Source organism: Plecotus auritus, assembly GCF_963455305.1.
Source record: "Plecotus auritus genome assembly, chromosome: 5".
Classification (NCBI taxonomy): Eukaryota; Metazoa; Chordata; class Mammalia; order Chiroptera; family Vespertilionidae; genus Plecotus; species Plecotus auritus.
In genome coordinates this window covers 110,055,190-110,199,368 of record NC_137776.1, presented here as the reverse complement: position 1 = coordinate 110,199,368, position 144,179 = coordinate 110,055,190, and the positions used below count along the sequence as shown (strand labels likewise).

At 44.0% G+C, this 144,179-nt stretch overlaps 2 protein-coding genes and 3 pseudogenes across 6 annotated transcripts; 4 read left to right on the top strand and 1 right to left on the bottom strand.

Moving 5' to 3' along the window:
• Nucleotides 1-45,639: 45,639 nt before the first annotated feature.
• On the top strand, nt 45,640-49,128 carry LOC308248292 (NUT family member 2G-like; the record flags this gene model as incomplete). Its single annotated transcript, XM_080668283.1, has 6 exons — nt 45,640-46,109; nt 46,461-46,589; nt 47,055-47,194; nt 47,651-47,895; nt 48,392-48,508; nt 49,036-49,128. The coding sequence occupies 6 exons, from the start codon at nt 45,640-45,642 to the stop codon at nt 49,126-49,128; spliced, it is 1,194 nt and encodes a 397-aa protein (XP_080524409.1).
• An 8,006-nt stretch (nt 49,129-57,134) lies between these two features.
• On the bottom strand, nt 57,135-58,089 carry LOC308248291 (mortality factor 4-like protein 1; annotated as a pseudogene). The gene has a single exon. The product of its transcript is annotated as a mortality factor 4-like protein 1 (transcript).
• A 3,155-nt stretch (nt 58,090-61,244) lies between these two features.
• PTPDC1 (protein tyrosine phosphatase domain containing 1) lies at nt 61,245-137,175 on the top strand. Of its 2 annotated transcripts, XM_080670114.1 has the most exons (10): nt 61,245-61,421; nt 86,915-87,002; nt 112,368-112,539; nt 114,686-114,766; nt 114,998-115,116; nt 116,104-116,241; nt 117,766-118,967; nt 129,470-129,655; nt 132,447-132,557; nt 135,305-137,169. In XM_080670114.1, exons 2-10 carry the CDS (start codon nt 86,921-86,923, stop codon nt 135,419-135,421), a joined length of 2,208 nt encoding a protein of 735 aa, XP_080526240.1. In that variant the 5' UTR covers nt 61,245-61,421; nt 86,915-86,920; the 3' UTR covers nt 135,422-137,169. The 2 variants fall into 2 exon arrangements, with proteins under 2 accessions (XP_080526240.1, XP_080526239.1); XM_080670113.1 differs by lacking the exons at nt 61,245-61,421; nt 86,915-87,002 and adding an exon at nt 111,614-111,907 and having other exon boundaries at nt 135,305-137,175.
• On the top strand, nt 122,328-123,177 carry LOC308249229 (diphthine--ammonia ligase-like; annotated as a pseudogene). Its single transcript has 2 exons — nt 122,328-122,881; nt 122,966-123,177. The product of its transcript is annotated as a diphthine--ammonia ligase-like (transcript).
• Nucleotides 125,263-127,516, top strand: LOC308249200 (U6 snRNA-associated Sm-like protein LSm5; annotated as a pseudogene). Its single transcript has one exon. The product of its transcript is annotated as a U6 snRNA-associated Sm-like protein LSm5 (transcript).
• Nucleotides 137,176-144,179: the final 7,004 nt, after the last annotated feature.

Genomic DNA, 144,179 nt, shown 5'->3' with positions numbered 1-144,179 from the left:
AGCGGGTGATGAAAGGTGCTGGCTTTGAGAAAGACAGGCCGACCTGGGAATCCAAGGAGTCAGGGAAGGCAGGGGCGGAGGCAGCTGAGTGTCCATCCTGGTATGGCATGTAGGCACAAGGAGGCTGAGGAGTGCCATTTGCCAGGGCTGGGAACACTGAGCTCTGAGTGGGGTCCAAGACCTTCTGGGAGGTCTGGACAGTCAACCACTTTGAGGCTGAAAGGCTTATGTCCCAGAAGCAAGGTTGTTCCCAAATGGCTTGGCATTCGATGGTGCCACAGCAGCTTGCTGTCCGCCAGGGAGTTATAATTGTAGACCCTCCTGGTGCCTAGAGACCACTATCAGAGTCCTGGAAAAGGTCTGGAGTCCTCGGCTATAACCACATAACTCCCGAGAGTATCATCAACTGTGTGAGTGGCACTTCCTGGTTGTGCAGTATACAACCTACACACTGTGTCCAGCCAATCATTTGTTTCCGTTTCCCTCTGTTCTTGTAGAACCAAATGGGGGTTCTAGGACATTCTGCATCCCCTTTCCCCAGATGATAAGCCACATGTCGAAACAAGGGAGGAAAACATATCCCAATGTGTGCTCTTCGTGTTAAAAACCTACCTTAATTTAGAAATCTAGCGCCTTGCTGTTCTGTGCCTCTATTACAGAGGAGGGCAAAACTCGTCTCTGGGAGTTCTGAGAAGGGAAGTGTGGCAGGTCAAATTATAAGACTGCCCCCTGGTGTCAGCCCTGTGTACTCCCTCCCCTGGAATGTGGGGCCGACCTATCCTGTGATAGGTTATCCCTGCCATGATCCTGTTACCTCTGCTGGAAAAAAAGAAAAAGTTTTCGCTGATGTAATTGAGGTCCCTAAAGTGTTGGTGTTGAATTGATCCGAAGGGAGATTATTCTGGACCTGACCTGAGGAAAGGGTCCTTTCAGAAGGACCAGGACCCTCTCTGACGTCAGCGCGGTTCTCTGCAGACTTCCGTGAAAGCGGCCACGTTGGAGAAACCCTCTATAGGGGCCCCAGGGCCAGGATGCCTGGGTAGCCTCCAGGAGCTGAGAGCAAGGAACATTCTACTGGCAGCCCAAGTGACTTTCCACGTGGGCCGGTCCTCCCTGGGCCCCCAGCCAGTGCCCTGACTGCCATTCTGTGAGACCCAGAGCGGAGCACCCAGCTAAGCGCTGCCTGGACTCCTGGCCCACAGGAAGCCTGAGATAACAAGTGTGTGTTGTTTTAGGCCACGACACTCGTGGTGATTTGTTTTGCCACAATAAGGGGGTTGTGCATCGGCCAAACCTGACTTCTGCCTACAGGAAAACAGGACTCCAATTTGGGCACCTTTGCCCAGGGGCAGAGCTGGGAGTGCACCTGCTGAGGGAGTATGACGTGCCTTTGTCCCCTCAGCGCGTGCCTGCTGATGCCAGGGAAGGCCCATTTGGCAGGAAACTGGCCGCACGGTGGGCAGGTTCTATGTGCTGCTTCCTCGCCTAGGCGGGAGGGGGGAAGGTTAATTTTGGTTACACTGTGTCCTCATGTCCTGCAGCTGCTGTCTTGCTGTGATTAAGAGTGAACCCAAGGAAGACCCCACCCAGAGGGGGATAGCTGTCCCCAATCTTTCCTGAGGCTGCAGAGCTAGCCAGTGGTAGCAAATGGAATTTGATCTCATTCTCAGACTCTGGGTCTGATGCACTGGAGTCAGCCTGCTCTCCCCACCACTCCAAACCCCACATCTGGAGTTTGCTCGGCAGCCAGCTCTCAGGCTTCACCTTATCCACCCCTGTTCTCATGGCAAATGAACAGCATCGGGAGGCCTCTGCTCCCTCCAATGACACACTTCAGTGGGGTCCCAGTCCCTGCCTGCTGCCCCTGAATCGGGGCTCCCAGCAGGTGCCCGGTGTGGCTTGTGTGTTGGGACCTTCCTGCCGCCTGGTCAGCGTGGCTTAGATACACAGCTGGCCCTGCTCTGGCCCTCGCTGTCCTCTTCTCATGCCCCAAGTTAGGGAAAGCAGGGCCACACTGGGTGAGTGGCAGACCTGAGCTAGTCTCTACCAGAGTACAACTGCAGACTGGGAACGATCAGCAAGCACAGCGCTAATAACATCGCATCACAATGGGAAGTCCCTCCTTTCCTGTTATTTTTTAAAATTTACCTGATTATCATAATTCCTGTCTCAATTTGCCACTGGGGTGGCTTCACTCTCTTCTGAGTGGATGCGTCCTGCCTTGGCCCGACGGCACCAGGCAGGCGGCAGGGCCCATGGATACCAGACAGTGTTGTGTTATAACTGGATTCATCGTAATAACAAACTACTTCGCACTCTTGGTGATATCGGGTGTTTTTATTACTTAGGATCGGATAAATTTTAAACACATTCAGTTAGTACGAAAACCATTTTCATTTAAAAGAAAAAAAGAAACCGATGAATAGCAGCCCAGGTGGTTCAGAAGGAAACAGCATGATCATGGAGGTGGGGCAAGTGAGTGACCTCAGGCACTGGCCTTCGCTGTGCCTCAGTTTCTCCTACTGAGAAAGGAGGGTATTCACAGAGCCCTCAGCCAGCACTTTAAATAGAATTGTGTTTGTTCAGTAAAATTGACGTCTGGGGTCAGAACCTGCACAGTGCACCCTCTGAGCACCGGCTGGCAGAGGCCTCCCAGCTGAGCTCACCTCGCCCTTCCGATGCTGCTGGTGGGCCTGCCTCAGAGGGGCCACCCCAGGACCATGACCCACAGCCTGACTTCCCTCTGCCACTTGCTTCTCTTGTTCCTCTTCTCTTGTTCCTCGACAGGACTCTTAGCTTCTGGTTGGGGGAAGTGACTGGCACAGCAGTACCTGGCGGGGGGCTTCACCCAATCAATAAGTGTGAACAAATAAAGTGAACAAATGACGCACCGGAATGCTTCAAATGGTGCCCTGGCCATGCAGCTATCTCGATGTGCTTGCCGTGGAAAGATCCCTGAGCCCTTGGGGGGAGGAAGTGCGGGCCAGTCTGACAGAGGGTCATCCAAATCTAGCTCAACACAACCCCCTGGGAGGAGCCCTGCAACAGGGTGAGACAACAGGTCCTAAGCCCTGGAGACTGTCTGACATCAGGCAGAAGCAAAGTGAACCTGCCTGCCAGGTGGCAGCCAGATGGCCATTGGCTGGACTGTAGCACTGTGATGGGCGCAGAAGGCTTGGGGCTTCAGAGGCTGGCCCCCCTTCTGAGAGCTGACCTGGGCAGGTGTGATGTGTGATGTGTGCTGGGTGGGGGCAGTGCTGGGGGGTGAGACTGCAGCAAGGAGTCTCACCCCCTAGTACTGAAAATTGACAGTGCTGGGAGTCAGGCATGCCATCCTGGGGGCTCAGAGACCACAACCCCACATAACATCTGGCTGTGAAAAACAGCAGGGATTCTGTCAGCCAGGGAGAGACAGGAGTCACCTAGAAACACAGGCACAAAACATCTCATTCTTGGCCACTCACCCTGGGCTCTGAAAGAAGGATGGATGGAAGTGGACTGCAATTGTGTGTGGACAGAATGGGCTGTGTAGCTCTGAGGAGAGAACTGAAGGGACAGTCACCAGGGTCCCTGTGCTGAGTCCCTCTCTCACACCACTCACAGATGCCATCTTTCATGGGTTGAGCACTCCCCTCCATGATGCACTAGCCCCACCCTCCAAACTCCTGGTGGCCTTGCCCTGCCGAACTTGGCCCCTGCATAGGAGTCAGCTGGCTGTGGCCAGCCTGGGCCCTTGGTGCAGACTCTCTTGGAAGTCTCTTAAGGAAGTCCGGGCAGACTCTGGGAGAGACTGAGTTGTGTGGCTCTAAGGCAGGGTTCATTTTCCCCTCCCACATCCAACCAGTGCTACCATTCCTTCACACAGCTAAATCTGGGTCTGTTTGGGCCTCATAAGCTCTGCAGTCCTCACATTGACAACTCCCTGAAACCCCACCCCACCACAAAGGTCCATGATGGAGGCTGGCCTTGGTGTACCCTGAGACTTTTTTTTTGTTAATCTTTATTGTTGAGAGTTTATAGATGTCCACCTTTTTCTCCCATTGCCCTCTTCCACCCAGTTCCCACCTCACCCCAGGCCCTCACCACCCTATGGTCTATGTCCATAGGTAATATATATATGCATAAAAGATTCTTTATTAATCTCTCTTCTCCCCCTCTCCTCCTTTCCCTCTGAGATTTGTCAGTCTGTTCCATGTTTCCATGCATCTGGATCCATTATATTCATCTGTTTACTTTGTTCATTAGATTCCTTGTTCATTTATTTTGATTTTTAGATTCAATTGTTGATAGATATGTATTTATTGACATTTTATTGTTCATCATCTTCTTCTTCTCTTCCTCCTCCTCTTCTTAAAGAATACCCTTCAGCATTTCATGTAATGATGGTTTGGTGTTGATGAACTCCTTTAGCTTTTTCTTGTCCATGAGGCTCTTTATCTTACCTTCAATTCTAAATGATAGCTTTGCTGGGTTGTCTTTTTTTTTTTTTTTCATTAAATCTTTATTGTGGAAAGTATTACAAATGCCGCCCCCCCCCCCCCCGCCATTGACCCCTTCTAGCCCGCCCCCACAATTTATTGAAGAGACTATCTTGACTCCATTGTATGCTCTTGCCTCCTTAGTCAATTAATTGAGCGTAATGGCTTGAGTCAATTTCTGGAGTCTCTGTTCTGTTCCATTGATCTATATGCCTGTTCTTGTGCCAGTACCAGGCTGTTTTGATTACAGTGGCTTTGTAGTATAATGTGGTATCTGGTATTGTGATCCCTCCAACTTTGTTCTTCTTTCTCAAGATTGCTGTTGCTATTCATGGTCTTTTTTGGTTCCATATAAATGTGTGGAGTATTTTTTTCTAGACCTGTAAAATACACTGTTGGTATTTTAATAGGGATTGCATTGAATCCATAGACTGCTTTGGGTAGTATGGACATTTTAATGATGTTAATTCTACCAATCCATAAGCATGATATATTCTTCCACTTGTTTATATCTTCCTCTCTCTTTTTTTCAACATCCTATAGTTTTCCAAGTACAAGTCCTTTACCTCCTTGGTTAAGTTTATTCTAAGTATCTTAATTTTTTTGTTGCAGTGATAAATGGGATTATTTGTTTAATTCCTCCTTCTGAGAATTCCTTATTGAAATATAAAAATGCCATTGATTTCTGGATGTTAATTTGGTATCTGGCTATATTACCAAATTCATTTATTAAATCTAGTAGTTTTTTTGGTGGAGTCTTTAGGGTTTTCTATGTATGATATCATGTCATCTGCAAATAGAGTTTTACTTTCTCCTTTCCAATTTGGATTCTTTTCATTTCTTCTTCTTGTCTAACCACCGTGGCTAGGACTGACAGTACTACGTTGAATAAGAGTGGTGAAAGCAGACATTTCTGTCCTGTTCCTGTTTTAGGGGAAATGATTTTAGATTTTGCCCATTGAGTATGATGTTTGCTCTATGTTTGTCATATTAGGCCTTTATTATGCTGAGATATGCTCCCTCTGTTCTCACTTTGCTGAGAGTTTTTATCAAAAAATGGTGTTGGATTTTGTCAAATGCTTTTTCTGCGTTTATACAGATGATCATGTGATATTTGTCTTTCAGTTTTTTTATGTGATGTATCACGTCTACTGATTTGTGAATATCGTACCAGCCTTGCACCCCTGGAATAAATCCCAATTGGTCTTGGTGTGTAATCTTTTAAAAATATTGCTGTATCCAATTTGGTAATATTTTGTTGAGTATTTTAGCATCTATGTTCATCATGGATATTGGCCTGTAATTCTCTTTCTCTGTAGTGTCTTTATCTGGTTTTGGAATTAGGATAATGCTGGCCTCATAACAAGAGCTTGGAAGTATTCATTCCTTTTGGATTTTAGAAATATTTTGAGGAGGACAGGTGTTAGTTCTTGTTTGAATGTTGGTTAAAACTCCTCTGTGAAGCCATCTGGACCAGGGTTATTGTTTGCTGGGAGTTTTTTTTTTTTATTACTGCTTCTATTTCATCAGTTGTTATTGGCCTATTCAGGTTTTCTGATTTTCCTGATTCAGTTTTGGGAGATTGTATTTTTGCAGGAATTTGTCCATTTCATCCACATTGTCCAGCTTGTTGTCATACAGTATTCTCTTAAAAATCCTTTGTATTTGTGTGGTTCAGTTGTTACTTCTCCACTTTCATTTCTGATTTTATTTATTTGGGTCCTCTCTCTTTGTTTCTTGATAAGTCTGGCTAATGGTTCATCAATCTTTTTATTTTTTCAAAGAACCTGCTCTTGGTTTCATCAATCTTTTGTATTTTTGTTTTGTTTTGTTGTTGATGATGTTTTGTCTCTATGTTATTTATTTCTGCTCTAATCTTTATTATTTCCTTCCTTCTACTTACTCTGGGTGTTTTCTTGTTGATCTCTTTCTAATTCTTTAAGCTGAAGGGTTAAATAGTTTATTATTACTTTTTCTTGTTTTTCGAGGTAGGCCTCTAGTGGTATGAACTTCCCTCTTAGACAGCTTTTGTTGTGTCCCAGAGATTTGGGGTTATTGTGTGTTCATTTTCATTTGTTTCTAGGAAGTTTTTTATTTCTTTCTTGATCTCATTGGTAACCCATTCATTGTTTAATAACTTGTTATTTAGCCTTCATGTGTTCGAATGTTTTTGATTGTTTTTACTGTAGTTAATTTCTAATTTCATTCCACTATGATCTGAGAAGATGCTTGATATAATTTCAATCTTCTTGAACTTGTAGGACTTGTTTTGTGTCCTAACATGTGGCCTTGGTGAATGACCTATGTACACTTGAGAATGTATAATCTTCAGCTTTGGGGTGAAATGTTCTATAAATGTCAATTAAATTCATCTGATCCATTGTGTCATTTAGAGTGACTCTTTCCTTGTTAATTTTTTGTCTGGAAGATCTATCCAGCGAAGTCAGCGGGGTGTTAAAGTCCTCTACTGTGACTGAATTGCTCTCAATCTCTCCCTTAAACTCCTCTAGAAGTTTTGTTTTATAGCTAGGTTCTCCTATATTGGGTGCATATATGTTCACCAAGGTTATATCATCTTATTGTATGCTTTTTGAGGTGTATTTTTGATCCCTTTAGTATTATGTTGTGACCGTTGCTGTCTTTTGAAGTCTATTTTGTCTGATATGAGTATTACTACCACAGCTTTTTTCATTTCCACTTGCCTTGAAAATTTTTTCCATCCCTTCACTCTCATCCTGTGTGAGCCTTTTGTTCTGAGGTGGGTCTCTTGTAGATAGCATATAATTGGGTCATGTTTTTGTATCCATTGTGCTACCCTATATCTTTTGATTGGAGAATTTAATCAATTTACATTTATGGAAATTATTGGTGGGTACTTATTTATTGCCATTTTAATTCTGTATGCCTAGGTTTCTCCCTCTCTCTAATTCTTCTTCTCATTACAGTAGTCCCTTTAGCATTTCTTGTATTGCTGATTTGGGGCTGATAAACTACTTTAGCCTTTTTGTCTGGGAACTCTTTATTTTACCATTTCTTTTGAGTGATAGCCTTGCTGGATATAGTAATCTTGGTTTCAGATCCTTGCTATTCATTACCTTGAATACTTCATGCCATTCCCTTCTGGCTTGTAGAGTTTCTGATGAGAAATCAGTTGACAGCCTTAGAGGAGATCTTTTGTAGGTAACAAATTGTTTTTCTCTTGCTGACTTTAAGATTCCCACTTTGTCTTTAATTTTTGGCATTTTAATTATGATGTGTCTGGGCATGGGCCCGTTTGGGTTCTTCTTGCTTGGGACTCTCTGCGCCTCCTGAACTTGTGTGACATTTTCCTTCACCATTAGGGAAGTTTTTTTGCCATTATTTCTTCAAAACGTTCTCTCTCCCTTGCTTGCTTTCTTCCCCTTCTGGCACACATATTGTGTGAATACTGTTATGTTTCATGTTGTCCCACAGCTTCCTTAGCTGTCCTCCTGGTTTTTGTGTGTTTTTTTCTTTGATTATATGATTGATTTTTTTCTATCCTCTCTTCTAAGTCACTGATCTGATCCTCAGCTTCCCCTAATCTTATGTGTTTTCCTTCCAATGTGTTCTTTACTAATGCTAGGTCATTTTTTATTTCCAACTGTCCTTTTTTCATAGTTACTATATCTTTTCTTAGGTTGTTGAGTATCTTTGCCATCATTATTCTGAACTGTATATAATAAAATTTTTATCTCCACTTATCTCTTCTTCTGGAGAATTTTCCTTTTCTTTCACTTGGGGGTTGTTTTGGTTATCTCCTCACTTTGACTACCAGTTTGGCTTTGTGACTATGTATTAGGTAGATCTGCTAGGCCTCCCAATCTCAAGTGCAGGACAGTGTCAAACACTGTTTCTGACTAATTAGATCAGGCAAAGACTCAAAGCCTCCAGAGACCTGCCTCTGCCTGCAGACTGGATTCAGTCTTGAGTAGCCCTCCAGCAATCATCCACAGGCATGGGGAGATGTTTTCCAACAGGTGGGGCAGTTGCTTCTGCTTGGAGGCTAATTGTTATTCTCAGTCTCTTAATGGACCTTAGAATGGGCTGTTACTCTCAGTCTCTCTTTTTTTTTAAATTTCTTTATTAGGTTATTACATATGTGTCCTTAACCCCCACTACCCCCCCCATACCCCCCACTCATGCCCTCACCCCCCTGTTGTCTGTGTCCATTGGTTAGGCCTATACTCTCGGTCTGTTAATGTGGCAAGGGGTTTTCCAATAGGGTGGGGCAACTGTCTTCCCCCCCAAGACAAAAATTGCCTGGATAGCAAATGTCTTTCTGAGAAAGATCACCTCTGCAGTGTGAGGGAATGACTCAGCACAGGAAACCAGGTTGTCTGCCTTCTGAGCTCTAACCCCAGAGCCTCCAACTCTAGCTTCTGCTCACAGAGCTATAGTCCACTCTGCCCTCCCTCTGCCAGACCCTATGGTGAGTAGAAATGCATGCACTCTCTTAAAGGGCCAACACACACAGGGAATTTTGTGTTGGCCCTTTAAGAGGGTGCCTGCATTTACAGTTATCTCTGGCTGGCAGATAGCAACCCTGCTGCTTTTCATAGCCAGAGGTTATGTGGGCACACTTCTCAGTTCTGATGCTCTCTGCTGGGGGCCCAGCTTGAGGATTAGACCCCCCGAGTTCTCAGTGGCAACCCCTCACAGCTGAGATCTCTCTCCATAACTTCCGCTGCTGTCTAAGGGAGCCCAGCCAGCCCTTTTGTGCCCCCACCCTTCCTACCAGTCTCTATGCAGTCTCCACTTTCTGTCCTTGGTTATCAGGGTTCTCTCCAGTTAGTCTTCAGTTGATTATTTGGGGTGGGGTTTTTTTTTTTGTTTGTTTTTATTTTTTGTATTTTAGTTGTAATTCCAGTTTGGTCCTGGGAGTGTGTCTGTGTAGCATCCACCTACTCCACTGCCATTTTCTCTAATCTGCTTTTCATATCACCCAGTGTATTTTTTATTTTGGTATCATATTTTTCAACTCTACACTTTCACTTTGGTCTTTTTTTCTCTTTCAGTCATTTCTTTTTAAAAAATATATAATTGTATTGATTTCTGAGAGGGAGAGGCAGCGAGAGATAGAAACATCAATGATGAGAATCATTGATTGGCTGTCTCCTGCACGCCCCACAGTGGGGATCAAGCTTGCAACCTGGGCATGTGCCCTGACCAAGAATCTAACTGCGTCCTCCTGGTTCATAGGTTGGCACTCAACCACTAAGCCATGCTGGCTGGGCTCAGTAATTTCTTTTTATTTATGTTCAATGCAAATTAATTCGATAACATGAGAAGTTACTATGAATCAAAACATAAATACAATAACACAAAATACAATCCATAATAGGTGCACAACATTTAGGTATGAAACAAAAAGCAATCTTTATTCATATACAGTAGCTTGAGGTCTGTAGGATGTGGTGTTCCTGGGTAGGTTTGATTTGGATTAATCTGTTTGGAGGAGCATCCCCAGTCCCAGCCTAGCTACCATCACTCTGCCCATGTTCTCTCCAACTGTGTGAATGCCTTTCACTGGGTGCCGGGTGCATGCAGAACCACTGGCTCCGGTGGGCCCAGGTTATACCTTCAATTTCTTTCCTCATTGTGGTCACATTTTCCTGTATAGACTTGAGCAGAGTTAAAAGATTTTTAATAGCTATTTTAATATATTTGTCTATGAACTCCACTATTGCTGTCATTTCTCAGTCTATTTCTAGTGATTGGCTTTTCTCCTGGTCACAGGTCATATATTTTTGCTTCTCTACATGCCTGGTAATTTGTGACTAAATGCTGAATATTATAAGCTTTACAGTGCTATATAGTGCTGGATTCTGTTGTGTTATTTTAAAGAGTGTTGCATTTTATTCGGGTTGCAGTTAAGTCACTTGCAGTTGTTTTATCCTTTTGAGGTTAATTTTAAGATTTCTTATAGGAATTTCAGAACAAATCTTATTCTGGGGATAATTTAGTCTACTATTTGGCATGGCCCTTATGAACATGCAACCCAATACCCCAGGCATTATGAGGCCTGTGGGAACACAAAGCATTCCCAGCCTTATCTAAATCCAGGAATTGCTCTGTCTACTCATTTCTGAGATTTCATCCCTTGGTCTTAGAGAGTTTCATCACAAAAAGGCACAAGTACTCAGACAAAGATTCAAGGGGATCCCTCTACAGATTTCTGGAACTCTCTCTACAACCACCCTCTTCTGTATTCTGTCCTGAAATTTCTAATCTTGACATTCCAGAACACAGTGTCTGTCTACTCAACTCAGCAAGGCTTATGAGCCCTGGAGGATTTCCCTGTCCTTCCTGTACTGGAAGGACACAGAAAAAAGCATGGAGAAGTCAACTCCAGACAGAAAGTTGGAGCAACTGCAGGGCTCACTTTCCCTGCAGCTTCCCAGTCCTGTGCTACCTGTACAATGCCTAGAAACTGTTGTGCCAGCTATCTTGTCCAGTTTTTCATATTTTTACAGCTGGAGGGCAATTCCTATAGCATGTAATCTTTCATGGACAAAATTAAAAGTCATCCATTGAGCCCTAACTGGGTTGGCTCAGTGGATAGAGAGTCAGCCTGCGGACTGAAAGGTCCCGGGTTCAATTCCGGTCAAGGGCATGTACCTTGGTTGCAGGCTCATCCCCAGTAGGAGGTGTGCAGGAGGCAGCTGATCGATATTTCTCTTTCATCGATGTTTCTAACTCTCTATCCCTCTCCCTCTCTGTAAAAAATCAATAAAATATATTTTTTAAAAAGTCACCCTTTGAGATCTTAATTTCAGTTTTTATAGTTTTCAATCCTGGAATTTCCATTTGATTGTTTTTAATAGTTTCCAATTTTCTGGATAAATTCTCCATTTTCTCATTGGATATATTGAAGATATAAAGTATGAAACATAATTATTTTAAAGTCCATGTTTATAACCTCATATCTGGGCCTTCTGTGGGGTTTTTTTAGATACTTTCCCCCTTAATTTTGGCCAGTTATTGTCTTTTTGCATGCCTGCTTGTTTGGTTAAGTGCCAAATATTGTGGTTTAAAAATTGTGAGATAACTTGATACTTTGGACTCCTTGTACAGAGAGATTTACTTTTGCTTCTGGCAGGCAGTAAGGGACAAATCACCTTATTCAAAAAAGAGATTGTGCTGATTTAAAGCGGGCTTTGGTCCATGTGAGAGCTGGGCTGCTTCCTGTTCACCCCTTCTCTTAGGGCCGTGGTTGGCAAACTGCGGCTCGTGAGCCACATGCGGCTCTTTGGCCCCTTGAGTGTGGCTCTTCCACAAAATACCACGGCCTGGGCGAGTCTATTTTGAAGAAGTGGCGTTAGAAGAAGTTTAAGTTTAAAAAATTTGGCTCTCAAAAGAAATTTCAATCGTTGTATTGTTGATATTTGGTTCTGTTGACTAATGAGTTTGCCGACCACTGTAGGGTATAATCTTTCAGAGACACAGCTGAGTGTTGTGGTGTCTGACAGGCCTCTCCTCCTTGGCCAACAATTGTCCCCAGGTCCACGGAAGCACCAACAGTATTGCTGAGCTTCTCAGCCTCTGCAGCAGCAGGGGTAAATGTCTCAAGGAGAAAATAGACCACACAGAGGGCTTTCCTCTCTGGGCTCTCAACAAAAAGACTTGTATTTAGATCTTGTTCAACTTTTCTAGTTGCTCTTAGTGTGAGGGTTAGTTTGAAACAAGCTGTCTACCTTTATAAGAAATGAAACTTACACATTTCTTTCTAGTAATAATTTTTTAGCCTGAGAGGGCAGAAGTTGTGCCCAATGATGAAATCTACTCAACTAAAAACTTCCCTGTAGTCAATGTTAACTATTTCCTAAACACTGAGGTCACAAACATGACGGAACTCTCCCTCAAGAGCCAAGATGGGTATCCAGGGGTGGGCAAACTTTTTGACTCGAGGGCCACAATGGGTTCTTAAACTGGACCGGAGGGCCGGAACAAAAGCATGGATGGAGTGTTTGTGTGAACTAATATAAATTCAAAGTAAAGGAGCGGAGGGGAGAGCAAGAGAACCCTCCGCTCTTTCGGTTCCGCAGGCCGGATAGAACAGCCGAACGGGCCGGATCCAGCCCGCGGGCCGTAGTTTGCCCAAGGCTGGATAGCCTTAATGAAGACAGGAAGCAGGATCCTTAACTAAAATAATTTCAAGCAGAAAATATGTAATACTATGACGTGCAAATACCTTATCAAAAATTGTGGTCACCTACGGTGCGTGTGCTTAGGAACAATGGTTATGAAACTAAGATCACTATAATAGCTGTTGCTGATAAATCCAGGCTCCATAGATTGTGTTTTCTGTGGATATATCATAAAAATCTCCAGTCCAGATCCTTCTCCACTGCCTCCAGCATCTCCCCCTAGATGTTGAACAACATCTCAGACTCAAGGGGGGTCCAGGCTAAATTTCCTGTCTTCCCCCAATATCCCTGCTTTTCAAAAAAAATGTTCTGAAATGACACAGATGAAAGCACTTTAACAGGGGCTACATCTGTGGAGTTTACCTGTGGAATTGGAAAGGAACAGAGGCAGGAGACAGCTTTTGCTTTTTATGTTTTACTCCATGCTCTTGAAAAAAATGTAAGCCGGAATGGGTATCACCCTTAAAATAAAACCAACCTGTCTCTCCCAGTTCCCTCTCAGGCCTGGAGCCCTCCTGATGCCGGTTCCCACCCCTCCCAGACCCTCTGATACCAGACCCCCTTTCAACTCCCCACCAGGCATGAATGCAGAATGACTGCTGGAGCTGCTCCCAGGCCTTCTAGCCTTCCCTCCCCACGGCAGTCCTGCTCCTGAATTCTCATTCTCTGACCCACAGCCAAGCATCAGAGCAGCAATGGTCCAAGAAGAAGTTCCAAATCTTTGGCATGGAACAGAAACACCTCAGGACCCAGAGGCAGCCAACCAGATGGAACCAGGCCCCTCACCTGCTAGGTCTGCTTGTTTCTCACCCTCCCTGAGCTTCTTGCCAGTTGAGAGACAGTGGTGGTGCTCACTGTTCAGTTATTTGACCACTGAAGGCAAAACTGTGACAGTGCCCCGTGTTGCCCTAGCCTAAGGGTGGCCCACAATACCATCCCTTTGCTTTTCTTACACTCTTTATTCTTCTCTTATAACCCACTTTCAAGCCCAATGCCTCTTCCCATAGTGGTTTCTCACTATGGTGTCATAAAAAATAACACAAGTTTTGGAATTTTATGGACCTGGATTCAGTTCTGGAAGGTGATTTACCAGCTTTGAGGCTCAGTTTTCTCTTCCAGAGAGAGCATTTCATGGAGTTATTTGGAGAAGTAAAAGAGAAAGGGGTATCAAGACACCACGCACAGCTGCTGACACTACAGTTCTGCCCCTATTCCTCCCTGGGTGCCGATAGTGCCCTCTATGCAGCTCCTTGCTCAGCCTTCAGCATACAGCCTGGGGTCACCTGCTCTGTGGTTCTGCAATCTGGCTGGGTCAGCATTCTTCAGGGCGTGGAATATAGAATAATTGCCCCAAACATGTCACATCTGAATCTCCAGAACTTGTGACTAGTTACTTTATGTGGCAAAGGGATTTTGCAGATGTGGTTGAGGTTCTTGAGATGGGGATTTTCCTGGATTACCCGAATGGATCCAATGTAACTCCAAGGATCCTTATAATATGGAGGCAGGAGAGTCAGAGAAGCAGATGTGATGATGAAAGCAAATGTTGGAGTGATTCTTTCCTCTAGAATCTGGAAAAGGCAAGAAAATGGATTCTCCCCTGGAGCCCCCGGCAGGAGCCAATCCTGCTGACAACTTGATGTTAGCCCCTTGAAACCGATCTCACACCCTCAGAATGATAATTGTGTGTTGTTTAAGTCTGTAAATTTCTGGTAATCTGTTACTAACAATAGGAAACTGGCACAGGGGAAAAGCTAGAGCTGGACTCGGCACCATCTTCCCTGTTGTTTGCTAAAGGGGCAATTGCCCATTTTCTTAAGTCATAGCTCCATCATATTGGTATCTTTGAAAAAGTCTGTGAATGTCTGCCAAATTCAGTCAACAGCAACATGCCTGAATGTTCAAAAATCTGTACTAGTCCACAGGCTTATAATGGTGGTCAGATGTCTCCTCCTAACCCAGAAATACCTTTGAAGGTCACTGTTACACCTGCAAATTATCTTTCTCAATGTGAAAGTGACCAAAAACCTTCCAGGCACACACTTACCAACCAGAATGAGAGCAGAAGGAGATGGTATGGTCCTCCCAACTCATGGAAGTCTTAGGGCTGAGTAAGGTCTGCAGTGGTGTCTTGTCTGTGGCTACCTTCTCATGTTTCTCCAGATGCCAGTGAAGGACAGAGGGCTCAGACTGCCCTACTCATTTTCAGTGAGCAGAGTTGAAGGTGTTGCCATAGAAAATGTGAAATGCAAAGAGATTAAGCAATCAATCCAGTTTCTGAATTAATTTCTTTAGTGATATTTGGTCACTGGAGAGATAGTTACTGCAGGATTTATCAAATATCAGGATTATCTGTACCAGAGGTTCTTAAAGTATAAACTTGTTAGACATGCAAATCCTCAGGCCCCTCTCTGGACCTAAGCATTATAGACTGAGAGTCTCTGTCTGCAAAATTCGTATTTTGAAGCCCTAACCCCAATGTGATGCAGGTGGAGCTTTGGGGAAGAGATTAGGTTATGAGGGTGGAGCACTCAAGAATGGCATTAGTGCCATTATAAAACAGTGCTCTCACCTCTTCCACCATGTGAGGACACAGTGAGAAAATGGTGGTCTGCAACCCAACCACACCAGCACTCTGGCCTCAGACTTCCAGCCTCCAAAGCTGGGAGAAATAAGTTTCTGTTGCTTAAGGCCCTCAGTGTGTGGTACTTTGTTATTGCAGCCCAAGCTGCCTGAGACACTGCGCGTCCCCAAACACCCAGCACCCACGTCTTCCTAGCCCTGGTGATCTGGCACACACTCAGGTCTGAACACTGACCTGAACTATTCTGCTGGATGCCTCCCAGCAGCATCATGGAGCCACAGAGCCCTGCCTGCATCCTTCCGGTGACAAAGGCTTGCTAACCTCTATTAGGCTTGGTCATCAAAAGCTCATTCTTGTTTCAAGTCAAGGCCTGTCCCTGTATCCCAAGCCCACAGGCTCCATTCTGCTCTGGGAAGCACTTAGACAATGAATCTATCTCACTGATGTCCTTCCTTTTATCACAGCACTCTGGGCTCTGGGGGAGCTCTGATGGCCACTGCCTCTGTCCGAGTAGCAGAACATTCTTGATGGCTCATGTAGTCCCCGGTGGGGAATACAGCAGCACCTGGCAGATCCAGGTCCAGGAGCTGCCAAGGCAGCCAGATGCCCAGCATGGATGCTCTGCGAGCTTCTTGCCTCGCTGCCTGGCAACACCATGGTCCCCTCTGTGATGTCTAACAGTCAGACCAGGGACATGGGCCACCAGCATGGCTGCCTTTTCCCAGGACACAGCACTCCAAGGGAGCTTTGTTGCCCTACCATCGCTCACTGTCACTCAGGTTGGCATATCCTGGTGCTTACAGAGTTGCATCCTCAGATACCTGCATGGGTTTGCTTGCATTCTCACCTTGAGACTACAACCCAGTGATCTGATGCTCTGGGACATAATTCTCTCTCGGCATTGCCTCCAGCTGCACCAGCAGTCCTGTCCTCTAACTTCAGATGGTCTTTGCCCTTCTCATTGGCATTTCCTCATGGCTCTTCCAGGTGCCAGGAGGGTCACACTTCCTCACCCCCACCAGAGCTCTGTGGGATGGCCCATACCAGCAAACATCAAATGTCGTTGAAGCTTCAGGGCAATTCCATGAAGCAGGTTTTATTAGTAAGACCATTTTACACACAAGTAAACTGAGACACAGAGATGTGGTATAATTTGTTGGAAATCATCCAAACCAGAAAGTGGCATTTCAGAAAATTTATAGCCAAGTTAGCCTGTGTTTTAATCCTGACTCTACCACTTATTAACTTAACCACTGTAGCAGTGTCCTGGGGCTGCTACAATAAAGGACAATAGCTGGGTGGCTTAGGACAATAGAGATTTATTCTCCTGGAGTTCTGGAAGCCAGAAGTCTGAAATCAAAGTGGGGGCAGAACTGCATTCCTGAAGATCCAGGGAAGAATCTATTCCAGGCTTTTCTCTGAGCTCCTGGTGGTGTATGGCAGTTCTTGACATCCCTTTGCTTGCAGCAGTGTAACTCCAATCTCCGCCTCTGTGGTCAAACGGTCTCTGTGTATCTGAGAGAGCCTATATTGTGGTTCTCTTCTTAAAGGCAGCAGTCATACTGGATAGGGTCCACTCTAATGTCCTCATTTTAACTTGATCACCTGCAAATACCCTGTTTCCAAATAAGGTCACATTCAAGAGTACCAGAGCTTAGGCCTTCAGCTTATCTTTTTGGCAAATTCAGCCCATAACAAGCACATATATAGCCTTGACCATATGACTTCACCTCTCTAAACCTCACATTGCTCATTTGCACACACATTCACTCAGAAACTACCTGGGTGCTAGATCTGTAGGAAGTGCGGTACTGGGGACACCCGTAGACAGCCAAGTGTAGCTCTGTCCTATGGGTTTATGGTCAGATGGTAAGGATACTATTAGACAAGCAAAAGCCAAGAACACATGCACGCTTCAAGTACTGTAAGGAAAAAATGGTGAGCCCAGAATTCAACATCCAGTGAAATATCCTTCAGGAATAAAGGAGAAATCAAGCCCTAAACGGTTTGGCTCATGGATAGAGCATCGGCCTCCGGACTGAAGGGTCCCAGGTTCGATTCCGGTCAAGGGCATGTACCTTGGTTGCAGGCACATCCCCAGTGGGGTTGTGCAGGAGGCAGCTGATCGATGTTTCTCTCTCATTGATGTTTCTAACTCTCTATCCCTCTCCCTTCCTCTGTTAAAATATCAATAAAATATATTTTTAAAGGAGAAATCAAGACATTCTTAGAGGAAAGACCATTAAAATTGTTAGCAGCAGATATAATCCTAAAAAAAGTCTTTGAGACTGAAAGAGTAAAAGAAGGAATGTTGGAACATCAAGAAGGAAGAAAAAAATAGAAAGAGTAAAAGTATGGGTAAGTACACTAGGCTTCCTTCTCTTCTTAAGTTCTCTAAAACATGTTTGACAATCGAGACAAATCCATGCTACCTGGTGTCTACTACATAACTAGGAGCACAAAGGTGAGATATGCCCTGTCCTGAGGAGCATACAAACTAAATGGAGTAGTTTGTAAGGTGCTTAGAACTGCATCTGATACATTATTATGCAATATATAGTTGTTCATTAACTAGATACGACAAATGTAAGAAGACAAAGCAAGTAAACAGGACACCTACCAGCAGAGAAGACCTTAAATCCGCCTTCCCTTTCCCTAAATGTGGCAGAGAGCACAGGGAGGCAGAAATCCACCCAGTTCTCCCACTGGAGTCCGACCCTGAACCATCTGTTTTCCGTATGCCAAATCACAGTAGTCATGGAAACCCCAGAGAGAGATTGAGTCCTGCCCTGTCTTCATTCACCCACAGGCTTTCATTTCACATCACTGACTCAATCAGTACTCCAATATCTGTTTTCAGATAAAAGTTTTTTGTTCTGAACATACTCTTTGCCCCAAGCTCTAAGCCACAGTCCCTGAGAGCATCAGGAAAAAGCTCTGTTCCCACTTTCTTTAACCAACTTCTTTCATTGACTATTAACATTAATTAGGTAATGAATTAACCAACAAAGCCACTGGTTATAATTGGCTTTCATGTCTTCCAGAAATGTCAGGAGAAATGACATTTTTCAGAGCTTAATTTGCATTCCCCAGCCTAAAATGCTGGACTACACATGTTTCCTGCTAGGCCAGATCAGAATGAGCCGGTGCGGTGGCCAGCAGGAAGGAAGATTTCTCTTCTGGTCCCACTTTCTTGATGACAGCCTGTCACAGCTTAGAGGGCAACAGCTGGGTACGGTCCCAGTTGTTACTAATTAGCTGTGTGACCTTGGACAAGGCAACTCCCTGAGCCTTGTCTATACCATGAGTACAAATCTACCTGACATAGCTTTTGAAAAGAGTTACATGATGATGTGTGTAAAAGCACACTGTGACTGTGTATGTAACGTACTGCAATTATATAATCCTAAGGATGGAGTCGAGTGAGAAGGCTTCTTGGGAGGGCTGGGTATATCTGAAAAGCTGCCCGAAGATTGCATAAATATATTTCAGGATTGAGGGAAGAGGGTGGGAGACATGATGCTAGGAACACAGGCAGGGCAAGATCATGAAGCACTTTGCATGTCACCCTAAGGAGTTTGGATTTTTGAAGGATGTGGAAGCAAAGAAGGCATTTGAAGAGGGAGTGGAATGACCAGATGTGTAGTGTGGAAAACTCCCCAGGAGGACAGTACAGAGGACTGAAGCAGTCGGATGAGGCTGAGCAATCACTCAGGAAGCAGGTGTAGTCACTGGGCCAAATGTGGAGGACTCAGATTAGGGCGGCCATACCATAAGTGGAAGAGAGCATGTTAACCCAGGTGGTTCTGAGGTGGAGTCCACTAGATTGATGGCCAATGAGCAGGGAGGAAAAGGAAGGATAGAGGATGCATCCTGGTTTCTAATCCCGGCTGATGGATCAAAGGTAGTTCTATAGACTCAGCTAGAAGCAGTTTGGGGAAAGAGCTAGAATCCAGTTTTAGAATGTTGAGTTGGAGGTACCTGTGGGATAAGGCAAGTACAGGTGTCTAATAGACTGTTAAATATAGTGTTCGGAACATAGGAGAGAGGTGTGGGATAGAGATAAATGGAAGATACTCTTAGTGTGATACTGGGGTCACTGCTTTATAGCTGGTAAAAAAGATATTCTAGACCCAGGGTTTTTCAAACTCTCCCTATTCATTCCTCAGGATTTTTAATAAAAGAAAACCAAATAAGAAATCCCATTAAGAACATATTTCTAAAGTTCTTTAAACAGATTAAATCTTCATCTGGCACAGCTAGTTTGAAAATGATGAGATCTATAATGATCTACCCTAAGAATACTGCTGCGAGACACACTTTTCCAGGATGGGGACTCCTCAGTGGTGTGCCCAGTGTCACAATATTTGCAGTCAAGGGTATCCATCCACACCCAACCTACCTCTCTCGCCATGTACCCTCACTGCTTTTGGCAATTATCCTCATTAGAAACAGTTTAATTTCTTGCCATCAGCTTACACAATAACACTTTTTAACTTCAAACCTGTGATTAGACTATTCCAAACATATAGATGAAAAGTAAAAAATGTAGTTGTCAAGATGTTCCAAATATAACCAACAATGAACATTATTGGTTCCCCACACCTCAGAACAGAGACCAAAACAAGTAAAAAGGCCCAGGAGGCCCTGCCTGGTCTGGTCCCCACCTCCTTCTGTTAAGTGCAGTGTATGCCTTTGCCCAGTGCCCACTCCTCATCTGCCATATTGGGCATATTTAAGAGGCACCAGACCCTTTTTTCACTAACTGCTTCTTTATAATGACTGCAAATAAATTGAAATACAATTTAAGGTCAAGGGCAGAAATGGAGTCATTTCCTCTCTTTGGGGTCTTGGTTTCTTCATCTGTAAAATAAGAAGGTTGAACTCAATCAGGGTTAGACTCCAAGAATGAGATCCCAGCGACCCTCTGTGATATGAATGGGGATCAGTAAGATGATAAAATGGAACTTTTGCTCACAAAAGGGCTATAGAATAAACATTTACTAAGTGCCCACATATGAAGTTCATGTATTCTCACAGTTACTTAAGTAGGTGCTACTATACTGATTTTACCATTTCCATTTTTCTTCTTCTTTTTTAAATATATTTTATTGACTTTTTACAGAAAGGAAAGGAGAGAGATAAGAGAGTTAGAAACATCGATGAGAGAGAAACATCGATCAGCTGCCTCCTGAACACCTCCCACTGGGGATGTGCCTGCAACCAAGGTACATGCCCTTGACCGAAATCGAACCTGGGACCTTTCAGTCCACAGGCCGACGCTCTATCCACTGAGCCAAACCGGTTAGGGCACCATTTCCATTTTCTGAGAAGTAAATAGTCCATGGAGAAGTGAGATGGTTTTCTTTTAATCAGAGCTGTGGTTTTACAAGGCTAAATAAAACAAAATATCTCCCCCCCCTTTTTGCTTGTATTTTTAATTTATTTTTGAAAATTTAATATAGTTGTATATGAAATATATACCTTCCAATGTGATCACCATACTTAGTCTAGTGGTTATCTGTTACTGTTTGTTTTTGCTTTTAAATAGTATCATATCAACTTAATAATGCAACCAAGATTATCCAGATAATGGAGTGTGCGTGGGGAAGGACAAATAATTGCATTTTGATTGACAGATATCTTCCAAAACGTGACCCATAGGGGGAGGCAGATTACCATATGTATCTTTCTCAATAAAGTTGGGAACCTATGTTACAGTTGTATTTTAAAGCGGGGATCTTCCAGCTTAAAAACATACCTACTAGGACTCTAAGAAAACCTGTTCACACACAATATGTGCATTGATAATTAACTACCACAAGGTGGCGCAATTCACAGTAAAATAAATGAGGTCAGTCCATGTCTGAAATCTCAACCCTTGCCTTCTCCACTTAGAGCATGCTTTTTCCTTTAGAAATTTAACCTTGATTTTTAAAATTTATTTATAGTACTGTATTACATGAATGTGTTTATTTATTTGGCCTGAAATCCCTCCCACCTCCCTTCACTGGGTAACTCACATTTACCTTTAGTTATTGCCTAAATCAGGGGTGGGCAAACTTTTTGACTCGCGGGCCACAATGGGTTCTTAAACTGGACCTGAGGGCCGGAACAAAAGCATGGATGGAGTGTTTGTGTGAACTAATATAAATTCAAAGTAAAGGAGCGGAGGGGAGAGCAAGAGAACCGGATAGAACAGCCGGATCCGGCCCGCGGGCCGTAGTTTGCCCAAGGCTGGCCTAAATATTGCTTCCTTAGAGAATCTCACCTCCCTGGACTAGGTTAGTTTCCTGAGACCACACTTCTAGACAATCTTGCCCTTGGCAATCAGAATAGTTTACACTCTTGAAATGTCTAAATTATAGATTTTAAGCCTCATATAAGGCAAGGAACCACATTGATCCATTTGCAGCTCAAACCTAGAAGTCAATTCATAGTAGTCACTCAAAAATTAACATTTGTTCAATCAACAAATTAACGGTAAACTACATAGTAGAGAAATATATAACCTATAAGGTTTCTTCCAGATTGAAACTTAAAAGATTTCAGAGGGAAAATATCTTCCCACCAGGAAGAAACAAAAGATGGACCAACCAAGTTTTCATCTTGTCTGATCTTTAATTCTAAATAATGGTGAGAGGAAATTACAATGCTTAGCAACCACCTTAATAATTCTTCAGTTAGTCTCACACTATAACCCATAATTGTTGTGTAATTTAACTCCCAGAGCAGTTGTCTGGAGTCATAGTTGAGCCTCCAGACTGATGAGAATGGCTTGCATCTAGTGTGGAGAGGGGATTTCCTCCAAGCTCATCTGGCAACTGAAGGACTTTCGCTAGGAACAAAGGCTTGCAATGCAAATGCATCAGGAGAAGTGCTCTCAAACCAACAGGCTCTGTGCTTTGAGGCCACTCAAGTATGGTGTGTGCACAAAGCTTGAGCACAACCCATCAGAGAGATTTGATATAATCTCTGCTGTTTTTTTATGTGTTAATTCAATTTACCTCAAATTAAGTTTAATCCAACACTGAGCATCTGCTGTGTGCAAGAAACTGTGCTGAGTGACTTGTGATGTCAAGATGTGAAAGGCTGAACTCTGGAACTGGAGGAGTTTGCAATCCAGCAATTCTGATTCCAGCCGTGTAGATGAGGGTAGATTGTGTGTGCTTATTGAACTGATAATTCTAACCAGCGAAGGTAAAGTTCAACAAAACTATCCTCCAGAAGGCATGTGCACGAGAATCAGAATGAATGAGCAGTGATGATGTGGGCTGAAAGTTAGAGAAGTGATATCAGATCAGAACAATGAAGCACCCCAACCCTTCCTGCTTCTCCACACCAAGGGCTCTAGCAACAATCTGCCAAATAAAAGTTCCTCTGAATGAATACCACCTGGGATTTAGTTTCACAAGTGTGATCCACCTTCTGCACATGCTGTGGCCTCTGTTTGGACTGCTCCAGCCCCACCTGCCTGGGAAACTACTTACCTTCAAAATGCAGTCCAGGCTCATAGATGCCTCTTGATAGAGCCTCCCTCCCCACTCAGGAGCTCCAGATCATTTTGTCATCACAGCTCTTTCAGGAGGACACCACACTCACACTGCACCTCATTTCCACAGCCCCTCCCGGAGCTGTAGGATACTGGAGGGCATCCTGACTCCATGTGCTCCCTGGCGTCCGCCATAGAGAAGAGGGGGCCCTCCGCAGTCTGAAATTCTTTCTCTTCCCTGTATGTCCACTGATGTGGCCCTAAAATACAGATTACTTTCATGGGAAACTGACTAGAAGATTCCAGGAGGCCATCAGATGACTAGAAACATTATTAGACTGAGTACTATTCTCTTTCATTGGTACACTTTCTCAAGATTTAAGTGCTTTCACATGCATTATTTTATTTTAGTCCTTACAAAAACACTAATTTAAGAACCTCAGAATCACCTGATCTAGAAGGAACCTTAAAGATCATATGTAACTCTTTCAAACAAAAATGAAGAACAAAAGTTAAAATATTTGCTCCTAGTCCTGAGATTTAACAAGAAAAAATAGTTTTCTACTGCAGCAGAGCAAATTACCACAAACTTGGTCACTTAAGACAACATTTATTAGCTCACGGTTCCGCAGGTCAGAAGCCTGGCCCTATGTGCCTGGCTCCCTACTCGGGGTCTCAAAAGGCTGAAATTCAGGCATCAGTCAGGCTGCATTCCCACCTAGAGGCACTGGGAAAGACCCACTCCCAAGCTCAATTCTCTCACTTGCTGGACCAAAGTCATCTTTCCTTGCTGGCTGCTGGGTCCTGGCTGCTGGAAGCCACTCTGTCCTTCCCACATGGCTTCCTCCACCTTCAAGCCAAAAACAGTGCATCAGATCCTTCCTGTACTTCAAATCTCGGACTTCTGCTGCTGCTACCAGCTAGAGGAAATTCTTCGCCTCTGTCTGGCATAATTAGATTAGGCCCAGTAAGGTTCTCTCTTTTTCTTAACATCAACTGTACCAAGTAATATAACCTAATTACAACAGTAAAATCCATCAGATTCAGTTCCAAAGACTATACAGGGTGTGTGCATGGAGGTGGAATGGGAGGGGAGTTCTTGGAAGACAAGTGAGAATCCAGCCTTTACACAAGGGCCTGGGCATCACACAGACATGGGGCTGACACCAGCTCCACTTCATTCCATCTCTGCAGTTCACAGTATCATTACATTTGAGCCAGTTTCTTCATCTGTAGGATGAGAACAGTAGACACGCCACAGGGGTTTTGTAAGTGATAAAGAGAAGATGGACATAAAAAGTGATTTTCAAGTGTAAGATACTACCTGGCAGGGTTTAGTTGAAGTAGTATGTACAGGTGTGACACCACTACACTCAAAGTACTTAAAGTTAGAGGAAAATTTGTCTCTTCCAACCTGCCAGACCAGGGGCTTCCTCTCCTGCAGTGTGAGCCATACTTTTAGTCACAATGAGATGGAATTAGGGCACCAAGAAATGAAGAGCAGCCTCAAGGCCCTTCCTTCCTACCCAGAATGCTGAGCTGCCTCCACTGGAGCGACCAGACAGCTCTGGACCCCCAAACAGAGATGGTTCACTCATTAGAGTCAGGCTTAACACAGAGGACAGTCTACTGACTGGAGCAGGCACAGTGGAGATTACCAGGCAAGTGTTTTGGCAGGAAAGACAGCCTGGCTGCCCTACCCTGTTCTTGAACATTCCTTAGGGCAGAAATTGTGAGTTATGATAACAAATAATCATAACTCTCTTAATTTAGAATACCAAGGGGGAACTTCTCCATTGTCTAAAAGAAACACTGAAAGCCAGCCAGCAGACAGATCTGTGGGAGCCCCATTCTCTCTTCCTTCAGTGTGGCTTATTTCCTGAGACAGGAGCCCACAGACATTCATTTAACTTGCTTAGGATGATAGTTACATACATTAATCCTACTTCGCACGTCAGCAGAAGAAATCATTATGTGATGATCTCCTCAACCCTTCTTGCTAAATACATAGAATAGAGCACAACACTTGACACATAACAGATATTTCAAAAATGCAGTCGCTGAGTGAACAAATAAATAAAACAGTGAGCCAGAATTCAGTTCTCCTATCCTTCATCCACCAGTCTTTCCAGTACACTCTGATTTCCACTATACTGACGCGGTGGCTGCCTTTTGAACAGATTTAATAAGCAGTTAAGGCTCTAGCTGAGCTTGAACATGCCAGCTCCCACAGCCATTAGCAAATTCCAAGCCTGCCTGGAAAGAGCTGTGCAGCTGAAGAAGTGAGCAGCTCAATGACCATCTGTCATCTTTCTTCTCAGGGGAGCTGAGTCAAAGGAATTGGGAAGGTTGATGAGTTCTTCCTAGCTCATGTGACTTGCACAATCTGTGGGAGTAGGCCTTGTCCATTTGGGAAGATAAACATCCACCTGAAATGCATTGAGTATACACATGCCTATACAATGATTAGTTTTCTTGCCATAGTGATCTGTGAATGTTTTAGAGGCTATGAAGGGATACAGGAAAACTACTTGATCATTGTAATTAGACAGTGCAGGGTTTGAAACCTTGATTTCTCCACTTAATTGAATAACTTTAGTTCCTCTCTGAGCTTCTGTTTCTTCAAGTACAAAATGAGAATACTAATATTTGTATCTTGTGGGGATATCGTAAGTATTAAATGAACTAAGTGTGCACAGCATTTAATGTAGAAATGGGCACCCATTAAAGGGGCTACTGTGATTGCTGGCATGTAGGTAACTAACCTTCCTCTTGAATGCCCATGTGTTTATTTCTTCAAACCATCCAATCATTTATTCCATAAACATTCACTAAGTGCCTAACTTTGCCAGTCACTGTGCAAAGTGATGGGGTTGAAACAAGTAGGAGGATGGGTCAGGGGAAAGGTTGGAAATTAGCATTTACTTAAGCCTGCTCTGTGCTAAGAGCTAGGAATCTCAGGAAAACAAGTCCAAGCATTCTAATTTAATACCTGCTTTTGCTTCTTTATTTCACACTTTCCTTAAGAGACATCAAAGCTCACAAAAGCTCCTTTGGTTGTCTGGTGACCAGAATTTCCATTGAACCGGCCTTCTCTGAATTTCACTGTGGAAAAAGAGTGAGGAAACCTGAGAAGCTTACCTTACACTCCAGCCAGGCCCAAGCTCAGTCTCAACCGCCACTACACTCCCTAGTCATCTTTGGTTTCCCATTTGCAGCCATGAACAACTGCTTTCTCAACAGAAACCTCAGTGCCCTTGAACTCAACATGATTGCTTTCTACAGTAATTGTGTTGTAGCAAGATCACCCTGCCCTCTTAAGGGCTTTTATTTTTTGTTTTAATCTTTATTGTTGGAAGTATTATATATACCCTTTTTATTCCCCCATTGACCTTTTCTAGCCTGCCCCGCCCTCCCTCCTCAGGCACTCACCAACATATTGTCTGTAACCATGGGTTATGCATATGCATACAAGTTCTTTGGTTGATTTCTTCCCACCCTCCACCCACCCACCCCTGCCATCCCTCTGAGACAGGGTTGCTGCTACTATTCATGGTCTTTCTTGGTTCCATATAAATTTTTGGAGTATTTGTTCTATATCTGTGAAATATGACATTGGTAATTTAACAGGGATTGCATTTAATCTATAGATTGATTTGGGTAGTATAGACATTTTAATTACGTTAATTTTACCAATCCATGAACATGGTATATTCCTCCACTTGTTTATATCTTCCTCTGTCTTTTTTTTCAATGTCCTATAGTTTCCTGAGTACAAGTCTTTTACCTCCTTGGCTAAGTTTATTCCTAAGTATCTTCATTTCTTTGTTGCAATGGTAAATGGGATTGTTTATTCAGCTTCTCTGAGAATTCATTATTGGTGTATAAAAATACCATTGATTTCTGGGTATTAACTTTGTACCTGCTACATTGCTGAATTCATTTATTAAATCTAGTTTTTTGGTGGAGCCTTTAGGGTTTTTTATGTACAATATCATGTCATCTGCGAATGAGTTTTATTTCCTCCTTTCCAATTTGGATGCCTTTTATGTTTTCTGCTTGTTGGATTACTGTGGCTAGTATTTCCAGTGCTATGTTGATTAAGAGTGGTGAAAGCAGACATCCCTCTCTTGTTCCTGTTCCTAGGGGAAATGATTTTAGTTTTTGCCCGTGGAGTATGATGTTGGCTGTAGGTTTGTCATACGTAGCCTTTATTATGCTGAGGTATGATTCCTCTATTCCCACCTTGCTGAGAGTTTTTAACAAAATGGCTATTGGGTTTTGTCAAATGTTTTTTCTGCGTCTATTCATATGGTCATGTGATTTTTGTCTTTCAATTTGTTTATTTGATGCATTACGTTTACTGACTTGCGAATATTGTACCGGCCTTGCATCCCTGGAATAAATCCCACTTGATCATGGTACAGGGGTGGGCAAACTTTTTGACTCGAGGGCCACAATGGGTTCTTAAACTGGACTGGAGGGCCGGAACAAAAGCATGGATGGAGTGTTTGTGTGAACTAATATAAATTCAAAGTAAAGGAGCAGAGGGGAGAGCAAGAGAACTGGATAGAACAGCCGGATCCAGCCCGCGGGCCGTAGTTTGCCCATGGCTTGTGTATGATCTTTTAAATATATTGCTATATCTGATTTGCTAATATTTTGTTGAGGTTTTTTGCATCTACGGTCATGAGGGATACTGGCCTGTAATTCTTTCTCTGTAGTGTCTTTATCTGGTTTTGGAATTAAGATAATGCTGGCCTCATAAAGAGCTTAGAAGTGTTCCTTCCTCTTGGATTTTTGGGAATAGTTTGAGGAGGACAGGTATTAGTTCTTTGAATGTTGGTTAAAACTCCTCTGTGAAGCCATCTGGACCAGGGCTATTGTTTGCTGGCAGTGTTTTTTATTACTGCTTCAATTTCATAAATTATTATTGGCCTATTCAGGTTTTTTTTATTCATGCTGTTTCAGTTTTGGAAGATTATTTTTCTAGGAATTTGTCAATTTCACTCACATTGTCCAGCTTGTTGGCTCATAGTATTGTCTTACAATCTTTTGTATTTCTCTGATGTCAATTGTTACTTCACTGCTTTCGTTTCTGACTTTATTTGGGTCCTCTTTCTTTGTTTCTTGATGAGTCTGGCTAAAGGTTCATCAATCTTGTTTATTTTTTTCAAAGAACCAGCATTGGTTTCATTTATTTTTATTTTATTTTTGTCTCTATGTCATTTATTTTTGCTCTAATATTTATTTCCTTCCTTTTTCTTACTCTGGGCTCTTTTTGTTGTTCTCTTTCTAATTCCTTAAGTTGTTTAAGGTATAGGGTTAAATAGTTTATTATTACTTTTTCTTGTTTTTTGAGGTAGGCCTCTAGTGGTAGGAACTTCCCTCTCAGAACTGCTTTTGCTGTGTTTGTCCCAGAGATTTGGGGTTATTGTGTATTCATTTTTATTTGTTTCCAGGAAGTTTTTTCTTTCTTGATCTCATTGGTAACGCATTCACTGTTTAATAACATGCTATTTAGCCTCCATGTGTTTGAATGTTTTTGAGTGTTTTTACTGTAGTTGATTTCTAATTTCATTCCCCTGTGATCTGAGAAGATGCTTGATATGATTTCAATAACATGTGGTCTATCTTGGTGAATGACCCATGTGTACTGGAGAAGAATGTATAATCTGCAGCTTTGGGGTGAAATATTCTATAAGTATCAATTAAATCCATGTGATCCAGTGTTTCATTTAGTCACGATTTCCTTGTTAACTTTTTGTTTGGAAGATCTACCCAGTGAAGTCAGCAGGGTGTTAAAGTCCTCTACTATGACTGTATTGCTGTTGATCATTCCCTTAAAGTGTTCTGGAAGTTTTTAAAAAATATATTTATGTGCTTCTACATTGGATGCATATGTTTACCAGGGTTATATCCTCTTATAATATTGATTCCTTTAGGACTATGAAGTCACCTTTATTGTCACTTGTTATAGCCTTCATTTTGAAGTCTATTTTGTCAGATATGAGTATTGCTACCCAAGCTTTTTTTTTCCCATTTGCTTCGAAAATTTTTTTCCATCCCTTCACTCTCATTCTGTGTGAGTCTTTGTTCTGAGGTGGGTCTCTTTAGACAGCACATATTTGGGTCATGTTTTCTTATCCACTGACCTATCCTATGTCTTTTGATTGGAGCATTTAATCCATTTACACTTAAGGTTATTATTGATAGATACTTCTTTATTGCCATTTTAATTCTGTATGCCTAAGTTTCTCTATTTCTTCTTCTCATTATAGCAGACCCTTTAGCATTTCTTGTAATGCTGGCTTGGTGGTGATGTACTCCTTTAGCCCCCCCCCCCTTTTTTTTTTTTTTTTTGGTCTGGGAAGCTCTTTATTTCTCTATTTGAATGATAGCCTTGCTGGATATAGTAATCTTGGTTTCAGATCCTTGCTTTCCATTACCTTGAGTACTTCATGCCATTTTCTTCTGGCCTGTCTCTGATGAGAAATCAGAGTCTCATCAGAGTCTCTGATGAGAAATCAGGTGTCAGCCTTATGAGAGCTCCTTAGAGGGTAACAGTTTAATTTTCTCTTGCTGCTTTTAAGATTCTCTTTTTGTCTTTAAATTTTGGCATTTTAATTATGATGTGTCTGGGCATGGGCCTTTTTGGGTTCTTCTTACTTGGGACTCTTTGTGTCTCCTGAACTTGTGTGACTTTTTCCTTCAGCAGGTTAGGGAAGTTTTCTGCCATTATTTCTTCAAACACATTCAGTATCCCTTGCTCACTTCACCTTCTGGCACTCCTATGATGCAAATACTGTTATGTTCATGTCCCACAGCTCCCTTAAGCTGTCCTGTTTTTTTCTTTTTTTCATCCTCATCCGAGGGTATTTTTCCATTGATTTTTAGAGAGAGTGTAAAAGAGAGGGATAAACAGAGAGAAATATTAATGTGAGGGAAACACACATATTGGCTGCCTTCTGCATGCATCCTGACCCATTAATTGTTTTTTCTTTTTGGTTCTCTGCCTGAGTGATTTTTTTCTACCCTGTCTTCTAATTCACAGATCCAATCCACAGCTTCCCCTAATCTGCTGTGTGTTCCTTTCACTGTGTTCTTTGTTAGTGCTATGCCATTCTTCATTTTCGACTGGTGTTTTTTCATAGTTACCATATCTTTTCTCATGCTGTTGAGCATCCTTTGCCATCGTTATTCTGAACTGTATGTCTGATAAATTTCTTATCTCCATTTTATTTAGCTCTTCTTCTGGAGAATTCTCTTATTCTTTCATTTGGGGTTTTTTTGTCTCCTTGTTTGGCTGCCTATTTGTGTTTGTATCTATGTTTTAGGTAGATCTACTACGACTCCCAATCTCTAGTGCATGACAGTGTCAGACACTGTTTCTGACTGCCCATGAGTACCCCTCTTTGGAGCTACCAGCATTCCACGGCTTTTGGCACCCTCTACCTAGGATGGGTGCCTCTGGAAAGAACCAAGGTGTGCAGCAAGGTCTGCTTTTCCTAGCCCCGGACCCTGAATTAGATCAGGCAAAGACTCAAAGCCTCCAGAGACCCGCCTCTGCCTGCAGTCTGATTGTTATTCAATCTTGATTAAGTTTAGGCTATGGACCACAGGGTCCGGAGTTTTCCAACAGGGTGGGGCAATTGCTTCTATCTGTAGGCTGATTGTTATTCTCAGTCTCTTAATGGGCCCCAGAAACTCCACAGGGTGGGATAAGGATTTTTCCAATAGAGTGGGGCAATCACTCTCCCCCTCCCCAGGCAAAAGCTGCCTGGGTGGTAAAGGTCTGCTGGAGAAAGATGTCCTCTGCAGTATGAGGGAATGAGTCAGCACAGGAAACCAAGGTGTCTACCTTCTGAGCTCTAATCCCAGAGCCCCCAACACTGGCTTTTGCTCACATATCTCCTGTCCTCTCTGCCCTCCCTCTGCCAGAGCCCAAGATGAGTGGCTGTACACAAAATTTTCTACATTGGCCTTTTAAGCTGTCTCAACCCTGCTGCTTTTCAAAGCCAGGTGTTATATGTGGGCACCTTTCTCAGTTCTGGTGCTCTGGGCTGGGGGGCCCAACTTGGGGTTTAGATCCCAGACTTCTTAGTGGAAACTCTGCACCACTGAGATATCATCCTCCAGAACTTCAGCTGATGTCTGTGGGAGTCTGACCAGCCCTTTTGCACCTCCGCACTTCCTACCATTCTCTGTGCTGTTTCCACTTTGTGTCCTTGGTTATCAGGGTTCTCTACAGCTAGTCTTCAGTTGATTATTCAGGATAATTTTTCTGTATTTCAGTTGTAATTCCAGTTTGGTTCTGGGAGCATGTCAGTTTAGTTTCCACTTACCACCATTTTGGAATCTCATTTTAAGGGCTTTTGTGGTTTGATCCTTATCCCAGGTCCTCCTGGCCAATCATGTTCATTTATTCATGTTGTCAATTTCATCTGTAAGCCATCTCAAAAGTCACAGGACTAGTGACACGTTTCTATAAAATTTCAGAAAAAAATTGGATATTATTGGAAATAAAATCACTCAGAAAGCCTCAAAACACTTGTCATGGTCTTCATTAAACCAATCAACAAATCTTTCAGCACAATAATTCCTGAACAATTAACACTTAAATGTAAAATGACACTATAAGTATTTTCAAAGCACAAATGCAGGAAACTTTTTATATCTCTTAGATGGGAAGATATTTCTAAGCATGACCTCAAAGACAAAAAGCATTAAGAAAGAGACCAACAGAAGTGACTTATGAAAAAATTATAAACTTTCATATGGTCAACAATTCCCCAAAATACTAGTATTAGCAAGCAAATTAGCAAAATATTTGCAATCCACAGAGTACTTAGCATATAAAGTACTTTTGCAATTGCAAAATGAGCAAAAGTCATAAAAGACAATTCACAAACACAATGTTCAGTAACATATAAAAATGTTTGACCTCACCAAAGAAATACAAATTAAAATAATGAGATATATTTTTCACCATTAAATTAGCAAAACTAAAATTTATGGATAATGCTGGCGTTTGAAAGTATATACACAAACTGGCAATCTCATACATTCTTCCTGGAAGTATCATGGCATTAGATTTCTATTTTGCAATATGTAAAAAAACTGTTAAAAGTGCATACCATTTGACTCAGCAATTCCACTTCTGGGCATTATCTAAGGAATTAATTGAAGAAGTCCCAAATATGTATTATAATAAAGAAAATTAGAAAATGTATCTACAGAGGATAGTAAAATTATATTATATCCACACAGTATATATAATATGCTGCCATTAAACATGATAATAATTCTCCTTTGCTGGCTTTGAAGTAGCTGCCATGGTGTGAGAGCGGCTATCGAGAGGACCCTATGGCAAGGAATGAAAGGGGCATCTAAGAGCTGAGAGCAACCCACTGCTGACAGCTAGAACACAGGAACCTCAGTTTCTAGCTGCAAGGAAGTGAATCCTGCCAATAACCTGAAGGAGCTTGAAAGCATATGTTTCCCCAGTCAATCCTTTGATGAGACTGCAACCTGGCAACACTGGATTTCAGTCTGGCAACGAAAATGCTTAGGTAATAAATATGTGTTGTTTTAAGCTCCTAAGTTTGTGGTAATTTATAATGCAGAATTCTCTATGTTAAATAAAAAATAGTTTACAAAAACGACTATGATATGATCTTAAAATGTTACTTCTTTTTAAAAAATCTTTATTATTGAGAGTATTACTGATGACCCCTCTTAACCATGCCCCCCCTTCATTACCCCCGTCTACCCAGATCCTGCACTCCACCCCAGGCCTTCAACACTCTATTAGCTGTGTCCATGGGCAATGCATATCTATAATAATAATAAAAATGTAATATGCTAATTAGACCAGAAGTCCTTCCGTCCTTCCAGATGAACCCGGGGCTGCAAGGGAAGCCCGGGTCCTGGGTGCCTGCCTGTGGCCGGGAGGGAAAAAGGGCCTACTCTTGCACAAATTTCGTGCATCAGGCCTCTAGTATACATATAAGTTCTTTGGCTAATTTCTTCCCATCCTCCAACTCCCTTCATTCTGAGATTTGTCAGTCTTTTCCATGTTTCTGTGCCTCTGCTTCAATTTTTTTTTCTTAGATTCAATTGTTGATAGATATGTATTTATTGCCATTTTATTGTTGATATTTTAAATTTTTTTTCTTCTTCTTAAAGGCCCTTCAACATTTCATATAACACTGGTTTGGTGGTGATAAAGTCCTTTAGTTTTTTTGTCTGTGAAGCTCTTTATCTAACCTTAAATTCTAACTGATAGCTTTCCTGTGTAGGTTAGTCTTGGTTGTAGGTCCTTGCTTTTCATCACTTTGAATATTTCTTGCCACTCCTTGCTGGCCTGCAAAGCTTCTGTTGAGAAATCAGCTGACAGTTGTATGGGCACTCCCTTGTAGGTAACTAACTGCTTTTAAGATTCTCTCTCTGTCTTTAAACTTTGCCACTTTAATTATTATATGTCTTGGTGTGGGCAATTTTGGGCTCTTCTTGTTTGGGACTCTCTGCATTTCCTGGGCTTATAAGTCTATTTCTTTCACCAGTTGGGGCAAGTTTTCGGTCACTATTTTTTCAAATATGTTTTCAACTTCTTGCTCCCTCTCTTCTCCTTCCATCATCCCCATGATGCAAATGTTGGTATGCTTGAAGTTGTCCCACAGGCTCCTTACACTATCTTCATATTTGTTTTGATTTTTAAAGATACAGTTTATTGATTTTAGAAAGGAGAGGAATAGAGAGATAAAAACATCAATGAAAGAGACATCAATCGTCTGCCTCCTGCACGCCCCTAGTGGACATTGAGCCTGCAACCCAGTAATGTGCCCTAAGTGGGAATCAAATTGGGGACTTCTTGGTTCATAGGTCGACACTCAACCACTGAGCAACACTGGCTGAACTACCTTAATATTTTTGAATTCTTTTTTTCTTTTAGCTGTTCTGATTGGGTGTTTTTTCTTCTTCATATTCCAAATCATTGATTTTATTCTTGGCATCCTCTACTGTACTGTTGATTCCCTGTAAATTATTCTTCATTTCAGTTAGTGTATCCTTAATTTCTGACTGGTCCTTTTTTATGTCATTGATGTTTTTTCTAAGTTCCTTGAAGTTCTCACTAAGTTCCTTAAAAGTACTCCCTAAATTCCTTGAAGTTCTCATTAAGTTCCTTGAGCATCTTTATAACCATTGTTTTAAATTCTGTATCTGGTAGTTTGCTTCCTTCTATTTCATTTAGTTCATTTTCTTGAGATTTCTTCTGTTCTTTCATTTGCAACATTTTTTCTTTGTCTCTGCATTTTGATTGCTTACCTGTGTTGGTTTCTATGTATTGGGTAGAACTACTATGTCTCTTGGAATTGGTAGAGTAGCCTTGTGTAGTAGGTGTCCTGTAGGGTCCAATGGCTCAGCTTCCCCAGTCACCTGAGCTGGGCATTCTGGGTGTGCCCCTATGTGGGCTATGCGCACTGTCTTATTGTAGTTGAACTTTGATTGCTGTTGGCTTTACTGGGAGGAATTGACTCCCAGGCGAATCAGCTGTGAAGACCAGCTGCAACTACAGTGGGAGAACTGCTATGCAGGAGATGCCCCTATGGAGTGTGGCACTGGTGGATGTAGTAAGGTTGGAATCTGGCATGACCTGAAGCTGACCACGAGGTCCACTGGCTCTGGGGCCTCCCAGGGGGTGCAATGTCAGCCACTGCCTGTGCCCTGCCTGAGGCTACCTGGCATGAGCTACAGAGTGACCAGCAGATGGCTGCTACTTATGTTGGGCTTAGATGGGTCCAGGAGAGGCCAAGCTATGAACCTTGGCAGGCTGCTGCTACTGCAGGGCCTAGGGCCACTTACTGAGTCGTATGGAGGCCAGCTGCTGTAGTGATTTTAGATGTCAAAATTAGTTGTAATTTTGACATCTAAAATTATACTTATGTTTAAATAAATATTCATAAAAATGTCTTGGAAAATATAAACCACTATGTGTATTCCGCATACTTGTTTGCCTTTCTTAAAATTTATTTTTCAATGAACATGTATCATATAATTGAAGATAAATATATTCCCATTTTTATCTAAATATAGTTAATATACAATATTACTTTAATTTTGGGTATATAACATATTTATTCAACATTTGTATACCTAAGTAAGAGATTATCACAGTAAGTTTAGTAACCATATGGCACCATACAAGGTTACTGTGATATTACTGACTATATTTCCTATACTGAACATATTATCATAACTTATTTAATAACTGGGAATGTGTTTCTCTTATTCCCTTTCATTTCCCCCCCTACCCTAGCCTCTTCCCCTCCGTCAACCATCAGTTTGTTCTCCGTGTCTAACAGTCTGTGTGTTTTTGTTGTTGTTGTTGTTTGTTTATCTTATAGATTCCATATGTAAGTGAAATTATCTGGTACTTGTCCTTCTCCATATGACTTATTTTACTTAGCATAATACTCTTCTAGGTCCATCCATGTTGTCACAATGGCAAGATTTCACTTCATTCTTTTTTATGGCTGAGTAACATTCCATTGCATATCCATCTATTGATGAACATTTAGGTTGCTTCCATATCTTGGGTATTGTAAATGATGTTGCAGTGAACATAAGTGTACAATATCTTTCCAAATTAGTGTTTTAGTTTTCTTCTGATAGATATCCAGAAGAGGAATTGCTGGGTCATATGGTAGTTCTATTTTTAAACTTTTTAAGGAACCTCTATATTGGCTTCCATAATGGCTGTACCAGTTTGTAATCCCACCAACAGTGCATGAGGTTCCCTTTTCTACAAATCCTTGCCAACATTTGTTTATTGTCCTTTTGAAACTAGCCAATCTGACAGGTGTGAGGTGATATCTCACTGTGGTTTTGATTCGCATTTCCCTGATAATTAGTGGTGTTGAGCATCTTTACATGTGTCTCTTGGCCATCTGCATGTTTTCTTTGGAAAAATGTCTACTCAGATGCTCTATCCGTTTTTTAATTACATTGTTTATATTTTTTATATTGAGTTGTATGAGTTCCTTATATATTTTGGACATTAACCCCTTATTGGATATGTCATTTTCAAATATTTTCTCCCATTCAGCAGGTCATCTTTTAGTTTTGTTGATGGTTTCCTTCACTGTGCAAATGCTTTTTAATCCAATTTGTTTATTTTTGCTTTTGTTGTTGCCCTTGCTCAAGGAGACATATCCAAAAAGGTATTTCTAAGACAAATGTCAAAAGAGTTTACTACCTATGTTTTCTTCTAGGAGTTTTGATTTCTAGTCTTAAATCGATATCTTTAATCCAGTATTGAAATAAAAGTTCAGGGTATGATTGATTATCCCAATAGTACCTACCTCAGATATTAATAAGAAAACCAGTAACGTCAATTAAGTTTCATTAGTCACTTAGGTAAGTGTACGTAGGCCCTTGAGCCTAATAGTACCCAGGGCACAGCTATGTCCTATAAGTAAGTCCCAAATGTTTGGGGTTAAAGTACACTTAATCCATTACTTTATGTGCAATTGGTGTGAGAAGATGAAGCAAGTTCAGCAGTAGCTTGAACCAGAGCAAACAAGTTGGAGCCACATGACCTTACAGTAGGATATTTTTAGTGATTTGAAACGCTTCTGTGCTGTGTATTATTTTGGAACAACCACTGATTTTATGGTTCCTCTACTGCATGACAACAGCTATGGGGGTGGGGAGGGTTTCTTTTATTCTTATCTCTTCTTATTCCCAATCAAAAGGATTTATAGGAATGTTCTATCAAACACTGGTTTATAAATCATGATGACCTGTGTTTTCTAAGCAATAACCCTATCCGGAGAATATAAACTCATATATCTCTCTGGAGGTAATCTTTTTATTTTTCAATTATAGTTGACATTCAATATTATGTTAGTTTCAAGTGTAGCATATAGTAGTTAGACACTTATGTAGCATATGAAGTGAACCTCCCATAAGTCTAGTAATCCCGACACTGTAAATAGTTTTTACAATATTACTGACTATATTCCTTATGCTGTACTTTTTATCCCTGTGACTATTTTGTACTTTTTTTCAAATATGTTTTTATTGGTTTCAGAGGGGAAAGGAGAGAAAGAGATAGGAACATCAATGAGAGATAATCATTGATCGGATGCCTCCTGCATACTCCACACTGGAGATCAAACCCACAGCCCAGGCACATGCCCTGACTAGCAACTGAACCATGACCTCTTGGTTCCTAGGTCGATGCTCAACCTTGAGCCACGCTGGCCAGGCCAATTTGTACTTCTTAATCCCTTCACCTTTTTCATCCAGCTCCCTAGCCCCACACCCACCTGGCAAACATCAATTTGTTCTCTGTATCTATAAGTTTGTTTGTTTATTTTGTTTTCTGGATTCCACATATAAGTAAAATCATATGGTATTTGACTTCTCTAACTTATTTATTTTGCATAATACCATCTAGGTCCTCCATGTTGTCACAAATAGTAAGATTTCATTCTTTCTCATGGCTGAGTAATATTCCATAATATATTTGTACCCCCTCTTCTTTATCCAAATCCTGCTCCAGGGCATCAACCCCTGTACAACAGTGTGTCTGCTCTACTCACAGCCATTCCTCACAGCTAATCAGCCTGAGAGCCAATACCTCCTCTTGACATGCCAACAGCAATCAAGGCTCACCTGCAATGGGATGGCACACACAATCCACACAAGAGACACCCCTGGAGTACCTGGCACAGGTTACCTGGAAGACTGCACCACTGGGCCCAACAGGACACCTACAACATAAGAACACTTTACCAAGATCAGGAGATGGAACAGATCTACCAAATACATAGAAACACACACAGAGAAGCAGCCGAAATAAGCAAACAAAGAAACATGTCCCAAATTAAAACAAAAAACAGAAGAAAAAAAATCCAGAGAAAGAACTCAACAAAACAGAGGCAAACAATCTACCATATGCAGAATTCAAAATACTTTGATTAGGATGCTCAAAGAATGTAGGAAAAGCATAGATAAACTCAGAACATCAATAAAGAGATTAGTCGTGCATTCCCATTTCAGAACCAAAGCAAAAAAATTTTTCAATAATTCCCCCCCCCCCCGCAAGAAAATCTACCTTGTATACATTATACTGCATGTTTATTTAAATATGTAACACTTTAAGATATAAAACTACGCCTGGCTCCATTCTGACAACCCACAATATGATCAGTACAACACACTGTCATTTTATTGGGGCTAGGTTATGAAGAGGGCAGTGAGAGCTACTATGAATCTGCTTATACTCAGACAAGCAGTTATTGGGGCATTCAAGCAAGTGAGGGGTACATTCTGTTGGCAGGAGGATTCACCATGGGAGAGAAAAGACCAGAAGGAGACTCACCATAATGAAGGAAGACCAAATAAATTCTTGGGAGGTATTAAGAGAGGCAGGAGGCAACTGTGGGGTCAGCTGGTGGCTACACTCATCATATGGTTCCCTCTGGTGCTTTGCAGATCAACATGGAATAGAGAAAAGAGGGTCATGTCATCCAACCTGTGAAACATGAGGCTGACATGAGATTCATCTCAGTGCTAGAATCATCCTGAGCCTTCAGAAAACAAAAGAGAGCATGTCTAAAGCGTTTGGAAATGTCAGAGTCATATAAGTCCTCAGAGTGGGACTCCCCTGTTTCTCCATGTGTCAGGCCCTAGCCATCCTCAGGGACAAAGCCTCTTCACCTCCATCCCTGTCATATCACTGACCCCTAAAGTCCTTCTTTATCCCAAAGGATTGAGCTTTCCATGGAGATAAGTGGGTTAAGAACTAGTGACATCACTGACCAGCCTGATACGCAACACAACTCACCACCTGGATCCCATGTGAAAGCTGTCCTTGCCCACCCACCTTATCCCAGAAGAGTCAGAAATACCAGTACCTGCCCAGCTGATTCTTAGGGAGTTTGCCAATGGTAACACTTCACCATCTGACCTCCTGTCCTGGAAGCCCCCCATCTTTCTGACTGCAGCCTGTCAGGCCAGCAGTACACCTGCAAAGGTTCTGTTCTGCACGACTATCTGTCTACCAGGCCCACCCATCTAGGGCCCCCGATGCCAGAACCATACAAATGCTAAAGAATAAAGAAAAGTCCATCTGCTTAAAGGACAGACACCTCCAATCCATCTGCATGAAGGGGGGCCAGAAATCACCAACATTTATGGGATTCTTTGGCCCTAAAGAATGGACCAACCTGATTAAGAGCAATGTAATGATTCAGATTGACCAGGGTCTATGCAAGGCCTGCAGCCCCAGATGCCTCACTTGCAATTCACGTAGAGCCTCCCATGCATATGTCCACTGATACCTGAATATTCCTGCTTCACACACACATGCATCCACACACACACACACAAGTGGGGTGCTGGTGAATGCTGACCACTCTCAGGAGGATGCGGGAAAGACTTCATTTGTGGTGAGTACCTGGTACAAATATTCCCAGCATGACTAATTTCAAGCTACCCACCTGATGAACAGAGTCCCAGAGAGATATGCACCATCAACTATCTCAAGCTAGTATGAGCCAGTTCCGACGCACCCCATCCCGTCATATGATTATGTGTGTACAATGCACTCACACCCTGAGTAGGAATCTCCACTCCCACCAGATATATAAACAAAAATTAATTTACATATATGAACACACATGTACCCTCACTCTCCCTGAATATACAGATAGACCACCTCTTAGTACTTAAATTGTTACCAATGAAACCCTAATCATCCTGAATATTCACATTCTACACCTACAATTATATACACACACACAACATGGGCCTGTATACAAACATGGGCAACCAACATACCACCCAGATATACACACTGAATACTGAATACTTCAGAATCTCTAAAAACACCAAGTACACAACTGTCTCATGTGTCACCCCAAAAAAGATCCATATGTAACCCCACAGCCCTAAAATGCACATACTCCACAATTCCTGAACACACACACACAACCTAGACAGTCTCTTTGTTTGCAAACATGCAAAGTGAACTCTCACATTCCCTAGAATACACAGCCCATCCATAAGCTCCAGGAACTCAAATACATACACAGTCACAAACAACCTCTACTTATCAAATACATATAAGTCCACCTCACACACACTGAGAGGACACCTACAAACAACACCACCAAATTCTGCAAGCATTACATTCTGGAACAGATGCAAGGAGGACCCTAAGCCTCCTGACACACTCACAAATCCCAAATACACAGACCTCAAACCACTCATGAATATACACCCCACACACTCAGATAGATACATGCAAAACACAAAAGCACTGACAATCCCTTAACTCTCACTGATGTGCATACACAATTCTCACACACCTATGGAAACACACATGCTTACAAATATTCCCAATCCCTGAATATACAGACCCCTCAAACACTATACATTATGCCACCTCTCCAGAATACAACCTCATCACCTCTCCTCTACATATGTAACAAAAGCACACTATACACATTTTTTCTCTAGCATCACTCTGAATATACAGACCACTGCTTGCTAACTACTACCAAATACATATATGAGCCGCGCCAGCACAGCCAAGGGGCGAGCCTGACGGAGGGCCAGTGAAGGATGAAGAAAAAGACAAAGAGAATAAGCTGGGTCTGTCAGGGGTGGGCAAACTTTTTGACTTGAGGGCCACAATGGGTTCTTAAACTGTACCGGAGGGCCGGAACAAAAGCATGGATGGAGTGTTTGTGCGAACTAATATAAATTCAAAGTAAAGGAGCGGAGGGGAGAGCAGAGAACCGGATAGAACAGCTGGATCCGGCCCTGCCCACGGCTGGAGGTGGATCTTCTGTGCCTTGCTCAGGCCACAGAACAGATCTAGACTGAAAAGCTGATGCTTTATTTATAGTAAGGGGCAAACAAGGTAATTTACAATGTTCTTATAAGTTTCACTTGTTTTGGCAGCACTTGCTGCCCCTCCCACAGCCCATTAGCTACCCAGGAAAGATCTAGGGAGCAGTCACAAGATCAAGCTTAATTATGCTTAGAGGACTGTGCCCTCCAAGCTGGGACTTGTTTGCGACTTTGCCAGCAGGTCAGTCAGAGGCTTAACCCTGTAACCGCTCCCTACACATATAGAAATACTTTAGCATTCTCCAAAGAAATACACTTTAAGTACACCTAAGAACCCCTGAACAAACTGATAATTCATGCACCTGGTAATAGATATAAGCACAAACCAATATACATGGTCAAGACATGTAGAAATCAGCAAACCACATATGAAACAACTTCCAAATTCCAAATTCCCCCTAGTTAATGAGTCAGCTCTCACATCCACAAATACTACAAATAACCTTATCACACACCTCGGATACATAGGTACAATCCTCCCACTCCCCGTATAAGCACAGAAACCCCTCTCTCCATCAAATACACACATACTCGGTACCCAAGATATGTAAGCCTTAGAGCCCCCTACTGAAAAATACAAACACGTAGTTCCAGCAAATATCCTTCCCCACAGCCATGGCCCTGGAATACACACGTAAACTACACACACACACTCTCCACGAGCCCTAAATAGACCCACGAACAACCAGTACACTGCAAATATGCAAACCTGCAAACCTATCTCCCTATACTTATGTCCCAAATACACTTCATGCCACACTACCTGTGTATACATAACCCCACACTCCCGAATTCCCACGCAGAATTAACTCTTCCATCTTGCAGAATACAGCCACACACACACCACACCAAATCATACACACTACTGTACACCAGCATATACAACACCCACCAGTCCTAAAAATAGTCACAGTCCTGTCCTCTGCACACTGAAACAGGGGTAGACAGCTGCTGAAGATCACAAAAAGAAACACACATAAACATTACAACATGCCCCGAAAACACAATGATCCGTCTATATTCCCCAAATACAAAACACAGATCATACAACCAAGCTAATGAACACCCCCACTTGTCCTAACATTGCCCTATGCATATGCAGATAATCCTTCTAAATTGGCCATTAGAAAAAAACCCGGAATTCAAAGGGGGGAAACAAAACGGGTAACATTTCAGCAAACACCAAATTACAAACACATAACCACCAACTGCTTGAGAGTATTCATGCACTACATCTCAACACCCTCCAAACACAGCACTCAATCCTACACATTCACAAAAAAACAGGCATGACCTCCCCGTGATAACAGACATCTACAGACAAAGCGAGCGCACACATTTGAATACACACCTCAGATTCCCGCCACCGAGTGAAGACTCACAGACCCCAGGCCTGCCCGCCATCCCAGGCTTCACAGACCCCAGGCCTGCCCTCCATCCCAGGTTTCACACACCCCAGGCCTGCCCGCCATCCCAGGCTTCACACACCCCAGACCTGCCCGCCATCCCAGGCTTCACACACCCCAGGCCTGCCCGCCATCCCAGGCTTCACACACCCCAGGCTTCGGGGCAGAGGCATTACTGTTAGTCAGCAAGGCCGCTCCCCTCATTGGCGGAGTGCGGGGTGAAGGAAACCGCTGGCTGAGAGGCTCCATTGGGAAGGCAGGCCTCGTGAACTCTGGGGAAGTGGGGAGGCTTCGCCCTGTCCACTCATTTTCAATCAGGTGCGCAGCTTCTTGCTGATCCGGAGGACGCTTTGAAATTGGGAAGAACTGCCGGGAGCTGCGTATTCAGAAAGCGGGGACACAGAACAAGTGGGACAGCTCACAGGCATTATTGGACCCTGTGGAGGCCCCGCATCACTGACCGCCCCGCCCCAACACAGCCACTTAGAATCCATTCCCCGGGGAAACACCACCGGAAGTGAGCGATTTGGGGGCGTGAACACAGACCTGGGGGGCAAATAGCCCACATGGTGAACAGCAGAGCAGAGTGGGGACACCTGAGGGGTGCAGAGGCCGCGTGCCCCTTACCTGCTGTTTACCTAATGGTCTCCGGAGGCCACCATGCCAGGCCCCAAAAGCAGCCTGGGCGGCAGTTGGGGACTCTCCTGCAGTTAGTACATGCGCGCCTATGGGAGCCAACCGCCGCAATGGACACTGGGAGCAGTTGCAGGACAGAGCCCCACCCCCAGTGGGCGTGCTCGTGCGTCTTGGTGCGAGGCACCCTGGGAAGAGGCCCAGGCTGTCCCTGCAGCAGAGGAAGGAGGTGGAGGGAGGGGGCGCCCTGGGAAGCCTCCTGCAGGTCCTCCTCCTCAGGACCTCCCAGCGCATGTACAGTGAACACTTGCGATTTTAAAGCTGCAGCCGTGCAGTCCATGCATTTAGCTGCGCCCTCGGGGCAAGTGCCTTCATGCCCTTGGACTGCATTTCCGTGGTTTCTGAAGAGTAGCCCTTCCTCCTAGAAGTCTGGGCGTTCCATTGCGCAATTCTGGCCAAGAATTTTAGACCTGGGACACACTCTAAGAGACACTTGCCCCTGACCCCGTTCCTCCTGTATTTATTGCGTACGTGGAGGTTTTTCAATAAATGTTGCTGCACAGATGTTTCCTTTGCAAGGTTGTTGTTCAAACATTGATCAAAACGTGGCTGTCTGGGCCAGTTTCCGTTGACATGGCAGGTAGCATGGGAACAATGTCACCCTGCCCGCCCTGCATTTTTGTATTATATTGCAGAATTTCAGTTGTCAATAAAACATATTTATAGTAGCAGAATCAACGTACTTGAGTTTGTCATACTTTCCAAAGAAACTGAAATAATCTGACCCTCTTTCTGGTCATTTGCAAGAGGGGAAAGAGGCAGGAGAAAGACGCATCACTGCATTTTCCAATTTGCACAATTTGACTCTGAACTACGCAAAGGCATTACTTCTTTAAAATATTACAAAAGGTAAAAGATTAGACATTGAACAACATAATACTCTGAGAAACAAAAAAGTGGTGATTTCTGGTCTTGCCCTGTGGCTGCAGGGCCTTGCCCTGATGGACTGGAGCAAAGGGGATGGATTGTAAGCCTGGGCCGGCTGCATCTGCAGGGCTCCCAGCACTGGGCAGAACTTGGGGCCACAGGACTGCTTCCTAAGGAATGATGTGCACACAGCAACCGAGCATGCTGCTTCTGGGGTCAATCCTAATTTGAAACACTGGGATCCGTGAGCCATAAGTTCCCATTATTTCTTCAGGCCGTATGATCTGAATTTTGTTCAGAAAGTGTAGCCTGCGTTGAAGTAAACCAAGACCAGATAGGAAGCAGGTTGAGGGACCCAGAACTAGGGTGATGGATGAAGAACTGAAATAAAGGGCACATCAATGACTAGGTGCCTAGAACTTACCTTGGGGAAGGTCATTACTGCTAGTGTGTCTTTAAATTTGTGACTTTAAATTTGAAAGGAACTGCTAGTTCTTGCCTACCTATCAGAGCCCTCCATGGAATGTCCCCACCCAACCCCAGCCCACCGGTCCTCTGCCCCTCCCCCGCTGCAGAATGTCTGGAGTCCTATATTCTACTGTTTAAATCCAAACCTTCCCTCCACTGGATGCTGAGCAGCTGTTGGAGCAGGTCACTCTCTGGATCCTCGACTTGACTTTTCTCATTGTGGAGGCTACTAGGCAGCGGTGGTCAGTGAATGAGCCTGCGGGGATGGCTTCAGTAGGATGTAAGCCTATAGATTGGAGGGGGGATGTTTTAAACACTGAGCTGTCCCTCAAAACTTGGGATTGAAATGTAACACTGGGGAAACTCGGTTTGACTGAAGTAGGGGAGGGAGAGAGCACTGGGCCTCCAAGGACCTGTCACCGGGTAAGGCAGGGAGCCAGTGGGAACCTGTGATGGCACTGGCCGGGAGGGCTCCTCAGAGGTGGGTCAGGGTGGCTGAGGGACATGCCTGAGTGTTGAGAAAGGATGGCAGCAGGCACATGGGTTCTTCCCAGAGGGGAGACAAGCCACTTCCATGTGTGTGGGGGGAGTAGTGGGCAATGTCGTTGGGGTGGCACAAGGTGGTCATGGGAAAGCCCAGTCCTGGCTCATGTTAAGTGTTCACTGTTGGTTCTGACACACATGTGCATGCTGGGCGGTGTGTTGAAGGGTTAGATCAGGGTTCCTGTGCCTTCTTGTGGAGAGACATTACTCAAGTGTTTCTGTGTTGTTGTGCAAGCCCAGGACAGAAAGGGGGTGATTTGTATTGAGGAAGAAGAAGACTGAGGAGCAGATGGGCCCAAATATGTTAGACATGGCCTGTTCTCAGAGGCCCTTTGGGTGCCTAGAACTTACCTCAGAGATGTAAATTCCAAGGTCACCGCCGCTAGTGTGTCTGCCTGGGGTCGTTGCCCCAGAGCAGACTTCGGCCCAGGGCCATGCCTCTGAGGCTGGCAGGGTTGATGCCAGGGAATCCTTAGGGAGGCTCTCAGGATCAGCGCTGGCTGGGGCTGTTGCTTCTCGCAGACAGTGGTCAGGGAGCCTTGGCGAATGGGGAGCAAGCTCTTCAGTGGAATAATTCCCAACTGGAGGTCAGAGCATGACAATGACCTGAAGACATTTGCCACCTCCGCAGTTTGCCCATCCAAACGGCCCTCCCCTGGTGATTCTCACTGCCCTGATTCCCCAGTGGCTAAAGGGGCCCAGAGCGCCTCAGTGCTGTTTGCTGGTCCTCCTCCTCCATTCACCCTTTCCTTTGTCTCAACAGCATCTGCAGCGCTGGGAGCGGATGTGACCCTGAAGCCTGGTACCTCCATGACTCCTTTCATGGCCCAGCCCTTTCCCCCGCCCTCTACTGGCCCCGCACACCAACCATCTGGGGAGCAGCACCTGCCGCCCCTCAGGACCCCGTCATTCCCTCCTGGTTGCCCCCCTGGTGCTGCCAGCTTGGCCCAGGACACCTCTGGTGGCAGGAGATGCTGGTCAAGGCCCCATTGGGACTGGGGCTTACAACATCATGGACCAGGTCAGGTCAGAAGGGGGACGACCACAGCCCTCCCAGATTCAGACCATTGTCCTGACTCAGGCCCCCCTCTACGGGAGTGCTCTAGGTGCCACCTGTGGTGGTGCTGTGTGTCCTGCACCCCTCTTCTTGGAAGCCACTGCAGTGGAGACGATTATGCCCGCCTCGGCTTTTGGGGGCACCCAGGCCGGCAATGGAGGCTGGTGTCCCAGCCTTCCTCCTCAAGCTCCACCGCCAGCTGCCCAGCTGATCCCCATTGTCCCCCGAGTGGACCCTGGAACACGGCCACATGGGGCTTCCAGGGAGGTTGGCCTGGCCGCCTCCCAGTCCAAGGCCTCGCTGGAGGATGCCTCTAACCCCAAGAGTGTGTACGAGGACTTCCGGCGTTGGCAGCGCTTCAAGGCCCTGGCCCGGGGGCACCTTCCCCAGAGTCCTGATGCGGAAGCTCTTTGCTGCTTCCTCATGTGAGTGCACTGGGCAGGGCAGGGGGCGAGCCTGGAGCTTTCCCATCACAGAGGAGGTGGGAGGGACCTGCAGGCTGGCTGATCCTGGGACGCTGGGGGGAAGGTCTGAGGGTGGGGTCCCAGCTATGGGTACGAGTGGGGGGGTCACCTCCAGTCCTGGTTCATGGGCTGGTGTGAATATGAGGCCCTGACAGCAGCAGCTGGAAGGCTTGTCTTTGCACACAGAGGCCTCCTCCCTCACCTGCTGGCACTCAGTCCTGCCGCATGAGGGTGGGACTGGCCCCACTGAGCTGGGTTGGCCAGGCGGGTGGAGGCCAGGCTGCGGCCATGACTGACCCTGAGGCATTACAGGCCAGTGTTCCGGCCCCTGTCCCGCCTGAAGCCCACCATGACGCTGGAGGAGGGAATAGGGCAGGCCATGCAGGAATGGCAGCGCAAGAGCAACTGTGACCGGAGGGTCTATTTCGAGATGGCAGAGAAGTGAGTCAGGGTCCTTGGTCCCCACAGCTGGGCGGGGGGCGGTGGGGGGGGCTGCCTGCAGGGCAGGGTCCAGCTGTGAAGTCTCATCAGAGAGGAGGGTGTCACTCAGCATGAGGTCCCCACAGCCCAGAGGCCCTTCTCTCCTGGGGAAGCCTCTCCCTCAGCTTCAGAGCGTGGGTGCTCCTGTCCCACCTCCCCGGGACCTCCCCCTCCTCTGATGCTGACCCGTCCTGGGCGGGACATGAAGGCTCAGGACAGGTTGGGGAGGAGGTGCCCCGCCCAGTGGGCCAGACTCCATCCAGCCAGAGGGGCTGTGCAGGAATGTGCTCAGCCAGCCTCCTGCCTCCCCAGTGTCCGGGCCCTGACAGCCCCAAGGCACTTGCTCTCCCATCCCTCCATCCGCTGCTGCCTTTGTGGGTCTCCCAGCGGCCTCCTTCTCAGCACAGCCTTGCCCCTCACCCCCAGGTTCATGGAGTTTGAGGCGGAGGAGCAGATGCAGATTCAGAAGTTGCAGTTGAAGAAGGGGGCGCAGACCCAGCCTCCTCCTGCCCCACCGAGACCTGATCCTCCGGGGCCCCCAGCCCCAGTGGTGGGCAGGCAGCCAGGTACACCAGCACGTTCCCACAGGAGCCCAAGGCCAAAGGCAACAGGGCCTATCGCAGGCCACTGTCCCACCCACATCGGCCCTCTCCTTCAGGGGGGCTTTGGTCTTTCAAGGGAAACAGCTCTGAGAGCCGGCCTCAGTGGCCCTGTGTCCCCATGGGGTCTGGACCTGATCCACTTTCTTATCCCCTCTCCCCGCTCCCTCTCAAGGGCCCACATGAAGTCTGCTGAGAAGCGGGCTGGCTGCGGGGCCCCTTGGAGAGTCGGTGGCTCCACACGTCCTCACACATGACTCTCTTGGGTGCTCCCCTCTGACCTCCCCTCACACAGTCACAAGGCTTCAGTGCCCCCGACCCAGCTGCACCTGTATTAATGCCCCAACACTGCCCTCAGCATCGCATGCCCTGGAGGTGGGAGCTTTATCCCCTCATGCTCCCTCCTCTTCCCTCTCTACCCAGCACCCACTACCAGGAAGGCTGTACCCAGCGCCCAGTGCGCCCACACACCCCAGCCGCCCTGGGAGACCGAGTCACACGATGGGATCCCCCCTGAGGCTGAGCAAGAGCACATGAACATCACGGATGAACTGCCCATGGGGGCGCCAGTTGGAGGATGGGAAGATGAAATAAAGGAGTGGCTGCAGGATGAGGGTCTCCTGAGCTACCTGGACCAGCTGTGCTCCCAGGAAGACTTTGTCACCCAGGTGGGCTGGCTCGCAGCTCCGGGCCTACAAGATCCCAGAGGGTGGCGCTGCAGCACCCAGACCCGGGTTCTCCCAGGCTGATGGGATTGGGCCCTGCTCTTTGCTCCTGAGCTGGCACGTGAGAGTGTGTGTGTCTGTGTGTGCATGTGTGCGCTTTGTGTGTGTGTGTGTGGTGTGTGCTATCTGTGTTTATGTGGGTGTGCCCTTGTATGTGTATATATGTGTTTCTGTATGTGTGTGCACACACGTGTGTCTGTGTGTGCATGTGTGTGTGGTGTGTGCTATCTGTGTTCATGTGGGTGTGCCCTTGTGTGTGTGTGTGTGCCTGTGTTTCTGTGTGTGTGTGTGTGTGTACCTGATGACCATGATGGAGTGAAACACCCACCTGTGCAGGAGGACGGGGGTGGGTCTTGGCTTTCCCACGTGTCCTCCAGGCCCTGCTGACTCCCAGTTTCCTCCCTGCTAAGAGGCTCACAGCCGCTTCCTTCTGTCCCAGGTGGAGGAGGTCATTCACCCCCAATTCCTGAAGCAAATGAATTCCCCAGACGCACAGCAGGACCCCCTGGCCCTAGCTGAGGAGTTGGAGCAGGAAGAAGGGCTCACTGCTGCCCAGGTGAGCCAGGGAGGGTGGGACCTTAGGGAGATGGGAGAGGGACCCCAAGTGAGTCATAGGACCAGGGACCCCAGGGGAGTTAGAGGAGGGACAGGCCCTAGTGAGTCAGGGAGGGAGGAACTCCAGGTAGATTGGGGGGTTGGGGGGAACCTCAGGAAGCCAGAGAACGTAGCACCCAGGTAAACCAGGGCAGGGAGCAACCCAGAACCAGGACACACAAGCCTGTTTCCATGCCACCCCTGCCTGCAGGCAGCGCATGCCAAGGGGCCCGCCCTGGGTGGGAGCAGAACAGGACGACAAGAAGGAGAGGACATCAGAGAGGAGGAGGGGATGAGACCCCAGAAGGGGAGGGGACACAAAGCTGGGAATATGGCACAGGGGACGGAGGAGAGCCTCATGACTGTCGTGGATTCGAGGCAGGGTGTCACCTCCCCCCTCCTCCCCCCAGTGCCATTGTCCCATCACTCACGCTCCTCCTCCTCTCACACAAGTGTGCAGCGCCAGTCACTGTCCCCTTCTTCCTCCAGCTGGTAGAGAAGCGACTCCTGGCCTCCAAGGAGCGGGGCGTGCAGGCACCCCCAAAATCATGGTGCTCCCCTGTGGGACTCAAGTCCTTCTGAGTCTGCAAGCAGCCAAGATGCCCGCAGGCGTGACCACAGCCCCCAGCTGGGGGTCAGTGACAAAGCCTGCCCACCAGAGACTGGCTTCCAGGACCATCAAAGGCGCGGCCCAGCAGACGCCCCCCGCTCCAGGCCCTCGGCTGTTGCTGTCTCTTTGGGGCGTGAGGAGCACCCACCACTCCAGACTCGATGCCCCCTGCTCCTCCCCAGGGCCACGGGTCTGCTGACTCTGCCCTGGGACCCAGGGATGCCTGCGACCCCAGAGAGGCCTCTCTTGTCAGGGAGATGCTCGGGCCAGTGGACAGGCCCCGTGAGGACGAGGAGGATCTCCCCAGCCTGGCCTTCCTCTGGGCCTCTCCCGGCCACCTGCTGCCCTGTGCGCTCTCTCTGAGTCCTGTCCCAGCCTCCGGCCCGGCCTGCCCTGGAGGTCGGGGGCCCCGGGACGCTGCCCACTCCCAGTCCCTGCAGAGAAGAGGCCTCAGCCGTACTTCACCTGCAGCTTGCCAGTCTCAGAAGCGCGCTCTGGGTGGCAGCCCCGCCCATGCTGAGAAGACCCCCCGCCCAGGGGCCGACCTGGGGGTCTGGGGGAGGCCAGCACTGGCTCCGGGGCTGGTTCCCTCCTCACAGCCTCACAAGAGAAAGTGTGACCCGTCTGACCCAGGGAGTTGGAGGAAGCGGCACTGCAGCCAGTATGGAGCAGAGGGGTGTGCCCCCCACTGCCAGCGCCCCGAGGGGCCCAGACTCGATGGGACCTGGCTGTCCCCCAGAGGAGCCAAGGGCTCCTTCTCATGGCAGGGCTGATCCTGCTGTTCCACTGACATGGGAGGATGGGAGGCAGGGAGGGAGGGCAGGACCCTTGGGGAGGGTGGGCCTGGGGTGGGGGTAGCAGGGAGGGCAGGACCCTTAGGGTGAGGGTGGGCCTGGGGTGGGGTAGGCGGGAGGGCAGGACCATTAGGATGGGGGTGGGCCTGTGGTGGGGTAGGATGGAGGGAAGGACCCTTAGGATAGGGGTGGGCCTGTGGTGGGTTAGGAGGGAGGGCAGGAACTTTAGGGTGGGGGTGGGCCTGGGGTGGGGGTAGGAGCAGCACCTTTGGGGCATTGTGGGTCAGTTATGAATAAAGATGGTTTTGTTTGAAAATGCTCTCAGGGCCGCTGTGTCCATACTCAGGTCTACGCTGCTCCTTGGAGAGGGGACCTGAGAGGAAGGGAGGATGGGGGAGGTCCTGGGCCCTCTGCATCCACAGGGGACCCTCAATCCCTCCTTCCGGATTGACAGGGACCTCTTCAGACTGCTCCTGGGAGCACACAGCTCTCTAATCCCCAGGGACCCCTCCTATCACTTCTGCTCCCAAGGCCAGACTGAGGCCTCACCCGAGAGGGAAAGGCTGGGCCTCAGGGGCAGGCTGTCCCCTCTGGGCCTCCTGCAGGAGAAGCATCCTCTGTCTCAGTGGGTGATTGATAGTGGAGGGGGGTGGGGGGAAGGTTGGAACAAGGGGGTGACAGGGAGTAATGGAGACACGCCTGTTAAAGATGGGTACATGGGGAATGACAGTGGGTTGGCAGGATACCAAGTCCCTTGCGGGTTTTCTGTGTGGGACAATCTTGTCCAGCTGGGGGAGGAGGACCCATCTGCTGTGGCTGGGGGACTGGCCTCAGGAACAAAGGAGTTTTAAGGATACCCACCACTGCTGTCCCTTCCCTCCCAGCCATGGCTGGACTCTTGTGTGATAGATGCTGACGCAGATTTACATCCGTGTGGAAACAGGTCCTACTCACACCTGTGGGACCGTTTCACCAGCAGCACCAGCAGGGGCGGCAGGGGCCCAGGTGTGTGTGGCCCCAGGGCTGGTGGGAGCTGAGATCCAGGCTGAGGGAGGTGCCCCCAGTCACCTGCTGTGGGCACTGCTACAGACCCCACAGACAAAGTGGGGACCCGAACCCCGGATGTAAGTGTGAGATGGGCCAGCAGTGAGGGAAGGAGCAGAGCCAGGAGGAGACCCCTGTCTGCACAACTGCCTGTCCCAGCTCTGCTCCCACGTGGCCACGCCCTGGCCCTCACCTCCTTGCCCCCGGCCAATGCCTCTTCCCCACGTTCAAGTTCTGATTCCTTCCCGGGCTCAGGTTGGGTGGGAAGGTTGAGGCTCCGGAGCATGGCCCCAGCCCACCCAGCATGCAGAGCTGTGGCCCAGGCCGTGGCCCAGCAGCAGCGATGGGAGGGGCTGAAGCTGTGCAATTCCAAAGGAGGCCTGGCCCTCTGCTGCCCCCACACAGAGAGCTTGGGCGAGAATGGACTCATGTCAGAGCCTCACCCCTCCCACAAAATCGCAGGTCAGCCCTCAGGTCCTTCTCCGCTGTGCAGCGGGCAGCACCCACTCTCCCAGCCTCCTGGGCACTTTGTGAAGGAGACTTCTCACCTGGGCCCGTCTTTCCCCTGCCGCTGCCCCCTTCCTGTCCAGCTGGGCCTCAACACAGAGAAAGGGGCTCGGCGGTTGTGCTGGACTCTCTGTGTGTCGTGGGGCTGGTTCAGAAGCTGCCAGCCCTCCTGGGTCAGCATCCTCCCCATGTACACCCGATGTGTTCCTGCCTGGGGTGGCTGGCCCTGGATGCAAATGTGTGGCTGAGGGACAGAGCCTGGACCCTCGTTCACTGGTGTGAATTAGTCCTGAGACTTCTCTGCTTTCAGAGTCTTGGTGGTGAAACAGGTTAAACTGCCTCCCCCGCCCCCCGCCCGCTTCCCCAGGGTTGTCAGGAACACTGAGTTGGATTTGAAGGGAACACACTTGCTCCACCCCTGTGTGCCTTGTCACCATCATCAGGTTCACACCTGGCCCTGGGTGTCTCTGCGCCTGTCCTCACTCTGTTTCTGCCTTTGAGTCATTGTTTGGATGAACAGTTCCCAGGGGGAGGCAGAGCCTGGGCTGCCCCCACCTCGGAGCCCTGGGAACCCCGAAATCTCCCTGGAGCCTGTACAGTGGGGCTGACTGGAGGCCCATCGCTGCTTCAATCGTGGGCGAGGCCAAGTCCACGGCTAAGTGGAATCCTGGAGAGATTTGCACATTAGTGTCTGTGAAATACTAAGCTGGGTGCAATGGGAAGAAAAGGGAAGAAGTGTTTCATATTTCCCTGCAGCCAACCTTCTTTGTCACAGGAAAATACACTTGACACGACATCCTGGAGGGCAGTGCATCAGGCAGGAAGCAGGACGGGCTCCTAGTGACTGAAGTGGAACCTGTGGAAAGGGCAATGCCCTCCCTTCACTCCTCCAGGGAAATCACGATGCTCACACGGAGAAGGGGCTCCCTGTGTCCCTGTGTGCTCAGCACTCCCTGCTGCTCCACTTCCTTGTAGCTCCCGGGATTGGGGAGGTTAGGGAGGCCACACAGAGAGCCTGGGAGTTCATTCCTTTCCCCCATTTTTCTGTGAGGAAAGTGGGGTTGGGGAGGTCAGGGGACTGAGGGCAGGTCACACACCAGGAACTGGCACAGCCTGGGAGGCACTACGCAGGTGTGGCTCCAGAGACTTCCTCCTCCTCCACAAGGAATAAATCCCCTTGAGGAAGCCCTGGCATCCTGGGGAAATCCCAGTGACATAGGAGCTGCCTCCACAAAGAACTTGGGCAAAAATGGACTTATGTCAGGGCCCTCACACCCTCCTACAAAATCGCAGGGGACACTTGTCACAGGTCTTGTCACCACCCTCATGGCCCAGGAGTGGCATCTCATTGCGGATGGAGATTGCATTTCCCTGATGTTGAGCATCTTTTCGTATGCTTCTGGCCATGTGTACATCTTCTTTGGAGCAATGTGTCCTCACCATTTGCCAACATTATTTGGTTTGCCTTTTATTATTGAGCTGTAAGAGTTCATTACATATTCTAGGTTAAAAAAAAAGTGTCTTTCCAGAGATAAGGTTTCCACAAAATTCTCCCATGTTGTGGGTTGTCCTTTACTTTCTTGATAGTGTCTTTTGAAGAAAAAAAAGTCTTTACTTTTGAGGAAGCCGAATTTATTTATTTTGTTCTTTTGTTGCCTTTGTTTTTGGTGTCATATCTAAAAATCTATTGACAATCATGTATTGTGGAAAGGTATTCCTATGATTCTTCCTTTTTAATCCATCTTTACCATTTTTAAGTGTACAGTTCAGTAGTGTTAATTATGTTTACATTGCTGTGCAACAGATCTCTAGAAAATTGCCATCTTTCAACATTGGATCTCTGTACACATTGGACCCTAATTCTCCCTACTTAGGGAATATAGTCAATAATATTGTCATATTACCTCCTCCCTTAGATCTGCACAACCACTTTTCTACCTTCTGTTTCTGTGACTTTGACTACTTTAGATACTTCATGTGAGTGGAATCACACAGTATGTGTTCTTTTGTGACTTGCTTATTTCACTTAGCATACTGTCCCAAAGGTTCATTCACCTGGGAACACGTGATGCGGTTTCCTTGTTTTCAAGGCTCATGGTATGTACAGACCACATTTTCTTTATCTGTTCATCTGTTAATGGACTTGGGTTCTTTGGCTATTGTGAGAAAAAAAAAAAGGAGCAATGAATGTGAGTGAGCAAATATTTCTTTGAGATCCTTCTTTGAATTGTTTGGAAGAGAGGGTTGTGGAATCACATGCTAATTATATTTTTAATTTTGAGAAAATTCCAACTTGGCAGTGTGTATGTCAATCTTATAAAAGAGTTTATAGTTTTATTATAGCTATGTGTAACCAAAATTATATATAACTAGAGGCTCAGTGCACAAAATTCGTGCACGGGAGGGGGTTCCCTTAGCCCAGCCTGCACCGTCTCCAATCCAGGACCTCTTGGGGGATGTCTGACTGCCGGTTTAGGCCTGATCCCACTAAACTGGCTGTCGGACATCCCTCTCAAAATCCAGGACTGCTGGCTCCTAACCGCTCGCCTGCCTGCCGGCCTGATCGCCCTAACTGATCTCTCCTGCCAGCCTGATCCCCCTAACTGCTCTCCTCTGAGGCCTGATCCCCCTAACTGCTTTCCACTGCCAGCCTGATCACCCCTAACTGCCTCTGCCTCAGCCCTGCCACCGTGGCTTTGTCCGGAAGGACGTCCGGAAGGTCATCTGGAAGATATCCAGTCTAATTAGCATACTACCCTTTTATTAGTATAGATGATAATTAGGGGGGTTATATATAGTATCATATTGTATGTATCATTTTACCTTGGACTTCTTTCAACATGCTGAGTTCAGGGTAATAAAATTTATATATTAGATCTCATTTAATTTTTTAATTAATTATAATTTTGCATTGTGTGTATATAAAAAAACATAATATGTATTGTTGGACTTTCTAAAATTATAATGTTACAGGATAGTCAATTGTAGATGCAAAATTTTTTCATTCAAGGGCTTTGAAAGTTCTTTCATCTAATATACTTTATGTAGTTGCTATTGAAAATTATGCCATCATTTTAATAATGCTTTCTTTGTAGGTGATCATCTTCCTTGCTAAGTGATTTTAAGATTGTCTTTTTTCTTTTGCGTTCTACCATTTCAAGAGGTTCAACTAGGTTCAGGTTAAAAAATTCTCTATCCTCCTTGTGATCACTTTTGATTCATTAATTGATAATATACATTCTTCATCAACTCAAGGACATAGTATTATCTTTTCAATGTTGCATCTCCTCATCTTCTCTTGTCTCTACTCTTACAACCCCAAAGATATGTACAACTTATGTATTCTCTATGTCTTCATCTGCTCAGGCTGCTATACAAAATACCATAGACTAGGTGGTTTAGACAACATTATTTATTTATTTTGTTCTTTTTTAAAAATTCAATTTTTAAATATGCGATTACAGTTGACATTCAATATTATATTACTTTTCATGGCATAGAGGTTAGACATTTATATAACTTACAAAGTGATTCTCCTGGGAAGTCTTGCATTCACCTGACACCATATTTACTTATTACGATACTAGAGGCCTGATGCATGAAATTCATGCAAGAGTAGGCTTTCCTTCCCCAGGCTGCTGGCACTGGCTTCCCTCTGGCACCCGGGACCCGGGCTTCCCTTGCAGCCCTGGCTTCGTCCAGAAGGACGTCTGGTCTAATTAGCATAGTATGCGTTTATTAGTATAGATTATTGACTATATCCCCTGAGCTGCACTATATATCACCATGACTGATTTTTAAATGTCAATTTGTACTTCTTAATCCATTCACCTTTTTCACCTACCTCCAAAATCCCCCTCCCACCTGGCAACTATTTGTTTGTTCTCTATATCCATAAATTTATTTTTGTTTTGTTTGTTCGTTTATTTTGTTTTTTATATTCCACATATAAGTTAAATCATATGGCATTTGTCTTTCTCTGTCTGAATTATTTCACTTAGCATAATATGCTATAGGCCCATTCATGTTGTTGCAAATAGTAAGATTTCACTATTTTATGGCCAAGCAATATTCCATTGCATATATGTACCACTTCTTTATCCATTTGTCTTTTGATTGTATCATGTAATCCATTTAAATTTAAAGTAATTAATGATAGGTATATAGTTATTGCCATTTTATTAGTTGTTTTCTTATTGTTCTTGTAGTGCTCTTATTCCTTTGTTATCCTCTTTCTCTCTTCTGTTGAATGTTGTTGACTTTCTGTAGTGTTGTGCTTCAATTCCTTTTTATTTCTTATATATCTCTTGTATATTTCTGGTTTGTGGTTATCATGTGCTTCAAATATATCAAGCTATGTTTATAGCAGCCTATGGTCACTTAAATTTGAACACATTCTAAAATCACTATCATTTTTTATTCATCCTCTCCATGTTTATGTGGTGTGTCTGTGTGTGTGTGTGTGTGTGTGTCCCTTAATTTACTGCTGTATTTACATATGATCTTCCTACTCTTACATTTTAACATTTGTACAAACTTTAATATTGGTCAACCCACTGCTTTTATTATGTGTTTTCCTTTGTCAATGAGAATATTTTCTTTGCGATACTTTCTTATTCATATTTTTTATTTTCCTTCTTCTTCTTAAAGAAGTCCCTTTAACATTTGTTGTAACTTTCAGATTTTCTTGGCTGGTATACTCTTTAGCTTTCATTTGGTTATAAACGGTAACCTTACTGAGTGTAGTAACCTTGGTTGAAGGTTCTTACTTTTCATCACTTTGAATGTTTGGTGCCAATGCCTTCTGACCTGCAAAGTTTCTTTTGGGAAATCAGCTAACAGTCTTAGGGAGGGAGCTCCCTTTTACATAACAAATTGTTTTTCTCTTGCTGCTTTTCATGTTCTTTGTCTTTAACTTTTGCCATTTTATTTATCAGCTTTCTTGGTGTGGGCCTCTTTGGGTTCATCATTTTTTTTTTAATTTAAAGAAAAAATTTATTAAAGATCTGAAAAACAATTCCTAAAAGATTGGCTATTCCAGAAAACTGCAGCTACACAATGAGTTGCATCTATCATGTTAAAACATGCATTAGACACAAATACAAAAACCATAAACAAGCCACCATCTTCAGCAATCTGAACAAAGATAAAGGCCCAAGGAACCATATGGACGACTTGCAAAGGAGAAGCTTTACTGTCAGCACCTGTAAAAAAAAAAAAAAAAAAAAAAGGAGTACAAACGGATGAATGGGGTCGGTTATATACACGGAAGTGAACCTTTGGCACTAGGAGTCAGCGTTTTGTCATAGAGCATCAACACATATTATAAAAGTGCGTAGTGTCAAAGGAGGAGAACCACCAGCATTAAAAGCAGCTTAGTCTACTAGGCATAGAATACTCTATAGTATGTCTCTCTGTTGTCCATCGATACACTGGTAGCAATTTTAAAATGAAAAAGAAAAAAGAAAAAGAAAAAAGGAGCAGGAGGCCCTTTTATTTTCTCTGTTTAAAATCCAACAGAAAACAAACATCGATTCTGTTATACACTAACATTTTCAAAGTACAGCATTTGTACAAGAGGACTAAGAATAGAAAAGTGTTGCAGAGATCCGAATGCAAGGGAAGCGCGCGCTTCACATGGCTTTCGGGTGGTACTGGAGAGGGGCCACTTCATTGTCGCTGGCACTGAACAAAGTCACGGAGTTTTTTGCCAGGTACCTGAGGAAATCGTGCAGATAATTCAGTAACAAAGCAAGGCTCTTCTCGTCCAGAGGTGTATAAACCAGCATCGCGCCAATGCGTACAAATAGTCTCAGTAGTTGCGGCGCTCCTACACCTGGGGCATGGGTGCGTCAGGGTGGTCCGCAAGGATTTCTGCCTACTGCGGCCTCTCAAACTTGTAGAGCAGCGGAGTGCCCAGCATGACATTGAAGTACTCCTTGATCCCAGCCACCACTTACTCCTTATTATCCGTGTTTCCACGAGATTTCTTATAATTTGCATAATCCTCCAGGATGGAATCCACATTCTTCTTGGCAGGAAGATAAAAGAGCTGTTTCTGGCAGGTAATTAATTCCCAGTCATCAACAAGCTATGGGTTTTAGCTCTTCAGGAATCTTTACGTTGACTTCAGCTCTGTTCATGAATGTTTCCTCGTTTTCCACAATCGGATCCACTCGCGCTCTCTTCTTGGGAGGAGGCTGAGGGGTCTCGCTGGTGCTGCCACCGCCTCCATTCCCAGGTGTTTTCTGTTTGTTCTTTTTTGTTTTCACTTCCACGCTCTTCTGCTGCAGTCCCGAGGTCTTCCCTGGGACCGCCCCTCTCATCTTCCCCTCTGCATACTGCTCCCGATTGGCTTTTTGAAGTTCTCCCTGTATCTGCAGATTGGTGTCCACGTATTTGAGTACTCTGCTCTCTGGGACCCATTCATCCCAATTTTTATTCCAACCACTGTAATGTATATTATTTCACTTGTTTGTCTTTTATGGCAACCTTTACACACTTGGCTTCATAAAGAAGAGGCCCATGATAGCACAGTACTCGCTCACCCTCCTGGAATTTAGGCTTCGGGTCCTGCTTCCGCGCCATTTATAGGGATTCGGCCACGGCCGCCGCCGCCTCCTCCTCCTCCTCCTCCTCCTCCTCCTCCTCCTCCTCCTCCTTCTCCCACCACCCAGACTACCGCCCCCAACTCGCCACCCCACCCAGTTGCGCATCAGATGCCGAGGGCAGCACCAGCTCTACATCCCGGGTACGATTTGCGGGCGCCCAAACACTTCCTGGGTTCTTCATCTTTAAAAAAAAGTTATACAGCCAAAACCGGTTTGGCTCAGTGGATAGAGCGTCAGCCTGCGGACTGAAAGGTCCCAGGTTCGATTCCGGTCAAGGGCACGTAACTTGGTTGCGGGCACATCCCCAGTAGGAGGTGTGCAAGAGGCAGCTGATCGATGTTTCTCTCTCATCGATGTTTCTAACTCTCTATCCCTCTTCCTTCCTCTCTGTAAAAAATCAATAAAATATATTTTAAAAAAATTATACATATACATACATATATATATATACACACACACACACACACACACACACACACACACACACACACACATATATATATATATATATATATATATATATATATAAAGAGAGAGAGAGAGAGGGGGGGGGGAAGGAGACGGGGAGAGAGATAGAAACATCAATGATGAGAGAGAATCCTCAATCCCCTGCCTCCTGTATGCCCCACACTGGGGACCGAGCCCAGGAATCGAACCGTGATCTCCTGGTTCTTAGGTCAATGCTCAACCACTGAGCCATGCCAGCTGGGCAATAAAACACAGTATTTACATCCAGTTATGAGATGTGAAAATGAAGTACCAAGAATCCAGGCTATAGGAAAGCATCACACATCATCTCTACCCTGGGTTTGGCTTTCCATCCAATCTCCTCGTCTTTTCACGACCCAAAGAAAGCCCCAACACTTTCTCTCTAATGAAGATGTTTCCATATTCTCCTTAACTACTTTCCCTCTCACACTTGGTGATGTTTCAATTGGCTTAGCTTGAGTCAACTGCCCATCCATCCGCTGGGGTAGCAGAGGGTGTTTAAATTAAGACTGCCACCAAGACTGCACACAAGGTAAAATAACTCCTCCCAAAGCAAGGAAGGAATGCATACCAGTGGCCAAAGGATGCAAACTCTTTGGCTTGGCATAAATGGCCCGTCATAACAAGGCACCACATAACTGAATCCTCTCCTACCTCCTCTCTCTTTATACCCGCCCAGCAGTTGCATGTGCCACCCTCTATGCCATTTACTTACTTTTGTACTATCATTCCCTACACTTCGCTTGGTCCCCTCCAGTTCAAATTTCAAGACCCTGTTCAGTTATCATCTCTTTAAAAAGTCTTTTCTGACAACTTTCTTCCTCCCTTGCTTCCCCTCCAGGTTGGATGCCCTTCTCACATGCTCCCATACCACCTATAGTTACCATATGTTCAAATTGTCTGTGAACTTTCTTTCTCCCTAAAGGCAGGGCAATGTCTAACTTACCTCACTAATGCTTGAGGCTTGATGGAGCAGCAAGTATACAATGGGCATTAAAGCTTATTGAATGCATAAAGTGAGTTTCATTGTTTATTAACCCATAGCCTGTGCTGGGAAATATGAAGTTCAAACTTTTCAATTCTTTTAGACTGTTTACCAAAAATGTTTGTTTTTACACCACCATATTGGTATTTTGACATGACAATATTTTTACTTTAGTATAACATGTGAGGCCTGCTTCCTGAGCTACAGGGCAGTGGTCTTATCCTCATCTTGTTTGTTGATTCTTGTCAGCGTTAGACAGAGTATAGTGCCCTTTGTTTTGCACAAAATTATATTCTTTAGGCCCATGTGCTTGCAATACTGTGCAGCAAGTCCCATCAGATTGTTTGGTCTATCTAAAAGCTCCTCTGCATTCTAGTTCGTTACCATTATTCTGTCTAGTGTTCATCTGCATCATGGGGCTATGAATGCCTGCCTTGAAGAATTAATTAAATAGGAACATATATGTAAAGCATTTAGCACAATGAGTCATAGACTATGTTTTTCCTAGTAAGTTGTTGAGCACAACCAGGGGAAGGACTTATTTCTACTGAGCTGTGTGATACAGGACATCCTCCCCGCTCCTGCAAAGGTTAAAAAACAATGGGATGTAGTAGGGCCTGCTATGGTAGTTGTCTTATTCAAATGCATTCTTCCCTTTTTTTGGAAGGGGATTTATTGAGGGCAGAAATGTGCTTAGACTACATCTCCCAGCTGGGGGAGGCCATGTGGTTAGGCTCACACCTATAAGGTGTGGGTAGAAGTTGATGGGCAAGGCTTCTACAGGCCCTTTGGAAAATAAAAATGTGATGGCTGGAGCTCCAACAATAATTTTGGGCCACGAGGTAAATTTGAGGTGGAAGCCAATATGTAAAGATGAAAAAGCAGGAGAGTCTGGATCCCTGGGGTACCTACCTAACACTTTCTTCCATGATAGAGTCTTTAAAACCTTATGGGTTTAGAATAACAAAATTCTGGGGGTTTCTGTTACACGTCCATGAACCCCAGCAGCCCATCTGTGGCATAGCAGATCTGGGTGCCTGCTGGGCCACGCTCTCATCCCAGCATTTCCATCCCCAGTAGAGTCCTTGGGAACATTCTGGGATGGCTGGAAGTTGGTGGCCAGTGTCCGCCAGGATGGCATTAGCAGTACAAAGGTGGGAAACTGGAGTAGCTCCGAGTCTGGGGGGGTAAGAAGGGGGAGGCGGCCCACACACTGGATTCTTCCCTTCCTCCTCCCCAGACCTTCCAGGCTGGTCTCAGAGCACAGCTGGAGGCAGAGCCGGACCTGGGCTTCCCACGCCCGCCCGCGGCCCCCACCCACTCCGTCCTGCGCCGGGCCGCCTGTCCCTCACGCCCTCGCCCTCCTCCGCGAGGCACCCAAGTCTTCCAGGCCCGCGCCCCCAGCCCTTCGCGCTCCCGACGCCCTGGGGCCGCGCCGTGCACCGCCCCCCCACCACCCGCGGAGAGCGCCCAGCGCCTCCGGCTGCGTCACGGCAGATACGGGCTGCCATTGGTTGGCACGCGTCACGTGCGGCGGAGCGCGGCGGCGATTGGGCGGACTGGGTGGTGGAGGCGGGGCTCCTCGGCTGGGGCTACAAGCCCGGGGGAGTGTCCGCGCGCCCGGCGGTTGTGTGGCGGGTGGGTGAGGCCGTGAGGTGGGGTGGTGCTGCCCGTCCTGCCGGGCCCGGCCGGGACCCGCTGCGGAGGGCTCGAACGCCGCCTGGGAGAGCCCCGCCGGGCGGGGGCCGAGGCGGCGGAGCCGGGGAGGAGGCCGACCTCCGCAGGGACAACGGCACCGGCGGCTCCCGGGCGTCCTGACGTCCGGCTCCTACGCGGTGAGCCTGGGCTGTTGGTGCGGGGAGGGGGGTCCCGGGCTGCAGGTTCGGGGCTGCCGGCCTGCGCCGCCCTGACCGACCTGGTGTCGAGAAGCTGACTGTCGGTTTTCGCGTGGAAGCTCCTGGCTTTCTGATGTTGGCAACTAGTAAGTCATTACGCGCTGGGGAGCCAACGGAGACCTCTGTGACTGATGTACGCAACTCTGCCCTCTGTGTGGTGTCACCGGACCAAGTCCCCTCTCTAGCACAGCATTCCCAGCTTATCTTCTTGGGGGCAAAGAGGACTTCGACAGTTCAGTGCCTCGCGCCCTCCCAAAGGCTGCACAACATAAGCAGATGTACAGTCACTGTGCGTTTTAATGTCCTGAGGCAGGGGGGTTAGGAGAGAAAATGTCTAGAAAGGCTCTGGGGGACGAGGATAATGAGAAAAAGGTGCGAAACACTGCTTTCGGGGAAGAGATGCAGGCGTTCCTGAATAGTTGTCTATACTAGGTGTACCGGTTAATGGCAGATTTTGTAATCAAAGAAAACACAATAATTTCAAGAGAAACATCAAAAGTGCTTTATTCAAAGTAATGTCCATCGCATTATCGTTCAGGTAATTTGCAGATACCGTCCCAATAGAACTTTTCTTGTTTTGAGGCAAACCGTTCAGAGACCCAATTTTCCACTTCTTCCTACGTTTTGAAATGCTGCTCAGAACGTGCGTGTGTCATCGATCAGAACAAGTGTAGGAGCAAGGTCTGGTGAATATGGCGGGTGGGCAGGTGGGTTAATACTTCCAAGGCAAGATCTTCTAACATGTCTTTAACTGATTTTGAAGTGTGTGATGGTGCGTTATCATGAAGCAAAAATTACTTTGCCGTGTCTTCTGGCACATTCTGGTCGTTTCATTATCAAAGCGTGGTTCAAATTGATTATTTGTCGTCGGTAGCAATCAGTATTAACCGTTTCACCTGGTTTTAGAAGCGCATAATACACCACACCTTCCGGATCCCACCAAACGCAGAGCATTGTCTTCTTTCTGAAGCGATTTGGCCTTGCAGTCAATGTTGTTGGTTGACCTGGATCAACCCATGATTTTCTGCATTTGGGATTCTCAAAATAAATCCGCTTTTCATCGCCAGTCACAATTCGATGCAAAAAAGACTTTCTTTCGTGCCGTTGAAGCAACGTTTTATTGATGACTTTGAGGTTTTCCATTTGTCTTTCATTCAGTTGATGTGGCACCCATTTTCCTTCCTTTAAAATCTTTCCCATTGCTTGTAAACGATCGGAAATTATTTGCTGAACAACGTTTAATCTTTCTGCAAGTTGTTTTTGAGTTTGACACTCATCTTCATCCAATAATGCTTGTAATTGTTGGTTTTCAAACTTTTTCGGTTGACCTGGACGTTCTTTGTCTTTCACATTGAAATCATCACTTTTAAAGCATTTAAACCAGCGTTTACAAGTATCTTGAGATGGAGCATGTTCACCATAAGCTTCCCGAAGTATTCAGCAGCACTTTTCTTCAAAATAAAGTAATGAATTAAAACTTCCTGCAAATCCTCTTTTTTTGGCACAACATTTGACATTTTTTAAGCGTAAAAATATGTATGATGTTAACACCTTCTGAAAATTTGACATGAAGTTTTGAAGCTTGCTGTCAATACAACAAAATAGCATACATATCAAATCGCATATGTGTAACTCCATCTATTGAAAAAAATCCGCATTATTAACTGGTACACCTAGTACATTAAGGGGTAAAGCAAACTAGCATTCACACACGTACTACACACGTAGTTTACTTGGTCTTCACAACAAGGTAAGCCTCATCCCACTTTCTGTATGAGAAACGGAGGCTCAGAGGGTTTGGGTGACTTGCCGCAGTCAGAACTGTTAATGGAAGAACTGAGATTTAAACCCAGTCAGCTTGGCTCCAAACCCACCTACTCATTCTGTCTAAGCCTCCAGTCCAGGCGTGTCCCCACCTCCTTGTGCACCAGAATTCCACCTTGTGGCCCTAGCGGGTTTGGCTCAGTGGATAGAGTGTCGGCCTGAGGTCTGAAGGTTCCCAGGTTAGATTCCAGCCAAGAGCACATACATTGGTTGCAGGTTTGATCCCCAGCTCTGGTTGGGGCTCGTGTGGGTGGCAACCAATTGATATTTATTTCTATCTCTCCCTCTCTCTAAAAATCAATGGAAAATATATTCTCGGGTGAGTATTAAAAAAAGAATTCCATCTTGTGACTTTTAACAGATGCAAATTCCCAACCCCGCTTCAGAAATGTGGAATGAATGTCTGGAACCGGGCCTGGGGATCTGCATTTTAACCACTTTGCTAGGTGATTCCATTTGGTGATCCAGGGAACATTTTTTAAAAACAATATATTTTTATTTATGTCAGAGAGGAACTCAAAATGTCCCTTCCTGAGCAGAGATTCCAACTCCTCCTCCAGACAGGCGACTGACAAGCTTCAGGAGGAAATCCTTTGTTGGGAGAAGCCAAGGTTTATGATGAGATAGCACGTTGCACTGCTGAACAACTCTCAGTTTGAGAAAGTGCTAACCATTTGCTTTGCCTTTTACTTTTGTAGAGTTTCCTTCAACCCTATTCTGACCTTCCTAAAAAGTCAGGTCAAGGCATTAACTTTAAAGTTAATATTAAACAAACTGTAAAACACCATGAAAAAGTTTAAAAATGACAATCCACCCATAAATGTTGGTACTCTAACAGAATTATTTTCATGTTCTGTTGTGTTGTCCAATTAATTAACCATCTTCCTGTTGTTAATCACAGGTTCAGGTTCACAAAATTTAGGAAATTCTTCTGAGAGATGGGCTTGAACTATAAATTCCAATTGGAAACCTGACAGTTACCCTGAAGATTAATCTTAGATCACAATTCTGTTAAAGGCATATCTTCCTTTTTTAAAAAAATATATTTTATTGATTTTTTTACATAGAGGAAGGGAAAGGGATAGAGAGTTAGAAATATCGATGAGAGAGAAACATCGATCAGCTGCCTCCTGCACACCCCCTACTGGGGATGTGCCCTCACCAAGGTAATGCCCTTGACCTGAATTGAACCTGGGACCCTTCAGTCTGCAGGCTGACGCTCTATCCACTGTTATCTTCCTTTTTCCAAACTCAAAATGCCTCAAAGTCTGAAGATCTTTAGCTCTAAAATAAATGGTATAGTGGGTTTGAGAATGTGTACATTGGATTGTTTCTTTTCTAGTGACTTTTTCTGTTCTTTCCCATATCACTTCAACCTCACCAAAGGATGTATTTAATTTAATTACTTAATTTGCTTATATATTTCTAGTTGTAAAGATTATAAAAATTGAATAATGTAAACATTTCTTTGCAAACAGTAACTGTATCATTTAATGAACTTAGTTAAGTGTGTCACTGGAAAAAGTTATTTATTTTTTCTGGTTCCTGTAGAGACAACATGGAATAAAAGAGATAAAATGGGCTTTGGTTTAAGGAAGACGTGATAGCCCAGCTTGCATGGCTTAGTAGTTGAGCATCGACCTATGAACCAGGCGGTCACAGTCCAATTCCCGGTCAGGGCACATGCCCAGGTTCTGGGCTTGATCCCCAGTGTGGGGCGCGCAGTAGGCATCCAATCAATGATTCTCTCTCATCATTGATGTTTCTATCTCTCTCTCCTCCCTTCCTCTCTCTGAAAAGAAAATTATATATATATAAAGTTATATATTTATATGTATATATGTATACTAGTAGCCCTGCGCACGAATCCTTGCACCAGTAGCTCTCTGCTGGGCCTGGCTGCTCCCCGCCCGCTGCCCAGAGGCTCTCCGTGGCCCAGAGGCCCATCCTTGGCTGGGCACGGAATGCTTGTCTCGTCACCGTGGCGACTAAACAAGCATTCTGCCAGGCCGCTCATGCTGCCCACTCTCAGCAGCTGCCCCCTGGGACTGGGGGACTCCGGCGGGGCTGAGAGGACTGGGCGCCGCCACCTTGTGGCTATGGGCGCTTCCATCTTTGTGATGGAGTGATGGTTAATTTGCATATTATCCTTTTATTATGTAGGATATATATATATGAAAGACGTGATATTCTAATTCCAATTTCAGCACTTTCTTGACCTTGGGCCAATGACTTCCCCTCTGATTCTCATTTTGCTCATATTTATGGTGCCTCCAAGGTTTTATCTAAGATGTATAAAACCTTGGTAGAGGTAAGAAGCACAGTTTGTTTTCTACCATTAGTTTTCTTTCACCTTCACTCTCTTTAGAATAATTTTGTGGGTTCCATCTCTGCTGTGATATTTGAGGTTATTTTCATTTCCAAAAAGATGCAACTTTTTTCAGGATCTATGTGTGAAGCATTTTTTAAAAATCCATAAAAATAACAATCCAGCTTTAAGAAATATTTTTGAGAAATCTAAGGGCATATTGCCTAGCTTTTTATCATATTTTGCTATGGCCAAAATCATCAATTTGTTAATTCAGTAAATATGAATACTTGTTAGTGCCAGGTACCTATGTTAGATGTAGGGGAGATACCAGTGAAGAAGGTAGGGACTCTGGTCATACGGAAATTATGAAGGAAAAAGGCAATAAGCAAACAAAACAAGGTAATTACTGATTGTGATAAATGCTTGAACAATAAAACTATATAGTCTCTGTTAATATGATGAGGAAGTGTGTTTCTCACTGAGTGTCATTTGTAACAAAATATTGGTTAGAAAATTCTCTTAAATTCAAGTCTCAATTAAGATTGTGCAAGTAGGTTGTGTATCAGAAAATGGGGAACTTAAGGAAAATAAATTAGCGCAGTTAAAGATTTCCCAGGTCTGAAATACTGTTTATAATTGATCCAACAGATGTAGTTTTTGTTTGTCCCATAAAAATGTCAGTACTTTCGCCAAAACCGGTTTGGCTCAGTGGAAGAGCGTCGGCCTGCGGACTGGGGGGTCCCAGGTTCGATTCCGGTCAAGGGCATCTAACATTTGTCCTTTTGGTGGTAAACCTTATGATTTTAATTCACAACCTTTCGAGTGACAGTTTCTACAGCAAGGTGATCACCTAGACCAGGGGTGGGCAAACTTTTTGACTCGAGGGCCACAATGGGTTCTTAAACTGGACCGGAGGGCCGGAACAAAAGCATGGATGGAGTGTTTGTGTGAACTAATATAAATTCAAAGTAAAGGAGCGGAGGGGAGAGCAAGAGAACCGGATAGAACAGCCGGATCCGGCCCGCGGGCCATAGTTTGCCCAAGGCTGACCTAGACTCATGCTGGCTACTGTGAAAGAACATCCCTTCTTTGTTATTTCTGTGTGGGCATGAATAAGTATCAATGTCTGGATCAGACTTTTTGTGTGGATGCTTCAGTGTTTGTAGCACAAGGAGTTGGCCATTGCAGGTGGGGAATAGTTAGGAGAAGGCCCAGATAGTTTACTTGAGGGAAACAAAGGCATGCCCTTTTGGTCTCTGCATCATTTCTATTCAACATTTCTTCTCTAGCACATTTGATCTAATAATTGTGGCATCCTACCCTTCAAAAGGAAAGTTGTCTGGATATATATTATATAATCTTGGGACTTTATTTCATCAAAATTTTGAGCACTTACTCTGTGCCAGGAATTGTAATGAATTAAATGGATCTATTTTAATAGATTCATTGGCCAATTTTTATAGGTTTAAAAAGGGCCAAATGCTACTCATGGAAGCATTTTTTCATTTAGAATCATGACTTTGAAAAGTCATCTTTGATAAGTTACTTTTATAGTTTATAAATATTATGATTGTAGATAATGACATTTTCTTCATTTTTAGAAGTCTGTTTTAGGAATTAAATTGCCCAGTAGTTTAATTAGTGTTGTGACTGTTTCCTAAGAAGTTTACATGAGAGAGAGGATCCAAGATGGCGGCGTAGGTAAACACCTAAACTGCTGCCTCACACAACAATTTCAAAACTACAACTAAAAGACAAAACGTCTATCACCCAGAACCACGGGAAAGCTGGCTGAGTGGAAGTTCTACAACTAGAAGGAAAGAGCAAACAGCATTGAGAGGTGCACAAGCGCTGAAAAGCTGAGGTACAGAGGCGCGCGAATCGGGCTGGCAACGGGCGACTGGGAGCGCTGCTTTTTTCAACCCGAAGGGAGACAAGCTCCCGATTACTTCGGAATCCAGTTTCTGGGGAGACGCGGGGGACCCAAACTCCTACGGGAAGAAGCTGGACTGTCTGCCGTGGGGTCGGAAAGTGAGGGAGGCTTGCTTGCAGGGCTGCGCACAGGAATAATTATTTACTGCACTGGGGCCCGGGATGCGGGGACACGGTCGGAGACGCAGAGCCGGCTTACTGGCAGCCATCGCTGTTTGCCACGCCCTAGCCTAGTCACGCCCTGAGACCCCGCCCCACACAACCTACAAACCCACCCAAGCTCCAAGCAGCGGCTTTAGCATATGAATGACCTGCCCTATCGCAGCTTAACCTAGCAAACTTGCAGCCCGGGTCAGGCAGCTCCAAAACCTTCAAACCCCAAGCAAAGAGGAGAAAGCTGTAGTTCTCACTGTAGCGCCTGCTGGGTGGCCTCAGACAGTAGCTGACCTGCACCCCATTGGAGATCCAGAAGCCAGTGTACCTAGTGGTCACTGTGAGACACCAGATTTCAACTCCTCACATCCATAAGAGACACATTCAAGAGGGAGACTCAGTGAGCACCAAAGCCCCACTGAAACAAGTCCTGCACCATAAGCGTGTCTCCAGCGCAGCAGTTCTTCCATTATAGACACAGCGGGTCCTCACAGCCAATTGGCCTGGAGGTCAATTCCTCCCAGTGTACCAATAGCAATCAAGGCTTAACTACACCAAGACTTTGCACTCAGCCCACAAAGGGGTGTACCAAGAGCGTCCACCTCAGGTGATTGGGGAGGCTGAGCTACTGGCCCCTATAGGTCACCTACCACACAAAGCCACTCCATCAACACAGGGAAGCAGCAAAATGCGGAGACAAAGAAACATGTCACGAATGAAAGAAATGGAGGAAAGCAAACTACTGGACGACATAGAGTTCAGAACCACATTTATAAGGTTACTCAAGAATCTTCTAAAAACCGCTGAGGAACTTAGTGAGACCTTTAAGGATCTTAATGAGAATGCCAAAAAAATGGAAAGGGACCAGTCAGAAATTAAGCATACACTGTCTAAAATAAAGAATATACAGAAACTCAACTGTAGATCAACGTACCCCAAGAATCAAACCAAAGATCTGAAACATGAGGAAACAAAAAACATCCAACCAGAAAAACAAAAAGAAAAAAGAATCCAAAAATATGAAGATAGTGTAAGGAGCCTCTGGGACAACTTTAAGCGTACCAACATCTGAATTTTTGGGGTGCCAGAAGAAGAGAGAGAGCAAAATATTGAAAATCTATTAGAAGAAATAATGACAGAAAACTTTCCCTACCTGATGAAAGAAATAGACTTACAAGTTCAGGAAGCACACAGAACCCCATACAAGAGGAATCCAAAGAGGACCACACCAAGACACATCATAATTAAAATGCCAAGGGCAAAAGACAAAGAGAGAATCTTGAAAGCAGCAAGAGAAGAATGGTTAGTTACCTACAAGGGAGCACCCATACGACTGTCAGCTGATTTCTCGGCAGAAACTATGCAGGCCAGAAGGGAGTGGCAAGAAATATTCAAAGTGATGAATAGCAAGAACCTACAACCAAGACTACTCTACCCAGAAAAGCTATCATTCAGAGTTGAAGGTCAGATAAAGAGCTTCACAGACAAGAAAAAGTTAAAGGAGTTCATCACCACCAAACCAGGATTACATGAAATGCTGAAGAGTATTCTTTAAGAAGAAGAAGAAGAAGAAAAAGGTAAAGTTAAAAATTAGTAACAACAAAATGACAACAAATACATACCTACCAACAAGTGAATCTAAAAATCAAGTGAATAAAAAATCTGAAGAACAGAATCGACTGGTGAATGACAATTCTCAGGGGGAAAGGGGTGTGAGGGGTGCGGGAAGAGATTGGACAAAAATCTTACACCTATGGATGAAGACAGTGGCAGGGGGTAAGGGCATGGGGTGGGGTGGGGAATCAGGTGGAGGGGAGCTATGGGGGGAAAAAAAGAGGAACACCTGTAATAATCTGAACAATAAAGATTTATTTAAAAAAATGTTCTAAAATTGACTGAGATGGTTGTACAACTGGATTAGAAATCATTGAGATATATACTTTAAATAAATTAAATAGTATGTGAATTATATTTCAATAAAGCTGATTTTCAAAAGCAAAAAAAAAAAGTTTACATGTAATATATATGGTCTTTTAAAAATGACATCCTAATATATATAAAAACCATGGGTTGTAATGACCAGTAACCACCGAGGCTCCACAAACTGGAAGTCAGTCCTGCAGTCAGCACTGACTGCTTCCGCTGCAGGCACGGGGCCTATCACTGACTACTGAGGGGGCTGCGAATCAGGGTCAGAGAGAGGCCTGAAGAGTGAAGCAGTGACTGATCCGTTGCCTCTTTGGCAGCTTTTGATCAGCACTTGACTCTCTCTTTCTCTCCCAGTCTGGCCAGCAGCCACACCTCCATTTTCTCTCCACTGGGCTGCTGATCAGCCCTGCCTTTCTGATCAGGCCCCGTGGATAGGCCCAGAGACGCTGACTAGCAAAGGAACCGACAAATCAGAACCAAATGTGGGTGCTGTGAAGAACCAATGGCTGCCTAGGAGGTGGAGCTTCTGACGCTGACTGGCATAGACACCGACCAATCAGAACCAAATGTGGGTGCTGTGGGGAGCCAATGGCTGCCTAGGAGGTGGAGCTTCTGATGCTGAATAGCATAGAAACCGACCAATCAGAACCAAATCTGGGTGCTGTGGGGAGCCAATGGCTGCCTAAGAGGCAGAGCTTTTGACGCTGACTGGCATAGAAACTGACAAATCAGAACCAGATGTGGGTGCTGTGGGGAGCCAATGTCTGCCTAGGAGGCGGAGCTTTTGACACTGACTGGCATAGAAACTGACCAATCAGAACCAAATTGGCCAGCAGAGGAAGGCAGTTGAGGGCGAGATCAGGCTGGCAGGGGAAGGCAGTTCGGGGCAACCGCGTCGGCAGGGGAGGGCAGTTAGGGGTGATCAGGCTGGCAGGCAGAGGCAGTTAGGGGTGATCAGGCAAGCAGTCAGGTGAGCAGTTAGGAGCCAGCAGTTCCAGATTGCCAGAGGGATGTCCGTCTGCCGTTTTAGGCCCGATCCAGCCTAAACTGGCAGTTGGACATCCCCCAAGGGGTCCCCAATTGGAGAGGGTGCAGGATGAGCTGAGGGAACCCCCTCTGTGCACAAATTTCGTGCACCAGGCCTCTAGTTTTTTCTTATAAAGGTAATATGTGTCAAATATTGCTACTCAGAAAATAAAATGTACCCTGTTAATATTTTGATAAATATTCTTTGAATCTTTTGTCTAAGTACATATTTTATTTATATTTTTATAAAAATGAGATCATACTCTGCTTTTCAGTCACATGATTCCAGTTCTTTTAAAGCTGTTATCTTATTGTTAGACTAGGGACCAAAGAATCCATTTATTAAATTGCTCTGCAGGATAAATTAAGACACTCAAACCACCCACTGGGGGAAGAAAATCTACTTCTTTTTTTCCTGAATTCTGATTCCCTTTTCCCCCCACCAGCCACCAACCCACCCCCACCCACAGGAGGGTTTTCTTGGGGGAATCTCTGAAGGAAGGTTTATCTAGTCAGTTACATATAGTTAACATTTTACATTCTTGTCAAACCTTTTCAGCCAATCCTTCAGCATTTTTATTTTTTACTTTATTTGCTCAAGACAAAGCACTGAGGAGCTTGGAGTAAAATGGGAAAATAAAAACATATGCTGGGATTCTTTCTCAGATTGTAGGGAAGGGGGAGGTACCTGAATAAAAATGTGTTTAGAGTTGAGTGACATATATTCAAGTTAAAAATTTTTCTGTTTCAAAGAAAATGGCCCAACTTTTAAACTCCATTTTGCCTTTTGTATATTACCTCAAACTCTCTAGCAGTTTTATTACATCTATTGCTAATTTGACTATTAAATTATTCCTGCTTTGAATTACACAATATTTTTTTCCACGTTCTTAATGCCTGATAGTCTGTGAGAAATAATATATAAATGACTTAGGCCACAAATTAAAACAGTGATTGAAGTGTGTTTTAAAATGTAGCGTTAAAGCAAGTACCTAAAAATGTATGTACTAGTAATCAGTGCAACAATAGGATTTTTTGGAAATAGCATTTTTATTCCTATTGAAGTTAAACATTGAGCATAGATATTTGGAAAAAATATCTATACTCTAAAAAAGCCAAAAACACAAACAAAAAACCCACAAACCCACCACTGTTAATATTCCATTAGTTTACTAATCTAATTTGTCTTTCTCTTAATCTATAGTGGATTCTATCTAGAATGGCCAGCTCTGCTATGAGGACTTTGGCCCTCTTTATTTCAGTTGAAATTTTGAACCTGTTCCATGCATGGACGGGCTTATTCCTATTTTAAGGTCAAACTCTTATCCACCCTATTTATAAACCACAGTAGATTTTTACTTCCCTTGGATCTATTTAGGGAAAGGCATGAATAAACTAGATTTTTAAGTTTGTTTTAGTATCTGAGCAATAACAAAATAAATAATATAAATAAAAATGGAATATACAGAAACATTATCTATATATATATAAAAGTCTAAGTGACCGAATGACCGGAATGACCAGCCATTATGACATGCACTGACCACCAGGGGGCAGATGCTCAACGCAGGAGCTGCCCTCTGGTGGTCAGTGCGCTCCCACAGTGGGAGTGCTGCTCAGCTGACCAACCATCCGGGTGGCCCACCAGCCCAGCGGCAGCCACTCACTCCCTCCGTAGTCCTGCAGGTCCAATCTCCAGAGAAAGGGCCAGGCACTGATGGACCAACACCGCCGGCACAATCCTGACAGTGCTGCCTGCCTCCTAGAAGTCAACCTTGGGCACCGCAGCCTCTTTCCCTTCTTAGATGCTCCACAGGAAGAAACAATATAAAAGCGGCCACCAGGTGGCTCCCGACAACCAGCGCAAAAGTCAGTGGGACTGACCTGGATCCCAGGCCAGCAAGGGCGTCCCACAGCCTGCCCAGAGGGCTGATCCTGTCCCGCCTCCCCCACCCCTTGGGACCCCACTCCACGAATTCGTGCACTGGGCCTCTAGTAAGAGAATGAAAGTCAGTCATATTCCCATTATCAGTATTTTGGTCAATCTCTTTCAAGTCTATAAAAGATTTTTCTCTGCCTATTTATTTTTTTACATGCTATGTGCACAGTTTTTGTATTTGACTTTCTTTAAGAGAAATGTTTTATCATTCTAAGTCAATTTTTAATATTTTAATACATTGCTGAAATAATGTGCTGCTGCTAATGCCAATGTCTGTCTTTCCCAGCTCTCCAACCTGAGTTCTGCAGGCCAGGTTCTTCCTAGATGCTGACCATCCTGACCTGGATACTTTATAGTATTCACTGTCATCATTGCTCTCATTTCTTGAACCTGCCTTATATCGCTGTACTTCGTATTGGCAGCTTTCCCGGGGAGGCTTACCTTCACCATGTCCTAGTGAGCACTGTTATTGGATTGGACTGCTATCCCTTTCTTCCTCATAGCTGAGTTCATTTTCTCAGCCCCAGTGCTGACTAATCTCCACATTTTCTCTATTCTTTTAGCCTGTTTTGCAAAGGACCTAGCATGCATCTAACTTAGCCTGCCTAATTTTATCAGTAAAAGGCTTTACACAGTTAGCTGACTCTAGTTCAGTGTTTTATTTCCTTTGAGCAAAAGCTTATTGAGAACAGAGAGGAGAAGCAGGACCACAGGGGAGGTTTTCTTCTCTCTTTGATTAGTTGTGTGTGTGTCCTGGTGCACATGGGAAAAGTATTCTCATTTAGATAATTTTCTTCTCTTCCATATGATGCAAATGATTAGATATTTCAAACAGGGAATTGTGTATTTTTAAAGTGTGAATGCCCTTAATGGTCTAAATTGTTGTAAAGAGATCGTAGAATAATTATGCTTTTAGCGTGTATGTTCCAGGGTCTTATTTCGTAATTATTACTTGGATCAGTGGTAGACCTTCTTTTTTTGTTGTTTTTGTTTTGTTAATTCTCACCCTAGGATATTTTTCCATTCATTTTTAGAGAGAATGGAAGGGAGGGGGAGAGACAAAGAGAATAACATAGATGTGAGAGAGACACATTGATTGGTTGCCTCTGGCATGCCCCCCATCCGGGGCTGGGGATGGAGCCTGCAACCTAGGTCGTGCCTTGATGGGATTCTGGGTCCCTTCAGTCCTCTGGCCTATGCTCTATCCACTGAGCCAAACCAGCTAGGGCTAGACCTTTTTTTAAAAATGTATATTTTTATTGATTTCAGAGAGGAATGGAGAGGGAGAGAGATAGAAACATCAATGATGAGAGAGAATTGTCGATTGGCTGCCTCCTGCACGCCCCCCACTGGTGATCGAGCCCACAATCCAGGCATGTGCCCTTGACCAGAATTGAACCCAGGACCCTTCATTCTGCAGGCAGACGCTCAATCCACTAAGCCAAACAAGCCAGGGCTAGACCTTCTTGATAGATAAATCAAACTTTAAAATTCTTCACATTTGTGAAGATGGAAATAAAACTGAAATATGTTTCTTTATACTAAACTTTAGACTTTTAAATTTTAGACTTTTTTAAAAAACTAATTTTTCTAGATAATTATAAAAGCACAGTATTGAAAGTCATATCATTTTTTCACATAAATGGTGGAATTTATTGGTTTCAGCAGAATGAATCTTGTTTTATTGGGCATTTGGGGAAGAGATCTTAACATACATTAATCACTAATTTTATGCCAGACATTAAGCCCAAGTCAGCCTGTTACTCTGTCTATCCTTCATTCCTAAGCCTGTCCGTCAGGGCATGCTGAACACATCTGACTCCTTTCCATACAACAATCCTTTTAATATTTGGATTAATTACTCCCTTGATATATGCTTTCATTCTTCCTACCAGGCAACTCAGGTATGTGCCCTTGACCAGGAATCAAACTTGGGACCCTGCAGTGTGCATGCAGACGCTCTAACCACTGAGCACACCAGCAGGGCCAGACAGTTGCCTTTTTTTTTTTTTAATATATTTTATTGATATTTTACAGAGAGGAAGGGAGAGGGATAGAGAGCTAGAAACATCGATGAGAGAGAAACATCGATCAGCTGCCTCCTGCACACCTCCCACTGGGGATGTGCCCGCAACCAAGGTACATACCCTTGACCGGAATCGAACCCGGGACTCTTCAGTCCGCAGGCCGACGCTCTATCCACTAAGCCAAACCGGTTTCGGCGAGACAGTTGCCTTTTAAAGGTCATGGACTATTTTATTTGTCCTTGTCTTCTCCCATACCTCTCATAGTTCTTGGTACCTAGTAGGGGCTCACATATTTATTACATTGAATTGGGCTGTTGTTCATGTGAGTCTCTAACTCTCCTGGCCTCTTCCCCTATAAACATACTCCAGTGTGCCTGTCCCATTTAAGCTATGTTCTTGGTTTATTCTGTCCTCCTACTTTGAAAAAATATACCTGCACAAGAAGACAATTTTATATGATTTAAAGTTGGAAAAATAGCCGAAACCGGTTTGGCTCAGTGGATAGAGCGTCAGCCTGTGGACTGAAGGGTCTCGGGTTCGATTCCGGTCAAGGGCATGTACCTTGGTTGCGGGCACATCCCCAATGGGAGGTGTGCAGGAGGCAGCTGATCGATGTTTCTCTCTCATCGATGTTTCTAGCTCTCTATCCCTCTCCCTTCCTCTCTGTAAAATATCAATAAAATATATTTAAAAAATAAAAAATAAAAAATAAAGTTGGAAAAATATCAAAGCTTACCTAATTTTATTATCATTGAACATGTCAAAGTTTTCTGTTACCAGACATAACTGAAAACCGCATTATTTATTTTTGTTGCTCAAAGTGTTCCATCTTTTGCCACTGGGGCTCTTTCAGTTGCCTTCTGTACCCTTTGACATATTTCCAGCAGTTTGTGTTTTGAGTATCTCCCTACTTTCTGACACTACAGGATGGATGCTCTAGGCCCGCGGTTGGCAAACTGTGGCTCGCGAGCCACATGTGGCTCTTTGGACCCTTGAGTGTGGCTCTTCCGCAAAATACCACGGCCTGGATGAGTCTATTTTGAAGAAGTGGCATTAGAAGAAGTTTATGTTTAAAAAATTTGGCTCTCAAAAGAAATTTCAATCATTGTACTGTTGATATTTGGCTCTGTTGATTAATGAGTTTGCCAACCACTGCTCTAGGCTTATCCTATCTAATAAAAGAGTAATATGCAAATTGACTGTCACTCCAACACACAAGTTGGCTGCCCCCATCTGGTCAAAGGTGGCTTCCCCCATGTGGACACAAGATGGCTGCCACAAGATGGCCAGCAGGGGAGGGCAGTTGGGAGGGACCAGGCCTGCAAGAGAGGGCAGTTGGGGGTGATCAAGCCTGCAGGGGAGGGCAGTTAGGGGTGACCAGGCTGGCAGAGGAGGAAAGTTGGGGGCGACCGGGCCTGCAGGGAAGGGCAGTTGGGGGTACCCAGGCCTGCAGGGGAGGGCAGTTAGGGGCAAACAGGCTAGCAGGGGAGCAATTAGGCATCAATCAGTCTGGCAGGAGAGTGGTTAGGGGGTGATCAGGCTGGCAGGCAGAAGCGGTTAGGGGCAATCAGGAAGACAGGCAGACGAGCAGTTGGGAGCCAGCAGTCCTGGATTGTGAGAGGGATGTCCGACTGCCCGTTTAGGCCCGATCCCTCGAGAGGTCCCAGATTGGAGATGGTGCAGGCTGGGCTGAGGGACACACCCCCCATGCACGAATTTTGTGCACCAGGCCTCTAGTATATATATAAAAGGGTAAGGGACCAGCCATCTGTCTGTCCGACAAACCAACTGGCTGATACATATGATGCACACTGGCAATTTAAAAATAAACATTGAGCCCTAACTGGTTTGGCTCAGTGGATAGAGCATTGGCCTGCAGACTGAAGGTTCCCAGGTTCGATTTCAGTCAAGGGCATGTACCTTGGTTGTGTGCACATCCCCAGTAGGGGGTGTGCAGGAGGCGGCTGATGTTTCTCTCTCATTGATGTTTCTAACTCTCTATACCTCTCCCTCTCTGTAAGAAATCAATAAAATATATTTTTAAAAAAATAAATAAAAATAAACAAAAAATAAAAGTAAACATTGACTCATGCATGCGTGATACATATAAAGCTCTCACTGGCGCCAATCACACGTGTGTGTTTTGATCTGTCATTGTCAATCGTGAATTTGATTGTTTTTGTTGACATTTGAGTGATGATTCCATCAATTCAACGGATGATGCCGAAAAGGAAAATTTTCCCATTGAATTTCTTAATAGTATTACTCCTTTGGGAATACCATGTCATAAATTACAAATGAAAGTAGACGCAATCATCATGCTACTGAGAAATCTTAATAGTAAATGGGGTCTTTGTAATGGTACTAGATTTATTATCAAAAGATTGCAATCTAACATAATCGAAGCTGGAGTATTGACAGGATCTGTGGAAGGAGAGGTTGTTCTGATTCCAAGGATTGATTTGTCCCTGTCTGACACTGGCCTCCCATTTAAATTAATTCAAAGACAGTTTCCCATGATGCCAGCATTTGCATTGACTATTAATAAATCACAAGGACAAACTCTAGACAGAATAGGAATATTCCTACCTGAACCCGTTTTCGTGGTCAGTTATATGTTGCTTTCTTTCGAGTTTGAAGAGCGTGTGACTTTTAAAGTTAAAGTTGTAAATACTTCATCACAAGGGAAATTAGTCAAGCACTCTTAGAGTATTTTTACTCTTAATGTGGTATACAGGGAGATATTAGAATAAGTTTAATCAATTTATCCATGTTTTTATATCATGAATTGTTATATCATGTTGTTATTGTTTATTAGTCAATTTATATATTTTTATATACATTTTACTAATTTTCTTTCATCTCTGACACTTCTATTATAGAAAAAGGGCAAATAGTGATATTAAAATATTTCTTCCAATTCATTTCCTTTCAATGTGCACGAATCCATGCACCAGGCCACTAGTACTACTATAATATTAGGAAACTATGTTTTAGCATTTGAGCCACTAAATAAATCTTCAGTCAGTCCTTCAGGAGGAGGGGATGTGAATAAAATGTGTAATTGTTATCAGGCAAAGGCATCCTAAAGGAGAGAAAAAATGGGCTGAGGGTTGGAGTTATTGTCACCATGCATATTTGTCAGAAAAGAAAACAGATTCAATCTTCAGGGAATTAGAAGAAACACAAATCTGTCAGGTTGAAGATCAGCAACAAGTTGAAGATATAGATGTGATAAGGAAAACTAAGTAAAGTCTTGTATTTGCATAGTGGCACTGTCATGTCATTGATATGTTCTTAGCAATTATCTTGAGTTAGCTAAGGCATGATTACCACTCCTTTACAGATGAAAAAGTGAGTTTCAGAGAGATTAAATGATAATGGTGGTGGTGGCAGCTACCTTTTATTGAGCGTTTATCTTTATTCATTTATTCATTCAACAGATCTTTATTGTGCCCTTACTATGTGTCAGGCCCTATTGTAGGCTTTGGAGACAGAACAGTTGACAAAGCAGATAGAAATCTGTGCCTTCATGGAGCTTAACATTTTAGCAGGGGGAGGCAGACAATACACGAAATAAGTAAGTAAATAATATGTGTGTTAGTTTTTCTTCCTAAGTCCTGAGGAGAAAAGTGAAACAGGGAAGGAGAGCTGATTTAAATTGCAAATAGGGTAGCTAGAAGGATTTTGAAGGAGGGATGACATGAGCCAGCTGAAGTTAATAAGATCACTCTGACTACTGTGTTGAGAACAAACTGAATATGGATCAGGCATAAATTAAGTCCGTATATAGCAAACATGTCAAACTCAAAGGCTAACATGGGCCAAATAAATGAGGCATGCAACCTGCAGGCCATGAGTTTGACATGCTTGGTATACAGGCTCTCAGGTAATCTTTCAACTACCGGACAGAGAGTGAGTCTCAGATGTTAATAAATACGCCTAAGATCACACAGCTAGTAAGTGACAACAGGTGTATTGAAAATATTTTTGGATTTTATGACCTTACTAGAGGCCCTGTGCACAAAATTCATGCACAGGGGAGGGGTGTGTGTGTGTGTGTGTGTGTGTGTCCCTGTGTCCCTGTGCCCCTCAGCCTAGCCTGCACCCTCTCCAATCTGGGATCCCTCTCACAATACAGGACTGCTGGCTCCCAACCACTCGCCTACTTGCCTGCCTTATTGCCCCTAACTGCTTCTGCCTGCCAGCCTGATCGCCCCCTAACCACTCCCCTGCCAGCCTGATTGACGCCTAACTGCTCCCCTGTCGGCCCAATTGCCCCTAACGGCCCTCCCTTGCCAGCCTGATCGCCCCCAACTGCCCTCCCCTGCTGGCCTGGTCACCTCCAACTGCCCTCCCCTGCCGGCCTGGTCCCTCCCAACTGCCCTCCTCTGCTGGCCTGATCGCCCACAACTGCCCTCCCCTGCCGGCCATCTTGTGTCCACATGGGGGCAGCCATCTTTGACCACATGGGGGCGGCCATCTTCTGTGTTAGAGTGATGGTCAATTTGCATATTACTCTTTTATTAGATAGGATGTTCAGGCCAGCTGTATTTGTGTTTCTGTTGGAAGGAAGGAGACTGAAATGTAAGGGGCTGTGTTCTTGATACATGTTTTGGATAGCACTGAATGAAGATTTAGTTGAAGGATCAGCCAATTACCTGCGTAAAGCAAAACAAATTTGAAAATCTCACTGTGGGAAGGGAGATCTGCAAAGTTTCTTGCAAGCAAAGGAATTATAAATGGTGCAGAATCCAGTGTAGCTGAGTTAGAATGCATAGATTAATAAGCTTTTGTTTAGTGTGAGGTCTTTGTTGTTGAGAAGCTGTATGTTTAATGGTTCAGAGCACAAACTCTGGAGCTGAACTGTGGGTTTTCAAATCCCAGATCTACTATTTCAGGCAAGTTATTTGATTTGTCTTTGCCTTAGTTTCTTAATCTGTAAAATAGGAATAATATGTAAAACTAAATGTGTTCATACCATGTGACCTAGCAGTCATGCTCCTTGGTGATTACCTGAAAAAGCTGAAAAATGTATGTCGACAAAAAAACCTGCACACAGATGTTTATAGCAGTTTTATCCATAATTGCCAAAACTTGGAAGCAACAAATGTATCCTTCAGTAGGTGAATTTATGAATAAACTGAAGGATACATTTTATCCTTCTGTGACATCTTCAGACAATGGAATATTATTCAGAACTAAAAAGAAATGGGCTGTCAAGCCATAAAAATACATGGAGGAGTCTTAAATGTGTATTAATAAGTGACAAAAGCCAATCTCAAAAGGCTACATACTGTATGATTCCATCTCTGTGACATTCTGTAGAAGGCAAAACCATGGAGACAGTAATATGTAGTAAGTCTCAGGAATTATACCTTTAAAATTTTCCATTCTTCCACTGTTTTTCCTAGATTAAAATAATTACTTTTTCATAGAAAGCATGTATTCATGTTGGTTGGTAAAAATATAGTATTTAAGCTTTACAAATGTAGATAATTACAAATAAAGATAATTTTTACTTTTTCATAGTCACATTAGTATACATATGATATTCTTCGAAGATGGACCATCTTTAATTCTGTAGACTGTTGCATTTTAGCAGTAGTGCTGTCAACCTCAACAAGGGATGGCATCTAGCCATCGGAATGGGAGGCATTAAAATGGAACTGACATCTCGTATTGAAGAAAGCATTTCTTATTGGGGCCATAGAGCCAGAAAAGTCCAAGGAAACAGACTACACAAACAATGAGAATACTAGGCAGAACCCACCATTCACATAATTAAAGTATGGTAAACTGTTAAAAAGATATTTCACATTATGGTGAAGAATTGATATTCTTAATATAGAAGAACATCTTGCAAATCAGTAAGAAAGGGGTAAATGTCCAGTAGGAAATGGGGCTAAGCTCTGCAGCAGGCAATCCTATCTAATAAAAGAGTAATATGCAAATTAACCATCACTCTGCTACACCCACAAGCCACGCCTGCAAGCCATGCCCACCAGCCAATCAGGAGCGGGTATGCAAATAAACCCAACCAAGATGGCTGCGGCCACAGAGAGCAGGAGGGAGGCTTGGGTTTCCCCGGCAATGGAGGAAGCCAAGCTTTCCGCCTGCCCTTGCTGGCCTAGGCCTCCACTCAAGGCTACAAAGTTTCAATGATAGAAGATACATAAACCCAAACAGAAATGGCGGCAGCCACGGAGCTGGAAAGAGCAGGAGGCTAGGTTGCCCCCGGTGATGGAGGAAACCAAGCTTTCCACACACCCTGGCCGACCCAGGCCTCCGCTTAAGGGCTTAAGGCTACAAAGTTTCAATTATAGAAGTTACATAAATCCCCCCAAAAATGGCTGCTGCCATGGAGCAAGCAGAAGGCTTGGCTCTGCTCCAGGCTACAAAGTTTCAATTGTAGAAGATAAATAAACCCCAGATACCAGGGCCTCCCCTTGGGTCGCCAGGGGGCGTGGCCGGCCTGCAAACCACCACAGGCCCCTCGCCCAGGCCACCCCACACACCAAGGGAACCCCCACCCTGATCTGGGACACCCTTCAGGACAAACCAGCTGGCCCCCACCCATGCACCAGGCCTCTATCCTATCTAATAAAAGAGTAATATGCAGATTGACCATCACTCCAATACACAAGATGGCTGCCCCCATGTGGTCAAAGATCCTGCCCTCATGTGGACACAAGATGGCCACCACAAAATGGCCAGCAAGGGAGGGCAGTTGGGAGGGACCAGGCCTGCAAGGGAGGGCAGTTGGGGGCGATCAAGCCTGCAGGGGAGGGCAGTTAGGGGTGACCAAGCCGGCAGAGGAGGGAAGTTGAGGGCGACCAGGCCTGCAGGGAAAGGCAGTTGGGAGGGACCCAGGCCTGCAGGGGAGAGCAGTTGGGGGGGACCAGGCCTGCAGGGGAGGGCAGTTAGGGGTGACCAGGCCTGCAGGGGAGGGCAGTTGTGGGGGACCCAGGCCTGCAGGGGAGAGCAGTTGGGGGGGACCAGGCCTGCAGGGGAGGGCAGTTAGGGGTGACCAGGCCTGCAGGGGAGGGCAGTTAGGGGCAAACAGGCTGGCAGGAGAGCAGTTAGGCATCAATTAGGCTGGCAGGGGAGTGGTTAGGGGGTGATCAGGCTGGCAGGCAGAAGCGGTTAGGGGCAATCAGGAAGGCAGGCGGGCGAGCAGTTGGGAGCCAGCGGTCCGGATTGTGAGAGGGATGTCAGACTGCCCATTCAGGGCCGATCCTTGTAGGATCGGGTCTAAACGGGCAGTCTGACATCCCTCGAGGGGTCCCAGATTGGAGAGGGTGCAGGCTGGGCTGAGGGAAACCCCCTTCCCCCATGCACGAATTTCATGCACCGGGCCTCTAGTCCTGTATAATAGGTGATATGCAAAGTGACCATCATGCCAACACACAAGATGGCCACCCCCATGTGGTCAAAGATGGATGCCCCCATGTGGACACAAGATGGCCGCCACAAGATGGCCAGCAGGAGAGGGCAGTTGAGAGGGACCAGGCCTGCAAGGGAGGGCAGTTGGGGGCGACCAGGCCTGCAGGGGAGGACAGTTTGGGGGCCCAGACTGGTAGGGGGGGTGCAGTTGGGGGTGACCAGGCCTGCAGGGGAGGACAATTAGAGGCGACCAGGCCTGTAGGGGAGGGCTGTTGGGGGCGACCAGGCCAGCAGGGCAGGGCAGTTAGGGGCGACCAGGCTGGCAGGGGAGGATAGTTAGAGGTGATTGGGCCAGCAGGGGAGGGCAGTTAGGGGTGACCAGGCCTGCAGGGGAGGGCAGTTAGGGGCAATCGGGCCAGCAGGGGAGGGCAGTTAAGGGTGACCAGGCTGGCAAGGGAGGGCAGTTAGGGGTGACTGGGCCAGCACGGGAGGGCAGTTGCGGGGGCAACCATCCCTGCAGGGGAGGACAGTTAGGGGTGACCAGACCAGCAGGGGAGGGCAGTTAGGGGTGACTAGGCTGGCAGGGGAGGGCAGTTAGAGGTAATCGGGCCGGCAGGGGAGCAGTTAAGCGTCGATCAGGCTGGCAGGAGCGTGGTTAGGGGGTGATCAGGCTGGCAGGCAGAAGCGGTTAGGGGCAATCAGGAAGGCAGGCAGGCGAGCAGTTGCGAGCCAGCAGTCCTGGATTGTGAGAGGGATGTCTGACTGCCCGTTTAGGGATTGGGCCTAAACGGGCAGTGGGACATCCCTCGAGGGGTCCCAGATTGGAGAGGGTGCAGGCTGGGCTGAGGGACACACCCTCCGTGCACGAATTTCGTGCACTGGGCCTCTAGCTTATTAATAAGAATTTAATTTTTTTTGTCCTAGCCAGTTTGTCTCAGTGGGGAGAGCGTCAGCCCACAGATTGAAAGGTTCTGGGTTCGATTCCAGTCCAGGGCATGTACCTTGGTTGCAGGCTCACTGCCCTGCCCTGGTCAGAAGCAACCAATCGATGTTTCTCTCTCTCTCCCTCTCCCTTTCACACTCTAAAAATCAATGGAAAAGTATCCTCAGTTGAGGATTAACAACAAAATAAATAAATTAATAATTAATAAATAAATTCATTTTTTAAAAGCCTTGGAACAACTACTTTGCCTCACTAAATAAAGATAATGCAAAGTAAAACGATGCTTCTGTTAAAAGTATTTGAAATGCCCAGCTTTAATGAAGAGAGAAAAGATGCGGCTAGAAATATGTGAGCTCAGACAAGGTTTCCCACCTGAGAAAAAGAAGATAAGGATAGTACACACCTCCTCATGGTACCTGGAGTCCAGTCAATTTTAACTGCTGAATGAGCCATTGATCTGCATATTATAAGGGCCCAGCTGGAACCAACTGAGGTAAATGACAAGGGTCTGTTCCCAATACATATCCTTGTGAAATTTTAGAAACCAAAGATACAGATACTGCAGTAGATCTGTTGAAAGTCTCAGGTTAGTGTCATCAGCAGTATTGTTAGTTAACATACAATAGAAAATACCTTCAAAATTCTGGCATGGTTTTCAACCTAGAATTCTGTAAGTAACCAGATTATTAGCTGAGTACAAGGATAAAATAAAGATACTTTCAGAATGTAGGTGATACCATTCTAATAACCTGGTTATTATTTAACAGGAAAGGAGTAAAGGGAAGACTAGATAATATAGGCTTGCCGTTTATGTAGCTTTACTAATTTAACACTCTCCAAGTCTGTTCCCTGCTCATCAATGGGGGAAGGGACTGGACAAAGGCAGTTGAAACACATGCCCAGTAAGGTCTGAGCAATGTGGGAAGATGTCTGTCAGTCACACCTGAGAACAAATGAGTGGCCAGAATAGGTGTGGCCACTGCAAGGGCGTGAAACCTGAATACATAAACTACACAAAGTAATCTCTTTCTCATGCGCATGGTTCCTGGCTCTCCTGTTGCGGGGGCACACTCCTCTACACCCATGTGGCTCACGGCCTTGTGGGACTTTACATCATGGATTAATGGACTTTAATTAACCTAAATGTTTGGACTGGACCCGGCTGCAACATGGAAGGAAGGCTCTGGACACTGGCCTTGCTTTTGGCTTTACTGGAACTGTAGCTGCCCCTCTTTCAGGACTGGGTTAAAGGACATGGGACTTCGCAACCCAAGGAATATATCCCCATGCAAATAAATCTTTTTGCCACACCTCATTCTCCCTTGGGGGCTTCTGAAAAGACTTAGTTCAGTGGTACCCCAAGAGCCACCCCACTCCCTCAAGCCAGGGTGGAATTTGATTTCCCAATAACAAGGAAAGTTTACCTTCCATTCACCTTTTATGAAAACAAAACAAAAGAAAACTACTTAACGATAAATCAAAGCCAAGCAGCATCTAAGGACCAGAGGCCTTGGCTCAAGGGTATAATAAGAGACATCCCAGGTTGATAGCTAGGTGGTGGGCCTGGGAAGAGTCTCATCCACATTATAATCGTAATTTAGAGGACTCAGGAAAAATCTCTTTAAAAAGCAGCTAAATGGTATATAACCATAGCATGATTAAGAATTTGAAAGATCTTAGCAATATGATGATTTACATTTCTTTGGTCAATAAGAAAAAGGTGATTAAAAATCAGGGTTGAGTCTATAAGAAACACATAGTCTAAATTTGCAGCAAAATACAAGTATGCCCTTGTTTTAAGCAACTAATGAAATGAACAAAAAGATAGTCCATTGGACACCGATGCCTGGACTGTTTAACTCTGAGCAGCACAAGTGTGGTGATAGCAAGATTATCTTCTTTCGCATGGGCTCAAGCACAGTACTTGATAAATATTTTTCTAAAAAGGTGTGTGTTCCTAGACTATGAATGTGTGTATTAGATATTATATTGAGCCAATTTCCTCATCTTTTATGCCAGGTTTAATTATGATGAATTAATAACCAGAGGTATAAGTGTAGTGAGCTCCTACTCCCCAGAAGAAGAATAAAAGCCAATGAGTACATTGTTACCTCTGAGGAGTAAAACCTGAGCAGAGTGATAGGAGTGGAGAGTTTATTCTCTACCTTTTCTCTCACTTTAAAATTTGATATATTTTTAACCATCCATATTGAATGTCTATATTTTAACCTCAAAATGTATTACAAATTATTTCTAGCCAGTTTTTTCTTTGACTGCTGATGTATCCTGATGTGTTTTGAGCCTGCTGAAAATACTAAAGTGATAGTAAGCCACATATACTGTCCAGACCAGGGAGCTGTTTTTGTTCTAACTTTTGATGATCACACCACTTCTGGGGGATAGACTTCAGTTCTGGGCATAAGAATGTGAATAACTAGAGTGTAACTAGAAAGGGATATTCAGGGTCATGAGGTCTAGAACCATTACATATGAAGAGTGGTGACAGGAACTGCTGGTGTAGTCTGGGAAGATGTAATTTGGAAGTAAGGGGAGCATGATCACCAACTTTAGATACATGAAGAAAGGGTTTATTGTTCTGTGTGGGCTCAAAGGGCAGAGGTAGGATCACTGGGCAGAAATCACAGAGCACCCGCGTTATGAAGAGCTTTCTAACTACCAGAACTGTGTGATGACATCACTGTTCCTGTTCAAAGATATCGTGGAGGTCATCTCATGTTGGGTAGGGTTCTGCTAGAGGACATCTGCCCCACCCCCCCCACTTCCCTAGGGGACTTCTAATCATGACCTCCTTATTAGAACAAAAGATGCTCCTAGTGCTCTTCTCACTTAGGAGTTTATAAGGGTTTATTTATTATTATTTTTAATCCTCACCTGAGGATATTTTTCCATTGATTTTTAGAGAGAGGGAAAGACAGAAACATCGATGTGAGAGAAACACATCCATTGGTTGCCTCCTGCATGCACCCTGACCAGGGCCCGGCCTGGGAGGACCCTACAACTGAGGTATGTGCCCTTTACTGGAATTGAACCCTGGACCCTCTGGTCCGCAGTCCGATACTCTATCCACTGAGCAAACCGGCTAGGGCCATAGGGGTTTGGTAGTTGCTCTGTGTCAGGAATCAGAAAAAGAGAACACTATGTAAGTTTTTCATTTCACAGTCTTACATATGGTAAGAGCTTAGAAAAGGTGACGGTTTTTGCTTTTTGACATACAAAATGATTTACTTTACTTTCCTCAGTGGAAACTATAGTGACATAACATTCACTTAGTCATAAAATTTAACTACAGATGGAAGTCACATAAATTTTGTAAAAACCTCACTTAACTGAATTAGTCAAGAATGGATGGTTCTGTTCAATTGCCTAGTATAATGTCAAGTCCACAATAAATGTTACTCCTATAGCCCAGTTCACATTCTAATTTCTCCTTGATGCCTTGCAGCCACCCTGAAATGGACAGCCCTCATGCTTGTGCAAGCCTGTCTTGCGACACTAAGCACATAGTAGCATTATTTGTGTCTACTTTTCATCTTCCTGACAGATTATAAATGTATAAGGGAGAACATGTCTGGTTTCTTCTATAATGTCCTTAATATCTAGCACAGAACCATCCAGTAGACTATCATGTGACCCATGTGTTCAGTTTTAGATTTTCTAGTAGCAACATTAAAAATTAAAATGGCAGTATATAAAAATATTTCAATGTAGAATGAATGTAAGAAAATATTTGTGAGATATTGTACATTCTTTGTTTTTGTACTAAGTCTTCAAAATTCTCCTACAGCACATCTCAAATCTGTACTAGCCACATTTCAAGTACGCAGCAGCCACTTAGCTAATGACTACTGTGTTATACTGCAGAGGTCTAGCATATCACAGTTTAGTAAATGAATAACCAATGGGCAATCTTTCAAAAAATAACATTTTTTTTTCTCTCAACAGAAGACCATGGCTGCAGGAGTCTTGCCTCAGGATGAACCACCATATTCCACTTTGGTGAATAACAGTGGGCATGCTGCAAACATGAAAGGTAATTGTTCTTTAATATGCTCTTTTTGTCTCTGTGCAAACTAGAGTTTAATAAAACTATATGAATGGACATGAAAGAAAAGGCATGATTCTTTATTTATATTGAAATCCCATGTTACAGGTACTACTTGTGGCCTTTTGTTTATTTCTGCCTGACTGTTTTGCCTGTTAAAATTCCTTTTCTAAATCCTTGGCCTGTTCAGAAAAAATGTTGAAAACAATGTTTATCTCCTTAATAATTCTTAGACTGAAATTATCCGTTTGTTCCTCTCAGCAAACTCCCCCTTGTGAACCAAACTTTCATTTCTTTTCTTCTTTGGTTACTTGCAGTATCACTTGTAAAGCACATTCAGAAGCATGCTAGCCCTGCTCCTCCCAGTTTTTGTCTCTCCTTGGTTGCCTTCATGTGGTACCAGGAAGGAAGGGTGCTATAACTTGGACTCTCACTGCCACTTGCCCCTCATTTTTTCTTACTGTCACAAGTTGTAAGCTGGGATCATGCCTTGATTTTGTGCCTCTTTGGCACTTCAGTCAATCGAGATGTTGGGTAATTTGGTGTTTTTTTGGACAGTACCCATTGCATGATTTTCTTAGTGCCCACTCTGGGTTTTAACCAAGTTCACTTTATTTCTTCTGTATAGGGAACTTTTCAGAATTTTCCCCAAAGTATGGATTAGATAATATAAGGAAAAGTAAGGGAATATGGATCTAAAGTTATTGGATAGAGTTCAACGCTTGCTGAGAGTGGTTCTCAGTTGTTTGTGCACTTGTTAGAATCTCCTCCACCAAGGGGAGCTCTCTTTCACCAAGAAAACCAGTGTTTCCCACTTAATGACCCTCTTAGTTCCTTCTTGGTTTGTCTATATTGTATCTGACTATAGAGGGACCAATACTACTGGTTACTATCATTTGTGGACAGCGTCTGTGTGCCACACTTACTGTATGTTAGTGTCACTGGCTTAGAAAGAAATGCTGTCTAAAACAAATGCAACAATAGTGTATACTTCTTCCATTGTAAAATAATGGGTTGTTTATTAACTCTTCGCTAACAAGTGTAAAAGTCAGATGAACCTTTTTCCCTGTCCTTTCTTTTGTTGCAGTGTTACTTTTTAGTTGGTGTTTCTCCTTGGGGATTCTGTTGGCTTTAGAGGTGAGGCACCTCTTCATTGTGCAGGAGCGCCCCACCCCTTATCCCTGCGTCCTCCCCAACTGAGTCCATCAATGTCCCCAAATTACAATGACAATAAAAAAACTCTAGACTTCTCCAAACACTTCTATTGTGATTCACTAGGTAAGTGTGCCGTGCCAGCACAGCCAAGAGTTCAGTGAGCCTGAGGAAGGGCGGTGAAAGATTAAAGAAAAGACAGGCAAGAGAATACAGCTGGGGCTCAGTGGATCTCCCGTGCCTGGATGGGGACACAGAAAGACCCAGCCTGCAAACCGAGGCTTCATTTTATAGTGAGATCAAAACAAGGGTAGTGGTCAACATGTTTACAATGTTCTTTTGAGTTTCACCTTGTTTTGGCAGCACTTGCTGCACCTCCCGCAGCCCATTAGCTACCTAGGAAGGAACAAGGGAGGGCTATAAGGTCAGGCTTAATTATGCTAAGAGGGCTCTGCCCTCCAAGCTGGGACTTGTTTGTGGCCCTGCTACAGGTCAGTCTGAGGCTTAACGCTATAGCTGCTCCCTACAGGTAAGCTGATTTTTACCTTTCCCAAAACCATCTCTTTATTTATTTATCCTCACCCAAGGATATTTTTCCATTGATTTTTAGAGAGAGTGGAAGACAGGGAAAGACAAAGAGAAATATCGATGAGAGAGAGACACATCAATTGGTTGCCTCTTGCATGTGCCCTGACCAGGGCTGGGCCAGGGAGAAACCTGCAATTGAGGTACATACCCTTGACCGAAATTGAACCTGGGACCCTTCAGTCCATAGGCGGACACTCTATCCCCTGAGCCAAACAGGCTAGGGCCCAAAACCATCTTTTTAATTAAAATTGTCCTCATTATATAAATGTAGCTCATTTTAAATTTTGGGGAAAAACCTGGAAAAATTAATTTATATATTTTTGTTGTTGCTAATCTTCACCTAAGGATATTTTTTCCTTTATTTATTTATTTATTTATTTATTTATTTTAGAGAGAGTTGAAGGGGAGGGGTTGAGACAGAAAAAAGATAAACATTGATGTGAGAGAGAAACATCGATTGGTTGCCTCCCGCACGCACCCTGACTAGGGCCGGGATTGACCCTGCAACTAAGGTACATGTCCTTAACCAGAGTCAAACCCGAGACCCTTCAGTCCATGGGTCAGTGCTCTAACCATTGAGCAACTGTCTGGGGCTACATCTAACTTTTTCAAAGTGAATCTGATCTATAACAGTAGTCAGTTATTCTTTATTGAGTTAACATTGGGATGGGAACTCTTTTTTTAAATGTTCGCTAGTGAATCATGGAAAAAATTAGGGGATACATAAAATACTTAAATTATTATTAAATAAATAAAAACTTACCAAGAACTAGCTTTGGAATGAGACAGACAGATTTAAGTCTTAGTTCTGATACTTTTGGGAAAAAATATCAAACATTTATTTTGGGAAATTTCAAAAATTTACAAAAGTATACAAAATACAGTAAAGATACTCATGGAGGTACCATCACCCAGCTTTAACGACTTCAGCTCACTCATGTGCTTTCTCCACTCCTTTCTTGTGCTTCCATTTACTTCATTTTATTCATTAAACATGTCATCATAACCATAATTAAAAAAATTAATAATTGCTGTATGTTAGCAAATATCTAAACACTGCTCAAATTTCTAATTATCTCATAGATGTATGTATGTGTGAATTGAGATCCAATAAAGGTCAATATTTTATAATTCAACTAGAGGCCTAATGCACAAAATTTGTGCAAGAGTAGGCCTTCCTTCACCTAGCTGCCGACACCAGCTTCCCTCTGGCACCCGGGACCCTGGCTTCCCTCCCAGCCCTGGCTTCATCTGGAAGGACATCCGGTCTAATTAGCATATTACGCTTTTATTTTTATAGACTAGAGGCCCGGTGCATGAAATTTGTGCACAGGGGAGCGGGTCCCTCAGCCCAGCCTGCACCCTCTCCAATCTGGGACATCCCTCTCGCATCCAGGACCACTGGCTCCTAACCGCTCACCTGCCTGCCTGCCTGATCACCCCTAACCGCCTCTGCCGGCCTGATGCCCCTAACTGCCCCCCCTGCCAGCGTGATCGCCCCTAACCGCCTCAGCCTCGGCCCCCGCCACCGTGGCTTTGTCGGGAAGGACGTCCAGAAGATGTCCGGTCTAATTAGCATATTACCCTTTTATTAGTATAGATATGTATCTTACATCTTTTTTAACTTGGGGTTCCCCCTATTCCCTCTATCTCTTTTTTCTTTATAGTTTATTTGTTGAAGAAACCAGGTTTTTTGCCCAATAGAGTTTGCCACGATCTATATTTTGCTGATTATATCCACACTAGAGGTCCGATGCATGAAATTCTTGCAAGGGGCTCGGCCCTAGCCGCCCTGGCTTCATCCTGAAGGTCGTCCAGAAGGGCGTCCAGAAGGACGTCCAGTCTAATTAGCATATTACACTTTCATTATTACAGATGGTGTTTTCCATAAACCAAATTGGTAGAGGGATGTAGAGTCTATAGTCAGGTTGGTTTCTTTTTGGCAACAGTATTTCATGGATGATGCTGTTCTCTTTTATCAAGATACCCATGATGTTTGGTTGTCTTTTTTGTGATGTTAGTTATTTTATTTTGAAATAATTTTAGACTTACAGAAAAGCACACAAAAAAATTCTGTATACTATTCACCCAGAGATCACCATTCAAGTTTTGTCAACTGACCCAATAATATTCTTTGGTATATGATATACCAAAATTTAATAGTAAAAGGATACTTGTCATGGTTTTGTATATTCTTTCAATGACCATAGTTTGTTCTTTTGTGAGCTTTATGAAGATTGCAGGCCATTATTTGCAGCATGTTTCTCAATTCAATTTTATCTCCTATTTAGTAATGATAGGGTTGAGGTTATGCATTTTGGGCAGAAACATCACAGAAGTGATTCTGTGCTTTTCTCACTACATCCATCTTGGGATAGAAGATATCATTTTGCCCCATCACTGGAAATGACAAGTTTGATTATGTCAGCAAACTGGTGTCTGCCGAAATTAATCCATTGTAAATTATTCTTTCTCCCTTCATAACTAATATTTTATGGAGTGATGCTTTGAGACTAATGTAAACGCCCTGGTCCTCATTCAACTTTTACTCAGTAGTTTTATCATCTATTGGTGTTTCTTGGCTGAATTAATTATTACTATGATAGATAACTAAATAGCAGTTTTCTAATTCCATCATTTCTTCTGTATTTTTTTAAATATATTTTTATTTATTTCAGAGAGGAAGGGAGAGGGAGAGAGAGATAGGAACATCAATGATGAGAGAGAATCATTGGTTGGCCGCCTCCTGCACACCCCCCACTGGGGATCGAGCCCGCAATCCAGGCATGCGCCCTGACTGAAATCGAACCCAGGACCCTTCAGTCCGCAGGCCGACACTCTATCCACTGAACCAAACCAGCTAGGGCTCCTTCTGCATTTCTTAATTGGCATTCTACTGTATGGAAAAACTATCCATTTATTTGTTTAGGTTTTTTTTTTATTATTTCACTGTAGATTCCTATTCTGCTTAATGGAATATACACTGAGTGGCCAGATTATTATGCGTTCAGAGATCATAATAATCTGGCCACTCAGTGTATATATTAGAGGCCCGGTGCATGAATTCATGCATGGGTGGGGTCCGGCCAGCCTGGCCAGGGGGAGGGGACATGGCCAGTTGACCGGCCTGCCTGCTGGTCGAACTCCTGGTCGAGGGGACAATTTGCATATTAGCCTTTTATTATATAGGATAGGATATACACTGAGTGGCCAGATTATTATGCGTTCAGAGATCATAATAATCTGGCTACTCAGTGTAATTCTTTACCACAGTTTGTTTTGATGCTCATATTGTCCCATATTTGGCCAGTAAGAGCTCCCTCAAGCTTCTAGCTCTATCTTTTGACATTTCCCCACCATTCCTGCATTCCTGGCTTTCTGGCACACCAAGCTCTTTTAGTCTCATCTTGTACTTTTCCTGTCCCAGCTCTGAAATCAGCCATTTCTCCATAGGGCCTTGTGGGGAATGGATTTAAAAATCAAAATGGGCTCACTAATGGATGTGCACACTACTACTAGAATGTCATCATTCCCAAGCTCCCTAGAAGACAAAAGCTAGGAAATATATGTTAGTATATACACATGTATGTCTATCCACTTTTACATGCATATTTATTTCTGTTTTATGTGTTTATATTGAAAACCATGAGGTTGTATTGGTACTTCCCATATACCATCATTCTAGCTTTTCTCATTTTTTATGTTTATAATTCTCTTCTCCACAAATGAGAAACCTGGCTCTTATTATCCCCAATGTGTTTGCTTATTTACCCAATCCTCCTTTTCACAACCAGTCTTCAAGCCCTGCCTGGCCATCATCCAACTCAGGTCTTTTTTTCCATACAGGGCTCACACACATGCCATATACTGTACTAGTTGCCTCCCCTGCCTTAGCCCAGACCTCTGCTAAATGACCTTTACTTAGACCTGCCTAATGGCTGTTTTTTCTTTGACTATATATACACTTTTAATTAAAATATTGAAATAATGATACAGTCACATATAAATGTAAGAAATAATACAGAAAGATTCCACTTACCCTTTATTCAGTTTCTACCAATAGTAACATCTTACACTAAACTAAAACTATACAATATCACAGCCAGGATAATGACATTGTTACAGTCAAGATAAGGTCACTTTTATCACTACAAGGATCCCTCCTGTTGTTTTGTATAGTCAAACCCACTTATATCCATGACTCTGGCCCCTGATGACCATTAACCAGTTTCCCATTTCTATAACTTACTTTAAGAATGTTATAGCCCTAGCAGGTTTTACTCAATGGATAGAGCATCAGCCCACAGACTGAAGGGTCCCAGGTCCCATTCGGTCAAGGGCATGTACCTTTGTTGCAGGTTCCCTGGCCCTGTTCGGGATGTGTGTAGGAGGAAACCAATCAATGTGTCTCTCCCTCTCACTTCCACTCTTTCTAAAAATCAATGGAAAAAATATCCTTGGATGAGTCCTAACAAACAAACAAAAAAGAATGTTATATAAATGAAATCTTACAACATACAACCTTTTAGGTTTGGCCTTTTTCACTTGTCCTGATTCCCTTGAATTTCATCCAGGTTGTTGTGCATATCTCCAGTGTATTTATTTTTATTTCTGAGTAGTATTCCCTGGTATGGAGTTTATCTATTCGCTCATTGAACGACATCTGGGTTGTTTCCAGTTTGGGGTTATTATGAATAAAGCTGTTGTGAACATGCACATACAGATTATTGTGTGAATGAACATGAATTGTGTCATTACTCTGTGATAAATGGCCAAGAGTGTACTTCCTAGGTCATATGGTTGTTGCATATTTAGTTTCATATTGAAACTTCAAGAATGGCTATACAATTTTACATCCCTACCAGCAATGTAAGTGATTAAATTTCTCTGCAGCCTCATCAGCATTAGGTGTTGTCACTATTTATTTTAGGCATTCTAGTAGGTTTCTTGTGGTATCTCATTGCAGTCTGCTGAACTCACTTATTAGGTCTAGGAGGTTTTGGAGAGTCCTTGGAATTTCCTGCATAAATTATTTTTCCCCTTTCCTTATTGTAGTGGCCTAGAACTTCTACTGAGCAGAATAGGAGTCATGAGAACAGACATCCTGCCTCCATCCTGATTCATACCTTTCGGTATATTGTTTTCAATAGATGCTCTATAACAAGTTGAATTAATTGCCCTTTTTTGTTAACTTGAATAGGTGTTGGAATTTATCAGATGCCTTTTCTGTCAGTTGAAAAATCTACTCATATGATTTTTTTTCTTTAGCCTATTGAGATATATCTATATATTGGATTATATTAATTGATTTTTGAATATTCATCTATTCTTACAGGCCTGCAGTAAGTCCCATCTGATAATTGTGTGTAATTATTTTTATGAATTGCTGAATTTGGTTTGCTAATATTTTGATGAGAATTTTGTACTTAGGTTCTAAAAAGACGTTGAATTATAGTTTTATTTTTTTTGTACTGTCTTTGTCTGCTTTAGGTGAAAGAGTGATCCTAGCCTCATAAAAAGGGTTGAAAATGGTCTGTCCTCTTCTGTTTTATGAAGGATATTGTGTGAAATTGGTTAAATTCTTTAAATGTTGGTTAACATTTTCCAAAATCTCAGCAATAGTCTTTTGCCCTAGGAGGCTACAGATTTTTTGTTCATTACTCAGTATTTTCAAGTAATGACCATTATTTGTCTGCCCTGAGTGAGTAACTTGTATGATTCCTTCAGGTATCCCCAGACAGGTTAGAACAAACACACAATAATTTTCAAAGAGTGCTGCCAAGCAGGGGAGTGGGGGGTGGCAAGTGGGTGGGGCAAGGACAAGTGAAGATGTTGCATTTCTCTTGATTCAGCATTTGCTTGGTTGCTGTACATCTTTCAGTATTTCCCAGAGTTCTGACAAAGTTGGTTCTGACAGCTTCTGATTGTTTTAGATGTTTCTGTTGGTAGGATGGGTGTGTTTGGAGATGCCTACTCCTCTGTCCTGTTAGTGTCACTTCTCTCTTTTATTCTTGAAGAATATTTTTGCATATGACAGTCCTTTTCTATCAAAAAACTTGAAAAATGTTATGCCACTTCCTCTAGCCTTCATTCTTTTAGGTGAGAAATGGCTGTCATTCAGATTGGGCTTTTTTCCTGTAACTGTCATTTCTCTTCGGTTCCTTTCAAGATTTTTTTTGTCTTCAGTTTTCAGAAGTCTTATTAGAATACATCTTGGCATAGATTTCTTTGCTTGTATCCTATCTAAGGTTCCTTTTGTTACAGAAGACTGGAGAAGAACCAAGCAACGCTTAAAGAGATGGAGTTACACTTTATTATTATTATTATTATTATTATTATTATTATTATTATTACTATTATGCGTAGGCCAAGAGAAAACTGTATTTCAAATTCTGGGCCCCAACGTGGAGGAAGTTTTCCTGTTTATATCTTCTACCTTCTTTGTCTTCCAAATATGTGGTTTTCTGGTCCCCTTTGCAAGTTCTTAAAGAGCCCTATGTGCTGGGCCTTTGAGACCTCAACCAAAGGCTTAGCCTGGCACCAGCACTGGTAACTTCGTCTGGGGAAGGTTTATGGCCTCTCTGGAATGGGAGTAGTCTTATTTTCCTAATTATTTAAGCAAGCAAGCATTTACAGAAGCCAAAATAGCAGGGTTAAAATTTCAAACAGTTTTTTTATATAAGATGGATGCTTCATCCCCCACTGGTTTTATGTACATGAGTCAAATCATTGACTCTTGGCAGTCGTTAACATTGTTAACCTCAGTTTTGAGGTTTCCTTTACTAAGTCCTATAAAGTGAATTAATAATACGGCGTATGTGAAAGTTTTATCTTTAGAGAATTCTTCTGCCTGTGCTGCCTTAAGCCATGTTGGGATCTTGTTGACCTTGACTGCCGTGGGGGTGGTCCTTTCCAGGTAGGGGTCAGTCCTTGGGTGGTAAATTTCTTTACCCAAACAGAGTCACCAGGTTGGAAGGGATGGACCGGATCAGAAGTTGGTACAGGCAGAGCGTCTCAAATGTGCTTCTGGATTGCTTTCTGGGTAGACTGTAAAGCCTGTAAGAACTTGAGTAAAGATTGGTTATGGATTTCAGCTTTTCTAGATTGGGTATATAGTACTTATCTCTTAAAAGCTCTGCAAGTTTAGTATGGTTCCGTGTAAGCTGGTGAGGTGGGTAGGTCAGGGTCTGGAAGAGTCACTAGAAACTGTAGAGGCCCCACTGGTTTTAGGACAGCCTCCTGGGCCACTTCGTCTGTGGCCCGGTTCCCTCTTGCTTCTGTGGAGTCCCCTTACCTTGTAAATAGCACTATGTACGTGAGCCGTTGCAAATGTGTACCTGCTATCAGTATAAATTGTTACTGATTTTTCTTTTGCCCACTGAGAGCCTGAATAAGGGCAATTAACTTGGCCTTCTGTGCCGAGTTCCCGTGAGTGCCTGAGATCAGATGGTTCAGTCTAAGCCGCCACATACCTGATTCCTTCTAATCAGGATGGGACAAAACTACTCCCATCCATGAACAGTACCTTGTCTGGTGATGCCAGTGGGGTGTCAGTGAGGTCTGGGTTGGCTGCCTGTACTAAGTCAGCCACCTCTGAACAGTCATGTAGAGGTTCTTCAGAGTCATCGTCTGGGAGGAGGCTGGCAGGGTTGATGACAAGAGTCTTATGGAACCTGATGTGGGGCTGGTCGAGTAGAAGAGCCTGAAACTGGGTGACTCGAGCGTTTGACATCTAGCGCTCTGGTGTGCTCCAGAGTAAAGCCTCGACCACATGTGGGGCAGTTATGATTAGTTCCTGCCCTAGGGTTAACTTATTTGCTTCTTTGATAAGCATAGCTGTGGCTGCTATGGCCCAGAGGCAAGTAGGTCACCCAAGTGCAAAGGGGTCAAGGCTTTTGGACAAATAGGCGACCGGCCTTTTCTAGGGGCTGAGACTTTGGGTGAATACCTCTTTGGCTATGCCCCTTGTCTCACATACGTAGAGGTAGAAAGACTTAGTTACATCTGGTAGCGCTAGTTGGCCCATCGTCCTTGCTCTGCTCATATCTGTTTAACTGCCTAATATATTACCTCAAGGATCCTGGCTCAATTCTTTTAGGGAAAATGGACGTTGAATTTCTTCTGTAATTACTTCCAGCTGGGGTGGGTCAGAGGTTCTCTCAGAGCCAAGAGATCCTTGCTGTCTGTCAGAGGGATGATGAGGCCTGGGCACAGAAGGAGGTGGGCTTGTGACCTGGCGGAGACAAACTGTATTATAAAATTTAGTATTATTGAGCAATTAGAATAGCAAAAGTTACAACAAGTGGTCTGGTAGAAGGGAAAGAAAACATTTCAGTTTTAATAACTTCTATTGAAATAGAATTTTTCTCCTTAAAATTACCCTTATGTTTATTTAATTTGGCCTGATTGTTTGCATAAACACAACAAGAATGGTAACTGACTATCTTTGCCGGAATTTCATGATTGAATCTTAATGTGCCCCAAAGGGCCAGGAAGCCAAGCCATCCAGCTGCCATCAGGCCTACCTGCAGTATCTGCTGAGTTGGGTGAATTCCTCACCTGCAGTGACTTCACTCGGGCCCGGGCCCTAGGCTTCAAGGCCCATTTCAGCAGCCCTCCTACTCATTGTAGTCGGCAAACTCATTAGTCAACAGAGCCAAATATCAACAGTACAACGATTGAAATTTCTTTTGAGAGCCAAATTTTTTAAACATAAACTTCTTCTAATGCTACTTCTTCAAAATAGACTCACCCAGGCTGTGGTATTTTGTGGGAGAGCCACACTCAAGGGTCCAAAGAGCCGCATGTGGCTCGCGAGCCACAGTTTGCCCACCACGGGCCTAGAGTGCGTGGGGGTTCTGCAGGGACGCAAAGGCACCCTTATTGCTCCCCTTCTACTCTGACCAACCGCCAGCAATGGTAGGGTATGGGCCTGACGCTCCAGCACCAGCCATTTTCAGGGCTCCCAAGCAGGATACCAGGCTTTCTCCATGGCACTCTTATTGGCTTCAAGTCTTCAGAGTCCAGACAGGGCTTTTTAAAACATGATACTCCAGTGAACGTTTTCAGTTAATAAAACCACTGTTGGAAACCGGTCTTATTGAATTTATGTAAAGAAATGTATTGCCATGATTTATTTATTAAGTGTTGCCAAATTTTGGAGGAATTATATAAGGAGAAAAATATACTGACCTGCTTTAAGATCTTCTGATTTTCCTTGTCAGTCCTTTTCATGGGCTTTTCAGAGTAATATAACTGTCTTCAAATGGCAAGAAGAAATTCAAAATGTGTCTATATTCAAATAGACAGTTACAGCTGTCCCTGTAGTAGGGTTCCCCCTACTTGACTTATCCTTAAACTACATATAGTCTCTGGGAGGGGTGACACGCCCTCTCAGAATGGACTAAGGGAGTAGCTCTTCCACATGAGCTTTATCCCTTTGCAGGGTCTCACATGTCACAGAACTTCACAGGGTCTGTAATTCTTGTGACAGAGGGCTGATATTTACCACTCCCCTCTGTTCCATATAGGCCTCCTCCACTTTCCTAAAGTTGAGGTTTTTGCTACCCCTGACATGGGCATGGTCACACAGGCCTGCAAGGCAATACACAGGTTGTCAACTGTTTCTCAGTCGAGACCAAAACCGGATGGGTATTTTTCTTTGCCCATTTGGGCACCTGCCCTTTTGGCAACTGCATTCAAATCTGCAAGAGAATTAAAGGTTAATATATTTACATAATGAAGTATAGCATTGGCACTGCGGCTGCTTCTGACAGCTAAATCTTCTGTTACCAAACATGACACATGGTAGGGCTATACAAACATTTTAGGGAGGTGACTAAAGTCCATTTTTTACCTTCCCACACAAAGCAAAACTGTCCTTGTCTCTCTGGAGTCATGTCCATGAAGACACAGGCATCATCTAAGTCTATTATACAGTTTTCTGCAGGCCACTGTCAGGGCTGTGTATGGTGGCCAGTTTTTCTTTCTAGCCACAAACAGTCTGTCCAATTTCCCTAAAATGAATTCTGGCACGGGAGAAAGTTCTTTTGTTGTATACAGGCAGCTTAACCCCTACATAACTGGGCTCTGCCTAGAAAGCTGTAATTTATAAGCTTAACATGCAGCTTTAGGTCCTTCCAACCCAACAGGGTTTCTGCCAGTCCCTCAGTCAGACTCCTCCTCCCTTGGAGAATCTCAAAGTCCTGAAGGCTCCTGGGTCCAGGGAGAGTGCCTTTCTTTGCCCTTTTTGTTAACCCTGTTTACTAGTTACAGGACCCTGCCATCCTTGTCTCTTGTTGCCCTTTGACCTTAAGCTGCCAGTCCAAAACAGTCAGAGTTGCAGTTAGAAACAGCTTTGCATATTGCAAAGCCCTCCTGTGGCAGTGGCTTGGGTATTAGGCCCCTGCCTTCCCACCCGTCATCCCCTTTGTGGCAGAGCAGCGACCAGGCCTCTCCCAAGGGAGTGCACTGGAAGGGAATATCAGCCAGTCCGCTCCCAGCAGCGGCAGGTATTGGCAGTTGTTCGTGTAGTCCTGAACCCTTTCAGCATATTTGCAAACAGGGAGCTTTCACTAGCTCTATCTGCTGCTTTCACAGATCCCAGGTTCCCTGCTCCATTCCTGGGGCTGCCGGAAGGCTAGTAGCAGTCACTGGCTTCTGGTTTAACTGCTGCAGTTAGCAAGCCAAAGGCCTAAGTCTTATATTGCTTGTTGTAAAACGCTCATTACTCACTGGGTGGCAGCTGGGCAGTAAATGCCTGCTGTCCCCTGCTTGTCACTGTTGCTGCTGTTTGGCTCTGGGTTTCTGACCTTCCCTTCCGCTCACTTTTCTTACCTCCCCCCTTACCTACCCGTTCTCACTCTAGGCAAGAGTTTCTTCTGGGGTTGAGTGATCTCTGGATTGCCTGGCTGCAGCTTAGATATTTGGCCCCTCTACCTTCTTTTGCCTGCTCTTGCTTCTCTGGCGAAGGTCTTCCCCAAGCCTCCTGCTCCCCGCTGCTCTTTGGGGATCTGGTTCCAAGTCCTCAGGGGATGGGGAGTCAACACGATCTCCCAACAGGGCATTTACCCCTAAAGTCCTGTCCTGACACCTAGTGTTGGGAGCACTGGCTCCTGCTGGGACCCGCACATCTTCTAGATCCTGCTAGCAAAGCCAAGTGTCAGAGCAGCAAGGGCACAGCCTCTCTGAGTTGTTTTGAGTTCTTATATTTTTTTCTTTAAAATGTATTAGAATTCTTTATTCTTAGAAACCGCAATCCTTTAATGATTACCAAAAGTGAACAGTCAGCATTTTTTAGATTGACATTTATGAACATACTTTAAATGTACTTTTACTTTCAAGAAAATACACTGAGTGGACAGATTATTATGATCTCTGAATGCATAATAATCTGGCCTCTCGTGTGTGTGTGTGTGTGTGTGTGTGTGTGTGTGTGTGTACTAGAGGCCCGGTGCATGAATTCGTGCATGGGTGGGGTCCGGCCAGCCTGGCCAGGGGGAGGGGACATGGGTGGTTGGCCGGCCTGCCTGCTGGTTGAACTCCTGGTTGAGGGGATAATTTTGCATATTAGCCTTTTATTATATAGGATATACACTGAGTGGCCAGATTATTATGCGTTCAGAGATCATAATAATCTGGCCACTCAGTGTATACCTAGACCTTCTGTGATAAAACTAAGAGCAGGTAAATTAAAACTTGTCTAGTAAAAACTGCTATATTTTTCCTTATGTAATTTCAAGGATATTGTATTGGTCTAATTTAGTATTGGAAAGGTTAAAGAGAACAAAACAGGGCAGAGAAAAATTTACTGCACCTTGCAACTTGCTGCCTTGAGTCTAGTGCAGTTCATATAAGACACCGGTAGGCTACGGACCAGACCCCTACATCAGCAGAGCAGTCTGCATCCAGTAAAAATCAACAAAAACCTATCTGTCTCTACTTCATAATTAACTGCCGACACCCCCGCTTTCTGCATTAACCATTTACTCTGTCCTGAAACAAGGCAAATGGTCTGAGATCCTGTATATTTAGGCTTTTTACATTTAAGGATACATTTTTTTTCCCTGTAACAGTTGCTTTCCCTCGCAGATTTTCCTCTTTACTCTAAGCCCCTAGTACACAAATATAGACAGAAATTTAAGCAGGCTGATTCCCTCCTTGACGGAGAGCAAAAGACTCTGAGAAAAATAAATCTCGCAGCTGTTAGAGACTTTTGCACTTTGTCACAGCATTCAGCCTTATTGTACACAATTAGGCTTCCCCCTAAAGCGGGGTTTGCCCTATCTTTAAACAAATTAAACAACAGAAAGAGATAACTAATACTCTCATGTGTACAGCCAGATGGCACAAAGTAGCTTTCACTTCATACAGACTCTCACACCCACATTTATACACCAGACAATCCAAGTTTTTGACTTCTACCAGATATTTACTCAGAGTTTGAACAGTCCTCCTGATTCCTGATTAATTGTCTGAGGAAGTCATTGACTTCCGGGGAGGTGAACAAGCTCCCCCTTCCACTCATTCGGAGTGGGACTGATAGGGGCCCAGAAGTGTCCGTCCACTCTCTCCAGATGCTGGCCTGGTCCTGGGCTGAGGTCCGGGAGCGCCCAGAGTCCCCTAGTTTAATTCTGCTAAATCAGCAGGGCACGCCTCCCAGAGGCCTATCTGGCACCTCTGGGCTCCAAACCCAGCCCACTCACCAGAGGCCATAAAGGCCAAGCGCGGTTGAGTTCCTGGTGTTTCAGGGAACCATTAATGTTACAGAAAACCAGAGAAGAACCAAGCAACGCTTAGAGAAATGGAGTTACATTTATTATTATTACACGCAGGCCCAGAGAAAAATGTCTCTCAAATTCTAGGCCAAGTCACACAGGAAGTTTCCTGTATTTATACCTTTTTACCCTCTTTGTCTACCAAATATGGAGTTTTCCGGTCCCCTTTGCAAGCTTAAAGAGCCCTATGTGCTGGGGCTTTGAGACCTCAACCAAAGGCCTGGCCTGGCACCAGCACTGATAACTTCGTCCGGGAAGGTTTATGGCCTCTCTGGAATGGGAGTAGTCTTATTTCCTTATTATTTAAGCAAGCAAGCATTTACAGAAGCCAAAATAGCAGGGTTAAAATTTCAAACAGCAGTTTTTATATAAGATGGATGCTTCAGTATGGCTGTTATTTAAAACAAACAACACAGAAATAACAAATGTTGGTGACAATGTGGAAAAATTAGCATCCTAGTATATTGCTGTTGTATACATGGTACAGCCACTAGGGAAAACAGTATGGCAGTTTCTCAAAAAATTAAAAATAGAAGTACCATATGATCCAACAATTCCACTTCTGAGTATATACCAAAAGAATTGAAAATAGTGATACTAGCAGATCACTTTGTATACCCATAGTCATAGCAGCATTCACACCACCAAATGTTAGAAACAACTGAATGTTTATCAACACGTGAATGGATAAACAAAATACAGCATGTATATACAATGGGATATTTAGCCCTAGGGAGAAAAAGTAAAGAAATTCTGACACATGCTACAACATGGATGAACCTTGAAGATATTATGCCAAGTGAAATAAGCCAATCTCAAAAAGACAAAAATAATTATATGAGTCTACTTATATGAGGTACCTAAAATAATCAGATTCAAAGAGACAGAAAATAGAATAGTGGTTGCCAGGGGCTGGGCGAGGGTGAAGTGGGGAGTTGGAGTTTAGTGGATACGAAGTTTACCATTCAGTCTGGGAAGATAATTTGGAGATGGATGATGATAGTTGCACAACAATGTGAGTGTACTTAATGCCTCAGAGCTATATGCTTAAAAATGGTGAATTTTATGTTAATGTATATTTTACCACAATTAGAGAAAACAAGTAAGGAACTTTTTCTTCCTCTTCTTTTCTCTTCCCTTCCTGAGCAATTCAGTCCAAAAGCCACTGGGCAAGGCCATGAAAAGTAACATCTACACCAGACAGTGGGTCAGGCTGCAGTGCTATAAGCCATGCAGGGTGAGGAGGATCCATATGGTGGCAGGCTAGCAGTCATGATACCTGAGCAGGATGATGTCCATGTGAGAGGCTGGCCTGACTCATTGTGTTAGAATACCCAAGGTGTCAGAGCTTGGGTAAGGTTAGGTCTCTCCTGCATGGCAGGGTAGCCCTGCATAGAGTATCAAAACACAGGCAGTGAGAGGAGGCATCCACACAGGTAGGTGGCAACAGCAGCCTCACTTTGGGTATTAGAGTCCAAATGGGGAAAGGGAGGCATCCATGTTGAGGAGAGAGCATTAGAATTGAGGGAGCCTGGTTAGGTAACTAAATATCCTATCTAATAAAGAGGTAATGTGCAAATTGACCATCACTCCAACACACAAGATGGCCGCCCCCATGTGGACACAAGATGGCTGCCACAAGATGGCCAGCAGGGGAGGGCAGGTGTGGGTGATCAGGCCAGCAGGGGAGGGCAGTTGGAAGGGACCAGGCCTGCAGGGGAGGGCAGTTGGGGGCGACCAGGCCAGCAAGGGAGGGCAGTTAGGGGTGACCAGGCCAGCAGGGGAGGGCAGTTAGGGGTGACCAGGCCTGCAGGAGAGGGCAGTTGGAGGGGACCAGGCCTGCATGGGAGGGCAGTTGGGGGGAACCCAGGCCTGCAGGGGAGGGCATTTGGGAGGGACAAGGCCTTCAGGGGAGGGCGGTTATGGGGGCCCAGGCCTGCAGGGGAGGGCAGTTGGGGGCGACCAGGCCAACAGGGGAGGGCAGTTAGGGGTGACCAGGCTGGCAAGGGAGGGAAGTTAGGGGTGACCGGGCCAGCAGGGGAGGGCAGTTAGGGGTAACCAGGCCGGCAGGGGAGGGCAGTTAGGGGCAATCGGGCTGGCAGGGGAGCAGTTAGGCGTCGATCAGGCTGGCAGGGGAGTGGTTAAGGGGTGATCAGGCTGGCAGGCAGAAGCGGTTAGGGGCAATCAGGCAGGCAGGTAGGTGAGCGGTTGGGAGCCAGCAGTCCTGGATTGTGAGAGTAACGTCCAACTTCCCTCAAGGGGTCCCAGATTAGAGAAGGTGCAGGCTGGGCTGAGGGACACACCCCCATGCATGAATTTCATGCACCAGGCCTCTAGTTATAAGGATAATGGTAGCAGTGTTCTCACCTTCAGAAAAGGGAGTTATAGTTACAGAAAAAGGGGGAGATTGGGAGGAAGTCTGTGTTGTTTGATTGGAATTGGTAATTTCAGGGTGAACTCTTTGATTTCAGTGTACATGCATCCATGTAGAAACAAGTACATATGTAAATGTGTGATTTGTTTGTTTGCATGTATGTAGTGCACCTGTTCCTTAGCTCTGTCCACTGAGAGGGCCTGGTGGTGACAACACTAGTAGCACTGAGCATGCCTAGCACCCAGACTTGGTTTCTAAATACTGTTCTTCACCAATAAACACCAGGGCTTCTTGGATCTAATCATGAGGAAACAGACACATCCAGATTGAGAGATGTTCTACAATATAACTGGCCTGTACTCTTAAAAAGTCAAGGGCATCCAAATCAAGGAAAGATTGAGGAACTTTTTCTAGAGTGAAATAAATGAAAGAGACAGGATGACTAAGTACAGCATTGTATAAATGTTGTATGGGCCGATGTTCTATAAGGAAACCTATATAATAAAGAGGTAATATGCAAATTGACCCTCATGCCCTTACAAGATGGCTGCCTATGACCAGGCCGGCAGGGGGGTTAGTGAGGTACGACCAAACGACTGAACAAGCAGGCTGCGTGGGGCGACCAGGCCGGCAGGGAGGTTAGTGAGGGACAACCAAATGACTGAACAGCAGACTGCATGGGGAAACCATGCCAGCGGGGGAGGGGGGGGAAGTTGGGGGTCACCAGGCCAGCAGGGGGGGGGGCAGTTAGGGGCGACCAGGCCAGCGGGTGGGGGTGCAGTTGGGGGCCACCAGGTCGGCAGGGAGGGGGCAGTGAGGGGCAATCAGGCTGGCGGGGGGGGGCATTTAGTGGCGAACACGCAGGCAGGCAGGCAGGTGAGTGATTAGGAGCCAGTGGTCCAGGATTGTGAGAGGGATGTCTGACTGCCGGTTTAGGCCTGATCCCTGGGGTTGGGCCTAAACCAGCAGTCGGGCATCCCCCAAAGGGTCCCGGATTGGAGAGGATGCAGACTGAGCTGAGGGGACTCCCCCCCCCCCCCCGCCGCCCCGTGCACGAATTTCATGCATCGGGCCTCTAGTCGATATTAATACAAGTGTAATATGCTCATTAAACCAGATGACCTTCAGGACAAAGCCACAGCGGTGGCCAAGTCCTTTGCACAAATTTGGTTCATCGAGCCTCTAGAATTGAGATAATCAGTGAAGCTTGAGTGAGGTCTGTGGAATAAAGGGCAGCTAAATCAATCATAATTTGGGGAAATTACAGAGAAGAACCTCTTTATTTATGGGAAATAAATGCTGTTATTTGGAGTAATGGGACAGCCTATCTGCAGCTTCTTCTCAAATGGTTCAGGAGAAAATATTCTTCGTTATAACTTTTCTGTAAATTTGAGATTGATTCAAAATAAAATCCTCTCCAAAGAGTGTTTAAAATTAAAGCTAAGTTGTTCAGCTGGTTTGCATGCTGCTGAGCAGTCAGAACCAGTCCATCTCGAAGCAGAGGCCATCAGAGACCTTAAGCAGAGCCGTTTCAGGGCAGACAGAGACCAGAGTAAAATAGAAGTTGAGGATGAGACTGGTGACAAATGGAAATGATAGACATGGGCAGCTTTTTTCAGAGTTTAGCTGTGGAGTGAGAAGAGGGGCCCTTACAATGAGAATCATAGTGAAGGATCTGGAAGCAATGATATACTAGGGATGTCTGAAAAAATTAAGTTATCCTAAATAGGGGAGATCTTGTAGAAGTTTTGTCTTCAGATATTTGAAAACCTTGCAAGTCAGGTACTTTGTGTTGTTTTTGTTGTTTGTTTTAGAGGGATGAACTTACAACAAGTGCTTACAGAGAAAATGGGTTTGACTCAACATTAGAAAACCTTGAGCTGTACAGCAGTTGAATAATTAGTTGCCATGTGAGAAGTGAGCCTCCTGTCACAAAAAGTGGAAAACGAGAGGTTGGAAAGTAGGTGTTCCAGCCCAGTTCCTGGATGTGACTCCTTTATTGATTTAGGGATGAGGTTAGATGGACCTCCTGCTCCCACCCCATTCTCTGGCCTATTGTTGCACAAGTATTTAAGTAGGAATTCTTAGCCCTTTCTGAAATCTTGAGTATAACAGGAAATTACTAGTTTTTGAGGTTCATCTTTAATTTTGTTATTTATTGTGCTTATTACAAGTGTAGGTAATTTCACATTGCAGTGACCAGTATCTCATTTTATTCCTTAGATATTACTCTGGAAGATTCTGAGTAAAACTGTTGGTGTGTTACTGGTGGGGAGAGGTCCTCATACCCACCTGTTGCTCGTGGGGGTGGATTTCTTGCAATTTCCCAAGAAAAAGAATTTTCTGAGACTTGCGAGGGAGGATGAGATATTGTAGAAAGCTTTATTTCTATGGAATTATACCCCTGAGATTCCGAGATCCCATTTCTCTTAGTCCAGTCATAGAAGAAGTATAGTTGGGGCTTTGGCAGAGCTAAAATCAGAGCCGGTGTCCAGAATTTTCTTTCCATGTTGGAGCCAAGTCCAGTCCAGCATCAGTCCATTAGTCCATTGCATGTGGGGTCGGCAAATGCAAGGAAGCCACGAGTCAAGAGCAACAAGAGAGAGAACTCCTTTATTATGAGATTATGTATTCCCAAATTTTTGCAGGCTTTCATTGGTTCTATCCATTCTGACAAATCCGTGGTTCCCCAGGTTTGACTGACAGGTACTTTCCCTGGTCACCCCAGCTTCACTGCACATTTGTCTATCCTTTGTTGGACCCCTCCCCCCAGTGATCTACAGAGAATGCGCAGGTGGTTCCCTGGGGGTTGCAGTTGCAGCTCCTGGTGAAGCTGCCCAAATGACCTGCCTGTAATGTCTGGCCTTCTCTTTGTTTCTTTTCTGTTGTTAATAACTAGCTAATTACAACAGTATCTGGTGGGACACACACACACACACACACACACACACACACACACACGCAAGCAGGCCAGTGGCAGCGCTGTGTCCATTATGCTGGGAGAGGGGTCTTTTCATTTTTTTTTTTGGCAGTATTTTTTTAAATAAATCTTTATTGTTCAGATTATTACAGGTGTTCCTCTTTTTTACTCCCCCATAGCTCCCCTCCACCTGATTCCCCACCCCACCCCATGCCCTTACCCCCCGCCACTGTCTTCATCCATAGGTGTAAGATTTTTGTCCAATCTCTTCCCGCACCTCTCACACCCCCTCCCCCCTGAGAATTGTCACTCCACTCCCTTTCTATGTCCTTGATTCTATTATATTCACCAGTCCATTCTGTTCTTCAGATTTTTTATTCACTTGATTTTTAGATTCACTTGTTGGTAGGTATGTATTTGTTGTCATTTTGTTGTTCATAATTTTTATCTTTACCTTTTTCTTCTTCTTCCTCTTCTTAAAGAATACCCTTCAGCATTTCATATAATCCTGGTTTGGTGGTGATGAACTCCTTTCGCTTTTTCTTGTCTGTGAAGCTCTTTATCTGACCTTCAATTCTGAATGATAGCTTTGCTGGGTAGAGTAATCTTGGTTGTAGGTTCTTGCTGTTCATCACTTTGAATATTTCTTGCCACTCCCTTCTGGCCTGCATAGTTTCTGTTGAGAAATTAGCTAACTGTTTTTCTCTTGCTGCTTTCAAGATTCTCTCTTTGTCTTTTGCCTTGGCATTTTAATTATGATGTGTCTTGGTGTGGTCCTCTTTGGATTCCTCTTGCTTGGGGTTCTCTGTGCTTCCTGGACTTGTAAGTTGAGAGGGGTCTTTTATACATTGATGATCACAGCAGCTCAGGAGAGTGTAGGATTGCTTGTAGGGATTATATTCTGTGTTGTTTTCCTACTTTTTCTTGAAGGCTGACTTTTTTTTTAGAGACAGCATATTTAGAAGTGAGAAGGGTAGGGACAGTAATGAGGCAGGGTCCCCTATGATTTTATATTTGTGAAATATAGAAAACTGACATTTTCTTATATATTTAGAAAAATATGGCATCAAAGGAGAAAAAATAGATCAGTTGTTAGGAGGTATGTGGGAAAACAACAGTAGTGTTGATTCTTGTGGCCTACAAATGAGTAACGATTATGCAGGATGGAGGAAAGGAAAACAGAGAGAGGCGAATGCGGCTGAGGATAATGAGCTTCTACAGAAGCTTTCTGTGGCTGCCAGGAAAAGGGTTCTGTGCCTTTTAAGTGTCTGCTGAAAGCATGGCCCTTAATAAAAATCACTAAAAAATTCCATGCTCTATAAAATATGAAATAGAAACTAATACAGTCTTGCTGCTTCTGTTTATCTAAAGATAAGGCTTCTGGGGTTTTTCTATTGATAATTTAAATAAAAATTAAAATGTTATTTCTAAGAGTCTGAATAATTTATCATTAGCAAACTAGAACTGATCCCTATTTAAATTTTTTAATTGATTTTTAGGATGTGGCACAAATATGCTTTCTTATAGATTTGTGAAACAAAAACGTGGGTATATATAACAAAATTGATCCACAAAATTAATCATAGGAGATCTCTGGGGTCCAGGAGGTTGGCACAAAACCCTATCAGAGACAGCATCTTTTGATCTGTATTTTAGTTCTATATTTCTCTCTGATCTCAGAAATAAAACCTGTGTTGAGTTGCTAAACATATTCCCTCTTTCAGCATCTTCATACTTAGTTGTTGAAATATATGAATCCTATATAATAAAATGCTAATATGCAAGTCGACCAAATGGCAGAACGACCAGTCACTATGACATGCACTGACCACCAGAGGGCAGACGCTCAATGCAGGAGCTGCCCCCTGGTGGTCAGTGCATTCCCACAGGGTGAGTGCTGCTCAGCCAAAAGCCCTGAGCTGCAGTGGCGGGAGCCTCTCCCACTTCTGCGGCAGCACTAAGGATGTCTGACTGATGGTTCCCGGACTGCGAGAGGGCACAAGCCGGGCTGAGGGACCGCGTGCCCCCCCCCCAAGTGCATAAATTTCATGCACTGGGTCTCTAGTAAAAATATAAGCTTTGAAAATTAATTTTGCTCACCAGTCATACCATCCCTAGGAATCTCTTACCTAATAATATACAAACATGTAAATTGACCGTACCTCCACTACATCCACAGCCAATCAGGAGTGAGTATGCAAATTAACCCGACAAAGATGGAAGGTTAATTTGCATATGCAGGTGCAGACACCTGCTATGAGGGGGAAGGAGGGGGGCGGAGGGAGCTACAGGCGCGGTACTCCAGCCGGGAGCGAGGACTTGGCGGCTCCCTGGCGGCCTAGGAGCGGGGACTTGCAGGCTCCCAGGCGTCCGGGAGTGAAGCCAAGGGAAGGAAGGCCTATTCTTGCACGAATGTTGTGCAACGGGCCTCTAGTTTACTAAATAAGAAAGCATAGCATCAGAAAGGTTCTAGTCCTGAAAATGTTTGTCTTGTTTTTAAATAAAATCATGGATAATAATATAAATATCTAAGAGCTAAGGAATGAACAGGTAAATTATGATGCATCAGCTAAATGTGTCATAATTATTGTGTTTCCATTAAATAAAAATCATGATTAAACTAAAGCAGAAGTGTATTTACAATATGATTATAAACATGCAGAAAATCCACGTGCCTAGGGACAAAGACTGAAGGGAGATGAGTCTAGAATGTTAAGGGTGTGATTGGCGGTACACTTCCCTATAAAGCCATTTGGCATAAAGAAATCTAGTTTTTAAAAATGGATATGGCTGTGAGTTGGGAGTTTTGCCAAGGAATAGTTTGGAGCATGAGTTCGTGGAGTGACAGTTCTGTTGTGTCTAGGGGAAGCACAGGCCTCTTCCCCCGCCTACCATGCCCACAGGTCAGCTGCGCTCCACCTCAGCACCAGTCTAGTTGCAGGCACATGCCAGCACCCATAGGAGCCCCGGGTGATGTCGAGGACATGCCAAGAAAGAGGGCTGCTTTGGCTCCACTTCCCTAAATATTGCCACTCAGGGTCCCTGAATGTCTAGTAACTGAGTATGCTTAAATGGTTACATGTTTACTATTTGAGGTCAGCCCAGTTCTTAAGATATCACAGCAAAACTTACTCCTGAGATGATAATATTAACTATCCCATCCTTAGCTTCATCCAGACTAGTCCCCCTCATCAAACTTATTTTCTGCTTCAGAACCATTGAAAGCAGAGTCACCTGGACTCTCCTCTGTAGATGTCTTTAGAGTTGCAGACATAGGCATCTCCCATTTGCTGGCTGAGACTTCCTTTGCCGCCTCACATGCCTTGTATCTCAAATGGAGCTTGCCTGCCAGGTTATCACATACCTTCTCCTCACTGGCTCCTATGTTCAGCAGTAGCGTCAGTGTCTCTCTGCCGCTCACTTAGGGAGGAAGTCCCAGCACTGTCTCCAGCCCCTGTCCTCCAGCTGCCATCTGTCTGCCTCTGCACTGTCTCACACGTGTGCTTTGCTTCAGTTACTGTCCGTAGGCCCCTAGTTTTGTGCTCCCGGCCCTGTCTCTGCAGGGCAGCGTGAACCTCTGCACAGAGACTTGTTCAGAACTTGAGTCTGTCTCCCTGATCCCCAGGTAGCAGATGTGCGCCCCTTAGTCGGGGGCATCAGGTTCCAACTTGCCTTCCACACAGCACCAACTCTTTTCTCTCCTGTAAAGTTCTGGAAGCTGTGCTTCCTGATTGGTTACATTAAAAACAATTATTCTCTGTTGCTGTACACAAAATAGCAAGGGCATGGTGTTACACTTTGAGTAGGAATTTGAGCACCAAATTGTCTTATTTGACAGAGTGCATCCTGTTGGGGAGATGGGTTCATTTTAAAACGTGCTTGCTTAAAGCATCATTAATTGTTAAAATAAAAAAGGACAAAACAAAAAAGAGTCCTATCTATGGCAGTAGATTGTTTCCATGTGCACATGGCTAAAATACCATTTTGGAGACAGAGACAGAAAGATGAGGGGTGGAGTGTTGGGGTGGGGGGCGGTACAGCCTGACATTAACCAAGGAAGAGGAGGACAATTGGTGGTTGTTAGAGTTTCTGTTCCCTTTATATTCTTTATCCTCAAGTTACAACACCCCCTCAACCAGTTCCTTTAAAAAATGTGATATTTAGTGAGGTTTGTTTGTAGGCCTCTGCCAAGACATTACCCAAACTTCTTTCTTCCCGGTCACCAACAAAAGGCACAGAATGGTGTTTTGAGTTTTTGAGAATCCTGACTATTATAACTATCCAATAAAGGCATCACCAAGAATTGGGTTTTCACATTCTAAAAATAAAAACATAAAAGTAAATGTCTTCTGATTAATATATCAACCCTACAGAAATATTTATTTGTTCTATCCAAGTATTTAGTAGTTTTGCCAAGAAAACAGAAGATTTTTTTGGTTTTAAAAAAATGGAGTAGTGTTTTAATAATGTTATAAGATATCCAGCATGTCCCACTTCATTACAATTAACTTTCTATCATTACAGTATTTTAGATGTAATATTTTGGGCAGTCAGATCTTTTAAATGTTTGAAAAACAAAATAGAATAGTCGTAATTTAGGAATAATTCATTTAAAATACATGTTTCTTCCACATATTTGAACAATCTGTCCAAAACACAGCTCATTCATGTGGGACTTTGCCTATGCAACTCTGAGTGGGAATCAGTACTTTCTTTGTTCGTCACTATGGAAACAAGTCAGCCTATCCTGAATGGCTGTTAGATCATGCAGAGTGATGCTCTTATCTCAGTGTAACTTCATCAGGGAGCAAGCTGGCACTGACATCTCCTGGCCTCCAGCTCTCCTCCTGGGGGCCCAGCGCCATGCAGGACCCGCCCCGGCGGCTCTCGGCCATGCCCTTCCTGAGCTCCTTCTTACAGGGCCGCAGGCACTCGGCCTCAGACACAGTACTGAGGCTGCCGCAGGGGCAGCGCGGCTCCGGCTCCGCCACCAAGATGCTCTCCTCATCCTCTCTCCAGGTGATGCTAGCTGTGTCCTCTCTCAGCTGCACCAAGAGAAATCCAACTTGCCCCGAGAGAAAAAGTAAAACTCCTTTTCTTCTTAAAGATTGCCTCAACTTTGAGTTTACATTTAAGGAATGTGAAAAGGCTGTGCTGTGCTTATACCTTTTTAATTTTTACCATTCTGCATTATACTTTTTACTGTCTGTTATGCTGAGAGTTTCAGTGGATATATAATAGATAAAATGATTGACTGTTGTGTGTTTTTTATTTAAAAATGTAGTTCTGAACAAACCTCACTCCCTTATAAAAGATCTGCTTTTATGGTTTCTTCTCTTTGTGACCAGTATGACATGTACAAAAGAGTTTCCTACATTAAGAGATAGTGAACTTGCATGCAATGGATATGGATTTAATCTTGACACAATAAAGGGTGGTTAGCACTAGCTCCTCGTCTGCAACCTGAGATAAAATGGAAGCCGTTTCCCAGTCACTGCTCTGTTTGGAGAGTGGAATTTCACATCCCTTCCTGCATGTTCTAGGCAATTCAGGACGTCCAACACCGAAGTATACAAAAGTCGGAGAGCGTTTACGGCATGTTATTCCTGGACACATGGCCTGCTCCATGGCCTGTGGGGGCAAAGCTTGCAAATATGAAAATCCAGCCCGCTGGAGTGAGCAGGAGCAGGCCATTAAGGGGATCTACTCGTCCTGGTGAGTGATTCTGTCAGTCTATTGTAGCTCTTCCCTGTGACTAAGTTGAAAAAGGTAGTGAAGATGTATGTGGTGCCGGATGGCAGGAGGCCATGGAAGAGGATGTATGGGGTTTTGAAGTCAGAACTTTGCCTCCCATCTCTTGCTGCCTGACAAGCTGTGGCCTACTCACATAGGCACTCTGAACCTCAGTTTTCTCATCTGTGAAATGGAAATAATATAACCAATGCCCTAGGGTCTTTTTTTAATTAAGTGAAATAATGTATGTAAATATCTTAAAGAAATGATAACTAGATAGCTCTTAAATTTCAGAACTTGCTAGAAATAATAAAAATGCTGCCCTAACTGGTTTGGCTCAGTGGATAGAGCATTGGCCTGCGGACTGAAAGGTCCGAGGTTTGTTTCCGGTCAAGGGCATGTACCTTGGTTGCGGGCACATCCCCAGTAGGAGGTGTGCAGGAGGCAGCTGATCGATGTTTCTCTCTCATCGATGTTTCTAACTCTCTATCCCTCTCCCTTCCTCTCTGTAAAAAATCAATATAATATATATTTTTTTAAATGCTGAGCTATAAATTTAAAAAATTATGAGGTAGTTTCCAATTTCATACAGGTAAGCTTTAACCTTGCTTTAATTTTGGCCCTGTTCTCTGTGTGAAAGGACCCACTTTCACACAAATACATCTTCAGTCTGCCTCAATAGGAGTGGTACAAGTTGTCAGTTCAGTGGACAGTATGAAATGCTTGCATTTTTTATGGTTTATTAATAGTAAACTGTCAAGTAGATCTTTTCACTGTAGTGATACCTGAAAAGTTTGATAATCAGACCAAATCCTATTTGAAAATCACTGTTTAAAGAATTCTAGTGATGAATCAATTTATATAGCAAGAATCCATTTACAGATTAGGTAATTTGTTGACCAAAGTCTCTAACTTGCAACCCACACTTTTTCATACTGGATTTACTGGGGATGTGGATTTGGACAATGTTGGGGGTCCAGTGTCACTGTTTTGTACAGATCATATTCTAGTCCGTCACTGTCTTTCTTAAAGAATCTTGTGAGAAAGCCAACATTATTCCTGATGTAAGGCCACATAAATAATTTTGGTTTTTTACTGAACCATCTGAATCTTTTTTTGCCTCTGCTGATATTACATTACATCTCTCCTCATCTCATACCAAGTACTGTTAAATCTTGAATCTTCTAATGTTTTGGGGGGCCCTGTTGAATTTCAGGCATTACCCCAAGGCGAGGGATTGGTATCTTTTTGGAACCTGCCCTGTTTATTTAATGTTATTCCTCTCGGGTTCATGTGACCCACATCTTTGGGTAGACTGCATGATGTACCTTTCACGCAGCCATTTGTTAGGTCTCTGTCCATTCGTGCAGTCAATAAACATGCATTTGGCTACAGGCCAGGCATTGTGCTAGACACTTTCAAATTATTACCTCTTCTTCATCAAACTATTGTAAAGTAGGCATTGGTAAAGTCATTTTATTGATGAAGAGATTGAGGGCCAGAGAAACTAAGTCATATGCTATACAGCATTTAGAAAGTAGAAAAGCCAGCATTTGAAACCAGGCCCAACTGATTCCAAAGATTTTATTTTTTGCTAAATTGCAATAACTCAGCATTTATTAATAACCATGTGTGAGGATTTTTGCTGAAGACTTTACATCTGTATCATGTTGAATTCTCACACCAGCCATCCAAGGCAGGTGTTTTTATTCCATTTAACACATAGGTAGCTGAACTGCAGATAGCTCAAGAACTAAAAATGCCTCCTGCTTGTCCTCCTCATGGTTAAAAACCTTTGGATAACGAACCTAGACTGTCTGTCACCTTTGCTGCCAGTTGAGGTTTCTCCATCATGTCCACTAGAATCTCTTGAGTGTCCCTGAAAATGTTTTATTGCAGTACATACTTAGGCCCTGGAATTTTCCCAGAGATTTAAGCAGCTAGGTAGGGTTTCTTTTAGGGCCCTAATCGTAATGCAAAATTTAGGCCAGATTTGGATAAGGAGATTTTTATCTTACAGAGTTATTGAAATCCTAGAAAAACTAGTGGCTTGATACCCTGCTCTCAGTCCATGGAGCTGGAATGTTCTAGGTTTTGTGATTTCACCAGTCCTTTCTCCCACCTGTAGGATCACTGATAACATCCTGGCCATGGCTCGTCCGTCCACTGAGCTCCTTGAGAAATACTGCATCATCGAGCAGTTTCGTAGGTAAAATGTCACATTGTTTATACAGTTTAATAAGCCAGCTCATGTTTTCTCTTCCATTGCTTTTGACATCGATGGGAAAGGGTTTTCATTTTAACAATAGGTGTAAAGAATGTATTTCAAATAAGATATTTGGAAATAATTTGTAATGTTTATTAATGCTAAAAGTGATTACTTTTTTTTTTTAATGCTAGTTAATTCCCAGTATGACTTATTCTTTTCTTTTCTTTTAAGCCATGGCTTAAAAACAGTCATTAACCTGCAGCGACCTGGTGAGCATGCCAGCTGTGGGAATCCTTTGGAAGAAGAAAGTGGTTTCACGTACCTTCCTGAGGCTTTCATGGAGGCTGGCAGTAAGTCCTTCCACTCTTCTGTCCATGAGTTACCAAGACAGTACTCAAAGACTTTGCTCTGCTCAGCACTTAGCTTTAAAAGGTGATGGAAATAACTGTGTAGTAGTAGGGCTCCTAAACATGAAGAGGAGCTCACTTTAACTTTAAAGAACCATTCTTCTGTGGTATTGCTGTTGAAAGGGCAGGCTTCCTTTTTCTGCGAGAGGGACCTTGGGAGGAGACCCTGTAGAAATAATGGTAACATTTGATTAGTGATTGCATTAACATTAACAGTATGTCAGACCTGTCATCTCATTTTATCCTTAAGGCAGTCAAGTTACATAGTTGTTTCTGCTTCACATGAGGCCACACAGCCTTAGCAAGTTCTGCTTTGCCCATAGTCACAAAGCCTAACTGTGTTAGCAGGATTGGAATTCAGGACTCACTGATGCTTTTGCTGCTGCACAGCAGTTCTGCCCCTGGGTAGGATGCTAGAATTCCTTATGTGACACTTTTGGAAACTCCTTACTCACAAGAACTTAGGATCCCACAAGGTTAGAAAGGATCAACCTGAGCGATTTTGGAACTTTTTTTAAGAAGCTTTTACCTAGCTCTTTTTTCCCCACTGGGTGAAAAAATCTGTACCATCTGCCATTTATCAGTCATTTAGACTATGCTTCACCAGGATTATGCTTTCTCTCCAGAGCTGAGGTATCTGGATGTAGATTACTTACTTTATTAACTTGCAATCCTGCTTTTCCATAATTCTTTCTGGCTGAGTTTCAGCAGGAAATGCCTTAAGTAATAGGGAATGTGCTTTGTAAGAAATGTTAACAATAAACTTACTGGAAATGTAAAAAGCCTATTATTCTAGGCCTACACATCTAGTGAGATCTGCATGCCTTACAGCTTCTACTCTTCATGAATTCATTCACTTTTTTCACATATCCTTGCAAGTATTTTCCTATATGTTGATGTTTTTTTCCTGTTCTCTTTTTCATTGCCCAGTTTATTTCTACAATTTCGGATGGAAGGATTATGGTGTAGCGTCGCTTACCACCATCTTAGATATGGTGAAGGTGATGACATTTGCCTTACAAGAAGGAAAAGTAGCTATCCATTGTCATGCAGGGCTTGGTCGAACAGGTAAATTCTAGAAGGTTGTTTTATGGCCTTGTGGTATATTTAAACATATAAAGAATAATATTTTTTAATATCTAATGTCTTTAAAAATAGTAATGAAAATAGCAAGCATTGTTTTACCTACTGTTCTAAGCATTTTACACTTACTGTCTTACTAATAAATCTTTAGCAACATAGTGAGTTTTGAAAAAGACTAAACAATTTGCTACATCAAGTAAGTGGAAGGGCCAAGATTTAAATTCATGACTGTCAGAATTTTGTTTGTGAAGGAGAGTCTATCCATGCCTGGAATTCTATATAAAAATCAGTTATTTTACTTAAACAGGCAGCAGAATCTCAGTGTCATGCTGATATTGGGCAGAAATAAAGACCAATGAGTTGGAATCTTCATTACCATTTGGTTCAACCAGACACCTGAGCTTGACTCTGGCCATAGTGTACCTGTGTACCTGCCATGGAGTCTCCCACCTGCTCAGGAGCTTCGTTAGGGGAATGCATAATGTTTATACTGTTAAGGCTGTTTTCCTTAATGTAAAGTGCTTATAGCAATATAGAATTATGTCATCGAGCAGTATGGAAAAAAACACATATTCATGTAGAGACAAGTCTACAAGAAGAATTGTCGGGAAAAAATAGATTGTGAATGTGAATACTTCCCAAATTGAAAAATGTACAGGTTGGTAGAGTGCCAGGCAGGAATGTTCCAGCAACTGATGGCAAAGGCAGGAGTGGGAACTTCCAAGTGCAGTGTATGGATCCATTGGATGGAAATTTTCAGAAACTGTTAAATGGGAAATAGAAGCAGGATTTTATTTCTCCCATGTTAGAATTGGGCATAAGAGGATAAACATGCTAGATCACCTCCCCATACTCCCCAATTAGTCATTTCCCTATTTCACTCAGTGATTCCCCCCAACTCTATGCTGATTGCCTTACTCCACACTTAGTCATCCCGCACTCACTCCGCCATTACTCCATCATCCCCCCTTACTCCACACTTAGTCATCCCGCACTCACTCCACCATTACTCCATCATCCCCCCTTACTCCACACTTAGTCATCCCCCACACACTCCACAATTACTCCGTCATCCCCCTTACTCCACACTTAGTCATCCCCACTCACACCACCATTACTCCATCATCCCCCCCTTACTCCACACTTAGTCATCCCCCACACATTCCACAATTACTCCGTCATCCCCCCTTACTCCACACTTAGTCATCCCCCACTCACTCCGCCATTACTTCATCATCCCCCCCTTACTCCACACTTAGCTTCACTGCAATAGTTTCTGTGCTTCCTCTGGGTACAGTGGGCACTGAGTGTTCTCAGTCAAGACAAGGGGTACCATATAGACAAATAAATATATAAACATCTTTGCAAAAAGCTACAAAGTTATATTATCCTTAAAACGTTTTCTTATTTATATGGCTTCTAACACATATAAAATTTAAATCATCTGAGAGTGATAAATAGAAATATATATAAGCTTTCTCATCCAGTTTTTTCTTCTTCACTACGTAGGTGTTTTAATAGCTTGTTACTTAGTTTTTGCAACAAGAATGACTGCTGATCAAGCCATTATATTTGTTCGGGCAAAGCGTCCGAATTCCATTCAGACTCGAGGACAACTACTGTGTGTGAGGGAATTTACTCAGTTTCTGATTCCTCTTCGCAACATATTCTCTTGCTGTGACCCCAAAGCACATGCTGTCACCTTAACACAGTATCTGACTCGCCAGCGGCATCTACTTCATGGTTATGAGGCGCGACTTCTGAAACACGTGCCAAAAATTATCCACCTTGTGTGCAAATTGCTGCTCGACTTAGCTGAGAACAGGCCTATAGTGACAGAAGAAGTGGTGGAAGCACCTGGCCTCTCAGCGGAAATTGAAAAGACCATTTCTGAGGTGGTCACAATGCAGCTGGATAGAGAGTTACTGAGGCACGACAGTGAGGCGTCGGACTCCTTCACTCCCACTGCAGTGGCGGTGGATGTTGAGAATCAGGATAGGATTCTTTCCAGTGAGCAAGAGTTTGACCCTCTTTGGAAGAGACGGAATGTAGAGTGCCTTCAGCCCCTGACTCACCTGAAAAGGCAACTCAGCTACAGCGACTCAGATTTACAGAGAGCCGAGTCACTTCTGGAGCAGTCAGGGACCCCGTGGACAGCATCTGCTCAGATCTCATTCTGCCACATCCCTAGGCAGCGGATGCCTATAGGCCACTGTGACACCCCACAGACTCCACAGCTGGATTTCAATAAGGAAATGCTGGTCCACAATACATTTTCTTTCTGGAATCCAACTAAATTTGGAGGCTTAGAACGACTCAAAGATGACGGGTCACCAATTTTCCAAAGGAAGAATATTCCAAAGGAAGTACAGCGGAGTAGAACCTTCTCTTCAGGTTCATCCAACCCTGGGGAACCAGTTACACCCAATGTTGCAGATATCCCCAAGAAACCACACTGTTCTCCCCAGCAAGGGACCCCATGTCAGTGTGAAGTTCATGGTGGCTACAGCAGTCCTGTGTACTATGGCTCCAGCCCCAAAGCACAGTCCTCGGTTGGACGTAAATCACAGAGCAGCAAAGATGTGCCTGAAGTCGCTCATCAGTCTGAATTGAGTGTTGAAGAAAGGAGAATACTGGCAGCCAAAGCCCTGGCAAACTTAAGTGAGTTTGCAGAAAAGGAGGAAGTGAAAAGGAAGGTAGAAATGTGGCAGGTATTTGCATTTCATTTAATTTTATGTGCTTGGGAAATACTTATGTCAGAGCAAAAACATCATATATTTTCCCAGACTTACTTGTAGAATTATGAAGACATGTTTGTTATAATACTTTCAAACTTAAGTTTTCTCAGCTATAATAGGAGCCCGATGTCATAGAAATAACAGACTGTCTTCAGTCTCCTGTGAAAGAAGCACTTAGCACTTGGCAGGGTGCCTGAGTGAGAGAGGCATGGATAGGACTGATACTAGAAGTTTCATTCTTTCTTGCTGGGTTTGTGGGATAGACTGATAGATAGATGTACATGCCATAGCAGACAGCTGTAAACTGACCTGAAGGATCTCTAGGCCAACCCAAGGCCTAGCAGGGAGCCACATTTTGAGAACACTGACACATAAATGAAATCAGAGCAAATTCTTTTCCAAAGGTCATCCACACAAGTGTTGAGTGAGGTCTGGAGGGAGCATGACAGATGCTATCTGCTCAGCATTCCCTCTGCAGACTCCCCGGTCCTGCCCCAGTGAGGCACCTGTCAGATCTGGAAAAGCAAATGGAAGCAACTGCAGAGTACCTGTGTGCCGTTGGTTTCTGAGGTTAGATCTTTTGGGTCCCTTTCTTGGCTTTTACTTGAAATTTAAATTTTTAACCCTTTTTTGAATAGTACTCTCACTAGAAAGACAGTCTTCAATCAACCACATTCTCTGCCCTGAATGAGCAGCTGATCTAGAGGAAAGGCAGGCCTTATTAACTTAGTTTTCAGAAACAGGTAAACTGCCCAGTGTGGGGCTGACCCAGGGAGGCCTGGCTTAGTGAAATCTTGACTTGTTAGCCCATAATCCACTACAAGTTATTGGTATGGCTGCTCTTCTGTGTCCTGCCATTAATTAAGCAAAGGTGTGTGCACTTTCTAAGAGGGCCAGAACCTTCCTGCTGCAGAGGAGGGAACATAGACATGGAGCCTCACGTCAGCTTATAACTGTAACGGGAGGAGAGCACCTCACACACTTTCTCCATCAGAATTGGTTTGCTTAGTGAATAGTTAAATGTGGTGGGGGTTTTTTTCAACATGAAGCGTATTCTTTATTTTTCTACTCATACCTGAACAAGCCTTCCACCCAGTGGGCAGGTCTTGCTGCTGTGTCGCTGTGTGTCACGGTAGCTAGCAGCAGACCCTTTAGCTTTAGGTGTGATAGCTCATGCCCCTCGTGGGCCAGCCCCCTCTGTGCCCACACTGCTTAGTGTGGTACATGGGCCACATTGTTTCAACATGTAACATATATGAAAGCATTTTCTAGAGGTAATTACAACTGTTTTGTTGGGATAGGGTTGCCTTTTTTTTTCTTTTTTAGAGTATTATAAGTCTTTCAGTAATAAGAACAAATTAATTGAATTCTGGAAAGAGTAAAATAAGAGGGCTTCCGGTCAAGATGGCGGATGGTTATTGCCTTCTCCCACAACCACATCAAAATTACAACTGAACTACAGAAGAACCATCATTCAAAACCGCCTGAAACCTAGCTGAACAGAACTCCTATAACTAAAGATATAAGGAAGAAGCCATGTGAAGACTGGTAGCAGGGGCAAAACTCAGAACAGGTTGGTCCTACACCCACAGTGTGACAGTTTTAAATAAGGAGGGATATCTCCACTGCAGAGGTTCCCCCTGAGGAGCAAGGGGCCCAGCCCCACACCACATTCCACCAGTCCTATCTTCCAGTCTAGGAGGAGGAGTTCCCATAACTTCTGGCTGTTAAAACCAGCATAGATGGTGACTAAATGAGACGGAGGGTTCCTGGAGTTCCAGGTATTCCACTTAAAGGGCCTGTGCACACACTTAGACTCACAGCAGCTTGAAATGTGCCAGGAACATACAGGGAGGAACTAAGCTGTCCAGTAAGGGCTGGAGGGGCAGCTTTCTCCCAGACAAGTGCTGTCAGAGACCATATTTCCTTTGCTGAGTCCTCTCCCATAGAGCCTGCAGGTGGGCACCATATCTGAGTCTCCATCAACCTGGCTAACACTGTTCACTCTTCCCTGGTGATTCCCTGAGACCCTGCTCCACCCAAATATCAGGCCCACCCAAGCTGTTTCCAGTGGCTTTTCCATCTAACAGCCTGTATTGGCTCATGCTGCAGACTTTCCCAAAGTCTCAAACAAGCAGCATCTGGTCTCAGCATGCCCTGTACCTCTTGCTAAGTGGCCCCTAGCTTGACACTATTGGCAGCCAGCCTTGGTAGGCAGCTTAGCCTCTCCTGATCACCTCCAAGCCTAGCATAAGTAGCAGCCATCTGCAGATCGCTTTGTAGCTCATGTCCAGTGGCCCTGGGCAGGGCACAGGCAGCAGCTGACCTTGTCCTGCATCTTCTGGAGGCCCCAGAGCCAGCACACCTGGTGGACAGCTTCAGAACACGCCAAAACACCACCTAACCACCTCCATAAGTGACACACTCAACCACACTCAAGGTGTGGTCTCAGTGGGCAACAGAGCCCCACTGAAGCAAGTCCTGCTCCATGGGTCAGCCCCTGCACAGCAGATCCTCCATAGTGGTCATGGCCAGTCTTCATGGCAAAATGGCCTGTGGGTAAATTTTTCCCATTGACATACCAATAGCAATCAATTACAACAGGAGGGTGCACACAGTTCACATGGGCACACCAGAGAGGCTGTGCCACTTCTTTAGGACACCTACTACATAATGCCACTGCACCAAGACTAGGAGACATAGCAGCTCTGCCTAATACATAGGAACAAACACCGGGAAGGAGTTAAAATGAGACTAGGAAACATACCCCAAGTGAAAAGAACAAAACACCGAAAAAGAGCTAAACAAAATGGAGACAAGCAATCCACCAGATGCAGAGTTCAAAACATTGGTTATAAGGATGCTCAGTGATCTCAATGAGAACTTCAACAAAGAGATAAGCATAAAAATGGAGAGAGAAAATGTGAAAGAACCAGTCAGAAATAAAGAATACATTATCTGTAATCAGTAGAGTATGAGCAGAGGATCAAATCAGCAATTTGGAAGATAAGGAAGCAGAAAACACCCAATCAGAACAGCAAAAAGGAGAATCCAAAAAAGTGAGGATAGTATAAGGAGCCTCTGGGACAACTTCAAGCATACCAACATTCCCATCATGGGGGTGCTAAAAGGAGATGAGAGAGACCAAGGGTTTAAGAATCTGTTTCAGAAAATAATGATGGAAAACGTCCCTAACCTGGTAGAGGAAAAAGACAAGTCCAGGAAGTACGTAGAGTCCCAACCAAGATGAACCTAAATAGACCCACACCAAGACTCATCATAATTTAAATGCTGAAGGTTAGGCCCACTACATGCCTGTGCACTGCGCCCAGCATGAGGGTTGTAGCTCTGATCAGTGGTGGGAAGGACATCTGTTAGAATATGATGCAGTGCATTACTACTGGGCATCAGATTGTTTTAGAAAGTCTAAAACCAGCTGAAAACCAAGTGGGGTCAGGTGAGCTGGATAGCTACATGTATCAGACAGTGGGTCCTCATGCCATTGGTTTGTATGAAGTAGCAATGGCTCTTCCGCCTCTGCTGCCGTACCATAGGAGGAAGGAGTGTGGATAAGGATGAGTGTACACCAAGTGTGAAGGTGATGAGGCTGAAGATCTCCATGAGCTTTGAAACTTCAGGAAAAAGAAGTGGAAGGAATGTCAGTAGGTTCCATACTTTCTGGTTATCAGCATGTTTGAGTAAAAAAATGTGTGTAAAGGCTTAATTTTCAGCCTTTAGCTTACCTTTGGCAGAGAAACCAAAATTTGCTCTGAGAGATGACAGGCTCTAACATTCAGGCAATCATCTTAAACGTAGCAGCTTTGGGTTTAGACCCAGATAAGCATTTAGGAAAAACCCTACATCAAATTTACAATGCACATTACTAAGTTCCTTAATAGCTTCCCATGAGTTTTTAAGTGGTAAATAATATTCCATTAACTGGATATACATCAAATGGAGTCTTATCTCAGAGCTTTCTAAGAAATATGGAGTCCATGTTTGTGGAGAATGTGAAAAGTTCACATTGGATTGCCCTCTATTTAAGAAGAAAATAATTGTAGATTCATCCGAAGTAGTCATACATTCAGCTGATGCATTTGCACCTGTGGCTTAACTACCCTTTTTAGAATTGCACTTGGAGGACAAGGTGTTCCCAGTGCCTGACAACTACAGAACATCTTAAAAAGCATTTTTGATAGTTTACTGAGCTGCCATTTTTATATGAAAAAAAAATTACATAGCATTTTCTCAATTATTATGTCCAGCTTTTCCTCATTATAGTTTTTTTATTCTAAAAAATATAGATCATCAGCCCTATCCGGTTTAGCTTAGTGGATAGAGCATCAGCCCACAGACTGAAGGGTCCTGGGTTCAGTTCTGGTCAAGGGCACATACCATGGTTGCAGGCTCGATCCCCAGCCCTGGTGGGGCACATACAGGGAGGCAACCAATCGATGTGGCTCTCTCTACAGTGATGTTTCTCCCTCTCTCCCCCCTTCCTTCCACTCTCTCTAAAAATCAATGGGAAAATATCCTTGGGTGAGGATTCCCATCAGAAAAAGTTAATAGAACCATTTTGTTGTTGTTAATCCTCACCCAAGGATATTTTTTCCATTGTGTTTTTAGAGAGAGTGGAAGGAAGTGTGTGTGTGTGTGTGGGAGAGAGAGAGAGAGAGAGAGAGAGAGAGAGAGAGAGAGAGAGAGAGAGAGAGAGAGAGAAACATCAATGTGAAAGAGACACATCGATTGGTTCCTCCTGTACGCACCCTGACCCAGCTGGGGATCACCTGCATTCGAGGTACATGGCCTTGACTGGGGATCAAACCTGCGACCCTTTGATGCACGGGCCAATGCTCTAACCACTTAACCATGCTGGCTAGGGCAATAGAACCATTTATTAATTGGGGAAATGTGAATGCCTTCTTCATTATGTTGTCAAGTTACTCTGGATTCACTCTGACTTTTGTTAATATATCCTATTCATGTCTTTTTTTGATATGTGCCTTTTTATTTTTTTTACTTTTGCTTCATATACAATGCTCATTTCTATGACATCTTTTCTTTCATCACACAGGTTTATTTTCTTCTTTATCTCTTTCCTGCTCTCATCTCTGCCAGTAATATCATGGTGCAGAGGTATTTGAAAATGAGGATGAAAAGACAACCAATTTTTTAGCCAATTAAATTTATTCTATTGCATGTCGCCAAAGTGCTCTATCATTTTTGTTTTCAATACATTCATTATTTCAACATTATTAGACTATATTTCAGTGAGGAAGGGAGAGAGATATAAACATCAATGATTGAAAGAAAATCATTGATCGGCTGCCTCCTGGACGCCCTCTACTTGGGATTGAGCCCACAACCCGGGCATGTGCCCTGACCTGGTTCATAGATTGACACTCGACCACTGAGCAGCAACTTTTTAGTATTACTTGTGCTGACTTCAGACAACTTTTTTTTTTAAATAGCAAAAGTTGAGCAGAACATAAAGTGTTCCCACATACCCACTTCCCCCAACACAAATATAGTTTCCCTATAATCTACATCTCCCACCAGTGTGGTTCCTTTGTTACAGTTGATGAATTATGGTGTAAACTGTGAACTTTGTGGGATTATGATGGTACATTGACATGTCATGGTCACCCAGTGTTCATAGTTTACATTAAGATTCACTCTTGGTGTTTATTGTACATTGAGCAGATACATAATGACATGTATTCATCATTATGTATTATACAGAATATTCTCACTGCCCTAAAAATCTTCCATGTTCCACCTATTCATTGCTTATCCCCACTGCTTCTGGCACCATTGATCTTTTTATTGTCTCCATAGTTTTGCCTTTTCCAGAATGTCATATATTTGGGTTAATATAGTATGTTGGCATTTTAGATTGACTTCTTTCACTTAGTAATGTGCAATTAAAGTTCCTTAATAGCTTCCCATGAGTTTTTAAGTGGTAAATAATATTCCATTAACTGGATATACCAAAGTTTATTTATGCATTCACCTACTGAAGGACATCTTGGTTGCTTCCAAGTTTTTGCAATTATGAATAAAGCTGCTGTAAAACAAAAATAAATAAAATGTTAAAGATTAAAGACGAAGAGATAATCTTAAAAGCAGCAAGAGAAAAGCAATTAGAATGCACTTCCAGCGTTGCCATGGCGGCTAACACTACCACTAACGCGTCGCAGCTGATGCCTCTAGAGCAGGGGTGGGCAAACTTTTTGACCCAAGGGCCACAATGGGTTCTTAAACTGGACCGGAGGGCCGGAACAAAAGCATGGATGGAGTGTTTGTGTGAACTAATATAAATTCAAAGTAAAGGAGCAGAGGGGAGAGCAATAGAACCCTCCGCTCTTTCGGCATCGCGGGCCGGATAGAACAGCCCCGCGGGCCGTAGTTTGCCCACGGCTGCTCTAGAGCTTGTGGACAAGTGTATAGGATCAGGAATTCACATCATGAAGAGTGATAAGGAAATTGTTGGCACACTTCTAGGATTTGATGACTTTGTCAGTATGGTACTAGAAGATGTCACTGAGTTTGAAATCACACCATAAGGAAGAAGGATCACTAAATTAGGCCAGATTTTGCTAAATGGAAATAATGTAACAATGCTGGTTCCTGGAGAAGAAGGACCTGAAGTATGAATGGATTTCCTTGACTTACGCTATATTCTGTTTTGTCTTATACTGACAACAAAATATCATTTTTTTAAACCTTTCACTCTCTGGATTCTGTGAAGCCACGTTTCCCATTAAAGGGGAATGCTTTGAAGAGGCATTGTAAATTCCATTTTTTAAGTTAATCATGTTTATCTTGGGGGGAAAAAAGAACGTTGAAGACTAAAATAAAGGTGGTTTTGGTTAATTGTCATTTTATTTATTATACAACAATAGCCATTGGAACAAAGCTTGTAGTAATTTTGTCAGTTGCTCTCTTGTCATTTTACATCTGTTTCCTTATTTACAGGACCATTTTATTCTCAAAAATTGTTTGAAACAAAATGGTGAACTTTGGATTTTGAACAGGTGCATTTAACCTGAAAGTACTCAATTCAGTTCAAACTGTGATGCTTTGAAATTAGGATTTTTTTACTGCACTCAAATTTCAGTAACTTCTCTTAAAATCAAGCAAAATAGACAGGTAATCTGTGTACATTGTAGAAATACAGACAAAGGAAAACATCATACTTTGCTGTCTATCCTCTTAGACTTTCTCAGTACACATTTTATATTTAAAAAAAAACTTGTTCGCCCTGCTTATACTGTTTTGTTTCCTCCATTGAAGACTTTTTAAAATATAAGTGGTGAATGTCTTTCCATGTCATATTTCAGCAACCTTAATGTGTGCACAGTATTTCATTAAATGGGTTTGCCATAATTTATTTAACCCGTTATTATTGGCCACAGTAGTCTAACTAAATCTTTATACATTTTCATTTTTCTTAGAAAAAAATTCAGAAGTGTGTACTGTCAAAAGGTATATATTGTCATGTTGCTAACAAAACGTTTATAATCGGTTTTTCATACTTTACATACCACCATTGGCTATGTTCTCTCTTTGTCATTGTGATAGGCAAAACTTGGTATGTTTAAAATTTTTCTTTATTAATTTTGTATTTTGTGGATTATGTCTATGAGGCTTTTGCCATTGAGATGCTTGTCTTGTTTCTTACTAATCTGTAAGAATTCTTAATAGGTTCATCTTAGTCATGTATTTTGCAGGTAAATTCCCCAGTTTGTAGTTTGCCTGTTAGAGGTACATTTTTTGACAAAATAAAAAATATATTTTATGTAGTCAGAGAGAGAGAGAAAGAGAGAGAGAGTGTGTGAAGCAATTAGTTACTTACAAGTGAGCTTCCGTAAGACGGTCAGCTGATTTCTCAACAGAATCTTTGTAGATCAGAAGGGATTAGCATAAAGTATTCAAAGTGATGAAGAGCAAGGACCTGCAGCCAAGATTATTCCACCCAGCAAAGCTATCATTTAGAATTGAAGGACAGATACAAAGAGCTTCACATACAAGAAAAAAACAAAAGAATTTCATTAACAGCAAACCAGTATTATAAGAAATGTGAAAGGGTCTTCTTTAAGAAGAAGGGGAAAAAAAGATAAAAACTATGAATAATAAAATGGCAATAAATATATATCTGTCCATTACTTTAAATGTAAATAATTTAAATGCTTCAATCAAAAGACATCAGGTGGCTGAAAGGATAACAAAACAAGACCCATACGTATGCTGTCCACAGGAGACTCATTTCAAATAAAAAGACAGACACAGACTGAATGTAAAGGGGTGGAAAAGATAGTTCATGAAAATGGAAATGGAGAAAGAAAAAAAAAGCTTGGATAGCAAAACTTATACCGGACAAAATAGACTTTAAACAAAGGTTATAACAAGAGACAAGGAAGAACCCAGCAATTACACTTCTGGGTATTTATCCAAAGTAAAACAAAGCACTAAATCAAAAAGACATATACATCCATAGGTTCATTGCAGCAGCATTTACAGTAGCCAAGATATGGGAGCAACGTAAGTGTCCAACAGATGAATAGATGAAGAAGTGGGGCATACATACAATGGAATATGACTAAGCCATAAAAAAGAATGAAATCTTATCATCTGTAGCAATATGGATGGATCTAGAGGGTGTTGTGCTGAGTGAAATAAACCAGACAGAGAAAAATGTCAGATGATTTCACTTGTATGTGAAATCAGAAAAGGAGAACAGAAACAGATTCACTGATACAGGGAATATTGATGCTTGCCAGAGGTTGGGGGACTTGGGGGACTGGGTGGAAAAGGTGAGGGGATTAAGAAGTAAAAATTGGTAGTTATAAGTAGTCACAGGGATGTAAAGTACAGCATAGGTAATATAGTCAATACTGTATGGTGTATGATGGGTACTAGATTTATCAGGCGATCACTTTGTAAGTTATACAAAGGTCTAATCTGGGCTGTACACTTGAAACTAATATAATATTGTACATCAACTATAATGAAAAATAAAAAATCACTTAAAAAATAAAATGAACATGATTTAAATGGCATAATGCTGCCTTGTCCCTATACTAGGCCCTTTCATGTCTTTTATTTTGTGATTTTCACAGTAATACTTTGAGGCAGATGGTATTATTCACAGGTTCCTTATTAATCTATACAGTCCTTATGAATTAAATATCACAGATGGGGGAACTATGGGTCCCAAGGGTCACATGACATGCTTGTGGTCACATGGTCCAAATGCCCCAGAGCCAGGATGCAGCTCATGTGTTTAATACTTTTCATCATTCTTATGTCTTTCGTAATCCCACTGAAGATTTCAGAAAACATATTGATGTAACAGTCATTTAATAAGAGGGTCTTTGAGTTTGTCATTTCTGCCCAGCCTATTTTCTCAAGTTGACTTATTTATGCCAGAGGACCTTGGTGACATGAAGAAACATCACAGACTGGGTGGAGCAGCCCCGGTGGGAATACCTGTTTTGCCCCTTTCTTGATTTGGCCTCCTGGGCAAGTTATTTTATCTTTCCTGAGCCCCAGTACATTTTTCGGTAGAGGGAATTGGGTTGCTGTGGAATCAGAGGTAAGTCATGTATCAGAGTTCCTGTCATAAGGAAAGTGTTCTATAATTACATAATGGGTGAATGAATGAATGGTAGCAATTACTATGCTTATTACTATTGCAAGCATATTTCATTTACTAAAACATAAATCTGAAATTAAATGTCCTGTCAGAAATTAAAATTCTTATCTCACTTTTTTCCTATTCTCTGTGAGGCAAAGTTTTAAAATCACCTGCCTAAATTACCTCCAGGCATGTGGAATACTGGCAAGACTTCCTAGTTGTTTACACTCTATCAAATTTCAGGGTACAGGGCTTATTGTTTGTTAAATTCTACATAGGATTCTAAAAAAGAATTTGAAAGAAGTACATTTATCAACTTTTAGGCACTTTGGGGGGATACACTTTAGAGTTTCAGTCAGAAGCTTTTCCTTATCCCAGGTTAATTTGCAAATGTCCTCTTATTTATAATTTTTAATCTACCATTCTACTTCATTGCAGCAAATATTTCTGACTTGTTCAACAAGACCCTGAAAAGGCAGGCTCCCTTCCTGAACTGTTCCTGCAGTTTCTGCATGAAGTGGAAAGCTTAGGTTAACTAAGCTATTCTCTGCACTAGGAGCTTTAGCAGACCTCAGTCTGCTCAACACCTGTGGGGCAGGGATGCACTTCATAGAGGGAAACAGGCTTAGAGAGGTTCAATATCTCAACCCAATGTGCCTCCTGGAAGTGGGGGTGCTGGGAGAGGTCCCAGTCCTTCCCCAGAGACTTTCTCCTAGATAGCTTGAGGTTCATCAGATGTCAAATGGTACCTGCTTCCTCTCCCTTTCTCCTTTTCTTCCTTCTCTCTTCCTTATCTCTCCTCCCTCTTTCTCTTTTTTTCTTCCTTTCTTTTTAGAAAGAGCTAAATTCCCGAGACGGAGCTTGGGAAAGAATATGTCGTGAGAGGGATCCTTTCATCCTGTGCAGTTTGATGTGGTCGTGGGTGGAGCAGCTGAAGGAGCCTGTAATAACCCAAGAGGATGTGAGCATGTTGGCTGACAGATGTGCGGATGCTGCAGATGCACTGTTTCTATTAGAGAAGGTAAAGTAGCTGCTGGACCAGGTGATGCAATTTATATATATAAAGAGGTAATATGCAAATTGTCTGGGATGCATAACATCACGACCACTCAGGAGGAGGCTGCATGTGCAGGTGGGCAGGAGGGGACTGTGTGAGAAGTGAGGCAAGCCACAGATGCTGCGGCGGCCTGCGCAGGCCCGGAGCGGGGAGAGGGGGGGCCTGCCAGCGCCACTGCAGTGGCCTGAGCAGTCCCAGAGTGGAGACAGGGCCCGCCTCTGCACATGAGCGGCAGAGGAAACACCTTTTCTGACTGCTCATTGGCTAAGCTCCCGGTACACCACTCACAGTGTTCTTGGTAACTTGGGTAATAAGAATCCAAGAAGGTGATCTAGGGTTTTTCCACCACACTCCTGGAGGAAAAAACGAAGGTCTGCTCCTGCCCTAGCTGGTTTTGCTCAGTGGATAGAGCCTCAGCCTGCAGACCGCAGGGTCCAGGTTCGATTCTGATCAAGGGCATGTACGTAGGTTGCAGGCTCCTCCCTGGCCGGGGCCCAGGTCAGTGTTCATGCAGGAGGCAACCAATCGAAGTGTCCTCACATTGATGTTTCTCTCTGTCTTTCCCTCTCTCTTCCATGCTCTCTAAAAATAAATGGAAAAATATCCTCAGGTGAGGATAAAGAAAGAAAGAAAGAAATGTCATATCCTGTGAAAGAGACATCTTGAAAATGCCTAAAGCAAGTTGTCATTTTTTCATGATGAAGGGACTGCCAGCAGTGGCAGCAGCAGCGGGGTGATGGGGGTGGTGCCTTCCCCTGATCAGCCTGGTCGCCTCCTGCAGAGGGAGACCAGACTGCAGCTTAGGCCCGCTCCCTGCAGGGAGTGGGCTTAAGCTGTCAGTAGGACATCCCCTGAGGGCTCCCATACTGTGAGAGAGGGCAGGCTGGGCTGAGGGACCCCCCCCACACACACACACAGTGCACAAATTTCATGCACCGGGCCACTAGTTAATTATAAGTTCCCACACTTAAAAAAAAAAAAAAAAAACATTATAAAAAGGGAATTCATATGGAACCCCATATCTGGGTCTAATTTAAGTTTCTGTGTTTAAGTTTTTCCAAGAAATACCCAGTATTAACATTTAGGAGATTCAAAAATAAAAAGAGAAATGCCCATAATCCCAAGAGAGCCACTTTAAACATTTTCACGTCTTTCAGACTTTTATCACCACATATGTTAACTTGGTAAAAATCATTTCATATACAACTTTATGCTTCACTTTTGCTCAAAATTATAACAGGTATATTTTCATGTTTAGTGTAACATTTTCATAAATGTTAACTTGATGGACAGGTAATACTCTAACACTGTGGGGATATGTTATAATTAACCATTTGCACTTTCAAGTATTCATCTTCACTTATTTACCATAAGTGTACAATGTGAAGAGCCATGGGGTAGGTTGGAATATGCACTCATTTGTATTTTCTGTGAAAGGGAAGTGTGTCACCTACATATGTATGTAGTCCTTGTATAAAAGGTAGAAGACTATAGAAGGAAAACAAGACCCCCAATAGATAGTAATGGTAATTGCCTTAGGGAACATACTAGGAGACAATAGATCTAGGGAAGGAGGGAAGGAGACTGACTTGTCATTGTAGATCCTTCTTACAATTTAATATTTTTAACCATAGAGAAATATTACATTTTCATTTAAAAATAGGCTTTGTTTTTATTTTAGGAAACTGCTATCTCATAATCAGCCTTGCATTACCTATTGTGCTGCCTTGTGTCTCGTTTCCACATCTGCACTACTGCTGGTGAACGCAGACACGCAGACACACAGTGGTGTGACGCACGGCTTTAAGATGAGATGTTTCCTGTATTGGGAGTCCTCTTAGGCTGGTTTTTCAGCAGGTAAATTACAGAGATGAGGCTGGAGAGGGGTTGAGGGAGGTAGTTACCCTTCTTGGGTGGTGGCGGGCCAGGCCCTTGCTGAGATGTAGATTCTGTGTTCACCTTTGTTCATCCCCCTGGCCCTGAAAGGTAGAGGATCCGTTTTACTGAAAAGGGAAGGTGACATAACTGCCCCAGGCACGCAGCCTGTGTCGGAGCAGGATCCAAGCTCACGGTTCTGGCACATCGTGTGCTTCCATTGTCACTCACTCCATGCCCACGAGTAGGCGTTGGCATCATTTTAGGAGCTTACTTCTGTCAGCGTCACTGTTGTGGTTGTGTGTGCTTGCAGTGTTTCTGTGTTTGAGCAGATGTCCAGGTGCAGTCAGTGGCTCTGAGAGCCATGTGCACTGGATCTCACTGTGCAGGGGTGGGGCTTCTCCTTTGTTTCTCTAAGTGCACAGCCCCAGGAATCAAGTCTGGACGCTTTGTCAGAGACCTTCTCCTCAAGTTCCCATGCTTCCCGAGGGCTGCCCGTCTCTCCTGACACCCCTCCATCCTCCATAGTGTCTGCAGGCAGCAGGGCGAGCAGATCCCTGGTTGCTGTGACATCATGACATGTCAGCATACACAGCCCAACTGACACCATTGTGTCCAGAAACAGAGTGGATCATCCCTTCAGTTCACTTCAAGGAAAACATTTCATTTGAAATTGTGCTTCATGTAATAACTAAACAGCTCCTGAAAGCATTCAGACACATAATAGTAAACACTGGTAGAGCCATTGGTAGAGAGTGTGGTGTTGGAGGTTAAAAGCACTTGGTCACATGCCAGTTCCTGGCTCTCCACTTGCTTTGAGTTTATTTCTTGAGGCATTTTTCAAAAAAACTTGTTTGATTTCGATTTCTGCAAAAAACAGGGCCAGCACCAGACTATTCTTTGCGTGTTGCACTGCCTAGTGAGCCTGCAGCCAGTTCCCGTGGATGTGGAGGAAGCTGTCCTGGCCCATGCCATCCAAGCTTTCACCAAGGTGGGTGGTGCTCTCCCTCTCCTTCAGACCACAGCAGCATGATCTTTGCAAGTTATAATCCAGAGGTCAGCTGCCTCCTCTAAAATAAAACTGTTAGCTATGTCTCCTCTTCAGGGAAATGTGTTTGACATTTCTTGAAAGTAGTTGCAGACTTTTGGCTAAAATTACCCGTTTTCTAACAGTGCTATTAGAAAAAGCTGACCTGTGGGTTTTTTTGGGTTTTTTTTTTTGTAGGAGAACATTGAAACAAAGAGCTTTTATAAAGAGAAACAGTTGGGTATTGAGAAAGTATTTTAAATGATGTGCTAGTAGGAGTCAGAGAATCTTGTTGTTGAGCCAGTTCTACCTTGGGTCTAAACAAGACATCATCTAGTGAGAATTCAGTGTCCAGCATTGACGATTGAGTAGTATGTCCTAGTTGGCAAATCCTAAGCAGAGAGTAAAAAACGTTTCCTTTCTCTGCACATCCTTCTGGCTTATAGCAGTCTTTCCTGGCTGAAGAAGAGTCAGGTGCCTGCCAAGTGAAAAGGTTTCCCTTACCCATTCAGCTAATTTTTTGGTACTTCTCACTTATGATACGAAAATGTCATTAAACAAAGAACCCAGCTTTTCAATGATGGTGTCTGTGGTAAACACTAATGATGATATTAGTCATCTGTACCATTCACCAGTCTCCTCCGCCTCCGCTCTTTCCAAAGTGATACTATTCCAGCAGGCTTTCTTGTTCCCCATCTGGAGCTTTATGGCACTAGGTTTCCAGAGTCAGCAGCGCAAACCCCAATCACATGATCCTTTAAGTCTATATTTTATTACATTTTCATAGGCCTTCATAGACCAAGAGGCTACTTGCCATGTGGGGAAGGTTGTGGTTTGGTGCTTACTAAAGTAAACAGTGCAGACTGTTATTAATGTTAGTAAGTTTCTGCAAATATGATAGACAATATAATGAATGGTTAAGATAAAAATAAGTGTCTGACTTAACTGAAAATAATACTTAATATTGATCTCTCCAAAATTCTTTACAACTTTTTTTGGCCTTTTAGGGGGATACTAGTAAAGACATAACTATACCAGTTGTTCCAAATCTGTCTATAAAAATGTTAGGAGAGTCCTTGGGTCTCTCCCCCTGTGCACAATCATAGGAGCAATCTGTGGCAGCTCTTGTCCTGGGCTCCCCATGTAGAAAAGGCCATGTCTCCCTTCACGCAGAGCTCAGCAGGCTTGCTGCAGCCCCGCGTTGGGATCCTCGACTATGGTGCAAATGCCCTGCTTGTGCAGCATCCACCTGTGCCCTCCGCATCACCCCCATGTGACCTGGAGGGCAAAGGAACCCACATGTGATTATGTTGTTCAAGTTACAAGGTTGTTAGTCTCTGGCCCAGCAGTCTAGTGTCTCCTTCCAGTGTCCCCAAGCCAGCAGATGTTAGCTTGTGAGCAGAGTGAAATCCCAGACACTTCCCAGCCCTTCACAAGGGGATAGCCTCCCTCCCTCCAGGTGCAGGAGGAGCGGATCCCTGGCCAAGGGATCTGATCCTGTCACAGGAGTCACATGTTTCTTTGGGGGTGGGGTGGAAGCATGGTCATTGCTCTTGTTCTCCATCCTGCATCACTCCTAACCCTGCAGTACTGGGAACTTGGGCAGACAGTTTGCATATGTGTACATGGTGCCTTCCCACCAAGGAAACCGCTACATAGGTTTTTATGTGTGTCACATCCATGTCAGGCTCTCATATTTAGTATTCACGGAAACCCTGAGGAGATGGGCATTGCAGCATCATAGAGCCTCATCTTACAGAGAGGTCAGGGATGACCCGAGGCTGCATGGCTGGCAGGTGGAAGGCCAGGCTCCTGTTCAGGTCACCCCTGTGCAACCTGGTAGCTAGTGCACGTTTTCATGAGGAGACTTTGCCCTTATATATGTTATTGATCAGCTTCTGGTTCCAAAACACACTGCACACTCAGTGTCAATCAGCTTCCTCACAGTGTATGAGTAAGACTACATATACAGGCACTAGATTTAAGTCTTTGGGTTTTCATTGATCAATTTGTCGTTGATGTAATTGGCAATTCTAATATGTAATTAAAATTAATGTGTGAAATGTATTGTGTGTACTTTTTAAAAATATTTTTTTATTGATTTCAGACGGAATGGGAGAGGGAGAGAGAGATAGAAACATCAGTGATGAGAGAGAATCATTGATAGGCTACCTCCTGCACGCCCCACACTGGGGATTGAGACCACAACCTAGTCATGTGCCCTGACTGGGAATTAAACTGTGACCTCCTGGGTTCATAGGTCGCCGCTCAACCACTGAGCCACGCTGGCCTGGCATATTGTGTATGCTTTTAAATTTATGTATAATTTTGCCCTAACCAGTTTGGCTTGGTGGATAGAGTGTGGCCTACAGACTGAAAGGTCCTGGGTTCAATTCCAGTCCAGGCCACATACCTGGGTTGCAGGCTCCTCCCTGGCCCGGACCCTGGTCAGGGCACATACAGGAGGCAACTAATCGATGTGTTTCTCTCACATCGATATTTCTCTCTATCTTTCCCTCTCTCTTTCACTCTCTCTGAAAATCAATGGAAAAATATCTTTGGGTGAGGATTTTTAAAAGTTAATTAAAAATTTTTTATATATGATTTTGCTAATAAGTGTTATTTTTCCCCATCCCATTTCTTTTCTCCAAAAATAGACTGATTAAAATTCTTGTTACAGTGTCCTGAATATAAATTTTCTTTGTCACCAGGTTAATTTTGATTCTGAAAATGGACCAATAGTTTACAACACCCTAAAGAAAATATTTAAGCACACACTTGAAAAAAAAAGAAAAATGACAAAAGACAGCCCTAAGCCTGGTGTTTAGTGCAGCTGACTTTCCCTTCATGGCGAATATTTCAGACCAGAAGACCCAGTCGGCATTTCTGTTCATAGATGAACAAGGTCAGGTGTGGAGCTGCTTCGTCTCCCAGCACTTTGCTTCATGCTCTTGGTTTGTGCTAAGAATGACTGCTTCTGTTTGGAGCAATTACATATTTTAAGATACCGTTGAGCTACATTTTTGTGTTGAAAAATTGCCATAAAGTTGGTGCCACTTTATTTATTTAACTGAATTAATATTATTGTATTACTATTTCAAGTAATGTATGTTTACATCCTTATTCTTTTTGACATTTTGGAAAAAGTTGTAACTCTTCTTTCCAAAACAATTATCTTGTTGACAGAACTCTTTCTACCGTTTTTACCAAGTAGATGTCAGTAGTAAAATCTCAGTGTGTATCCATCCCTGATGCATGATGTAAGGAAGTCACCAAGTGTCTTAAACCAAGTATTTCTTATTTCTTAATAAGAAGGTTGTTGATACAATGTTTTTAAAGGATTTTTTCAATTGTTGAAATCTTTTGTTTTTTTCTTTTTATAGATGTGGCAAAGGGTTTCAAAGTGTATTCTTTTTCAGAGTAGTTTAGTTTTACTGTTAAAGGAATGACTGTGAGATGGTTGGGTTGTTTTTTTTACTTGTAGAAAGTAGACTTGCTCAGGCTTCTAGACAATGTTGCCAACCTTTGCTGTCACAGGAGATAGGAGTGGTTCTCACACATCACGCCTTATTCCCACTTCCCTGGGCTGCTGCTGAGTCAAATAGCATCTTTACAGAGGAATTGGGATCAGTGGCAGGCACTGTGGGAAGCTGCTCTGAAGCAGGACTTCACAGAAAGGCCGGCCTCATGGGGCGGGCTCTGCAGCCCTGCTGTCTCCAGGCACTGTAGCCCTCCCCAGTGGCATGTCTGTTCATGCTGATGGTGTGATAGCGTGAGATCTGGCCCATACCTCCCAGTCTGCCATTCTATAGACCAAGTTGCCTTTGACTGCCTTTTGACTAGAACAAGTAAGATTTTTAAATTGAATTTGATCCACTTAGGTTATATTCACCCTACTGGCTTTAGATAAGAACCTAAACTGGTTCCTTGTAGAACCAAACTATCAGTCAGCTATTGAAGCCATAACTAATATTCAAATGAACAGTTCGGGTACCTAGGCCAGGCCAGAGACTATCGAAGTTTTTCCCAATAAAAGTGATATTAATCAAACCATTTTCAAACTAAAGAAACTACTTAATCATAAAGACAGAATATCAGGAAAAGCTAATTTACAACAAATGAAATTTCTCTAACTTCTGCATCTGTGAATCAAGCTCTAGCACATTAAAGATATTTTAGTCATTATCAGTCTTACTAACTCTGCTGGCAAACACTAAATGCCATTTTCTCCCACACTGTTTGCATTTTCTTAGGAAAGCAAATCTAATGAATTTTAATGAACCAGGTTGTCCACTCCTGATATTTCTCATTTTCAAGTGCCTGATCTAGGAAATTAGGGGAGAAAACAATTGCATTTTATCCAAAGATATGTTATTAAAATGTTTTGTACCCAAAAAGATGTCTGTTCTCTTCTCATTCAGTCTCATGTGGGCAAGTGGCATCACGGCTTATCTGATGGTGTGACCCCCAGTGCACCTCTAAAATCTAAGTACACCCACCCGCAAAGGAGAGCTGGTGGGAGAATTCATTAGGCTGTGTACAGTTACTGGATTTATTTGAATAAAAGTGAAAATAACAACCCAAACCCTCATCTTGTACTTCTTTAGCTTGAGAGTCATGCACATCCTGATGCAGTTGGTGTTTAGACTATCCTGATGGGCAGACTGAGTTGTAGGCTGAACAGGCAGCTAGCCAAGCTTTCCTCAGTTCCGAATCTGTTGGTTCAGAATGACCAAGGGTGTCGGGGGACCCGGATTGGAGAATTCTAAGAGGAATGGGCAAGGAAAATAAGGCTGACAAGATTCCTTACTTCCTGTATTTGAATGGATGAGGAATTCTTTGTTGCCCAGAGAATAATAGAAATCTACCTATAGGAAAAAGTCAAGGGGTTGCAAAATTCAGCTCAGCAGAAGTGGGAAGGGCCAAGAGCAGGCATTCAGAAGTTCCTACCCCAGGGAGCACATGCATTGTCTTGCTTATTTCTCTTACCAGACCTAGAGAGAAGTGTTGTTCATACTTGCCCAAGGAAAGAATCCCACCCAGTCTGAGTGACTTTGAACCGTGCTCTCCTCCTCCTGAAACCACCTGCCTATGGAGCTTCTAACCAGGTAGAGCTGCCCAGCATGGTGGGCCCCATCAGGGACCCTGAGGCCCTCTTAACATTCAACTCCATGACGGCATCATAGAGCCTCATCTTGTCCATAACTGCAGTGAAAATACCCCACATTTTTGGTCCTCTGGAAAAGGCTGAACTGGCTATGCTACTCTCATAGGATCTCTAGCACAGCGCAATTAGGAAGTGAATGATTTCTGCCACTTCTGGGTTTTGCTACATTATAGCATTGGCTAATGCTCTTTGAGATAAAGTAATGCTGCTTCAGAGATTGCTTTGTGTATTTGCATAACTCAAAAGTACTGTGCTGATCAGCTTAGTCAGATCTTTAACCAGCCTTCTGGTATTATCTGAGAAAGAGTGTGCTTTCATCACTCTAGGTTCCATGAAAATAGCAATATGTCAGAGTTAATAGAGATAAAGTTCCTATTTTCTCTTAAGTGGAGAATGCTTCTATGCCTGCTGCTATTTCAGACTATTCTCTAGATGTCTGAAAAATGTTCCAGAAACAGTGTCTTATAGACAGAGTGCATGCCTCAAGTTCTTGATATTTGAAGGGCTACAAATAATTTGGGGGCTTGTTTAAAAGTGACTGTTTACTCATAGGATCTTTGTTCCAAATTAATAAGCATTGATGTATTTTCAGTGCAAGTAAATCAAGAACAGCATTCCCTTAGATGCTTTTTGTTTGTGTAAATGTGGCCCAGGATTAGCACCTTATTTTAAGTTGTTCTTTTCAATGTGAGGTAATTGAATATTGTGTACGGATAAAAATGGCATGACAAAAGTTCCACAAATCCTATTATGCAATGGTGCATTATTTTTTTAGGCATGAGCTGATCTTTGATTAGCCCAGCACTGACAATAAAACTGATTTATAAGTAATCACAATGGGGCCATTTACTAGTGGAGCTGTGGGGAACCTTCGTTGCAAGCCAGCCAATAAAACATGCAATCCCTGAAAATAATCTATATATATAAAAGCCTAAGCGACCAGCCAACCGGCTGGAAGCTATGATGCACAGTGACCACCAGGGGGCAGATGCTCAACGCACAGGCATGGAAACATGGAACAGACTGATGAATCTCATAGGGAAAGGGAGAGGGGAGGGCAGGAAGAGATTAACGACCTTATATGCATACTTAGGGGCCTGGTGCACGGATTCCCTCGGCCTGGCCTGTGGGGATCGGGCCGAAACCGGCTCTCCGACATCCCCTGAGGGGTCCCGGATTGTGAGAGGGCACAGGCCAGGCTGAGGGACCCCACCGGTGCATGAATCTGTGCACTGGGCCTCTAGTGTCGCAATAACACTTTAATATCATAAGCCCTTTTGCACTGAAAATGAAAGTTTCAGCCCTGGCTGGTGTGGCTTGGTGGGTTGGGCATCATCCGGTGCAGCACAAGGTTGCCAGTTCAATTCCTGGTCAGGGCACAATCCTGGGTTGCTGGCTTAATCCCCAGTGGGGGGCCTGAAGGAGGCAGATCAATGTTTCACTCTTGCATCGATGTTTCTCTTTGTCTCTCTCTCTTCCTTTCTCTCTGAAAAAAATCAATTAAAAAATCTTTAAAAAGAGTTTTGTATATCCACTGCAACTTCTATCACAACAGAAGGCTGTATGCCCTTGCTGCCTACCTTTCTTGGTTACAATGAAATAGAATCTTTTGCTCTTAAGATTGCCTATTTGGAGAAGTAGTTATGATTTTGGACTAGGTTCCTCCTTACATGACCATTTTATCAGTCTGCAAATGCTACTTGGTTTTGATTTAGTGGATTGCTTTGTCATTTTCTTTCTCTTAAAAAGAAAAATGTAAACCAGACATTGAATTAGGTCTAAACATGGTGGAATGGCCATTGCTGCAGGTGAAAAAGACGAAATACTGGCCATTTCATATGGTTCAGTTAAATACTAAATGCAATATTTATGGGACCAGTAGATGATGTTTCCTAAATGATTTTGGCAAAGTTAATTAGATTAGATGATCAATTGTTTTCTGAGACTATCTTGTATGCTCACAGTAGAGTTCCAATACAAGTGGAGGATAATATGAGACACATTGTTTCAGCAACAGGTTTGTCCCTACTCTGTGCTTGGCCCTCTGCTTTTGCTGGGGACACTCAGGAATCATATCCACCCCTCCAGCTAGGAGCCAAGTCTAGTACACGTCCACATGGACCACGTCACTTGTTCAGGCCGTCTTCTCCCTCTGTCAGCACTCTAATTGAATTCTGCATTGTCAGCCGCCTCGCTACTCCTTCAGTCCACACTTCCACTCTTTCTATACAGTGCTGAGTGGTTAAGTCTCAACACTTTATCATTCTGTTAATTCAGAATGTCCTTCAAAACTTGGCTCTGATTCCTTGGAACAGAATATGTGCTAATTAGCTCTTTGTTAAACGTAATTATATTCAGCTACCTGACTATCCCATAGCCCAGAGAGGTGGGGAGGTACTATGGGCTGAATTATGCCCTCCTAAAATTCTGTGTTGAATTCCCAACCCCTAGTACCTCATAATGTGACTAAATTTGGAAATAAGGTATTTAAAGAGGAAATTACGTTAATATGAGTTCATTAGAGTGGGCTTTAATCCAACATGACGTGTCTTTACAAGAAGAGGAGATTAGGACACTGACACACACACAGAGGGAAGGCCGTGTGAAGATATAAGGAATAGACAATCATCTACAAACCAAGGAGAGAGTCCTCAGGAGAAACCAGCCCTGCTGACACCCTGATCTCAGACTTCCAGCCTCCAGGACTGTGAGGAAATAAATGTCTGTTATTTAAGTTGCCGAGTCTGTGGTATTTGTTCTGTACCCCAAGCTGACAGAATAAGAGACAAAATTGCCTGTTCCTCCTCAGTGCTGCCACTGTACCTTGTGTGTGTTTCTCTATAGTTTTACCTCAAACTTGGTTTTGCCTGTTTTTAAACTTTGCATAAATTGAAAAATGCAGTGTGTATCCTTCTGTGACTTGCTTTTATTGTTCAGCACACACATTTATCTGGGTTGATGTGTGATGCTGCAGTTCACAGGTGCTTACATGACACTCCATGTGTGGATACACCATAACTTATACCTTTGGCTTGTGATAGACACTGGGTGGTTAATATGTGTACATGGATATAACATGTGGCTGCACTGCAAGTGTCTCTAGGCTTTGTTGCTTAGGGTGGAAGTTATGGATGTTGGGGTATGTGCATGTTCAGTTTCCTATCCAATGACAGGTGTTTCCAAAAATGAGTGTACCCATTTATACCCACAGCAGCGGTGAACGAGAGTTCTCGTTTGCTCCATGTCCTTGTCAGCACTTAGTACTGTCTCACTTCTTGATTTTTGCCACATCTGGTTGGTGTAATATAGTGTCCCAATGTGTTATATTATTACATGTTGGAACCATTTGTACATCCTGTCAAGTGCTTGTTCACTTATGCATCTATTTCTCAGAGGGCTTAAACACGTGGTGCTATATTTGGTGGTTTTCCTTTCTTTTCATCCACAAGACCTGTCACTCCTAGTGTTAACACCTGGCACATGGAAGGGACTCAACAAATGGGGAAGACCAAGAGGTGTAAAGAAGGTGACCATAGGCAAGGGGTGTGGAGGCTTGAGGAATGCCACTGTAGGGACCCAGAGATCCCTTGCTTCCCATTGTTCCAGTGTGCAGAAGCCCAGGACTGCCAATAGGCACAGACAAGAAAGCTCTGAGGGATACCTGTTCCCTGGGACAAAGGACAGCCTACCAGCAGGAAGACCCTTCTGACAGCATCTGCTTCAGTCAAACACCATTGGGGACCACCACCTCCTGCAGCACCCTACCGCCCCTCCAGGGAAAGCCATTGGTGACCAATCCCCCACCATGTGGAGTTACTAGGTAGGTGGTGCTGATGCTTCTTCCCCAACCAACAGAAGCAGGCTGTGGGGTTCCAATTCCCCCATTCGAATGGGGGCAGGGGCTTCTCAATGAGTTGAGCAGTGGAGTGGAGACAATGGAGGAAGCTGGTCCCCTCCTGTAGCACGTCTTCCCACCCAGTGCCAGTGAGCCCAGGAGAGCTGAGCTCTCCCCAGCACCAGGACTACACGATGTGGCACAGAGCAGGCTGGTCAGCACTCCCGCCAGCACCGAGGAGCAGAGCATAATGACAAGGCCAGCCTAGTAGCTGACTGCTGCCTCCTGACCCTCCTTTCCCCTGACATTGGCGGGCCTCATGGACAGCGGTGCTTACACCACCTGGAAGAAAAGTGCCGCAGGAGGCATTAGGGGCTGAGGCAGTGTGAGTCAACACTGCCTGGGGGCGCAGGAGTGGCAGGCCCACGGACACACCTACCCAGTCCCATCTACACCCAAAGGGACTGCCCGAGTACATATGGCCAAAGGAAGTCCTCTGAACAAAAGCCAATGCTACAGAAAGAAGGGCCTGAAAGGAAAAGAGAACATTGGAATGAGTCGACCTAATGGACTATGGCCATAAGTTTATTATATCATACTTAACGGTTATAACAAAAAGATAGCACCATCTGAGGAACAACCAAGATGGCAGCATAGGTAAACACCTGTATTGCTGCCTCTCACAACCACATCAAAACTCCAACTAAAAGACAAATACCCTGTTTCCCCGAAAATAAGACAGTGTCTTATATTAATTTTTGCCCCCAAAGACACACTAGGTCTTATTTTCAGGGGATGTCTTATTTTTCCATGAAGAAGAATACAGTACACATTTATTTTTAAATGAAAATAAAGGAAATTTATTACCTGTATATGGTACGGTAGTACGGTAGTTGTCAACACAAACCAGACAAACTGTGAATCCTACAGTATCAAGAATTTACTCATTTATTCAATGACAATCATGTCATCATCTTCTGGAACATCATCATAACAATCCAATTCCTGAATTTCCTGGTGAATTTCTTGTGACTCCATTTCTTTCAGAATCAGTGGACCAAATCTCTCATGTTTAGCAATAGCACTGTCTTTAAATGAGTACTTCTTGTCAAGGTAGCCTGATCGCAGTGCATTTGCAATGCAACTGTCAGTGATTTTCTCCCATGAATTCTTCACCCAAGTCACAACTTCTTGCAGTTTAGGTTTCACAAAGTTTCCACGCTGATTTCTCTCCATTCTATTTACAATGTAGTCATTAATTTCCATGCGCAAATTGTCTTTGAATGGCTTGTTTATTGCAATATCAAGAGTCTGGAGATAGGCCGTCATTCCTGCGGGAATCATTATCTGATCTATTTTTCTTTCGTGAAGAAATGTCTTCATGTCTTTAGCGCGGTGAGTGCTGGCTGCCTCCCAGACCAGCAGACCTCTTTGGCTCCCTCGCATAACAAGCGGCAGCATTAAATCGACCCACTTCCTTATAACTGCTTGTGTGGCCCAGGCTTTTTCAGTTTCAAGAATAAAAACGCCCAAAACACGTTCAATCTTTTCCTTCTTGCTCTTAGAAATGATTAAAGGTGGGATTTTAGTGCCATCCAGACGAATTGCCAAAAGACAGGAAACACGTGCACTTTCGTAAGCAGTGGAGGGAATGTACGCCAAGGAGGCACCCCGCTGTTCAATTGTTGTTTGAGATGATTGGCCCATAAACACTGCAGTTTCATCCATAGCAATCATGTTGGAAAGATTGTATTTAGAGAAGTCAGCATCATCAATAAAGGACTTGAATGCAAGTGCTCGCTTAATAACTTGAGAATCTTCCAACCTAAACAATGTTGTAGATCTTCTTAAAGACAGTTCACTTCGCTGAAGGAAATTATCCAGCCAGTGTTGTGATGCTTTGAAGTCTTCAGGGGCTATGTCAAACTGTGGTACCATTGCAAGGGCAAATTCTTGAATCTGAGCCCTATTCACAACCAAAGCCTTTGCTCTCCTGTCAACAACCCATTCACAGATCAGGTCTTCCAGCTAGGAAAATAATGGTTGCCAACCTGATTCACACTTGCGCTTTTTAGCATTTCCCTTGTCCACTTGTTCAATGAGGTTACCGTACTCTGCTCACCATTTCGGACCAATCGGATACTCAACATCTTCTCTTTGCAGAAAGCAGTAAGATTTTGGCCCCAAGAGTCTTCCACGATTCCTTTCTTGTACTCCACGGAGTAGCTTTTTCTTTTTGCGCTCATTTCTAGGGGTAAAAGAAAAGGAATTGGGGTATCAAGGTGGGGGGAGGGGGATCACTCAAAATGACACAGGGGGGATCAGAGGGGGGAATCAAAATGGCACAGGAGAATCAGAGGGGGGATTACCATTTTAGTAACCCCTTTTGATCCTCCTGTGTCATTTTGATTGTCCCCTCTGATCCTCCTGTGTCATTTTGATTGTCCCCTCTGATCCTCCTGTGTCATTTTGATTGCCCCCTCTGATCCTCCTGTGTCATTTTAAGTGATCCCCCTCCCCCCACCCCTGTGCCACTGAACACCTTCACCAGACATCCCCCCTACCCCTTTATCAGACATTTACC

Bases quoted from the DNA above. Each gene is read 5' to 3' on its own strand.
- PTPDC1 (XM_080670113.1), top strand. From the start codon at position 111,688: ATGCAGGACCCGCCCCGGCGGCTCTCGGCCATGCCCTTCCTGAGCTCC. The intron at 115,117-116,103 runs GTAAGTCCTTCC...TTCATTGCCCAG, and splicing joins GGCTTTCATGGAGGCTGGCA to TTTATTTCTACAATTTCGGA. The intron at 129,656-132,446 runs GTAAAGTAGCTG...TGCAAAAAACAG, and splicing joins CACTGTTTCTATTAGAGAAG to GGCCAGCACCAGACTATTCT.